Genomic DNA, 142,127 nt, shown 5'->3' with positions numbered 1-142,127 from the left:
CAAATTAGTCCCGCCTCCACTCACTCACACCAGCTGTTTGTGACGACAGAAACACCAGCGATTTGTCAAACAATTGTCTTTGGTTCAATGCAGTTTTAAGGAGAAAATACTCAGCAATTATTTTGATTTATGCATTTGTACATGGTTTGTGTTAAAGGGGCTATATGCAACTTTTTCCCCAAAATAAACGTAACAATAGCCTTTTTATTTGACCATGTATGACTCAAACATCTCCTGATGAGCATACTGACACCTTGTCAGCTCACAGTGGGTGCACCTATAAGCCTGTATCCTATTTTTCCTATTTTCTGTCGGGTCGGATTTTTCGCGCGCTGTCTGCGGATGTGATGTCAAGCGCGTTCATGTTAAACGTTTCAGATCACTCTGCCACCACCGCTAGTCAGCAAACAAACTTAGTTTCTCAAACAATATATGTATTTGACTGTTCTTACCTCTGTAAACATAATGTTGACTTCTTTGCAGCGGATGACTTGTGAAGTGTGCACGTACGAGAGCGAGCAGAAAGGAAGAGCAGTTCCGTATTTTGGCCACAGGTGTCAGTCGCGAGTTTAAATTTCAGAAAAAAGCATATAGCCCCTTTAAAGCATATTAAAAACACCTCATATTCATATAAACAACATTAAAAGCTTGATTTTCACCACAGGGGGACTTGAATTAGGTTGGTCAGCTAGTTTGTATCGTTTTTGTTTTTATGACTACATTGATTGAAATGTACTGGCTAAGTCCCTTTCTGATGGGGCTTTGTTTTTACACGCTCTACATTAATAATTTTATTTGGTATTACTCATTGTTTGTGTCAAGTATTTACACGTGTATTTCATTCATGGTGGGCAGGATGAAGAGTCTATTCGACGGACGATTTGGGAGAAGAACATGCTGCTTATTGAGGCCCATAACAAAGAGTATGAACTGGGGATTCATACCTATGATCTGGGCATGAACCATTTTGGAGATATGGTAAGAATATCGGTATACTAATATTTGACTGCTGTGAAACATTTAACCCATATATATGTATATATATATATATATATATATATATATATATATATGTGTGTGTGTGTGTGTGTGTGTATATGTGTGTGTGAAACTGCCCAGTTTAAGATTAAGATGTCAAAATTCAACATTGTTTTGCTGTTTTGTTATCTTACTTGCTAAACCTGTTTGCAGATAAGTAAGATTATGACAACAGGAATGTTTCATCAGCAAAATATATATTTTAAAAGCCTGTTTACTTAAACTAGATCTAACTTGTTAACGTTTTTGAGGATTAATCAGGAATTAAAGCGAGATCCTTTTTGTCCAATTCTTATCTCTCTGCAGACATTAGAAGAAGTGGCAGAGAATGTGATGGGACTCCAAATGCCCATGGACCGGGACTCAACAAACACGTTCGTGCCTGGTGACACAATGGGGAAGTTGCCCAAATCAATTGACTACCGTAAACTGGGATACGTCACTTCTGTCAAGAACCAAGTGAGGAAATTACTAAATATTCCAGTAATATTTCTTCATTCTGAGAATCATCATCCTCACATTAACTCCTGGTTGTAAGAAATGTGCTTTCAAACTTTTTTCCACAGAATGAGGGTTATCATTATAATCATCTGTTTAAATTTCAAACCAACTACAGTTATCATTGTACTTGGGCACCATCTAGTGGTTAAAACGATTAAGCTTATAGTTTTAAATCAGTAGAGTTTACTTTAGTCTGCTTCTTAGTAAAGTGCTGTTTTTCTCTTGCTCTCCTCAGGGTTCATGCGGCTCATGCTGGGCCTTTAGCTCTGTTGGGGCCTTGGAAGGTCAGCTGAAGAAGACCAAAGGTCAACTGGTAGACCTCAGTCCTCAGAACCTGGTGGACTGTGTGACTGAAAATGACGGCTGTGGTGGAGGATACATGACAAATGCTTTCAAATACGTCGCAAACAACCAAGGCATTGATTCAGAGGAGGGCTACCCCTATGTTGGAATGGTATTAGTCAGCCTTAAAGACACCATGAAATTAAAATTGACAAATCTTATTTTTTTATGGTATATTGCAGTATTTATTATAAATAATTTATCTGTGCACATCATTCTTTTTTTAAATCCATGTGCTCTCGTAATTTTTTTTTTTAATCAGAATAACTTTCCCTCTTTATGTTTCACGTTTTATGGATATGGATATGAATATTTAATGGATAGTTCAGTTTATGTTTATGAGATTCATAAAATTCAATTAAAATTAAGAATTAAAATTAAATTAAATAATTACAGCTAAATCCATAAAATGATCCAAAGATGGGAAACCCTGAAAAGTTCTATGAAGTGTCTAAAAGAATCCTTTAAGGTTCCGTATAGAACCTTTTGTTCTAAGAATGTAGCGACATATGAAGCAGTGTGTGAACAGTTCACACACTTTTAAACCAAGCAGCTTTCTGTTGGTAACCAACATAACCAACTTGAGCGTAATCTGCATTGGGAATTTTTTTTCCCTCATGCGGAACTTCCAATCGTGTTGATTCCTATTTTAATGACTGTATTTCACCTGCAAAATTTCGCAGAGTCACGGTAAATGTGACCACATCTTTATGCTAACTGACTTAGAAGGCAAATCATTAAGCAATTTTTTTTTTTTTTCAATGATTTATTTAAACTATTGGATTAAGGTCACAGCCAACCAATGATTTACCTGATGACAGTCATAATTTTTTTTCATCTCGCTACTGCCCCCTGCAGGATCAGCAATGTGCCTACAACAGTTCAGCGAGAGCAGCCAGTTGTAAAGGGTATAAAGAGATTCCTCAGGGTAATGAGAGAGCACTGACTGCTGCTGTGGCAAAGGTGGGACCTGTGTCAGTGGGTATAGATGCCATGCAGTCCACCTTCCTTTACTACAAAAGCGGTAATTAACATCTACATCTATATTGTCTGATTTGTGTTCAAATAAAGGTTACTAAGAAGGCTTGACCTTTATTATGTCCATTTCTAGGTGTGTACTATGATCCCAACTGCAACAAGGATGATGTCAACCATGCAGTGCTAGCTGTTGGTTACGGAGTCACACCGAAAGGCAAAAAGTACTGGATTGTGAAGAACAGGTGAGGAAAATCTATTCAAAATAATTTGTTGTTTAAAAATAAATAAATGTGCTTTTAGCGTCTTCTCCTAATCCATCTGTGTTTTTTTCTGCTTCTGAAGTTGGGGTGAAGACTGGGGAAAGAAGGGATATGTCCTGATGGCTCGTAACCGTAACAATGCATGTGGTATTGCCAGCCTTGCCAGTTACCCAGTCATGTGAGAGCTGGAAGCAGGGAGCTCACAAGGGACCGAACTTGTCTGCTGCTGACCAATAATAAAAGGGACTCATTATCACTATCAATGTGCTCCAACATATAATAATGATTGGGAAACAATTCATTTTAATACCACAAGGTTGTGTATTTTTTCTCTTGTGTCTTAGATGTCTTGTTTTTAATCCCATGCAGTCGAAACTGTTTTGTGCAATATTTGAAATTAAAAAGGGAAGTTTTGATATTGTGTTATTCAGTCTGCTATGTTTTTTTTTTCTTTTCTTACTCCCCTGGTGGGATCTGAGATCTCTGTTTTATATTTTGATTATATAAATTACCAAGGGCTTTTTATTACCATATTAAATAAAACTGCTAATTTTGAGTAGGCTACATCATACTTGGGTGAAGGTATCTTACTGTTTACCTCAAAATGATAATTTTCTAATGTAAAATTCTAATGTAAAAAAGGTCACACTACTAACATTTTAATAAATTCAAGTCAATACCACACCTTTCTCTGTACATGAAACATTGTCAATTAAAATTCAGAGAATAAAACATCAGTGCCAACCCCTTTATTTTGTATTCTGAGAACGTTTCTATAAATAAACCATGGTAACCGTAAGACATTCCTGTGTTTATGAAGACTTAACACCGTGTCCTAACTACACGCGACACGCGATAAAAGGTATCTTTTCCATGTTAATCAGAATGTTTCTCCTAACCAGCCGCGACGGCGACACGCGACGATTCTAATTTAGAAACGGTTTCTATTTTTCTGCGACGTCGCGCTGGAACAACAAACACAAAGTGTGGCGATTATAATCTCAGGTAGGCTACTGTTTAAGTGCTTTTTTAATGTTAAAAGCGTGTAATGTGACTTTGAATGTCATTTAGTTCTCCAGCTTTGTAGCTGTAGGCCTAAAAGCAACAATGGATATATTTCACCTCAGATCTTGAAATTAAACAAATGGAAACATGAACGTTAAAACTGTGAACAAACAAGTGTATTATTTGACAAAGATTGTTTTAGTAACTCAGTAGCCTATGCATTTTTTAAAAGGTGTAACATTTGTGTTTTTATGTAGCTACTTATCCATTTTCTTGCGAGTGCCTACTCTCTAGTGCTGTGCACTTGCCGCGAGACTCCGCCCACACGCCACGTTGTGGCGTCTCACAGTCGCGTCGCGTCTAGTGTGGACAGACACACTGCCTGTCGCTGGAATTTTATCGCGTCGCGTGTAGTTAGCACGGTGTTAGTTTTAGTTTTGCTGAGGTGGAAGAGAAAGCATCAGAGGATTTATTTGTGGAAGTCGAAACCAAGAGAAGCCAAGAAAAGAAATCAAAGACAGCACATACAGTAGAATCAAGAGCTAAACTATCCTATGTTTTAACAAAAATGATGACAGTTATGTTTTGTAGTAAGAAATCATATGACCATAACTGAACCACTTCCTCGTCACATGAATGACCCAGCTTTCCCCTTTTGTGTTCACATTTAGGCTAGTAATTTTAACTTAAAATCTTTGAACTTTGACTATTTAAAAACTCAACCTGAAAACAAAGAATACAACATCAGAACTTCAGTAATAGCCTACATTCATAATCTACATAATACATAGTAATACATGCCACTATTAGTGCTAATAATATTTGAAAAATATTTAATATTTAACTTATTTAATATTTGCTAAAAGTGAATCAGTCACATTTAAGTTCAGTTTGTCTATAGATACAATTTTACCACATTTTCAAGTGTCAGGCCTCTGTATGATTCTTAGCTCGAGGGCTCTGTCTGTCAGAGGCATTAATGGATATTTTTTCATTTAATTATTGATTTCAGGAAGTTTTGCATGGCATGAAATTAAAAAGGGTGAATGCACACCACAATTCTGCAAACTAAGCCTATAGCTTACTTTCTGGATGACTGAAATCTTCAGTCATTATTGTTCAGAGAAAATTTCACAATGTTCCATAAAGCTTTTGTTCTAAAATATAACCACAGACCACAGATAAATGTGACCTTTGCTGATAAATGTTCTGAAAACACCATAACAATATACTAAATTATCTTTTCTGAGAGACAAATACTAATTATCTCTCAGCTTGGATTGTAAGTTCAATTAATGTTAAAGCACCCCTTAGCAACACACATTTAATCATTTTAAATGTGATTATTTTCATTCCATCGAAATCAGCACCAGTTCAGCACAAATATTTGTTGAATCATGATGACGACTCATTTTGTAAGTGATCAGCAAATGCATCATGAAAGGAAAAAAAATAGGTCTCATTGTTCCTGTACCTATAGTGGTTATGTGAAAGCATGTTCTTCTAGAACCCAATAGACATTCTCTGAAACAAGCCAAACAGGTGTTTATGGCATGCTTGTGTGCTCAAATGATGGTGTTTTTAACCACATGATTTCCTCTGGCTGTCTTCCTGTTTCCAGTGTACTTTCATATATCATGTAATACATGCTAATTATGGCTTTAGGCCTCAACTACCACGTTGTTATCAAGTGTTCTATATCTTGTCTGAAACAAAAATAGCTACTGTGCATCAAGTGAAGGCACTCGAGTAGACCTATCTTCTTCCGGTGTTTAATACTAATTTCGCTAGATGGCGACACAAACACGACATGAGAAACTAGAATAAAAACCTTCTTGTCTTTAGAACCTGAAGTGAGCTGCCTACCTAGACAACATTTTGATACCGACGGCGACGTGTAGTCTATTTCTTCTACTCAACGTAGATTACATCTATCTAAGCAGCTCAGCTGTAAACTGCTGGTATTTCCTTAACAGTTTCAGAGTAAAAGATGTTCGCTGTTGGAAAACCCCTATCAAACTATAATCAAATAAAGCACATCGGACACATTTTTAGGTTAGCCTACTGCATAAGACACCATTAATCTATATCTAATTAGTTTAATATTTATTAAAAGTATGTTTATTTTATATTTTATATAATTCATTTAAATAAGGATTAAAAAATATTTATTACAATTAATAAATTTAACAAAAATATTTTTTAAAATGAATAGTTGTTTTAACTTTAAGTATACGTTGAATTAATCCAACGTTCGCGATTATGTTTATTTATTAATAATTTTTTTACCCATTAAATTATCTTTTTTTCTCTACATGTAACATCTAACATGTAACAGGGCAGCAAAAAACACAACTGTGCCAAAATGACAATAAGCATAGATTAGCACGTGATGGACCAAAATAAAAGCAAAGGAACCAGGAAATTACAGACGCTCATCGACTCGTCGACAAACGACAAGAAGTGTAGCTTAACGAGATTGTAGGCTACAGGTGAGACGATTTCATTTCTTGTTCACTTTCACGTCGTATCTTTTTGATAAAAGTCGTACCCTATAGTGTTTGTAGCATTTTTGGTTTCTCTCAAAATGTTTCTCTTTCGGTTTTAATCAAGGTGGTGACTGTGGTTTTATGGGCGCTTTTCCGCAAATATTTGAAATGTTGTCTGTGTTTTATTGGTCGTCTGTAGTAACTGCGTTTAAAGGTAAAACGCTAAAAAAAAAAAGCCTGATTAAATTAGATTTAAATATGTTGTTGAATGAAGGATCAGCTGAAGTCGATCAAACCCCCATCTTAGTTTAATTTCCGTTTCTTCCTCAAACATTCTTCCTGGTACTGTGTTCTCTTACTCCCCTTATGTGGTTAACTTGTAAAATTGCCTTTTTTGCCTCTCTAATCTAACTGGTTAAACGTTTTTTAGTATTATTTGCCATTGATTTTTCTTTAACTTTGGTCCACTTCTGTTACTTCATTTGTTTCCTGCCGTCCTAAAATCAGGATGACAGCATTTCTCTTGGATATGAACATTTAAAACAAATAAACAAGACTTTCAGAAGTCTGCTTCACTGAACTGATCACTTCTGACTGTGGTTGAACATTTAGGTCATGTGTCAACATAATTCAATGAGAGTATTAACAGAAAAAATATTGATGTTTTAATGCATGCCAGTAACTTTCATGGACCGTTTTGCTCTTGTCAGGCCATGATGTTCGGGAGCTTGCTGTTTGCCGTGTGTTGTAGCGCAGCACTGGCCCATTTCAACTCAAATCTAGACCAGCACTGGGAGTTGTGGAAGAAGACGCATGACAAGTTTTACTCCACCGAGGTGAGAACATGAGTTTCATAAGCATCCATCTGATGATCCCACAGCTGATCTTTCATTTACAATATACTTTACAGCTTCATTTTCATAATGGTTACCCGGGGTGTTCTTGTGAGAATAATCATTTCACGATTAGCTTAAAATGATGGAGATGGTATCCATACATTTATGTAAATATATTGAAATATTAATGATTTTAAAATGGAAATATTAACAAAGGATATTTGTAATAAATGCAGTGACGGTAGTCTCATACAAACGTATCACACGTGTGATCCCTGTAATATGTGTTGCAGGTCGAGGAACTGGGCAGGAGGGAGTTGTGGGAGAAAAACCTTGAAATTATCACCCTTCATAACCTGGAGGCCTCCATGGGCATGCATTCATATGACCTGGCCATGAACCACATGGGTGACATGGTGTGTGTGTGTGTGTGTGTGTGTGTGTGTGTGTGTGAGAGCAAGAGAGAGAGAGAGAAAGCGTGCGCACATCTAACAGTTTTCACAAGAGAAAAAAAATCTCTCCTGGCATGTGATACTGCTTAATTTATCTAGCATGAAGCTAATGAGAGATTTAAGATTTGTTCACAGATCAACTTTATTTCTTCTGTTTTCCTTACTCGATTGTACAGCTATAGTGTAACTTCTTCCTGTTCAAATATTTCTATTTTGTGTCATTGATTCACAGACAACAGAGGAGATCCTCCAAACATTAGCCACGACTCGTGTCCCTCCTGGCTTTAAGAGGCAAACGGCAGAATTCGTGGGCTCTTCTGGGGCTCCTATCCCAGACTCTCTTGACTGGAGAGAGAAGGGATATGTCTCCAGTGTGAAAATGCAGGTATTAATGTACTAGATATTTGATTGTATGATCTCTGCTCAATTTGCTTTGCTTCGTTTTGCTATTCATTTATATAAATTTATTATGTAGCATGAAGACAGTTTATATAGCTTCTGGACTGACTACATTTTTATGTTTGCCAAAGGAAAATAGGGTTGGGTATCCAATACCGGTGCCAAATCAATACTTTTAAAACTTTACCGGTGCTTGAACCATACTTTAAAGTTGGCGTATTATGCTATTTTAAAGTTTCCTAATGTTGTTTTGGAGTCTTGCATGGTTTACATGCATCAAAGGTCAAAAAAGTGTTTCATTTTCTCATAATATACATTTGCACATCACCACATTTTCAATGATTCTCAAACGACTCGTCAGATGAATCAATCTCTCTTGCTACTCTGCTCTGATTGGCTAGACGGCTCAGTCTGTTGTGATTGGTTTACCGCATACAGCGCATGTCAAACAAAAATGCCCATTGCCATAACGTCAGCCCTGCATGTCCTAAGGCTTCCTACACCGTAAACTAAACACAGTAACAAACAGTAACAAACAATGACGTCGATTTGACCATATCAATCCGAGCGCGAGTGCGATGATGAAACATTGGAAGAACTAGTTATTCAACCCGAACCTCCATCGCAAGGACGACTCGAGCAGGACGTTTCTCAGTGATGCACTACTCAGTTTGAGGTACATTATGAGATGTTGCAAATGCAATTCCTCACCATCAGCATTAACAAATGAATGTCCACCAACAAACTGATTATTTTACTTGTGCCAATTTCTTTACTGAGTATTTTTCTAATATATTGTGGTGAACACGCGGAAACTGTATCAATAACAGTGCAAGTATGCAATACATTTGCCGAGCTCCAGCATGAATGACTGATGTAACATAAATGTTGATAAAACAAATCTTGCTCCATGCTTAATCTTTCCTCAAATTAGTGAGAATGACAGACAATCTGCATTAATAGACACAGTTTTAGGTAATAGTGGCCCACAACTGATTAGCAGAAGCATTTCAGTTAAGACAGTAATAATGTGAGTTAACCAGTTAGCAGGAGACCTACACAGTATAAAACCCAAAACTATGTATTTTGAACACCATCTTTCAAGAGCAAACGGTTTGCAAATTCTACATTGAACTCTGAGATTTGAGAAGCAGTCATCAGTAAAATAAAGGGAACACAGCAAAAGTTTAGGATTATGATCATACCTGTCAACACTCCCGTTTTCCCCGGGAGTATTTCACACCCATCTCGCGCCCCCCTCCCGTTTTGTTATTTCTCCCGTGAAACTCCCATTATTTGTATGGCCCAAACGTCATTATATGAAGAATAATCACATCAATATATTATTACAAGGTTGTCCAGTTGCCAGATCTTGTATGAAACCCATCCTACTCGCGCAATCAACACATCATACAAATTTCAAGCCATTTGTGAGCTCAACCTGGCAACCTACAACCCAGTTGTGCCGTCGATATCTGCGCAGGTAGTCGACGCGGGAAGTTGAATAAGTCTCTCCGTTACTGGTAGAAATGGGAAAAGACTCCGTGATAAGTAAATATTTAACGCAATTAACGCAGCATCCATTTTTTTCTGTCATCCTTTGGCTGCATGGCGTTGCATTATATGATGCGCTTTTATTCTTGCTAATGCTTTTAAACCATTCAAGCCATATCTTAGGCTACTTGTTATTTTATAAAACTTTAAAAGCGGAAAGCGCATCACTCATTCCTGGGAATACATTTGACATCGCAGTCTGACCTTGACGGAAATAAATATCCTTCGCCAAAAGTACCAGCGAAAAAGTCTCAGCTGTGCTCCGATTTGTAAACTGTACAGTTGCTTTGGTTTTTCAATCCGTACCTGTTTCGCCCCGTGGCTCAAAAGGGACACAACAAAAATAGGGACACACGAGAAAGCCAAAACAGAATGCAAAATTTATTAACAAAATAGAACTATACTGAAAAAAAACCCAAAAAACTACGTACAACGGTAACAGTGAACAAATTCATAATCCGTGCACGCTTTCGCAATCGTTGTTGTGTAAATCGTCTTTTCGCAATAGTTGTTTGTAATATTCAGTTCCTGTGAAAAATTGTGAAATACTGTTCAAATAGGTGAAGTTACACAACAATATGCTGATTGATTACATAACAATATTTAGATGTAATATTCAGTTCCAGTGAAAATCTGTTCCAGTTAATGGAGTATACACAGGTGATGTGTAATATTCAGTACAAGTAAACAGTTTTCTGGAACAGTTTCTTACAGTAACTGAATATTACACATCACCTGTTCAGTTTTGAAAACTGTAGCCTACTCACAGATTTGTGGCCAATACCTTATTTTAGAAATCTGTTTTTCTATATATTGATTTGTTGTGTATTGTTAACTGAATTTTTCTATGATTTGGCGATGGGGCGTGTAATGTATAGATGACATGAAACTGCATGTGGTTGAACTGAAACCCCCCCCAGGCCTCCCGTATTTTGGTACCCAAATGTTGACGGGTATGATTATACTGCTGTGGAATCGTGGTAAAGATGAATTTTAACCACCGATTCTTCACATGTTAGTTCTTGGGCAGTGAAAAAAAAAAAAAAACTGGCTTTACCTTCACATTATAGAGCACAGCGTATTCTCGACATGATGCTATCCAGTATCCACAGGAATCAGCTGCTGGTTTGAGGTTCAAGTTTTCCCTGGTGTCTATATATGCAATATGCTAATGTTTCGTCTCGCTGTCACAACGAAACGGCTTATAACTCGTTTGAAAAAATTATTAATTTCATTGACTCAGAGTCGACTCTTACTTTTGAAAGACAATAACTTTATATACGGTGCACTTTCAGATTTAAAACTTTGCAGGATGTTTTCATTCACTTAGAGCTATGTAACACACTACATGAAAGGTAATTTTCAAAAATCCATAATAGGGGCCCTTTAAAAAATATAAAAGAGCCTTAAAACTATGGTGAATGACATTAAAGAATGGCTTTTTATAGGAAAAAAAAATAGAATAAAAGATTCTTAAAATTGAACAATATATAAAAATGATTTTTTTAGGATTAACTAGCTATCACATGCGGTGATGATGCTTCTTGTGTCCGTTTTGGAGAACCAGAGGGCAAATATTTCAATCGACCACTCTGGCATTTAAGTGGCACCAAATATTCGTTTTTGATTCGGCCCGATTACATACCGGTTACATACTTACCGGTTCCATGTTGGCACCGGGTTTCGGTACACAACCCTGGGAAAATGACTGAGACATTGATTGTGGTTTAGCTATTGCTCTCATGATGTCAAATGAATTGGCCCCATTCTCTGTCAGAGAACTGTCACATACATTCTAAAAAAAAAAAAGAGTTTCACTTCCTTTGTTTTTCTTATTGTCCTGCCAGTGTCTGAGGGAATTTTATTTCCCCTTTTTTTGTAACTTCCTCCTACAATGAGTTGGAAATTCAAAAATCAGCAACCAACAACCGCATTGTCAGAACGATGGTTATGCTGCCTCATAAGCCTTTGTAATCCAAAAGTTTGTTTCCTGTTTTAGTAGTTTTATCATGCTTTTCTCTCTGCTGTCAGGGTGCATGTGGCTCTTGTTGGGCGTTCAGCTCTGTTGGGGCTCTTGAAGGTCAGCTGATGAAGACCACAGGGAAGCTGGTCGACCTCAGTCCTCAGAACCTGGTGGACTGTTCCTCCAAATATGGGAACAAGGGCTGCAGTGGCGGATTTATGAGTGCTGCTTTCCAGTACGTCATTGATAATGGCGGAATAGACTCTGATTCATCTTACCCATATGAAGCAGTGGTAAGTTGTTTGTGTGGGTCCAAGTGAAGAAGAAACATTTACATCTAATAATTAAATTGTCATCAAATAATTACACTTAAAGAAACTTTAAGCACACAAATATTTGGTTGCATATTTGAATTGACAGGGCCTGTTACCGCAGATTCTGATCCATACATTTATAGACCGGTCTCTACATTGCTGGATTTACATTTGTCAGAGTTTGATGGAGCATGTGTTTTAAAAAAAATCTGCAATATTGTAATGCATTGTCATTATAGGTCTAATGTGTAATGTAATAAATAAATGTGTCCTACAGCAAAGGCAGTGCAGATACAATCCATCCCAGCATGCAGCAAACTGCACCAAGTACTATTTCGTCCGTCAGGGAGATGAAGAAGCCTTGAAGGAGGCTTTGGCCAGTGTCGGACCTATTTCAGTGGCCATTGATGCCACCCGTCCTCAGTTTATACTGTACCGCAGTGGTAATTACTTCTTTCTCTTTACCTTTAAAACAGATATAATTCTTGTTGTTAGGGCTGTGAGTGACGTTATCTCGCATCTGTCCACAGGAGTTTACAATGACCCAACCTGTACCAAAAAAGTAAACCATGCAGTGCTGGCTGTGGGATACGGTTCGATTGCTGGGAAGGACTATTGGCTGGTCAAAAACAGGTACAATCAGAATCATTGTGAAGTTTTGTGATCATAAATGGTCTGGTTCTGGAAATGTACCCACTCATGGTAGAGACATTTTTGTAAAGGCAGACAGTCTCTGTCAAAACATTGAAATTATTAAATGCAGATATTGATTGTTTTCTTTTGCTTTAACAGTTGGGGTACCACATTTGGAGATGGTGGCTACATCCGTATAGCCAGAAACCAGAACAACATGTGTGGCATCGCCTCATACGCCTGCTTCCCGGTTGTCTAACTGAAACCTTGTTGAAATGTGTGAACGTATCAAAATAAGATATTTACTGTTTTATAATCTAATTTCTTGGATGTAATTGTATGTTTTTTCTCCATTTGTCTTTTTCTTTTTTTAAATATACAAATGTATTTTATCTCTTATAAAATAAATATTGAATTTTTAATGTGTTTTGTTGGTCAGTGGAACATCACAACAGTTTCATATGAGGTATTAAAGGGTTTCTCTGAAACTCCACGCAGAAAAAAGCTTAATGGAAATATTTGAAAGTAAGATATAATAAGATAAATATTATTAAAAAAACAATTCTATATACTCATGTCAGTCCACAGAAAGATAAACTTGTCTGTAAAAATGTGATTTGGGCCAATTAATTTAATGGAAAACCATGTGGCATAGAAGGATTCAACTCTTAGCTGAAGAGTCCAATGTGTGACCTCAAGTCGTCCCATAAATTGCTTCACAAACAAGAAACAAATCTAGGGTGTGGCTTGAATTTGTTCATTTGGACTTGACTGGATCATTGTGGTTTGCTATTGCTGTTACCTCATAAGTGACAGGTAGCCGCACTCTTGCACCAGTAAATGTGTCATCGGTGAAGAGATGAGATGTCTCTGCAAGAGGGAGGGGATGTTGTTTTGATTAAAGGTTATGAGGGTCCACATGAATAATAAAAAAAGATGAGCACAGATAAATCATTGATAAATACTTCAATATTGCATAAACTAAATTTGTCCATTTTGAATTCATGGTGACTTTAATGAGACGTGGGTAAGTTGCGCACTTTGATTCAGAGATGTATTGCTAGTAATTGTGTAAAAAGCCCAAGTCATAAATTAAAGTGTGCAACTTACCCATTAGCATACCTCAAAGTCACCATGAAATCAAAATGGATAATTGTTTTACTGTATATAAGTATTTGTTTGGAATATGTTTTGATTTGATTTGTTGATGCTAATACTGAGTTCACCACTAGATGGGGGTATTTCACCTATATTTAATTTGCTTGTGGCTGTTCACACCACCTCAAAAAGGATAAAAACTGTCCGTGTATGTAATGTATATTGTTTTAATAGCGATGTTATTAGTTTAAATCACTAATTGATGTGCCATTTCCGATGTTATTCAGAAACAAATATGCAAGACCATTTATCTATCAATTTATAAAAAATGCCTTTATGATTAAATGGCCGAAGTCAAAAGATTTAAAGAAAAGCTTGACTTTACTAGACATCAGTTAATGAGATTTTAGATTAGTTAAAAAACTCTTTTCAAACTACATTTTCATTTGGCTAATCTCAACTATTAATAAGTGGATCTCAAGATGCCAAAAATGTAGCCTAGATGGTTTTCCGGGGAGAGAGCGAGTTCTGCTAGCCTGGTGATCCAACAACAATAATTTATTCCTTTTAATTAAATAGTTTTTTTTACTCATGTAACAGGGCTAAGCAAAAATTAAGACTGTGCCATATGACTATGGGCAGAGAATAGCACGTGATGGAACAAAATAAAAGTAAAGTAACCAGGAACTCCGATTCATTATCACTTCCTCTACAGACGACAAAGAAGTGCAGTTAACGACAGTGCACAGGTGAGACGAGACACATTTGAGTTTATTTCTTGTTCACTCTCGTGTATCGTTTTAATATGTATGTATATTTTTTTGTATCATGTATCTTCTTTTCTGATATTTTTTCTCAAAAGGTTTCTCTTTCAGTTTTGAGGTATTGACTGGTTTTATAAGAGAGTTAAAACGACGTTGTATGGATTTGATTCATTTATAGAAAAATCAGGATGATTTGTGTTTCAATCTATAGATATGTATATATATTTATATAAATATGTTCAGTATTATATAATTATAAGTATTTATATAAATATATACTACTGTTCAATAGATTGGGGTTGGTAAGATTTGTTAATGTTTTTGAAATAAAACTGTTATGATCACCAATACTGAATAAAAAAAAAATACTGAAAAATAGTAATATTGTGAAATATTATTACAATTTAATGTAACTTTTTTTCTATTGTAATATGTGTTAAAATGTAATTTATTTCTGTGATGCAAAGCGGGATTTTTTTTTAGCAGTCATTACTCAACTCCAGTCTTCAGTGTCACATGATTCAGTTCATGTTTCAGAAGTCTCCTTCTTGAAATAATCTCTTCATACTGTGGTTGATGTGTAAACATATACAGTATTAACAGAAAAAATATTGATGTTTTAATGCATGCCAGTAACTTTCATGGACCATTTTGCTCTTGTCAGGCCATGATGTTCGGGAGCTTGCTGTTTGCCGTGTGTTGTAGCGCAGCACTGGCCCATTTCAACTCAAATCTAGACCAGCACTGGGAGTTGTGGAAGAAGACGCATGACAAGTTTTACTCCACCGAGGTGAGAACATGAGTTTCATAAGCATCCATCTGATGATCCCACAGCTGATCTTTTACCCACTGCTAGAATCATAATTTGTTTATCACATGTTCAGTGAGGAAAACAAACTCTTCCTTGATACTCATCAAACTGGTAAAGCTGGTTTCATGGGCTTTTTTGATAGATCATTTATTTGTGTGATTATAATGTGAGACTCATATAAATAGTTAATAAATAGTTACAATTAGTTTGATGTCAATAGTTTCATATATTGTTGCATTCAATTGTTGAATAGTCTTTTGTTCATATTGGCAGGTCGAGGAACTGGGCAGGAGGGAGTTGTGGGAGAAAAACCTTGAAATTATCACCCTTCATAACCTGGAGGCCTCCATGGGCATGCATTCATATGACCTGGCCATGAACCACATGGGTGACATGGTGAGAACACGAGTCCAATTAACCTTTTTGCCTTGTCTTTTTGTTCATGATTTTTGTCAGACAAAAATCTCCTGGCATGCAATACTTTTTTATTTCCTTGTTTATATTTTTAGCATGAAACTACTGTGAGCATTGTTTATAAAATGAGGGAACAATATACGTCATCCGAATACAATGATTAATTGTGTTTTTTGCAGTTAATTTTTTTCTTCTTCATTTATTTTGTTTTACTTACAATAATTTCTAGATTTAATTTGCATTAGTATCTAGAATGTATACAGCTATAAAGATAAGCATAATAATAATAATTTGTGACATTTATATAGCGCTTTTCTGGGTACTCAAAGATTTTTACATATAGAAGGGGGGAATGTCTAGCATCCACCTGGATGATGCGATGGCAGTCATAGTGCGCCAGATATATATGGGGATGATTAGGAGGCCATGATGATGGACAGAGGCCAATGGGCAAATTTGTCCAGGATGCCGAGGTTACACCCCTACTCTTTTTCAAAGCACATCCTGGGATTTTTTATGACCACAGAGTCAGGGCCTCGGTTTAACATCTCATCTGAAGGATTGTGATTCTGACATTATAGTGTCCCCATCTCTATACTGGGGCATTAGGACCCACACAGACCATAGGGTGAGCACCCCCTGCTGGCCACACTAACACCTCTTCCATCAGCAACCTAGTTTTCCTGGAGGTCTCCCATCCAGGTACTAACCAGGCTCAACCCTGCTTAGCTTCAGTGGGCAACCAGTCTTGTGCTACTGGGTGATAGCTGCATAGGCTATATGTTCTGCAAAGCAAGCAACAAATTCATCATCTAAAACTCACATTTCTCTGTTTGTCATGTTGAATCACAGACAAAGGAGGAGATCCTGCAAACATTAGCCACGGCTCGTGTTCCTCCTGGCTTTAAGAGGCAAACGGCAGAATTCGTGGGCTCTTCTGGGGCTCCTATCCCAGACTCTCTGGACTGGAGAGAGAAGGGATATGTCTCCAGTGTGAAGACACAGGTATTATACCGTACATTTTGAGAGAATACAATCTGATATTTGGTCATTTAGATTTGTGTCTGCATAGCTTTTTTATTTGGTTGGACAGCTATTTGTGTTTCTTTTGATAGACAAGAGACAAAAGCAATATTAAAAATGTCAAGTTTAACATTGTAGTATTTCCCATAAATCCAACCTAAAATGCATTATATGTAGCATGGAGGCAAACTATTTCTCAGATCATGTGTTTCCTGTTTTAGTAGTTTTATCATGCTTTTCTCTCTGTTGTCAGGGTGCATGTGGTGCTTGTTGGGCGTTCAGCTCTGTTGGGGCTCTTGAAGGTCAGCTGATGAAGACCACAGGGAAGCTGGTCGACCTCAGTCCTCAGAACCTGGTGGACTGTTCCTCGACCTCCAAATATGGAAACATGGGCTGCAATGGTGGTTATAAGGACCAGGCCTTCCAGTACGTCATTGATAATGGCGGAATAGACTCAGATTCATCTTACCCATATGAAGCAGTGGTAAGTTGTTTGTGTGGGTCCAAGTGAAGAAAAAACAAGTGATAATTACAGAAGAAAGAATATGAAAAAACAATCCATATTAGAAGTGACAATAACTGTTACTGCAAAATTTTAGCTATACATGTCAGGTCACAATACATCACTGGATTTGTCAGTGTTTGGCACATTAAAAGCTGCAATACATTATCATTATGAGTATAATCTAATAAATAAATATGTCCTACAGCAAGGGCAGTGCAGATACAATCCATCCCAGCGTGCAGCAAACTGCACCAAGTACTATTACGTCCGTCAGGGAGATGAAGAGGCCTTGAAGGAGGCTTTGGCCAGTGTCGGACCTATTTCAGTGGCCATTGATGCCACCCACCCTAAGTTTATACTGTATCACAGTGGTGAGTATTTCTTTCCTACACATTTCAGTCATAACAATTACTGGATTAGGTTTTTAAGTTGGAAATTGAAGGTCGAAATTATTTTTATTTTTATTGGAAACTATTATGATATTATCTCATATCTCTCCACAGGAGTTTACAATGATCCATCCTGCACCCACAATACAAACCATGCAGTGCTGGCTGTGGGATACGGTGCAGTTGCAGGGCAGGACTTTTGGCTGGTCAAAAACAGGTGCAGTACAATCAGAATGATTGTGAAATTTTGTTGGCATAACCTGACTGGTTCTTTTGTGTGTGTGTGTGTGTGTGTGTGTGTGGGGGGGGGTGCTTTAACTGAAAGCAACTTGCACTGACATATCTTAAAATATGTCAGAGCCATTGTTTTGTCTCAAGATGCACACCAGTCATGTTATTTTCTAAGACATGTTTATAAAAATCTACTTAAATGTCTTAATCTAGGCCCTGTCTGTGAAACCAGGCGAATAAATGCAGATGCTGATTGTTTTCTTTTGCTTTAACAGTTGGGGTACCACATTTGGAGAAGGTGGCTACATCCGTATGGCCAGAAACCAGAACAACATGTGTGGCATCGCCTCATACGCCTGCTTCCCGGTTATGTAAATGAAACCCTGTTGAAATATATGAATATATCAAAACAAGAAATGTACATTTTTATAATCTACTTTCTTAACAGTAAATTTGGTCTGTTTTTTTTTTTTGTATTTACATTTTCTTTTAAACAAAATCCCAAATGTATCTTATGAGTATCTTACAAAATAAATATTGAATTTTAAATGTTTTCTTTGGCTATTTCTGAAGCTTTAAAGGAAATATGCTTTCACTCTATTCAGTATGTTTACAAATGACTTGGTTTTATTCAGTGCAACATCACAACGAACAGTTTCACATGAGGTATTAAAGGATTTTTCAAGATCAGCACACAATGTCCAGTTATGATTGACATTTAGATTGCTGTGATTTTTACACCTTTGGTTGATTAGCCACATTCATAAGGTAACACAAGGGAGAGAATGACATAAAATGACACAGATGTTCACACCAGCAGAAAGAGATTTCAGATGAGTGATAGGTAAATGAAAAAAGAAAACACTTGCTACCTTTTCAGTCTGCTTATCTGAACCGTCAATAAGTGGATCCCCAGATGCGAAAAACAAAAACAAAAAAAGCGTTGAGAGTGAATTCTGTCAGCTTATGTTGTGATCCAATCAGGTTTGCTAAAATTATATATATTTTTGGGTGATTCATATGATACAGCTAGAACATAATTGCATCATATTTGTAGAGACAAACATATTTAACATTTATTTTGGTCTCTATCACTTTTACACGGTAACACTTTGGTTATTATTTTTTTCTTTTTGGAGGGATAAGCAATCATAAGATCAGCAAGATCCCCTTTCTTGCTCCGATTGTCATTCCCATTTGGTCTTTAAATTGATAAATGTTCTTCAATCGCTCTCTCGCTCTCTCTCTCTCTCTCTCTCTCACACACACACACACACACACACACACACGCTCAACACACAAACAAGGTTCTCTCTGCCTGCAGGTAGGGCTGTGATTTAGTTGTGTTCACGGATTGATTCCAGCACATTTGGCTATAAAAACTTAGTAACGCACAGAGTAGACGCTCCCTGAATGGATGGGATCTTTGGTACAGTTACATCTCAGCTACACGACACATCATCACACACAGTTGAGGTAGATGAAATTAGAGCTGTCGGGTAGAACAAAAAGGGCCAAACGGGTTCCCCTCGGTGGGATAGCGGAATGGAACTATCACTTCAGATTTACAAGCTGTAGTAACTCTTCCAAATATATCTGAAGAGGTTAAAAACTACGAGAATATGCCGCTATTTATGTGTGCCCCTCTTCATTGACAATAAGTCTGTGTGAACAATGTGTCCACCAGGAGGCGCCAAACACTAACGTACGTCAACCATCATCTGCTAAACGTGATCTTCGAGACACTACAGGTCATCGAGTGATCTCTAAACATCTACCGCTGTAATTTTGCAAATTATAATAACCTAAATCCTTACATCTCTAAGTAAAGAGAGGCCCACCCAGTTAACTACTAGCGCTGCAACAGGGTGACCTGGAGAGTTGAGACGCACAAGCTGACACCCTTTGCCCTGCGCGCAGCACGCTTACAATTGTCGCTCATTAAACTTTAATTTCCATCCCCAAACTCCCATTCACCACCCCTCCCCTTCCTCTGATCTGCCCTCCTGGTGAACGCCCTAAGCCCATGGGCCTGGCCGAGCGCCGGCCCCAGCCACCGAGAGAACACAGATAAAAAGGGCCTCTTTGAAGTCGGCAAAAGTCGATGGCCTCTTTCATGGGCCCTCTTTCAAGTGCGTGCTGCGAAGGGGCCTCACTACATGCCCTGCAAAGGTTAAACACAGGGGAACGAGAAAGAGCATTGAAAAGGGGACGATCTCTCCCTCGACTGCCCACCCCGAGAGACTTCAGCGCAGCATGTATGATCGTCGTACAGTAAATGTGGACTGCAGTGAGGAGATCACAGTTCAACACAGCCTAAGTATAGAAGCATCTCGACTTCATAGCCACTTGTGTGCCGCTGTACGATCACGCTGAGTCTCGATCTGTTCAGTCAGGCTGTGGCCTAAAGGGTCTAAACATGCAGCATGTGAATGATGAACATTGATGGGTACGCTAGTCTGTCTATCGAGATACTAACACGGCGGTCAGGAGACGAGAAACGGAGGACATTCAGGGAGGACAAATATTCATCTTTGGTATTGGGACTCCTATCAGAGACAGGGTCGTTTTTCACGTACAAACAACAAATAAATACTGACGGTAATTAGCAAATAAATAAAATAAATAGCTAGAAGATTAGAAATAAATACATAAATAATTATAAATACACAAAGTGGTTCTCATTTCATATTCAATTCAAGCTTTTTGTAAGTATTTTTCATCAGGATCATTGAGATTTTGAGCTTTTTCCGGTACGAACAGCCATCGGCCAGATTGTGTGCTTGAAATTTGTACAAAATACAAACAAAAACCAGATTTCTCCATCTCCATATCTAAGAAATCATTTTTTGAAATCAGATTTTGCAAGAGAAGAGAGCGTTCTGGATTCTTTTTGCAGCCATTCTGTCAGCAGAAACTCACCAACAAGTTGAAAGTCTGTTGCAAAAAGTGTCACGGCTGCACTTTCCCCACCACCTTGTTTTGAGTTCTTCCTAATGTTGTCTGGATGCGACACCATCCTGTGCATTTTGTAACGAAGGAGTATAAAAAGAAAAGCTCTCGAAAAATGTTCATATTTTGGTTTCAGCTTCTTTGTCCAGTAGTTTTTCCCTTTAAATGAATCTCTGAAATATTCGCTTGCATCCTTCTTGGTTTCTTTGGTCATTAATTGTCCATCTGTTGCAAAATCATCTCTCTCGAGAACCCTAAAAATATCATTCTGCCACTTTCCGTCTGTCACGATCAACAAAGAAAAACCACAAACGTTTGGACCTTGCACTGATTTTAGACGTTGTAACAAATGACAAAATAAACCGTTTCAATATCTATTCATAACCCTCAATATGTTGATTTGTGAATGATTTCATAAGCCCTAAAGTGTTGGGCTCGTCCTTCACGATTAAAGCTAAAATAACCAACGCTAAAACTACAATCAATGCCTGTCTCATCTAGACATTGCGGACATCACCCTCTTAAAGACTTCATCTTTGGTTTCATATGCTGTTGATTTGTATTCAAAAACACCCTTGATTAAAAACTCTAGGAGCTACAGGTAAACCTGTGCTGTGCAGAGCGGAAAACGGTTCGTTTTCCCATCATGCCGTGGAGCAGGTCACAGCTGGAGATGCAGTGCTGGACCCCGACGAGCCGGTGGAGGATGGGCGGCCCTCTTCGGTCCAGCGGTTGACGTTTCGGCGGCGAGCGTTCATGAAGAAGTTGCTTACGGTGGAAAGCTCAAGGCCCAGCTGCTGAGAGATGGTGATCTGCAGGTCTTTGGTCGGTCGGTGGTTCTCTCTAAAAATGGCCAAGAGAGTGCGACGCTGCAGGTCTGTGAAGACTAGCCGGGTTCGTTTGGGCCCCTGGTTGCGCTCTAGCTTGGACTGCTCCTGCTCCTTACGCTTACAAGCTGAAAAAAAAGAGACATAGAGAGAAAAACATTAGTCTACAAAAAAAGACCTGGAAATATAAATAGGCTAGGTCTTTTCATCATTATTAGCTATTTATCTTTGTTATCTAATCTCTACACTTTCTTAATTGCAGAGAAAATAAAGAGCGCCTCTTTCAGTGTAGATTTTTTAACAAGTGGCTTTTGTCTTTAACAATAACTTAATTTCAAACTGGAAAAAAAAAAGATGAGCAAGTAATTGCTGCAGTTTCAGCAAGTGAAAATATAGTCAAGAGATGAAAAAAATCTCAACATTTTAAAATGTTAAACATTGCAACCAAATTGAGTTTTAAAATCTGCAAACAAAATCAGGAAATTACAGTCAAAGGATAAAAAAGGTCTCAAAATCGTTCAAATAGAAAACATTGCATGTAAAATGAAACCGAGTAGTCCTGCACACTCAAAAAAAGATGCAAAAGATCAGTTAGAGCTAATGTTGTCAATACTCTGCATTTTTATGTTATATAATTATCATATACAGCTATTATTGTTATATAATACACGGCTTAATTAAATACCGCACTGGGTGTTGACCAGACTATTGCCTGAAAACCAGAGAGTCTCTATCAGACAACTGCCAACTTGATAGATAGATAAATGTACTTTATTGATTCCTGAGTGGAAATTCAGGATAAGGGAGATTAAGCGATATGAAGAAAGACTGTAAACGTGCTGAACAATAACCATCTATATCAAATAGATGGCGAACAAACCAGAAGAAAGTCTGTTGTCCTCAAAATGCACATTTGAATGTTTCAATTCAGCATTTTACCCCTGTCTCCTATTCAAGCAACTCCCGATCCTCTCGATCGGCCCAACCTGCTTTCGGCAGTACAACGGCGACCATTAACTAAATGCTTCCTGATGTTGTAATCATGTGTAAAAGGTAGGAATTACCATGCTATAAATCCACCACACTCTGAGACATAAACCTCCCCCCATAGAGTTCTTATGATCGTGGGAGCAGGCCCTAATCATGATGTATACCACTTGTCTCATGTAGCTGAAACGTGATCGAAAGCCTTTTTCATAAACCACCCCCACCCCCCCAATTGCCTATCACCCCCCTCTCCCCCCGAAGCCGTACTCCCTGCCTACTCCACCCCCTGCTGATTTTTTTTCAGCCACAGGCTGATAGAAATTATTGATTAAATCTGTGCTGCTCAGACTCCCCGACCTATAGAGGAGCTTTAACCCCTTTAGTGCTGGATGAAAGGGGAGCTTCTGCGTGCCAAACAACATTTGTTGTCAATCTCAGCAGCGGGGCAGAGATCTAAACATAACCAAGTAATTTTATATAAAAATAAAATGTAAAAAATGCTAAGAATTTAAAAGTAACAGCATCAGTGAAAGAGCCTCTGCTATTTAAGCCGATTATATCTCTGTGATTCCTTAAGACAAGAGCTTTAGGCTTCAGTGCTTGTGTTTGAAATCCCAATGCTGTCCGAACACCGAGCTTTAGAGTAATGATCTCTACCCTGCCCTGCGACTGAATTTCTCTCTGTTCATCTCTCTCCCAATCAAAGCTCAGCCAGTTTGCGAAAACACACAGGCACAACAAACAGAACACATCCACACAAAAGACCTGAGGAAAAACTGAGTGAGAGAAAGAGAAAATAGATTTGTGATATCTAGAAAAACCAGGATATTCATTTCGAGTCAATAAATCTTGCTTATGAAATACTGAAAGATGCATTTATTGTACAACAAATGCAGTGTGATCTCAGGCCCTCTTTGCAATATGCATGAAAGCTTGTAAAAAAAGAAAAGAAAAAAGAGTCATAATTTTAGCCTCCCAATAACAAGTATCTGAAAAGTGCTGATGGATTTTAAAAGGATGGGTATTTGTTGTGTAAATACTGGTTAAAAACACTGCATTAAGCTGAATCATCATTAAATGTGTCGGTAAGTTGAACTCCTGCTGCCTCTGAGAGAGGAGGCGTGTAGCCGCATGCATTCTAATGTTTGCTCATGCCGTCTTATTCACAGGAGGTGTGTGCAGGAGCCTTCTGCGTTGCTTTCCCAAGGAAATCAATACCAGCTAGTAATTAAACAAAGGGCATGGTGAGAAAAGTCAACACTCATGGAAAGTGGGTTATATAGGGAAATACAGAGGTGTCCACTTATGCTATTGTGCACAGAAGCTGTGAAAAAAGCCTCAAGAAAAAATCCATAAAATAGTAATTGGCCAACAGAAAATTCAGAGTCCATATCAATTCAAATTTAGGCAAAATCAACCCAAGCCTGAATTATGCATGAAAATAAAACAAAAAAACTCAACTCAAAAAGAAAACAACAAAACACTGTTTACATTCATCATCCCGTATGAACATTTCACGAAGATTTCCACAATTGCATGTTTAGCGACTACCACAGAAAAACAACAACAGCAGGACATGGTACCACTCAGGCCAACAGGGCATTGATTGATTCCATGTATTTCGTTGCATGGAACACCCCTACGACTGAGGACACAGTGGTCACCAATCAATATCTGTAGTGGTAATGCAAGCAGAATAATTCATTCTGAAGCGTATTTCATGCTTAGGTGATTGATCGCTTGGGATTCGGAAAGATTTCGGGAGAATCTGCGTGTCTGTGTTTGTCTCCCACCCCACAATCCTCAGTGGCTGCTGCAGCACGCCAGCCGACATTTTGAAAACCGCCCCATCCCTGCATCGCCAAACGCACCGCCTCCCCCCCCCCACCATCGTCCATTCTCATGTTACTGTTTTTCTCTAGATCTCTTTGTGTGCTTTGGACAACAGTTAAAGTTTCAGCCTCTTCAATGTCAAAACATTGTAACACGGCAAGATGCACTGGGTTTGAGGTGATATCTCTCAATAATGTCTCTCAGAAATGTTTATTTAGCCTTATTGCAACAAATTGATATGCTCATTTTAACTGTAATTTGATCAAATGTTGGTCAAAAATACTGTTGTACCTGTGGTACTTTTCATGTATTGTGACTGAATAACTGTAATGGAAAATTTTACTTTGTTTGTGGTTGATCATACATGTACCAATTGTCATTGTCTTAAACAATACTCGTCCAGATCGACTTGTTAATTTGGGGCATTTGTTCTGTTTCACAACAACAATACATTTAAACTACAATTCAACTGAACAAGCTCTTTTACCTTCCAGGCGTAAGGAGGCCATCCTCTGAAACTCTGGCTCCTGTAGCCAGCGGGACATCCTCTTGAAGGTTTCGCGGCCAGACTTGAGTTTCCCCCAAGGTTTGGGGTTCCTGAGCAGGTCTGACAGAGTGCCCTGAGACCTGCACAGAACCCGCTCTGCAAAAATGGCCTGTGGGATGCTGTATCTCTTTAGTTCAGTGATGATTCTCTGAGCCACGTCTTTAGTGTTGATCTCCTCCCCTCCGCCGCCATTCTGTGAGCCAGCCAGCATGCCCTCTCTTCCCAGGCTGGAGCCGGAGGAGGAAGGGGAAGAAGAAGGGAGCTCCCCAAGCTTGGAAGCCTGTTGGCTGGAGAGGTGGTGCTGATAACTCTGGTTGTATAAATGGGGGTGGTAGGTGGGAGTGTGCTGATGGGCATCCATTTTGTTTAGCTGGTGGCTGACCCCATGCTCGCCCCCCAAAGTGGGTGGTGACATCTCCCTCACAAAGTCTGCCGCTGTTCGACAGATGTTCGCCCCATTGCTGCCCATATGGACCTCATGGCCACCTGGAAGCATCTGGCTACTGTGTCCGTTCTGACTTCCCAGGCTACCATAGCCATGCATGGCGGTCTCCAGGCCCGCACTGCCCAGAGGTGGAGACAGACCTTGTCCCAAACCAAAGTCTTTTCCATACGACGTGTAGTAGTTTCCTCCTAGACCTCGATCTTCTCGCATGAGAGTGAAGCTGCCGATGACGTTGCTGACAGGCAGGCAGGGGTGGTGGTGGTGATGATGGTGGAATTTGTCATCAAAGGGTTGTAGGGGTGTCAGTGTGGTGTAGGTGCTACCACAGCTGGTTGGTGCATCCCTACCATACCCCAGAGTTGCCATGCTGTGGTCGTACGCTGAGCTCTGGTGGTCGGACTCCAGGCCCATGGCGGGGCCTCCCAGAGAGGGACGAGGGAAAGCAGCCGCGAGATCGCGAGAGTGCAGCATGGCTCGGCTGTCCTGACTGTGCGCCAGCTCTACGTGGCTGTGCACGGACATCTCACCCATATTACCATCCATGTCGTTACCTTCCTCACTCCACTTCTTCCTTAAATTCCAGCTGATGTGTTTTTCTAACAGTCTAATGTGTGGTTACTATAATATAATATAAAAACAGTTCCTGATGCTGTTTATATCTCAGAATCTGATTTCAGTGTACTCTCAGAGACATTTCATCACAGTGGCACCATCTTGGGTCATGCAAGCAAATTCTGTGTTCCATAGATGCATCTATATTTATCCATGTGAGTCTTGCTTTTGCCTTGGCGACAATGCTGAAAAAGAGACAGGACCATGATCACTGATTTGTTATTGATAATTTATTCAGCTGTATTGATTCGTTACAAATATTAAAATAGCTACTTGAACCACCCTGATGATTAATTCCGATATTAAGTAATAACTTATTGTCTATTAATAGCATACTTATTTATTATAGCTTATCTATTTAATAAAATTCTTTCAGTTCCAAACTAACTTCAGCAATGATATCGACGTTAAAAAAAATGTGGAAAAAAATTAAGTTACAATTGCTTACCTCACAACGCAGCTTATCCGATTAGATAGAGAGAAGCGAATCAGCTTCTCCAAAACGCAACCACAAGACGATAATGGGATGGGATATTCTATACACCTGCAGAAATTCCGAATTTACAATCACACAACAATCGGTTTTGTGTAACAGCGACTTTTGTGTGTCATCAGCACATTTCAGTGTTCCAAAAAAAAAAAAAAAAAAAAAAAAGAAGAAGAAGAAGAAGAAGAAGCAAAGGCTCAGTCCGGTCCGTCACCGCCGTTATCCGCTAGATTCTCGCTGGACCACAACTGTCGAGGATGCAACACAAATGATGCATGCGTAAGGCCGTATGATTTCGTCCTATGTCCGGACTTCGCTATGCTGCAATCGTGTCAAAAATAAGCGCCGATCTATGTCTAAGCATCGCGCTCAGTCGCTGTCATTATCTCTGTGGTTTTGCCCTTCTGTATCCTCATCGATCTCGGCCCCAACTCTTTCTCTCCTCTCTCTCTTCCCCCAGCCCCCCTCCTCTGTACGTCACACTCTTAAAATCTGACAGATGTGGGGTGAATTTACAACCCTCGTTAACTCCTTCCCTCCTGCGGACCTCAAGAAGCCATTGTCTTAGCTCGTGACATTGTACGAATTATACAGTTTCAGAGTTAGTTGACTTAAAAATGATTTCAATAAGAACATTTTAGGGCGCAATCTGCTGAGTTTCTCGAGTAACCCAAAAGACCCAAAGTCTTTTGTCATTTGTAATATATTTAATAAACTGATGGATAGGCTTTCTATGTTTTCTAGTGTTAGGTCAATTTTCTACTGTTGCTATGGTTACCCCTAAAATCAACGCGATTTTGAATTTGAAAATAGGCACAATATTTTGAAGCCAAATATTAAATTTGACATTACTATAATATTTTGTATTTCGTTCTACTGTTAATGTTAACTGTTTACCTTCAAGGATTTATCTTTTTTTTTTTTTTTTTTTTTGATAGCCTAATAGGCTACATTTAGAATTTTTTATGTATTTATAATTTTAAATAAACAGGAAAATATGCTACATCGAACACAGTTTAATCCAATTAAAAGGCCAAAACGTTTATGTACTATTAACTACGTTTTTATTTTCCCAAGCAGAAGGCAATTAACTGAAGCAACAAAGCGCATGGCCTGAGAGCGGTTCTTATCAGCTGTCAGCTTATACAGTGTAGTGGACAATTAAAATAATAGTTTGCTCCTCAATCACAGAAGTGCTAAACAAGATCAATGCACTTGATCCAATGCGCACCTATGACCCTCTTTCTGAGAGTACACGCGACCTTTCCTAAAACACGCGACCTAATACACACCAAAATTACACTTCTGTCATATTTCCATTAAAAAAAGGCATTTAATACGCTGTGAGTTTGTGTGTATCAGGCAGAGAGAGATGGGAGTTGATGCAAGCAGGTGTTTGAAACTTGGAATATTAATCATATCTGTCTGTCAGTTTAATTTTTAGAGATGAGCAATTCTAGCGCTTGAAAAAATTTCCAGTGCGATTTGGGACCGCTGTCTTCCCGCAGCAGATGCTGCACTATCGATCCGCGCCGAGCAGGGCTGAGGGAGGGAGGGAGGGGTGTGTGTGTGTGTGTGTGTGTGTGCGTGCGTGCGGAGAGTGTGTGGCTGGAGGTAAAATGGTCAGCTCTTACCGCAAAAAAGGTCTGTTTGAGGGTCGAGGTGAAAGTTCACTCACTGCGGCTGGAGAGCTTGATTGAAGATAGAACACTCGAATGAAAACAACCTGACCCAGAGTGCACTGATAACCCTTTACACCCTTCATAATTTGTAATTTTGATAATAGTAACATACACATTTCCCTTAAACCTTTTAATAATGTTCTTATGCGTTTTAGGGCATCTATAAAAAGCAGCATATCGTTAGGGTTAAATTGGAAAATTCAAGTGTGTCAGTAGCCTAGGCTACTGTATGCCTGCGATATAAATAATATTAATAATAATATAGCCTATATAGGCTAAACAATAGTCAATGATCATCAGTATCCTCATCATTGTCTTACAGTGACATTTCTCTATAACATTTTTTTTACCCCGGGGCATCAAGAAGGTTTATTATTAATATTATTTTAATATAATTTCATGTAGCCTACTCTTGAGATTTTGCATGAATTAGAAAGAGCCTATCTGAGAGCAACATGTAAGGCATTGCAGATTATTATTCACCTATTCTTTCCCTTTCTCTGTCTGGGACGCGTATCAATGATCAAACATTGTTCAAAACAAACCGTGGAAATCAAAACAGCGGCCAGCGAGTTAGTAAATTATTTATACCTGTCTATTGAGTTCTTTGAGCCTTTGGTCGAGCCACGTCCTCCTCCCGAGTGGTGTATCAAGAGGCCTGCAGGTTAACACGTACATGAGGCTAAACGTACAGAGCTAAGCAGACAGATACTAACAGTGTGTGTTCTTGGAAAGTTGTTGCAGAGTTTAACCCCTTCACATCATAATGTTAGGCCCACTATCTCGTTTTACAGACGCCGTAGAGATGGTGTTAATTAGCTCGTATCACTCAGTAGGCCTATAACGTCAGTCAAATTTTATTTTATATATTATTTTATGTAGTGGCCTAAATGCGTAAAACTGAATAGATTCAATAATGAACATGCGACAGAACCACAAATGTTGCAGAAAAAATAAACACGCACACACGTAGCCTATATTTGTATTGTTTCTACGGAATAATTTTACAATTCAATGCAACACACAAAATGTAATCTGCATTACGAGGTTGCCTTTAGGCAGATCCGTTTGCATGCTTGGGATTTTCGGCCTCCTGATAAATCTCATGGAGATAAATGCTATTGATCACATCTGCAAACTGTCTTGTTTGTGTCGTTCTTGAAACCTTTGTGTCAGAATATTAGATTTTTTTTGTTCATTTATTTTGTGAAAAGACATACAATATATGTTGAGAAATATTTAGAATGAGAAACCAATTAGAGATCAGTGTTTATAGCCTGATTGCAGATATCATGAAAAAAAATATTTAAATAACATTGTTAAAAATAAAAAAATAAACATTATTTACAGGAGTATAATTAGCTAAATCTAGCTTTTAATCTCCATTCAAGTTTTTCTGTTTGTCCTCGGATTGCAGCGCTAAGGCACTATAATATAAAGCCTGAAAAAATATTACAGTTAATCAAAGCCCTTTTTAAAAACCATAAGCAATCTAACAAATAAAAAACAACTAACACAAATCTGCTAATAAACTGTGATGAATGCGTCGTGCAAAACAATTCATGAAATTGTGCAACAAGCTTAAAAAAATAAAACAAATATTTTACAACTGTTAACCTACAATTATGTCGCTTATTATAACCAATTTCATTGTGAAGTGTTTAAGTATAGGTCACTAACTGTAAACAACATTATTTACATTTCAGCAATATTTGTTATCATATGTTTTTATCTCCTGTTTTAGTGTTCATGTTTTATATCAATATTAATATTTTGGCTTCGGAAGCACAGGCCAATAGTACAAGAATAAATGAAATAAAACTATCATACAACCTAAAACGTGCGTTCAGATGCAAGGGGGTAAAGAAATTAATTTCGTCCAAAAATAATAGGACGCATGGTGAATAATAAAAAGAACTCGATCGATAAAAAAAAGTCAATAACTCAATTAACATTCTCAACCTCACGGAGAGCAGGCCTTTATGAAACAGAAAAAGAAAATCATTTGAAAAATAAAACTTTGTGCGCCTGACTGTAATGATACACTGTAACTTTTAACAATTACAAACTTCTAACCGCGGGGATTATTTAAAAACCATTTTAAAAATGTGAAATCATATATCTATAAATATTCTAAATTATATATTTATTTATTTTGTATTTTATTTTATTTTCTGGAAGATAAGATTAGCAAACTGCATCAGAAAAAAAAGTACAGGAATTTATTAATTATTCTTGGTGTCCAAGAACCTTAGCGTATATATGCTGCACTTAACTTTCTTTGCTTGAATTTGCGTTTTAAAGTTTAAACTTAAGTTGACGTGTAAATCTTTATTTTTAACTGTAAAAAAATAAATAAAATGTAGGCCTATGTACAGTACATCTTACATTAAAAATGATCATACATCTAAGAGCATATTCATACAATACCGGTGTTTATGTCCACTGGATGCATTATTTTGTTTAGAAAAAAAATCTGATTATGTTCATATGCCATACATATGCTTTTGTCCCGCAAGTCAATAATGAAATTAAATTCTTCACTAGAATTCACAATTAGCCTATATAAAGAATAAAATATATTATAGGCCAACCTAGGCCTACATACATGCAGTAAGCCTATTTTATTTATGTAAAGGTATTTATTATAAAGGTTCAATATAAAGAGAACCGTTTTCAGACAAACCCTGAGAGATTTATAATTCTCACAAATGACAAGACTGTATTAAGGGAGTCTGCTGAATTATTATTAAGGTCATGCTCATATTCAGCTTTCAGTAACGTTTCACTAGTCACATTCACAAACTCAGCCACAGTGTTAAAGGATAATCTTTTCTATGATTTTACGATTTAACCTCTGAGCCAGAGCAAGTGTTCAGCCGCATTCAAATGGGCGCGCGCCCGTGTATTTGGTTCTGTTTATCGATTGGTAAACGTGGGCGTGCTGCCAACACGCAGGATGGCAATTTATTATTACCATTGTGAATTATTAGCAATCGGAGTATAACAACTGGCATTGCATATAATACAGCACGTTTAATATAAATGGTTAAAAGATATATTTTTTACATACTGCAAAGCGCTTAAATTCAAATAAATCAAATAAATAAAGCGCGTAAATTAAAATTATACGCATTAAACAAAGTAGCCTATAGCATTTTAGCCCTTAGTTTAGATTTTGACGCAAATCCAGATTAATCAGAGTGGAATAAAAAACATTTGAATCATTTTTAAATAATCTAACAACATTTAAATTGAGTTTTATTTTATATCATTGTAATAATAAAAATAGCGTTACATTTTAGTTATTAAAATAATTTAAGATGCAAGGCCTTCTCCAAATCAAAGGTAGCAGCATTAAATAGGCTAAAGGAGCAGCCATTTCCAATCTAAACCAATGCCTAAAAAATCCCTGCCTCTGCCTCACAACACTGAACATACAAACACTTTAACATGATTCTGCTACATTTCCATTGCACTTTCATTCCAATTGAAGCACAAAATAACAACAGCAACAGCAGAGTACCTCAAACAAACACCCACATGCATTGCACAATATAAATACACATCTATGCAAACACAATGATCTGCTTTTTGTCCATGCAGAACAGCCACACATTCTCAGATTGTGAGTCACAGCATTGTTTGTGTGTTTATAAGATGTGTTCTGCACAAGGGTATATCCAGTCTAATAGATGCTCGGTGGGTGGGTGGAGGGTCTGAAATTGCCTTGCAATCGGTTAGCATCCTTTTCCCTGCCCCTCTGTCTTCCATTTTTTTTCCCTCTTCCCCTCTTTCTGTTTCTCCGTTCCTCTCTGCAGATGCTAGCATCCATCTTCTCCATCACATCTCCAATTCTATCATAAGACAACGTTCTCCAGACCCCAGAAATCCCCCATTTTGCAAGTCCCACTCAGTGTCCATCTATTTCCACACAATTTGTCCTGTATCCATTTTGCTTTCCTGCCCAGCGATGTGGTGTCTTCTCTGTCTCAGTGTGCGTGTGGCTAGATGCGGTTTCTGTTCCTGCTCTTTTTAATCAGCATGTTAATAAGAAAGGTAACTAATCAATACGTTCAATGGCCTGGCGATTGATACCATCTCAGCCTCCCTCCCCTCTCTCTTTGACGTACACACACACATACACATACACACACTACACAAGCACAGAGGCTACAATAAACAGATATAATTACAATGAGAGAACACTTTCTTTAGTTTTAGTTCAGTCATCTTCCAGTGATTTGGCTGATACTGGTATCTTTAAGGAATCTGAAGAGCAAAGGGAATTGAAATGGGTATTTCAGAGGGAATTCAAGAATTTGCTTTATTAAATGTGAGGGATCCGCAAACACAAAGGAATGATTTTTTCCCTTATATCAAAGCACAAAGTGATACACTTGAATCCTAACATCAACACCAAGAGTAAAAATATCTCTTAGTGAGTATGTGTGTTCCTCACCCCAGGGTAAGGTCTTCTACTACAAATGGCCAAATCCAGAAGGGCGGAAAGAGAAAAATGGCAGAGGATAAAGAGAATTCCCTCAGAGAAGAACGTGTTTGGGGGGGAAAACATTAAACACACATGCAAACACTGAATGGCCTTTAAAGCTGACATTCTGCAGACCTGCGGTCTTTCTTTTCCTTCATGGTAGTTTCTTTGCAGTGTGTACACAGCAAAGTTCTCTTTTATGTTTGCATTTGGTTGACTTTGACTGTTTGCATGTTGTGCTGCCAGATCAGAGAACCTAGATTGTGCTTTCCTCTAAAGATAAAGTGTTTTTCTTGCATTCGAATATGTAGCATGCATTTTTTTTTTTAGATACAGGATAAAAGGCAACGCTTTTTAAAAATGAATATTCTGTTCAATGCAAGTTAAGCACACACAATCTAAAGCAATGCTAAAAACTTCTGCCTCACAACACTGAACTTACACTTTAGCATGATTCTGCCTACTTTTACATTGCACAATCATTCCAAATGAAGCACAAAATAACAACAGCAACAGCAGAGTGCTTCAAAGTTCTCTTATGTTTGCATTTGGTTGACTTTGACACACACACACACACACACACACACACACACACACACACACACACACACACACACACACACACACACACACACACACACACACACACACACACTTAACTCGTCTCGTTTTATTAATTAATTTATTATTTAAAAGAAGCAAAACTCAAGGTTATGGTAAAACACTTACAATATAACTGGATAGGGCAAATTTGTAGGATTTAAAAGCAGAAAGGTGAAGCTTATAATCTTATAAAAGCACTTAAATGAATTATTCTGGTAAAATGTATGCATTATTTGAGCTGTAAAGTTGTTGTTATTTTTACAGCCATTTTAGGGTATTAGGCATTCTGTCATGGCAAAAAAGTTGTAAAATTGAATATAACTTTAAACTCAAGTTTAGTAACGCATATAATTTACATATTGTGGATAAACGTTTGAAACAGTGAGCTGTTTTTCATGTTTATAGATTGGTCCCATTTACTTCCATTGTAAGTGTTTTTCTTCTTTCTATTTTTTAAAGAAAGGGAGGGACAAGTCAAAATATATATTTTCTGGAACCCAGAATATTCCTTTAATGTGATATCTGAAAAATTCTGTCTTCATTTACTCACCCTCATGTCGCTGTATGACTTTCTTCAGTGGAACACAAATTTAGATATGAAGGTGAGAAAATATATTTCGAAGCCATTCAAATTATGACAGAATTTTCCTTTTTTGGGTAAACTATCCCTTTAAGTAAAAGGTACAAGACAAGTTTTCTTATTTCTACATATATACAGTATCATTAAGCTTTACCCATCAAATGAGGCTTCTTTACATGCTTGGAATTATTAATGACTAATTGAAAAAGCCTAAGTGCCATGTTCCAGAAATCTCTGATATAACAGAAGCCCTATCATATTTCTGGCACTGATGCAAGCTTGTGTTACAGCTCAAAGCTCTCTCCGAGTTTGGCGTGTGTGTGTGTGTGTGAGCGTCCCTAGAGAGGTTTAGAGTGACCACTGCCCCCTGACCCCCCCTTTACACTGTCACCCCACAACCCAAACCTCCATCAGAAATGCTCTAGTCACCTAGCAACAGAGGCCTAGTAGTCAGAGGTCAAAGACCAGGGGCTATCGCAGATATTACACACACTCCAAGAAACGTTAATATAGATCCCCAGAATTACAGTCATCCATTTTAAGAATTATGTCATGCCATCATTTTATACTGTATACATTAAGCCTCCATTTAAGCATTGTAAATTGACTGTCATGCTTGCACATGCACAGGAAATATAATGAGCCTCTCAGCATGAAAAAATAAATAAAAAATGTTAGGGGTAACTAGTGTCCCCACACACTTTTGACACCAGAATCTTTGTTTTTCACTGAATGACAGCAAAGGGCAACGATGACCATTCCATTTCATCCAATCAAGAAAAGGTCACTGACCTCTGACCCCAGCTGACCACGAGGGGAGGATGGGCACGATCCAATCACCTTAAACAGTCCGAGGCAGCACGTCCAGTGTGGAAGGAGGTAATGAAAAGAGGGGGGTGGAGAAAGCGACCAAAGAATGGACGGGTGCAGATGCAGCATTAATCTGTGCTTTGATCGGGGCATGCAGCACCTTGAATGGAGGGATGAAGAAGAAAAGAAGGATGAAAAACAGATCCACCTAGACAACATCTGTGCTGTATTTTAATCCAGTGGTGATGTGACGAAATTCACTTACCGCACTTTCACCCTGACATCATTCGAGAGGAGTTTAATCATCATTTTCGATTACACAGAAGGCATCACAATATGAGAATTTATGACCCTGATGACCTAATCCGCTTGTTAAGTAGTGACGTAAGGAATACTGTTTCTGAGTCCAAGCCTCTGCTCATTTAAATTGAGAACACTATCTCAACAGCAGGTTATGAGCACTATATATTCATATCATGGCATCACAGACACCAATGTTTTAATGAGTCATAAAAGATGAATCACTGATTTTGGTATGGAGATACAGGTTAGTTTCGGTAGTATTACAGCAAGTGCATATTAAAACCGTTTGTTGTTTTGCTTTTGGACATGGAAATGGTGATGCGTAACATCAGGCATAAAAAGAGGAATACTGTCACCTTAGAAGGCCCATTCACACCAGCTATAACGATAAAGAGCCTATGTTACTGAACATTAAAAAGATATTGTTGGAATCACTTTCGGAATTACTTTTTCCAGCTGAACAGCAAAAATATTGACAGCCGATCAGAATCTTTGAGAGCTCGAGCATTCAAAGCAGCAGCGTGCGCATATTATAAACACAACATTATGGTCTGTTGGTGTGGACCCTAATATAGTTTTTGCTGTAAACGGAGATTAATGTTACTCTCTGAACGATGACACTAGCAATGCTTTATAGACATTTTATGAAGACCAAACAGGCCAGCTGCTCACAAAAATGCTCCGAGATTAGGCAACTGCCACTCCATTCAAAAAGAAAAGGCCGTTCTGTACACACACACACACACACACAGATGGTTGGTCAGCACGTGCCCGAAGGAGGGCAGAGCAGTGACCCTCAGCTGGACACTATGGCCAGGTCAGTGACACTCAATCCCTTCTTTCAGGCCAGCTGCTACTAGTTCTGTGCTAATGGCACCTCCCCAAACACACACACACACACACCCTTAGGCCCCCTCAATCTGCCTACACTGACCAGTGAAAAGGCAGGGAACGGGGTGGGGTGGAGGACAGCTGGACACTCGCCACTCTTTTGCCTCCTCAGGGGGTGTCCTAGTGTGTGTGGGTACATGTGAGCAAGAGAAAAGCTTAATAGCCTGGTGTGGATGAGAGCAATTGGAAACAAGAAGAGAAAAAAAAGAAGCGGGTCTGACACACATAGACCCCACAGAGAGGCAATTAGCAAGTTAGCAATGACTGACTTTGGTTGGCTAGCAGATTTCCTTCTTAGATTTCATTTTCTTGTAAGCACTGTGACTAGATCTATCACCTGATGGCAAACTTAGTATTGCGGCTACTTTGGCTAAAGTACCCTAGCAACCTCAGGTCCAATGATCCACAGCTCCAGGCTGTCCAGTACCATGGACCGGGCTGAGCCAGACAGTCAATAAATCAATAGGTCACTCACGCACACACACACGCACACACGTCACTGCAGGGCTGAGAGGCCACATGAAACTACCATTGATTGAAGGGGGTAGGGAGAGCGTTGACGGTCAGAACTGTGCATGTGTGTGAGGTTATGGGACTCACCTCAATTCCTAGCACTGCAATAGGGAGTTCAAAATGGCCTCAGTAATGCTTACACACTTAAATACACACACAGCAGAGGCGAAAGATCTTGGTGTGCCGGCCCGGTTCCCTTCAATCACACAATCCAAGCAAATGGAACCCTTTGAGTCTACTGTATCTCAGACTATATTTATCTAGGGATATAATATATCAGTTATTGGTTAATATTAGCATTTATTTATCTGTGTCATTGATATTAGATATGTAATTGCGCCCTCCCTTAAAGTTAGTCTTTAAAAACACCCAAAATGTATGCTTTCTTTTTAATATACATTATAATGTTTAGATGCCTTAATTCACTTGTAGCATTTAAAACGATTTTAGTCTGTGAGAGTTTATTTTTAACACTGCCCTTTATTAGTTATTAGTCATAAAATTAAAATGTTTATCAGCTTATTGGAGTTGGTAAAAAACACGGATGCATCCTTATTTATAACTATTTGAACTACTTTTAAAGACGTAGATTTCTTCCAATGCCTTTTTAAAAATAAAGTTTCTTTATTGGAATTGATGGTTCTATGAAGAACTTTGAATATCCTTGGAACCTTCAAAATGCACAAAAAGATCTTTCTAGTGGAAAATGGTCCTGTGGATTATTAAAATGTTCTTTACACTTCTAAGGTGTTGCCCTTTTGGAATCTTTATTTCTAATAAAAGTGCAGGCAGATTATACTATCTTCCTGTGCATGTTATTTCAAGTCATCATAAAAACTAGATGTTCTATGTTATGACTAGTTAAGCCATTTGACTCCTTGAACGTGACCCATATTCACATAGATTACGTCTAAGAGGATTCTTGTGTTAAGTTGGCTGGCTTCTAGTGTTAAGTTGTCTGCTGATCTGCTCTTTGTTGCAGCGTTTTGCTCACTCATGCGCCCATTGAAAAAAAAAAGCCTTAGCCTGTTCTTCTTTGGCTCTCTTTTATGACCTCATCAAGTCAACGACTGCAGAATTGAACATGTTTACTTGACCTACAAATTGGGGTCAACGCAAAGTAAAGTCCCGTGCAAAGAACAAGGAGAAATAGTGGCCAATGAGACAAAGATATTGAGCACAACTTCAAAATCCTATATGTTTTTTAGGGGAAGCATATGCAAATTGCATTGACAAAAACACATGTAAAATACATCAAATGTTAACCCTTTTTAGATGGCACTACGAGGTGGCAGGGAGTAGGAGACAGGTGTAAATAAACGCTGGGGCTCTGTCCTTGCTCTGGTTAGTTGCCATGGCAATGGCTGATAGAGCATCCTATCGATCGCACTGTCCAGTCTGAATTGTGCAGCCCCTGAACCCACGTTTTTTCCCTCTGTGTGGTGATGGGTGTGGATCAATACCTGATATTGTATGCCTCTTTTGCCTTGCGTCTCTCATGGCCTCCATAATGGTAATGATAGTGAGAGGGAAGGAAAATTAAAGGAAGAAGCAAGATACAATGGTAAAAAGACAGCTGACAGCAAGTGCAAAGAAAAAGGTTTGAAAGGCACGCTTTTAAAAAACAACAGAGAGCCATCATGACACTTTGCCTGTGTTATTCACAATCATTGTACGGCACTCCAGAATTGCCATAAGCTGCACTGCGTGCGGCCCACACAGAATTCGCTTTCCCCAGCACGGAAAATGTCACATCTGATTTTTCCGCACATCTCCCTCTCTCTGCATATGCGAACAGTCGCATGGCATTTACCTAATGTAAGGCCGTTTAGTCCAGCCATTTCTTTGACTGTTATACAAATCAGACTGGCCTGGAAGTCCATACTGCTCCGGTTCAGTAAGAGCTTGTGAAGGAGAGCGAGGCACAGAGGAGGACCTGCGGGAGCTCGTTTAAATCTGGCCTGAGGGATCCCTGCAGCTAGAGGTCACGGTTGGAGCCACCGGCACTGGATTTAAAGGTGGGGCTCCTTAAGGTGCCTCTGTTGCCCCGAGGCACGGTCATCACAATTCCTGCAGTGCTGGAAATGAAAGGCGGTCTAGGACAAAGGCCCTTTCCTTGCTTATGGCCACTGCTCAGAAAAATTACTCAAATGATTGAGATGTCGGTTACATCTTTCTTTTTCCATCTGTCCTCCCCAGTATCACCCTAGTGTGAGTTTAAGAAGAATTATTAGCGGTATGACATTTTGAGTCAAAATATATTCGTTTTATAGTACTAGTGCGCAAATACTAATTCCTGAACATTTAAACGTCTATTAATTTTGTATACAGCCTACATTCAAACCATCAGTACAGTTCTATGTGTGTTAAAGCAAACATTTTAGTGTATTGACTCACTCCATGTTTCCTAAGAACATTGTTTACTGATAATGCAAAAAGATTTTTCTTATCTTTCTTTTTTTTAACATAACCACTTCCGTCATCCCAGGCCGAGGAGTCCTCGATCTCTAGAGACCTGACTGAAGTCGCTCGAGCTGTTTCTGTGTTTCTATCAGTGCTGCATGGATTTGGCTGTTCGCCTGCAGTACTGAGAACTGTGCAGCAGTACAAATGTAAATCTGTGTTCCGCAGGGAAGGAGTGTGAGGGGGAGCGGAGTGGCTGCCCTCGCATCCCTGCGAGATGAAAACCCATCCACTCGGAGAGGCACAGCGGCTACCGGGGCAGAAGTCAGGCGCGGTGGGGCCGGGCATGTGGGAGAGAGGAGTGATGGAGGGAAAGTTTTCTCTGCCTCCAGGCGCTCTGCATATGTTGTGAGAGTAAGAGCCTGCAGTGAACTTGGCAGCACACTTCAAAACTTTATGGAGCAGACGTGCACACTGCATCCTAATACGAGCTGTGTCTTGATGCGTGATTCGGGATTCTTGAGATTTGTCAGACGCGGTGCCGTGAATTTTTTTTTTTCTTGAATTCTTGGCTCCACGATATGAGATTTTGCTCGCCTACATTTTGTTTAAAGAGTGGCTTCTCATTGGGTTTGCTTTTTTTCTTAAAGCACACAGATGCATTGCTGAATTAATCATAGTTGATGTTTATCACATTTGGGTACAGTGTAAATTTAGGTTCCAAAGTTTTACCTCAGGCCAAATTACATAAACACTTAGTGTGTCATGTTTAAAATTGAAAGAAATAGAATTTTTAATTTAAAAATTGAAAACTATCATTTACTCCCCTTCATGTCGTTCCAAATCGGTATGACTTTCTTTCTTCTGTGGAATAATAAATGTCAATGGGGTCCAATGGTGTTAAAAAAAAAAAGTCATACAGGAGAATTTTCATTTTTGTAACAATTTATTATTATTATTTTTAATAAATTATCAAATCATTATTATATTATCTATATATAAAAGTGTTTTTTTTAACACGAGTCATTGACATTGATTACCTGAACAGCTACACTAGATGAAATCTCTGATATTTAACATTTTACCTGCCAAAAAGAAAAGTGAATTATTACTGACCCAAAATCAGTTTTGTAATTTCAAATACTGCTTCTAGTCTAATGTAAGACAGATAGCACTGGTCCTGGATCTATGGGTGGGCAGCTCCTGTATTCAATTCGAAATCCACGTTAGCGAGCCACTCTGTCCTGTCCAGGAGCTCCATTCACTTCAGTCAATAGTTATTTATCATCCAACATATTAGCGATTGCAGTGTCGATATGAAGTCCAGCGCTGAAATTAGTCAGTGCCAAGTCTGTAACTACAGCCCAAGGTCAGACACGCACTCCACTGACAGGAGTGATGGTCCGCAGCTCACAGGCACATACATCCAGCCCAAGGTCAAGTGTACGGCACTGCTATTTCAGAAGGGACACGCGTGTAAAACACTCTGTCATGTTGAGAGATGCCAAGCATGAATTCAGCTTGGTCTAGATGCATTTTATCACATGTTTTGGATACTAATCAATATGGTAAAAGTGGAAGCCACTCTGAAAGATTCAACTATTGCTATGTTTGGTCAGCGATAAAGTTGCAATTTGCATCCATATGTGATTTCTCTCAACATATCAGACTGTCTGATCATATATATATGCATGATTGCACTGCAAAAATTGCCTTGATATTTGAATTATACTCTTTCAGATACGAGCAATGGAAAAGCAAAAACAAACACACAACTATGACTATTAAGATGTCCGACTACTTGCTGTATATATTAATTTGAATCATACTGAACTATCTTCTGTATTTGTATTAAAATGTGAGCTTGTTTAAACGGTTTTGTTGGCATCCTTTAAAAAAATTAAATTGCACTAAAAGTTTAGCCAAGCTGCTAAGCTGAAGAATTGCTAATCAGCAGCAAAAAAAATTCTACCCTTCTGGCAAGGTCAGGGGATCACAGTCCCCTGCTAAATGTCCAAAGACCCCCCCTACCAGAAGCCCTGAGGGGAGATATCACCCCCCACACATAGATACACAGCCTGACAGCAGCTAACTTGGTTCGATTGCTTGGTCCAAACTCCAGAATGACTTCCCCTACCCTCCCCCTTCCCCCACAGGTCTCTTTTTACATTGTACATTTTAGGTCCAAACTGCGTTATGTTCACATCACAAATGTTAGAGCAAACAGGAAGAGGAGATGCTAAACAGACCAAACTCTGATGTCAAAAACCGAAAGCTCTAGTGTGAAAGCAAAAGGGCGAAGGGGCTTCTGCTGTCTCTGTTCAGTGATAAATCAAGTCCCTAACACTGTGTTTCACAGCCAAGCCTGAAACTGCGGATCTGGAATTGGAGTTCGAGACACTTTTGTCTCTAGCCAAATTCTTAGTCCACTCAGGCAATGAGCCAACAAATATTCTGGAACTAGATAAAGCGAACACTGTTGTAAACAGGGACTGCTGCTTATACATTATTGTTACCACGGAGATATCCAGAATATGTTTGCAAATAAAAATTTTGCTATATGAGCTGCGTCCAAATTGAGAGGTTGCAGCCTCTGAACTGGGATGCAGTCGTTGAAGTAGGTGTGATACAAGATTGTATATGTTATAGTTGATTTAGATTAATTTAGCATGTACAAAAATACAGCAGTCACTATTCTGCACTTTGTGTCTTCATCTAACAGGGAACAGTCTTAGAACTTTGGCTAACATTCTGGCAAGGTTCTCTCAAAGTTATGAATAAACGTTCTTCCAATAACGTTAACAGAATGTTCATTCAAAGTGATCTGGTCTTTAATAATGTTTTCAAGATATCTATCTATCTATCTATCTATCTATCTATCTATCTATCTATATATATATATATATATATATATATCTTGATATATATATATATATATATATATATATATCTTGATATAGATATATCTCTATATAAATTATGAATTAAAAAAAAAAAAAAATTAATTTCTTAAAACGTTCAAAAGTAATTTTCCTATAACGTTTGTAAACTAGAATGTTTCCTTAATGTTCGCACAACCAAGAAAAAACATTTTGAAAAGACATGAAAAAAACTGGACGTTATGAACGTTCAGAGAACATTTGGAAATAACGTTAACTTAATGTGAACGTTAGCAAAACATTCTTAGAACATATTTTTGTTAGCAGTGTCCTACGTATGCTGCTAATAATTTTCTGAGTTCATACTTTTTGAATGTAATTTACAAATTGTCACAACAGCGCAAGAATAATTTTCAGTGTCTGCATGTATAGATTATTTTAGTATGTCACTTTAGTACGTCAAAGTAACCTTGTAGTAAATATCACAGACTGAAAATGCAAATGTGTTGCTTGCCTGTACAGATCAGCATCAGGAAACAAAGCCAAATCTAGCTCACATGTCTGTACCCCTCGAGACATATATCCTAAAGTGCATTATTTATCAAATTATATCACTCGAACATCCTAAAACTGTCTGCTTCACAACAAAAAACGGCTTGTTTTTATTGGAGTCATTGTTTTGATACAATGTGCATGCTGCCATCTAGTGGACTAACTATGCCATCTAGTGACTAAAATCAAACAATGCTACTAAAATTTCCTGGCACTGAAAGCAAATTATGACTATTCAAATGTATCTCAAAGAATATTAACATATATAACAAAATACACAATTTAGAACTCATCATGTTATCGTATGCAATTAAACCATAAAACTTGTTTTACAAAGCATTTCTGCTACTGAATTAATCAAACCAAAATACATTAAACAGCATACAGCATGGGTCAGTATGTTGCTGTGTGATCGTACTGGAAATATTGTGTGTCCTAGTGAAAGTGTTACTTGGGTACACTGACTTTGCGCCTCTTCGGGGCACATGGCTGGGGATCTTGGCTTAGCGGGAACTGTAACTGAGAGATCTGCAGAGATACAGGAAGTGCATTTAGTTGTGGTACACTACAGTTCATCAGAGCATGAACACTTAACCTATTTTAAAGTGATAAACTCATCTGTTTACTTAATTTTTCCTAACTCTGATTGCATGATAGAGCCGACAGAATGAGAAATGTTGCATGAAGCTAAACTTTGCATTTAAATTCAACAACTAATAAAAAATACACACAAAGTTCCAGTGATTATACTGGTAAATGTGATAAAAGTTCAACAAACATGACAACACAAACACGGGCCATGGACATTGTATTTCCCACCTGAGGCTCAAAGATGCGTCCACTTCTGGTCTTCCTGCCGTCCACCTTAAGATCAGCAGTTTTCTTTTCCAGATTGTCCATCTAAAATAAACATCGCATAATTAAACACAACTTCCTCTCATACACACAGGCCACTAGAGCAGACTGTGATGGAGAATTGTGTAGCGCTACCTTTGCATTTGTTGTAAGATCCTCCTTGCTGTTTCTGTGAGGCTGTTGTGAGTTCTCCTGAGTTTCTGTAAATGTGACAGACCATGAGTAATGGTTGCTGGGAGTTAGTGGTGATTACCTTGATTAGGTTCATAACAATGTCTTTAAACTAGCAAACACAGAGTGTAACATTCACCTGAGATTTCAATGCCAGCATCAGTGATGACATTCTCCTTTGTCATAAACTCCTGTGAGCAAATAAGTCCATCATTTGAGACGAATACTCACATTTTGTAAAGTTAAGGCAGAAAAGCAACTGAGGAAATATCTGATAATTATTGAAAGGACCCCACCTGCTGAACTGAAGTTTCAGACATCGTCCCATCCTCAAACATTTTCAAAGACCATTTCGTACTCACGCATACTTCCATATCATCTTCATCAGGCTGTTCACGCACATAAATACATGTATAGTATATTGATCACATCTTTACAGGACTGATATTATATTTTCTGCCAGGCATATCAGTAGGCGCCTAGCTTCTTTATCTCACCGGATCAAGTCTCTTCCGCTCAGTGGTGACGTTCATTCTGAGGCTATGAAAAGGTGTGACCACCTCTCCCATGGTCAGATTTACTGGTTCCCTCTCAAATATCAGTGTCCCGTTGTCATCCTCCTTAAAGCCAGGTGGCTGATACTCCTGGGGAGTCACTGAAACCCAAATACACGTTGAATAATAAAACACCAATACTAGAGGTGCCCAAACCATTTACTAAGAAAAGTCAAAAATCAAACTCGACTGTATTATATTCAAATATATTATATTCAAATGTAAATTAAAAAAACAAAAACAAATGAACTTATTTTCTCTACATTGGCCGATCTCTATTCTGGACTTGCACACAAAAAACTGCATTGCAATAATTTCCTAAAATGTAATTTGTGTGGAAATATTATGAATTCTGTAACCAGGCCAGAGATGGAACACACCAAGGACAGACGCAAAGAAGATAAATGTTCACAAAGCAAGCTAAATGTTTGTGATGCTCGAAATATAGAAAAATGAAATATAGAAATATTAAATTGGGGTGGGGTGGGGGATTATATGAATGTATCTCTGAAGGGAGCTGTCTTCAGAAAAGTTTGGATGGCATTTTATTTCCCTATTACCTGCGTATAAAAAAGTGTCCATAAGTGTAGCGTTGCTTTGTGTTCAGCAGTACCTAAAGAAACTGCTGCTGTTCCATAAGCGCCTCCTACTGTCAGAGAGACAATTTGCATTTTCGTTCAGTCAGCCTGCTGTTTTTGTTTTGTGCAAGTGTGTCTTATGTAGCATAATATCACAAATCTGAAGTCAGACCATTCTATTTTTGCTTTGAATCTTGAAATGATCTACTTCAAGCATCTAATTATCTAAAAATCTAATTCAAATAAAAAACTATTGCTCATGCTACATGTGTGTAGCATCTTTGTTTGGATTGTGATTCAAATGCAGTAGTTGACTTTAATTTCAAATGGCTACAGATATTTTTTGTTTAAGGCCAGTGTGTCTGTTATAGAGCAAATAAACAACAACATTTTTTGCTTAAACAGAGAAAAAAAGGCGAAATTTTGGGCATTGGGCAATTTGCTTGTAAAAAAAAAAAAATTAGAAATTGGAATCGGCCATGAAAAATCATGATCTATGTCTACATATCTACATCACTACAAAAATGTTAAATAATGAAACATTAGAATAAATTAGAAATTAAGAAATGCTTCAAGGATATATGGCCAAATCAAAGGTCATCACTGGCCAACATTGGCCGGCGGGAAATAAAAGACAAACAATGCACTTCATGAGCATGGTATAGTCTGTAGCAGATAGCAAGTGTAGACTTACCCTCATCATAGTAGAAGAGTTTCATGTTGAGGCAGACATCATCAGGCAGTGGGCCGAGATTTTGCATCAGCATGTAAAGTTTACGTACCAGCAGCATACTGGATTTCTGGGTGTTGTCACAGGCCATTTTAGTCAGGCTCTGGCCGCTTTTGCTGAAAACACAGATATTAATTTTCACAAGAGGAAACATTAACATGTGGTAGTAAATAATACTGCTTGAAAAATGATATTAGGACAGGCTATGCAAGTAATGTATTTTGGGCTGTAATATTTAGTATTTTGGGGTTGTAATCCATCATCTAGTTTTGTTAACAGCTCAGAAAGATATGCCACCTCTCAAAGTCCATCTGAGGTCCTTTCTCTGTGTATCTGACTTTAAACTGGTAACACTCAGTCACTTTCTACAAAACAAGCAAGACGTAAAAATGCATATTAAAAGTCTGAAATTCAAAACACAAGGTCGTCATGAAATGATTTAATGAGCATTATATTAAAAAGAAATTAAGTAACATTGTATGGCATTCAATCAAAAAAAGAGAACGTCTGATCACCTGTGGATTGTCTGGATCACAGTAAATCTACAAGTAAAAAATAGTCACATTTATATTTTATTATATATTATTATAAGCTATATCATATAAACTATTATGCTTCTGCATGCAACATATAGTCTTAAATTGATTACTGTTAGTTTTCAAATCAATTAGTTAATACTCACTGATAGAAGAACCATCCGCAGCTGATAAAGCAACACAGATGCAAAAAAGGTCAAAGGTTACTAACAGTGTTGACGATCAGTCATATAACTGGTTTAGAAATGTAAAAGAAAACTGCTTAAGTGTATAAAAGCACAGACTTACGTATCTTCTTTGAAGTGCATCAAAGCACCCCTGCAACCTGAATAGTTGGAGGTGAGATGTAGTCATGTAGTTTTGACCAGATGTTCTCTAAACATATTACACTTACAAATGTATGTATATGTAGTTTCATTTTTAATGTTTTAATACATTTTTTCATGAAGGGAATGTGAAAACATGAGTGTGTCAACTGTACACTTACCACTGAACAATCTGCTGAGCACCAGGGCAGCTATGCTCTCGCAGTATCAGGACTTTCAGCTCTGTGAAAAAGAAAGAAAAAATGTATGTTATAGTAATGAAATCATGAAGGATTTGTTACCTGCTCCACTTTTACCTCCAACATATTTGCGTCCATATGCCTTTTCTGGGAAAAGACCCCTGAGGTAAGTGATGCTTGAGACAGCAATGGCTAGAAGTTTTTTCACAAGCACCAGCGACTGCTGTTCGGTGGAAACCACATCTGGCAGCATCTGACCGTTCTGGAAACATTCAGTAAGCAAGATACTGTTATATTTACAACTCATGGACATGCTAGCAAAAGCCTAGACAAGCTAATGTTAAATTCGTTTTAAAAAGTTGGTGGTATTGTGCTGGTTTAGAGAAAACAAATATGTACATTAACGTTACCTGAGCAGGTCGCAGTTTCTGTTCACATGCCATGATGATGATGATTGTAACAGATCACCAGTCAAAAGCCAAAAATAAGCATCTGCAAATATAAGGTGCGATTGCTTCAGTTACTGGCTTGATGACTTTGGAACATTGCAGCAACTTTTCTGTTACTCAAAAACACATAACCGTGAAAAGAATTTTATTATCTTGCCAAATAAAGTTGATAATAAAGATGGCTTTGTCGGACAGTTAAATTGTAAAAAAGAAGAAATATCCTAAAAACGGATAATAGCATTTACGCAGGCCTGTTTTACCTCAACCGACGTTCTAACTGTGGTGTCAATCACTCTCTCGCGCGAACGCGCGCCATCTCCCGCCATAAACTCCAACGTCATGAAAATAAAAGAAGAAAGCTGTCGAAACATTAGTAGTACTAGGAATCTAGGATAACACCAAAATGTGAACTCTCTTATTAATTCCTGTCTAAGTATGTCTAAGTACCTTATAAACAAGGAATCAAATGTTAAGTTATTTATACAGAAATATAAAATTATGCAAATAATTATAGCAATAAAGCATTATTTCTTAATTTGAAAAACAGCAACGCGTAACTTACTATGGTTTTTAAAAAAAATCGTTCCTTTTTTAAGTTTTATTTTATTTAAAGTGTAAAGTTTTTGATTTTCTAATTTTGAACTGGTGACAATACATTAACAAAAATACAGTATATTAATAATCTTTTTAAGTATTAAATGTTATTCTTACCTAGTGCAGTTGTGCAGGGAAAAGACTATAATACATTTAGTGTAGGGGATAGCAGATTCAAAGGCACTGTAGCTTGATTGGTTACTGGAAATCTAATAAAATGCATTTTTGAAGAATTGTATGGAGTCTACTTGAGCCTATAGGCCTTAAAATTACTATTTCAAAATTTTTAATTATAAGGTCTCTCCTAGATAACAATATAGTCGCAGGCATTTTCCACATTGAAAACCTATTGAGAATATGAATTAAAATCCCTGTAAATTTTAATATAAGTTTAATCTTTATTATTGCGTGAGCTCGCAAAGACATTGTAGCTTACCATTGGTCACTTATTTATTTTGATATGACTATTGGAAATCTATTGGTTGGTTCTCCGGTCTCTCAAACATCAAACCGGATTCCTATTGGCTTTCATCGCTGCGTGACCGTCCCCCAAAGTGACGTCGCTGCGGCGAACGCCATTTTGATACAGAACACCGTGGGTGGATCGGATCGGGCACGAATAGACAGCAAAATTTACATTTCAACACGTTGATTAAGCAGCAAACGCCGAACAGACATGTCATCAGATAACCAGGACACGGAGACGCAATCGGAGCAGATGGACGAGAATCAGGTGGGGATTAGATTGGGGCAGACGAGATTAGACGAGGCATTCGTTGCAGTCTCTTACGGTGTCTGTCAATTTCATCTACTATAATGTCATTATGCCTTAATTCCGTATTATATAAATGACTGCTTATTGCTCACTGACACCTTCAACAGACATTTCTCTGATTCTTTGTTATTTGATTGCTTAGCTGTCACCTGCATGAGTTGAAAAAGGTGATAGTCGAACATTTCGCAAGCATGAGCCTCCTTTTGATTGGATAGTGAGCTCAGACGTCACGGAAATAACAGCGTTTGATTGGTACATTCTGTCGCTTTTCAGTTTTGTTACACCTACTCTAACCTGATGGTGTCAGTTGGGTTGTATGAACATAAATAACTAGGGCGCCCATTTTCATATGTTTCCCGCAAAGTTGTCAAGCCATACTATGAAAGCAGTTGTAGAAAAAAAACAGATTCTGATATTTTAATTTCTTTGTTGATGTTAAATTTACAAAAAAAAAAAAAAAAAAAAGTGTAGTGTTGTTGTGCTAAAATGGCATGTACTGTATGTATCCATAAGAAAATTAGATTCAGGATTTGATCACGAGTCCCAAGTGCATGCAGATTTTAAGAGTAGTTTTTACTGTGGGAACTTAACAGCCTTGTTTGCACTTTTCCCAGGTGGTGCTGAATATAGCAGCTCATAAATTACTTGTTATAGATCCTAGTGAATCAGCATATACTGGACCTAATCAGAAGAGTCTGTTTCTTCTCCAGGGGCCTGTTGCATAAACAGCCGTTATGTCTTAAGACCTAGAATGACCAACTAGCAGTTAGCCAAGGGGCAACCAACCGGGCTTACTTTTCTGTAACAGATTAGACCAATCTATATTTTTAAGTAACTGACTCAAAGTTATGAACAGTCTTAAAGAAAAAAAGTCTAGCTTGTAAGACTTGTCGCTTTCAGTGGAGGTAAAAAGAATATCATCATGGTAAACTAAATTTTAAACCCCTTTGATGAAAAACAACATGTTTTATTTTATATTACTTGTATAGTGGAATAAACGTATACAGGATTCTGCCTTTGTATTTTAAAATGCTGTTTTATGAATTATTTGTGACTCACAGAGACTCAAAGGGTGTAGCATGTAGAAAATAAACTTAGCCTAGTCCTGAGGATTTACAAACCTGTTTTTCTACAATCTGCCTTTTGCTACAGTTGAATGCAAATGTGTCTTTTAGCCAGCGTTATATGCAAGAGTTGCCCCTATTGACTCACTGTCTAGTTATTTGCAAAATGGTCTTAATCTCAAGTCATGCATTCATAATGGAAGCATACTAAAATGTGCATACTGCAGTTTATATCATTATGTGTTTTGTTCTTTACAATTATCCAAGCCTCAGTCTAAACACACCACCACATGATTCCTCAGCTTAGGGAGAAGCAGAGGATGATTCAAAATGCAAGCACACAAATAAGAGGGGAAAATATGTTGTTTTTTAAATATTTATCTTTCTGTAACCTACAATATCTTGGTACGTTTAGCTGTACTATACAATTGCAAGACCTGAAGACAGATTTAGCTGTATTACTGTTCAAAACAAACCCCTTTTAAACCAAACCAAAACAAAACAGAAACGTGAAGATGTTTCGCCTTGACTCGGATGTTGTATAGTTTCAGTTATGACAGAATTTCCAAGTGTTTGTTTATTTTAGCTTGCATTCAAATTGAAACCAAAATGTAATTTCCCTATCTAATAGTGAAGTCAGAGAGTTGTTATAAACACACCTGATAATTTAATGCCAAACTAAACAGTCTTGTTGTACCTTGCCCTGAAATGTGTTTAAAGGACCACACCTTTTGGGAATTACAGGAAGAATGATATGATGAAAGGGGTTTTGTTTTTATTGTTTTGTTATTATATTTTGAGAATGAAATTTATTACTTTGAGTTTTGAGTGTTGATTAGTAGTTTGTTCCGTCTTCCACCTCCAGTGTTTAAAGGGTTAGTTCACCCAAAATGAAAATTCTGTCAGTAATTACTCACCTCATGTTGTTCCAACCTTGTAAGACTTTCGTTCATCTTCGGAACACAAATTTAAGATATTTTTGATGAAATCTGAGAGCTGGATCACTCCTTCATAGGCTTCTATGTAATCGATATCTGCCACCCAGCAAAAGTTAGTAAAGACATCGCTAAAATAGTCCAAGTGACTACAGTGGCTTAACCTCAAGTTTATCAAGTGACGAGAATACTTTTTGTGCGCAAAACCCCCCCAAAATAACGACTTCACATAGTGTAACAGCGCAGCGCTGGGTTGTTCTGCTGTTAAACTATGTGAATTCACTCAGAGGCCCACATAGAAGAAAATGAATAGTTGAATAAAGTCGTTAGTTTTTTTATTTTTTGCGCACAAAAAGTATTCTCGTCGCTTGATAGACTTAAGGTTGAGCCACTGTAGTCACTTGGACTATTTTAATGATGTCTTTACTAACTTTTCTGGGCTGGCAGATGAAATTACATAGAAGCCTATGAAGGAGTGAGCCAGCTCTCAGATTTAATAAAAAATATCTTAATTTGTGTTCCGAAGATGAACGAAAGTCTTACGGGGTTGGAACAACATGAGGGTGAGTAATTACTGACACAATTTTTGGGTGAACTAGGCTAACCCTTCAATAAAGATTTACATAAACTAATTCAAAACATACATTAATACATTTCAACAAGGAAGCATGTGATCAAGTGACAGTAAACACTTTTTACATTATTACAAAAAATACATTTCAAATAAATGCTGTTCTTTTTGCATTTTTTTGTGAAAGAATCCTAAAAAGAATGTATCACGGTTTCCACAACTTTTTTAAAGATTAATAATAGCACCAATAGTTTCTTGAGCACCAAATCAGCATATTAGAATAATTTCATGTGACACTGAAGACTGGAGCATTGATCCTGAAAATTCAGCTTTGCCATCCATCACAGGAATATATTACATTTTAAAATGTATTAAAATAGAAAATAGTTATTTTAAATTGCAATAATATTTCACTATAATACTGTCTACTGTATTTTTGATGAAATAAATGCAGCCCTGTTGAGCATAAGAGACTTATTTCAAAAAAATGAAAAAATCTTACTGACCTTATTGAATGGTTGTGTACTGTACATATAATATTTTTTACTAACTGATGTCTAATAACTACAGATGGCAATATATGTTTTTCAGGAATCTCAGGACACAAACTCAAACCCAGTGCGGACAGAGGAGGCCAAATTGAAAGCGAAGTATCCCAGTTTGGGTCAAAAGCCAGGTGGATCTGACTTTCTGATGAAGAGACTGCAGAAAGGAGTATGTTTAAAGATTTTAACATTCTTTTTTACTTCAACTGAATAAAAACACATTTTAAAAGGCATATTCACACAGTTCCAGGTGCTTGCAACATAGCCAAAACAAACAATACCCTTTATGTACCCTTAATGTAACTTCTAAATTGAGCATTTTTTGTCTCCAGCAAAAGTATTTTGACTCAGGAGATTACAACATGGCAAAGGCAAAGATGAAGAACAAACAGTTGCCTGCCGCAGCCGGTCCAGACAAGAACATCGTTACCGGGGATCACATTCCAACCCCACAAGACCTTCCGCAGAGAAAGTCCTCATTGGTTACAAGTAAACTGGCTGGCTAACATCACCCGGAGGTTTTGATAAACCCTCTAAGCAAACTTCCAAAACCTCCCCAGCCCCACCAGACCAGCTTCATCAGGACTGGTTATCAATTTATTTTGTTTCATTTGGGTGTTGAGTTTTGCTGTCATTTTCATTTAACTTCAGTAGGCCTAACCAACCCAGCTCTGTTACCCTCTTCAGTGTCCCACATATGGTAGGGAAAAACTAAACCCTCGGTATTCCAGACCCCAGTGGAGCATGATGCACTTTAACCTGTGTACCCTGTACATCAGTCATATTACGAACAAAACCCTCAAGACTTTATAAAATGCTGTTTGATGCTTTTAAAAGTGTCAAATAATTTGAAAATGATTAAGGATTGTTTTAAAAGGCATTGTTTTACATAGATAATACTTGACAGCCATTGGCCCCAGATGTACATTGGCAGCCCTCTAATCATTCGCAATGACAAAAGAATGAATGTTTTATGAGAATTTCTTTGGAAAAGTCAGTGAACAAGTGGTTAGAGCAATAGTGTTAAAGAGTGGCTGGTAGGGTGTGTAGCCTTCATCACCTCTTCTACCTCTCGCTCTCTAAGTATGGCTCAGTTTAACCAAATAACAGCTGCTTACGACTGGATTGTTTTACTATTCTCAGCTTTCACCTTCTGTGGTAGGATCTGAGCAAGCGGGTTCCAATCAGGCTGATTAGATTATTGTACTCGTAGCTTTTGGGTGTAAACGGAGAATGTTGTAATTCACTGATAATAGCCAAGAGCAGAAACGGTCTTTGTATGTGGCATGATAAGGAAAGGGGCTTAAGAAAATGATCTTATCATAGCATACGTTGCGCGTCAAACGTTTTGGTATGTTTATAATAAGTAGTGGCTATTTGTGTTAAATCTCACTGGCATCGGGAGTCATTCTGCTTTCATGTACACTATCACCAGTGTGTTTATTAATGGGATTAATGGGATTATTTTGTTATATCCAACACGTATGTAGTATGATGCACATGACCCTTTTGATCATCTGAGATGCAATCATCTTGTCCGTCTTAACAATGTGAGTCTATTTGGTCCTAAATATCTATGTATATTTTAAGGAATGAGGTGTAGAAGGAAATTTGCAGAATGGAGCAGCACCTTTGGTTCAATATTTGTAAAATATGTCAGATTTAAATAGTAAAATGCTCTAATTAAACTCGGACACAGTTACATGTTTAAACGCATAAAAGAATTGGAAAATATTAGGCCTACCCATAGATTGCTTTGACATGCAGCTTATTATTGGGTTTCAAACCAACATCAAACATACAAATTACTGAATATTATATCCTATGACTCATTTTTTTGTATGATCTGTGGTCTTTAAAGAGATACCGTTTCTCATCATTTAGCGAAGTGTTCTTCTCCATTGGACATGAATCGATAAACCTCTGTAGTTTCTTCAAAGTTTGTAAAATCATTGGAAACTTTGTAGTAGATCTTAACAGCTCATTTATTCCAGGTTACAAGATTTTGTGCACTCTTTACAGAGTCCTAGTATGATTATAGATACCCTTACAGGGAAATCTAGACAGTTTTACAGTCCAGGTGTCTTAAGTCAGGATTTGCATAGTCTAATCAAGTTGCCCCTTCTAAAACCACACCTGCCTACACGTGGCCTGAAGATTTAAAAGAAAATGTGTTTAGCCACGTGAAGCTAACAGTAAAACGTGTATATTAATGCATGTTATTCTTGGTAATTAAAAAATATATAAATACTGTACCATCACTATGTAAATTTCACTAAATGGTGAATTACATTTAAGGGATTGAATGTGTTTTTTTCCATATATGGTTGAGGTGCTGGTGGCAGTTGGCAATACATCAGGGAAATATGATGGTCTTGCACTTAGTATTTGTCACTCAGTTGTATGTGTGGATGTACAATGTGTCCTTTGAGGAATGCATTATTGCACAATGCTAGGAGATAATCTTATTTTGTGCTGCAGCCAAATTGTAAATAGTCAAACTGTGCATCTGGTGTCATATTTGTGCAATTTGTCTTGCATTCTGTTTTGGTTGTCTTTAAAAATGTTAAATGTTCTTTCCAATATTCACAAAGCTTGTTTTATCTTTTTATTTGTTAATATCATGTGTCTGAATCTCTCTGCTTTTTAATGCAACATGACAAGAATATCATCAAACTGGTGTGAGAAATGTAAATATGGGGGTTAAGGATTCTTGCATTGTAATTACAGAAATCCTCATAATTGAATGGATTAAATTCAGACAGGTCTGAACTGAAAACCTTACACTATACTGCAATGTGATATTCATGTAACATTAATTGTAAACCTACAATTTAAGGCTCTCTTGCTATATAGATACACACAAAATATATTCATGATTTGCATACTATGAAGCATTTGGTGTTTAATTATTTCTATTTTTCATCCCCGTATGTATTATTATTTCAGATGTTTTGCTTGAATTAATTTGTGTTTGATAATGGATTTCCCGAGGTATCCAGAGTCATCAGGTTCCTTATAATTATATTTACACGGAATGATGGCTAATAATGAAGCAAAGATGGATGTTTAAAATCAATATTGGAGCTGTCTGAACTTCAAATAAAGTTTTACATTAATAGCAAAAACAATGATTGGTACTTTTTTCCTAACGAAAAGTTTAAAACTTCCACGTGTTTACTTTGTTTTTATTTGACCTATACAAAAAATGTATTAGTACGTGCAAGTAAAATCGAATGAATGATCACATACAGACATCTCTTCTTTTTTTGAGGTCGTGTGAAGGTATCATCAAATTGTCTATTTTTAAAAGTATTTACGGCAATTCTTGTTTTGTTGTGTGAAGAAAGGACACTGCAAAACCGATGTAATCAAGGACTAAAATAAAAAATCATACATTCAAACGTTTTTTTGTTAAATATTTAGTATAGAGCTGAACATTCTCAGTGTTTACTAGTTTCCAGTGTACCGATTTTAATCTTGTTTGTAAAATTCAGAATGGAGCTCTTTGAAAAATGCAACCTGAACCGTGAGAAATCTGACCTTTTTAGCTACTTATTTGGGTGTGCTGCATGTTATAAATTCCAGCAAATTCTACAAATTCTGTTCTACTCACTAACTATTTCACTAGGGGGAGCGCCGCTCTTTGAAAAGCTCAAATGGGCGGATCTAAGAAAGAACAACAGGCTGACATTTTTAAAACCCACATACACATCTTGTTTTCATAAACATCTCTGGTCGTTCATTAACAGAATGGTCGTTAATAATCCTCCCACAGTCCTAACGGTGAAACATTTTGACATGACATGAAATTATTTTAAATATCGTTCACAAAATGTCACAGATTTGGGGAGGTTTAGACGAACGTGGGACGCATTTTACGTGCAGAACCCGCTGTCCTGTCTCGACGTTTCGAAAGCGCAGTTTGCGTTCAAAACGTGTGTCGTCAGTGATTGGCCAACACCCAGACTATGTAAGTCCCGCCCCTATAGCCTATAAAGAACGAAGCAGAAATTTCTAGTTCTACGCTTCCGCCTTGCACAAGTACCATGTAGGTTAGCTTTCCTTTCGGTTTAAATAGAAATTTAGAAAGTCGACGTTTCCTCTTAAATGCATCGCCGATTTACTGGATTAAAGCCATTGATGTGAAGTTGCAAACATGTTGCCTGGGAGTAAAGTTTCTTGGCCATGCATTGGAATAACAGCTCTTAACGTCAACAGCTCTAGTGGGTTTAATGGCAAGCGACTGGTAATGCCAGAGCTGAAAGCTCAGAACCAGTTTACAGAGAACGGTCTCCAAGGCTCGGTGCCATCCTCGCCTGGGTCGGATTGCGAGGAAGATTATACGTCCTTTGAAATGGAAACAAGAGAAACTATTGACATTTTCTTAAAAAACTTTACAGGACTCCCTCATTCTAAAATTGGAAAAAAACAAGTTCTGTCAACGATGAAGCGGGTTGTTGAAAGTCTCGTGGTAAAGCACGAAATCGCTTACAAAGGTAATTTCACAAATTCTCACTTTATTTGAAGATATAGCGCTCCACTGTTCCCCTTTCGCTTCGTTCATAATGTCTAGTTGTTGATAAGAACAGGTTAAATATTGTTAAAGAGCCTCACCCTCTACACACGCACCTGGCCTGGCAGGTTGCTCCACTTTATGCCACGTATTTTCACATTTATGATTCCGCAGTGGCCTCTAACATTTGACTCTCTCAGGTATGATTGCTCGTCTGAATCTGGAGCAGAATGGAGAAGACATCAGTTTCATCACGACTGTGGCAACGGAAATCTTCAGCGATGGCATCACAAACTGGGGCCGTATTGCAAGCTTGCTGACTTTTGGGGCAATTGTGTGCAAGCATCAGAATGACAGAGGACTTGGCAAGTGTGTGAGTCTGGTGGCGGAAGACATTGCTTCCTATCTTCTCACAGCACAGCGGGACTGGCTGCTCAAAAACAAAGCATGGGTGAGTTTTAATTTCCTCCCACCCTTCACAGGACTGCATATGTGCTTGTTTTTCTTTGTTTGTAACCTGTAATCACCTTGTGTATGAATTTTTTTTTCTCCATAGGATGGCTTTGTGGATTTTTTTCATGTCCCGGATACAGAGGCAGCTATGAGAAACACACTGATGGCCATTGGTAGTGTGGCTACATTTGGAGCTGCACTTGCTTATTTGATACGGTGAATCCACATGGACTTTATGACAGATGTTGAGAAACAAGAACTCTAAAAACAATTTTTTTGAGAGAGAACGCGAAAGCAGTTTGAATTCATGTTTTTTCTTTTCATGTTTTCACTCTTCCTGTTTATAAAAGTTGCTCCAACTAATCTCTTGAAAAAATCTAAAACTATTTTTTTATTAAAAGTAAAAAATTTAAATAATTTTCAGCTGTCAGATCTGAATAGCAGGAAACACTTTCAATGAGGGATGATATTCTGTGTGAATATCACCTTTGAAATTATCACTTCCAACCAGTGTTCTCTGTACAGACATGATGTTTATAAACTTGGCTGAATTGCGAAGTTGGCATATATTAAAGCTCACAAGCTTTTGTTGAAAATGCTATATAGTTGTGTGTAATAAGCCATTGTAGTACAACACCTTCACATTTTCATGGTGTCACTTCCTGTTTCAGAAATATTCTTTTGCAATTCAATACGCACGTATGACGTCAGGTGCCGGCTATAGCTGTTTTAATAAGCTTTAAAGCTTTTATCTAAAAGCTCATCGTGGTTCTGTTTTGAGTCCTAATTTAGGGCAATGACAGCAGTTAACGGGATAGTTCACCCAAAAAGTTGAATACTGTCATTTACTCACCATCAAGTTGTACCAAACCTGTATGAATTTTTTTCTTTTGCTGATATTTTGAAGAATATGAGCAACCAATATAATAGTTGATAGGCCCCATTAATTTCCATAGTATGGAAAAAAATTACAGTGGAGCTCAATGGGGCCCAACTGTTTGGTTACCTACATTCTTCATAATATCTTTTTTTGCGTGTTCAGCAGAAGAAATTAATATAGGTTTGGAACAACTTGAAGGGGTGTAAATGCTGTCATTGTTTTCCTTTTTGGGTGAACTAACCGTTTACCCACAACGCTGCTAATTGTTTTCTTTACCTGCTGGTTAACCTACACTGAAATGTTTAGAGAACTTTGAGAACATGTTATGGTCATTGACCTTTTTCTGTGAATATACTGTTCTCTAAACTGCAAATTAAAACCAAGAAGCTGATGCCTGTATTATTTTTCTTCTTAGGTGATTGAATTGAAACCTTAACCACAAAGAATCTATTAAACCCTTATGGCAAGGTCACAACTTAAGTCTGAAGTATATGTGCTTTATCTGACCCATTATTATTATTAGCTTCAAAGTTTTTTTTTATCTTTTCATCTGTACTTTTTATTGCAGCAGAGTTGTGTAAATTGCCAAAGACTTTAAATTTCCTGTGTAGTCTCTCGTTTCAGCCTTTGGTATGAAGTTGCACTGTGCTGCGGAAATATTTTAGAGGTCCGTCAGAGTGAAACTCATTGGCACAATGAAACTCATTGATGAATACCATACATGTATCTCATTTCAAAGAGTTCATTGTGTTGCTTAGTCACCTTGTTGAATCATTTTCTATTCAGTGGACCCAAGCATATTAATCCTTCATTATAAATATACAAACCCCTTGCCATCCTTCTGGCTGTCATCACGAGTCACTACTGTAACCAAACCTCTCAGCCAATGTGAATGACCGTCAGCTAACTCTAATCTGGTTTTGGCTCACGTAGAAATTAAAATTTTGAACTATAGTCTGGCTGGGATTATTCTTCGAAACATACGTTAGCACAAATTCCTTTTGCTTTTTAACTCTAGAAGGTGTTAAAATCATGACTCTTCTTCGCCATCATGTTCTGGTCCTTCCTTATACAGAGAAGTTTCTCAATTGATTTCTTAATCTCGTTTGCTGTACTTTTTGCCTGAAGGCGCTGGATGTAGCCAGTTTGGCTTGCTTTTTTAATGTGGAAGTAATGTTTGTTAATGATATGACACACAGTGGAACCGTGTGATTTACTTTGCTGACTTTACACTTCTGAATCCATGAGTCATGTTTTAATGCTGAATGACCATGGTTTTAAAATCACATGGGGTTCCAAAAAACGTCAGCAGTTTATATCGTTCCAAAACATTTCTGGATCAAATCCCTGTGAATGAAATCAGATGTTAGTGGCTTGTTTGGGAATATCCACTTCCTTAATGAATGACTTCCACTGCCTATAAAAAGGGCACAGGAAATGTTTCCATAGCGAAATGGAAATCTTAATATTTTGCATGTGTGTGTCATAAATTCGTGATAAGGAAAGGCCAGTTGGAAAAGTCATGAAACACGAGCAAGGCAATGGATCTCCAGTGAGGGTCCAATGAGAGGGAAGATGTTTTAACGTCTATGCCAGAGAACATGCTTGGTTTGTATTTCTACAGCAGGGGTATCCAATCCTGCTTCTGGAGGGCCACCCTTCCGCAGAGTTCAGCTGTAACACACCTGCCTGGAAGTTTTTAGTGATCCTGAAAACCTAACTGGTTCATGTGTGGTTAATTAGGGATACAGCAAAAGTCTGATATATCCTGCTCTGGGAGAGATGTATTTGAGACAGTTATGTATCACACCCGGTACAGGTGTGCTCAATCCTGTGTTGAAGGGTAGAAATAGTTTTCTGTGGAAACAGTTTGTTTCATTAGCATTCCCACATTTGACAACTTATGCAAGAGAAGAAATAAACGAATGCCTTAAAGGGGTAATTCATCCAAAAATGAAAATTCTATAATTTACTAACTGTCATGTTGCTCCAAACAGGTTTGACTTTCTTTCCAATGTGGAACACAAAAGAGTATTATATGAAGATGGTTTAAATTTTTGTCTACAATGAAAGTCAATGGGGGCCAAATCAACTTGGAGTTTCATGACCCCCCCCCCAAAAAACAAACAAACAAACAACTCGTATACATTTTTCCACAGAAAAATAAAAGTCAAACGGGTTTAGTGTGACATAACATAATTAGGACTATCCCTTTAACTCCTATAACCAGATATTTCCTTATCAACATAACATATAACATCAAGATCTATGATATCCGCTTGCAGGATGTAAAACAATTTAGTCTTCTTAAAACTTCTTTATAATGTAAAAAAAAAAAAGAATCCGCTGACAAAAACACCTGTCCTAAAATGTTTTAGTCCTTCATTAGGAAGTCTGTAGTTGGTTTTTCTGGCTAAGCTAAACAATATTTGTGTGAGTATGCTTATTTGCTCAGATTGGCTTCGTGTCTGGTTACAGGCCACCCGTGGGGTCTAATGAGGACTATGGTAATGACACACACAGGGCCTCACCTGATCCTCCAGTTCACCTGCTGTGGTTACCTGAGCCAGGAGGCTCATGACTGTTAAACTCTGTGGAATACAGGTAAAGCCATGTGATAACACATGTACTAATCTGTACAGTCTTGTGCTATGGTAGTCCTGGAATTGTATATTTTTTTAAGTATTACAAAACAGACATCTTAAAAGCCACTCATTTGTGATAGATGTATTTTTGCTTGGCCAGTGTGGGTTCTTTAAAATAAGTGAAATACATTGACAACGTGATATGGAACTGTAATGTGGTCAAGAGTGAAACTACTAGCCTTGCTGTTATTTGAAAAAAATTAGAACGGCCATCAGCCAATCAGAATCGAACATTCTAGACTGCTGCGTTAGATAATAGACTTCTTGGTGTGGATAAAAATCCAGTGGAGCATAATAATGTAAAGAAAAAATGTACAAATAAATATTGAGTGTCCAAACAATGTGGATATCCTGACTGCATTTATTATTAGAAACTCCTTTGTTTGATGTAGGCCTATTGTCTATTGACGTCTGTGAATGTGGAACAATAGGAGGAGGAGCATGCATTATTGTCTAAAGCATGGGTTTTCAAGCAGGGATCCAGAGAATGCTAGGAGGTCCATGGAAAAGTTTAGAGAAAATAATATTTAAATAAATAATTTAAAAATATTTAACTAGATAAACAAATAAATTGATTAAAATGAAAGAATATTGATATATAAATGAATAAATAAAAACATTTGATTAAAGTAAATAACATTTGTAAAATATATACAATAAAATTGATTTAAATAATACAAATAACAGTACAATAGAAAAACGCAATGTAACACAATTTACATTTATAATATCCATTTTTCGACAGTATAAATTGGGTCTTTATACTTATTTCTATCATGACAACTCTCTGAAGATTTTAGCATGGTAATGGTTATGACAATGTTAATGTATCTGGTCCTGGTGGTCGATTATTGCTGCTGCTGCAGAGCAAGTACAGGAACTTGCTACTGCCAACACATACGATGATACACTGCTGTGATTATGTTAGACATATACTGCTGCGGCACAAATAGCATATATATATATACATACATACATACATACAGCATAAATTACCCATTGCAGATCTATTCAGGTGGAGCTGGGGAAGGTTTTGAAGGAACTCTGAAATGCCAGCCAGCCATTTTAATGTTGTGAGCAGCAAGCTCATTGGCTTGCAGATGCGACATGAACCAATCAGCTTGTGCCAAGTAGTTAACGCGGTAAATATCATCAGCTGCGTTAAAGGAGTAGTTCACTTTAAAATGAAAATCACCCCATGATTAACTCACTCTCAAGACATCTATAGGTGTAAATGACTTTATTATTTCAGACGAATACAATCAGAGTTATATTAATAAACACCTTGACGCTTCCGAGCTTGATGATGGCAGTGAATTGCAACCATCAGTATTATGAAGCTCAAAAAAGTGAATCCATCCATAATAAACAAACTTCACACGGCTCTGGGGGGTTAATAAAGGCCTTCTGAAGCAAAACGATGAGTTTGAATAAGAAAAATATTCATATTTAAAACTTTATAAAGTAAAATAACTAGCTGGTCAAACGAAAATACTGATTCGACTTTAAGTGTAAAGCGCAACTTATGCGAGTAAATGTGAAGTACTGCTGATATTTCCGCTACCCCATAACGCACTATTCAACTTCCGACGTCATAAGTTGCGTAAGTTATGCTTTATACGCAACTGCGTTTGGCCGGAAGCTACAATTTTACTTTGCGTTTTAAATATGAATATTATTCTTATACAAACTTTTTAAAACTTTTTAAATGCTTTGCTTCAGAAGGCCTTTATGAACCCCCTGGAGCCAGGTGGTGTTCCTTTATAATGGATGGATGCACTTTTTTGAGCTTCAATCTGATGGTTGCAATGGGTGCTTACAATCTACTGCCATTATAAAGCTCGGAAGCGTCAGGGTGTTTATTAATATAACTCTGATTGTATTCGTCTGAAAAAAGAAAGTCATATACACCTAGGATGGCTTGAGGGTAAGCAAATCATGGGGAAATTTTCATTTTAAAGTAAACTACTCCTTTAAGGACCCATCAACCTTGCGCCATCTAAACTAACAGGCATATAATTGCCTTTTAAATTTCAAGATGGGATCCCTTGCATGAGAATTATCATATTTGCTGGTTCGTGGCATTGAAAAACTCGAAAACCCCTTGTCAATATTAAGCAGGCAGAAAATACCTAGCACTTAATAGAAAACATTTGATGTATAAATAAAAGTTGTTTTATCTTAAGCAATCTTTATTATAATCTTTGATTCGTATTCTAGTTTGAAATCTAATTACTGTATATGATTTTTTTTTCTGTGTTTATTGTGTGAAGCAGTGTTTCCTCAGTCATTAAATATCATGCATCTTCAAAACTTTGGCCATAAAGTGTTGTCAAAATGATCCCATCACATGTTCTGCCGGGAAGCTAGTGGCCCTGCTTGATCATTTACCCTGCTGTTTACCTTTATCAAGGTTTTCCTTATTTTTTTTGTATCAAGCTCCCAGTGTAGCTTTCATGGTATGGTAATTTTGGTGAAAGAAAAATTCTACTAGTCATGGCAGGTCGTTGCTGAATCATCAGGTCTATGACCTCTCCCCTACAGCATGATTCCACGAGGGAAAACACGTCACTTCCACATTCCGTCATAAAGATAACTGCTCTAAAGTCAAAAAGTGTGTGCCAACCTCTGACCCCTCAGGTGACTATTTTTAATGTGTAATTTATGTATATTTGAAATATTTCAAATAATGAATCTTCTGGTTAAATGGTTAAACAATTCCCAGTGTAGTCTATATTAGTCAGTGTATAACTGGAAAAAAGATTGTCCTGACTCACTGTTGCCTTTGAGTCGCCTGAATTGCGTCTTGCAATTAGTGTTCCTTGCTTTATACACAAACAAATGAGCAAAGATTCACAAGTCACATGTAGAAGGCTGCCGACTAGCATTCATTATGTAAATAAAATCTCCTTATCTGATCTGATTTCCCTTATTTCTGTCCCTCTCACGTTTTTTCCTCTTATGGAGGCTTCCGTCCTGGATCATTAATTCCAAGCACATGTAAATGCATAATCCAAAAGATGTTACTCTGTTTGGGAGAGCTTATATCTACACCAAAGATGGTACAATATTGTGATTATATTTGAGAAGAAACTGATTTCGAACATTTGGAGCTGTTGCATTTTGTTCTTTGTGGTAATGCCAATATAGCTGTTGAATTCAGATGCAACTTTTAAATAAGCTATCTGTTGTCTTCATGTGTTAGTATTGAGAACTCCAGTGCTAGTGGTTAAAACAACTATTTACATAGAAGAGTATTGAGAAATACTGAGTAAGTGTCAGGTATTGTCATCATGGAAAGCCACTTCTTGTATTTAGACACCAGTATGTTTGTGTAGAGATTTTACTCTAAAGTCACCATGTTTACAGTCATGAGGATTTATTCAATGACGTGTGGTCAACAGGCTGCAGGTCCAGACTAGTTTTAAGTGGCAATGTGGTCTGTTTTTATGTTTAGACTGCAAAATGTAAGTTGAACAAGGCCAGAGTGTTATTGACATATGCCACACATTCACTGCCAAATAACTTAATGGCTCCTACTAACATATGAGACTGACTGGTGCTGTGTAAAGGTTGTGGTCAAAAATGTTGTGCAATCGGTTTGATATGTTTTTAGAACAACTCCAGCTGTATATATGACTTTTCTTATACCATCAGGTTTGAGAAAAAGTCACTATAGAGCATATTAGCATAGCAATTATGAAAAAAAGGAGTTAAAATACTTTTGTTGTTATACCATAAGTGTAATTTCTGTTGAAGTCTTTATTAGTTAACAGTTTTTCTATAATAATTCAACATAACATATTGTGTGATGCCACAATATCCTTATAATATGGCACTTCATTATTCCATATAGTCTGTATATTTCATATGAGTCTGCTTTTATCCATATTTTATATTCTATAAGCTTCTATAAGCTCTCATTTTTTCTTAAAACCAGTCCTCTTTTCTTGTTGAGTTGCTTTCACGTTACATTTCAGTTCCTACACCAATGCTAGTAGGTAAATTCCTTCACCCAAGTAGAAATGTACCCAAGCTGCTTTCACTTTTCTTTATATAAGATTCCGATAAGTGATAATTAACCTCTTGGTACTTTTACCACTGTACAAAACTGCATTACTCTTTGATCAGACCTGCAAATGCAAAAGAAAGGACATAGTCTTGCAGTCTATGAATAAAATGTTACATGAGTGTATTATATATCATAGTAAGTTGTTAAAACAGGTTTCTGTTTGTGAGAGTAGCCTATAATTTTTTGCAAATTAAGATGGGCCTAGAGCACATTGCTCCTATACGATCGACCAAACGATAAAAAAGATGATTGAATGCCCTAAAACAGTAATAGGCATCATAGAGATGTTTAAGTCCATAGACACTCTGAATGTGGCTTGTACTTTGATCTGTCTAGAAAGGTTGATCTTTTTAATCTTACTACCCAAACTGTCCAATCAGAATCAAATGTTTAAGAGTCAAACTGTGTAATGATTTATTTACAAGTTAATAAGAACTTGTTCTTAAGTGACTTGCCTGGTTAAATAAAGGTTAATTAATTATTACAAGTCATCAAATCAAAACAGTTGGTAATCATGAAGTACTGGAATTTTTTTTGTTTTAAGAGGAAATGGAGTCAGTCCTTTGGAAATTCTCTATCAGTGGAGTTCTCCTTTCTACTGTTTTAAAGGTTGAACATTTCTGGAGTTTTTGTCATGCTTTCATATAAAAATAGAGAAACAGATCCCAATATAACATTCTCAGAACTTTAGCTAACGTTCTCAAGGTTCTCTCAAAGTTATGAAACATTTAAAGAATGTTCATTCAAAGTTATATGGCCTTTAATAATGTTTGCCGAATATTAGCGCAGAAATACATCTGTTACAAGATGAAGACAGACGAAGGCAGATTCTAAATATAATCGAGGTTTAATCCAGGTGATAAAACGTAACAGACACACAAACAATAACCAACTAAGGAGAGAACGAAATTTAAGTGCAGATTCAAACAAGATAATTAATCAAACACAGCTGAACCCAACGAACTAATAATCCGTAACCATATAAACAAAGGAGAAGCGGGAAAATTAAACAAAGGAACACAGGAAGGAATGAAAAACAAACTAAAAGTCCATGAAAACTGAAACTAACTGAACAAAAGCGTGATAACATCGTTCATGGAGCGTTTTTTTTTCTTTTCTGAAACGTTGTAGTTGAATGCCCGTTTAATGTTTTTCTTTTTAGCCTAAATGTGCTTAAAAAGTAGCATTCCAATAATATTTGCAATTGATAGCATGGAATGTTCCCTTAACGTTTGCATAACCTAGAAAAACATAAAATAAAGAAATAAAAAAACCTGGAAGATGGAACATTCAGAAATAATATTTTTTAGTGTTCTTAGAACATATTTTGTTAGCTGGGATGTTGTCATTTTTAGTGGAAAATAAAGTTTCTTTATTAATTAATTAATCATGTCTAATGTATGCAGAATAGAAAGATTGTTGATTCTCTTTGCAGCTTATTACATACCTGTAGCTTTTAGGAATGAGGAAACAGCCAAAACCTCACCCATTTACATCCAGGAAGTTATTAGAAAATTATTTGCAATTATAATTATGATGCATCTCTGGTGGGCGAGATTACTATTTTTTTTGTGTGCGTGTCTATACATTTATATTCCTACATTGTGATTGAATGTTAAAATACCCACGCATGTCTGTAAATGCAGCCAAAATGCAAAGTGTCATGAAAAGTGTCTTGCTGCAGCATGTTTGTTCCAGGGTGTGGAAAACTTTGCCTGAGAAGAAATGTAAATGAATCAATTTATGTAAATAAACTTTTCACTTTGACTAACTCCTCAGAAGATGGAGGTTTTATGTTGCAGATAATAAAATGTAAACACATGCACAACACAGTATAAAGGGATAATTTTTCACCTGTCAGCTGCTTTGCATGCTGCATACAGTTGTAAATAGGCCAAAGGTTCTGTGCAACTTGCAGGTGTCTTAGTTTTTTTTTTTTTTACTCATCCATATATCAATATACAACATTGTATAATAGGGGTTTTGTACATTCCAAAAACTTGCTATTGCAGGTTTGGATACCTACGCAAATTCCAACAATGTTCCAGAGGACTGTTGTCAGACGCTAAATATTCTGCATGTAGAAACAATACATTATGACATATTCAAACAGTTGTTTTTTCTTGATCCCCTTATCAACGTGAATGGAGGAATGTCAGATAACATTATAGTCTCAGATGCACTGTTGGCAAATCAGATTAAAGAGGTTAAATGTTCATGCTGGAATATGATTTCATTATGCTTTATGTTAGGTGTGGTAAAAAATCTATTACTAAAATGATATACATTTGCTGTACATTTATCTGCCTTTTGCATTGTTTTATATAATTGAGGAATGGTTATATGTTTAGGCTTAAGGGCTCAAACATATTAATATAAAAGTAAAATATAACTATACAAATGTATTACACTATAATGAAAATACCTCAGAGGGATTATGTAATATTGTTGCAGTGTGTATCTTGCACAACTGAATATTTTGTACATCGTACTGGACTTTTTTCTTAGCAGAAACTAGTTAGCATGAACTGGACATTGCAACCAACTTCAGAATTCTGACATATTTCAAAGTGAACCAAAATATTGAAAAAAGGGCAGGGCTTGATTTTAGCACACCTCCTTTCCATCTCTAGCTCACTGAGGGTCAACCAGGGGAGTGGTTATACGATGTTCTACCCAGTCCATCAAAATGACATAATCAGACAAGGAATGCCATTTTTGAAAGAAAGCAAATTTTCAGATTTTGACAAAAAAAATTTTTTTTTTCTGGATGAACACAGACTAGTAATGTGCGCTCACTAAGTAAATGTCTATTTATTCATTTGTATCAAAGTATATCCAAATGACAACAATTTATGTATTTACGTTCTAGCCCTCAAATGCATAGAAAAAAAGATGGATTCCCAAATGGTCATTTAAATACTTCTTGTAAGAATGGCCAAATAACATTGAGTAAAAGTTATTTATACTCTGATAGGACATTGACTTTGACCTTGACAGCGAACTTGACAGTAACTATAAACACGTGAGAACTTGTCACTGTTCTGTTCCCACGACCGACTCTTATTTCAGTTGATCTCTCTGAACTCTTTTTCCCATGCAGGGTCAGTTACTAAGAAACACATTTCCAGCAGGCAGGGCTTTGTTGTCATTTTCACCTTAAACATCTCAATATCTTTCAAAGTTTCAAATGCTCCTCTCTCTTAACCCCACAGAAATGTACAATGTACACAGTGCAGCCACACTGTAGTTATACAGTGGTTGTTATGTCACCTATGCATGACACAGCTTGTCGTGTTTGTTTTTGAACATACCATATGGCATAGTCCGATCCGTTGGCAGCAGTGCCTGATGTTTTGATGTCATCATGTTCCGGCATTCATTGATCTTGTTCCCACACCTTTCTGGGAAATAAAAGCTAGCTGCTTCAACTGGGAGTTTTGCCAAACAATAACTTGGCAGTGACATGCTAAAACTACAAAAAATCTCAAAAGGCAAAATTTTGGTTTTTGTTTTCGTTTCATTGCTTAAGTCTGCTTCTATAGTATCGATTTTTTTAATCAAAAGAAATAGGATGTACTTCCTGTGTGACTCCACCATTCGGTCTTTTGTCTTGTTGTTCGTCATCACCATTGTCAAACACATTACTCGCATAGTCTTGCTCAATAGCTGGTCAGATTCTTCGGTGTAAAGCTTTTTATAGAATGCACATTTATTATATTCATTTAATGACTCATTTAGACACTATTCATGTCGAAAGAAGAAATGGCAATCACAAAGTTTTAAAGTATTGTCAGAATTTGTTTATATCAAAATGTGATAAACATCACATACTGATTGATAAGTGCATGCAGAGACATGCATAAAGATGATCTTGTTACTGCCTTTCATAGTTTCGTTCTGTAGGTGATGAAGGATTCGTGGGAGTTGAGTTTTGTTATGGTACCTGCCTCTAAACATTATTCTCATAAGTCATGATGAGTATGATTGGCATGCGGTGCACCCTTTTAACGATAATGTGGATTTGTTACATGCCTGAAGGAGAATTTGACGGACCAAGCGCATATTAATTAAACCGAAGTAAACATTAAAGTCATATCTTAATCCAAACGAGTCAGTTTATCCCTGTGCATTGTGAAGACATTTAAAATGTTGCACTGTTGGTTTAACTTATGTTCACACAATCAGCTGCAACACATATGGCAGGATGTGTATTTAAGAACATAAAGTGTTTTAGTACATTCTGTATTGTCAGAACGGGGTGTGTGTGTGTATCAATGCATGTTTGTTTGAGGTACGTCTTGTCATTTTAACTGCCCACCTTTTAGTCACATGTGGTGGTGTTTATTTATGCTGGACACTTTTAAACTGATTTATGGCATAGCTTCACACTTTGGCGTATCATTTAACCAAGATTTATGAGAGCAAAGTGATGCTGTGTTGGTAAATGAGTTTGCTTGGCGGGTTCAAATGTTTGCAGTGATGTGTTTTTTTCCCTTTTTCTCAGAGATGTTATTAAGTGTGCAAATATTTTTGTCCTAGAGTCTCCAGTTGGTCACATAACCATTTTAATGATTAGTAAGCATGTCACTGCCATTTCCAACTGGTGTCCAACTGGATGTGTGTGTCAGTAAAGATTTATTTCAGTTAATTTCTGTTCTTTTAAACTTTCCATTCATCAAATAATCCTGAAAAAATGAATTACAGTTTCCACAAAAATATTAAGGGCCCTATTTTAACGATCTGAAACGCAAATATCAAACGCGAAACGCAAGTAAGTTTCTGGGCGAAATCTAAAATGGCTCTACATATTTACATTTCTCATAGGTGTGGTTTGGGTGTAACGTGAAGTAAACCAATCAGAGTGTCATCTCACATTCCCTTTAAAAGCAGGAGCGCTTGTTCCATGGCGGATTGCTATTATAATGGCGGATTTGCCAGGCGCACGCCAGGAGCGGTTCACAGCCGAGGAGACCGACGTTCTCGTCAGGGCCGTAAAAGACAGAGAACTGACATTGTATGGGGATGGGAGAAACCCACCCAAATTATTTGTGTAGATGAGATAAGCAAAGTGCGTTGTGGAGGGAAAAGTCTGCTGTGCGTCGGGTGCAAAATAGGAAAGATACATGCGTCGGTGTACAAAGTCAATTGCGCTGGGTGCAAGATAGGGCCAATGCATCACAACATTTTCAACATGCACCAAATCAGCATATTAGAAAGATTTCTGAAAGATTATGTGACACTGAAGACTGTAGTCATTAGATTATATATTTTAAAATATTTAAATAAAAAAACCTGTTATTTTAAAGTGTAATAATATTTCACAATAGCCTATTACTGTTCTTACTGTATTTTTGAGGAAATAAATGCCACCTTGGTGAGCATAAGAGAGTTCTTTCAAAAAACATTTGAAATATACTGACCCCAAACCTGAATGCTAGAGTGAGTTTATTAATAACTACTGTACAAACCAACTATAGCTCCAATTGAGTAACAGTTTAATTTTAGACTAAATTTGCCACCCTGTTTTTTTGTTGTCTATTTTAGTTTGGTGTTTTTATTACTGGAAAATATCTATTAAAAACAACGTACATACTGGGTTTTAAACTGTATTTATGTCCCAAATTGGTAAAAAAATGGCAAACCTCACATAATATTTTAGCTAGTTTAAGCACCTGAGGTTGACAATCAACATTTTCTGAAGGTTGAATGCACTTCCTTTCACCATTTGTTTAAAATCTATCTTTGAAAAAATCTATCTATCTTTGAAAAATTCCACAAATTGCATTCATGTGCTAATGATTCACTTCTGTCATTTCAAGACACTGATGCTTATGTTTTGAAATGTTTTTTTTTTTTTTTTTTTTTTTTGAGAATAGTAGTGAACAATGTTCCAGAGGACTGCTGTCAAACACTAAATATTCTATAGAAACAGTACATTCCACAGGGACTTATATAACATATTCAAACAGTTGTTTTTTCTTGATCCCCTTATCAAAAGGCCTACTTTTCTCTCTGTTTCTAGCAAAAAAAGGTCATGATGTGAGCAGTGGGCTGGACGTCTGAGACGTTACATCACCATGGATTCAGACAAGAACATTCTGTTCTGAGGTCAAAACACCAGTCAACATGCCCAAACAGAACCCTGGCCTTACGTAATGTCACGATGTAATGCTTTTGACATGGACAATGATGCAGAAGGAAATGACAGGTCAAACAAAAGCAGACTACACCTAATTTATAGACTCAACCCAAATACCTCAAAACATATGTGGACGTGTCCCATTGAGATGTACTGTTCCTATACTAATTGGGTCAAACAAGTCAAACTGGACTATTTTTTGTACTCATTGCATAATGTTCTCTACACCCACTGATTAACGCTGGACACAAGGAAAGAGTTTTTACCCATTTCTATCTGATGTTCATTTGATTCATCATTTCCTCTGACCAAGTCTTGTCTCTTATTTTAGTGGCGTGTGGTCTACATTCCAGATGCCTGTAGGGAGGGAGGGGGGGGGGGGGGGTATGGGATATGTAACACCCCCACAAACCTCACTTCCCAGCAGCAGCGTGTTTTCACATTCCGATACTGTGAGATCATTTTCCACTGAAGCCCTCAGAATAATGTCTGTATTCAGTGGCCCTAACAACAACGCCCTTCATATGGTACCAATCACACAGCCTACGATAGAGCCTTTGAGCTCTGGACCGCACAACAACAACAACAACAACAACAAACAGACTCTAGTCTGTAAACGCTATACTAATGTCAATGCAATATTGTCTGGGGGCGCTTTGATTTCTTCTGTGAATGAGCGTGTCCCTTCTCAGTTTCACAAATGTTTTTTTGTATTCTACAGAAACTGCAGGAGGGAGAGAGGGAGAAAGAAACAGGGAACACTAAAGCCAGACATCAAAGTAAAAAAGAAACCAAACACCATTCTGAGCACAAAGCTCTCATTGACGGCATCGGCATTCTTTCTTAAAAACCGAAACCTGTACTTAACACAGAAATTCTAGAATCAGCTGTTTTATGATTCTAGGACTTTTTGTACAACTTCATGTTCTGAGTCAAAAAATCGTTGTAATCTGGCAGAGAGAAGCTTTACATCTGCATTCCATTTCCATATCTCGGAGGAATGTCCCAGAATTACCATCTTCCTTATTCCTTATGGCTGAAACAATGCTAGCACACCTCTATGTAAATAACCTTCAGCGTGGGAGGAATTGAATGCATGCCACTGTCAAAACAAACCTACTTGCTTTATGGCTTAACACACCAAGTGTTTAAATTAAAGCGTTTAAAGAACGTAAACTTTGTTGTTAGGATGGGGTTTGTGGGTGTGCATGTGTCTTTGGTTTTCAAATGAATGTAAATTGGTTGAGAAGGAATGACATTGAATGTTTGCTCAGAACACACACTGCAGCTTTGTTCCAAGGACAATTGTGTCCTGTCAGTGCTGCATTCATTATGTACCACGACTAGCAAAAGTGTATTGTCTGTTAAATTCAGAGATTAAAAAATACCACAAGTACCATTTTGGTAGATTGCATACTTTAAATAAGCCTATTCTGTTAAAGTCCCTGCATGTTGGCCATCAAAGGAAATTTGGATATAGGAATTCTCGTGTGTGTCTGTGTGTGTGTGTGTGTGGGTGGGTGGGTGGATGAAAGAGAGAGAGATGCGTGGGTGGCCTTTCATAGACGTGTACTTTAACCTTTCCCACACCAGGAAAGGGAAAACAAGTACAGAACCATGGCATTCGCATGATCTTGACCTCTTAGGGAATTCTTCCTGCAATCTGCAAGTTTATTTTAATCATTGCCAAAATACCATACCATTCCCTGTAATGAGTACCTCTTATCTCATTTAAAGGAAGGCAGTTTGACAAAGTGTTGTTGTTTTGTTGAATTGAGTTTCCCAGCATGGAAAATGGTTTCCTTTCTCTGTTTTTCCCCATGGACTTTTACAAAAAATTTAAATCATTAAATTGGTTCGGTCTTGGTATTTTCCCCTCAACTCCTCAAAGGTAAAGTCCCCAGACATTGTATTGATGATTTTCATCTTCAATTTGATTAAAATATTTTGCATTTTAAAAGGTCTATGGCATTTTGTTGTTTGGCAGCAATTCCATATCATGTTTTAAAAAATGACCAGAGCATTTTGGCTAATCTGAAGTATGTCCCACATTTATCCTGCAGTGGGATACAAACAGACTTTTAAAGGATCGATCAGTGAGCGACACAGTTCTGCAAAACTTAGAATCAGTCTCTTTCAGTGTAACTTGCATTGCTATTCTATACCTGGGTGAAAAAAAAAAGAGATTATGTTGAAGGCATTTTTGAAACATCTTGAGTTTTTTAAAACTGGTTCATGACATGTTGAAAGGCAAAATGAGAATGTTGCTTTCGTTTGTGTTTAATATACAGCAGAAATATTTAAAAAATGTTATCTGGTTTCATCAAGATTTTGTACAAATGAGTAAGCAAATGACATTGCCAATTAAAAATGAGCAAATTATTGATATGTACATATATGAGTTATGAAGTTCACAACATTTGACAAAGTGAAAACTTTTCTTTTTGTCAAAATAATTTTTTTTTTAATGCTCAACACCATCGTCAAGCATAAATATCCACTTTGTCACATAAATAGACAGATAAAATAGTGTTTATTTATTTTATTTTTTCAACTATTTATAGAAACATATTGCTGACCCTTGAATGATCCATGAACACAACTTTAATAACAAGGAGAACAGCAATTTTCACAAATGATTCATTTTTATCAGTTTTAGTGAATATATGTTTCAGCTTATGCCCGACATTAAATTATATAATTTGGTAAATGCTGCTTTTTGTGAGTGCAGATTTTACAACATTATTTTTAAACTCTTTATCCAGTTGGCTAATAGCATAAGTAATGGGAAAATTATCATGGAGAATCATTGGTGAAAATGTGTGGGAAAACTACATAACTATATATTTCATAGAATATACTTTCCTGGTGTCATTTGACTAAGCCGTAAAGTTTATGAAAATGAACTTGAATAATCATTCCCTAACACGAGGGTACTTTAGTTCAGACGTCCTCACTCGACCTCTGTCTCCACCTGGCGGCCGTGCGATGAATCTCATCAGTTCTATTAGTTTGGTCTGGAAATAGATCTCTACATCGATTACTCTCTTAATGCCACATTAGACTAGTGAGTCTAACGTTTATTCTGTCATGCAGGCATGATCTGATAATAATTCGAAAACCTTCAATTTATTAACCTGATGATACATTAATATTTTGCTTTGCTCTACAGATTTGAGTCCTATCCTGAAATCTGGTCTCAATTTAACCCTGCTCAATTTGAACTTGTCATGTCATTCATTTTATTATAAATACGTATCTTATTGTCTTTACATATCTGATTGATAGTGAAATATATATTTAGGTGTCAGGATGAGTTTAGCTTTCAGCAGGGCTCCTCGAAAGACTGCGGGAAACCGCATGTCCAGACTGCTGGATGCAGAAGAGGAGGATGAGTTCTACAAGACCACCTATGGAGGATTTCACGACGTGAGTGATGAAACATCACCTGGTCGGCTTGTCGTGGGCTTGTGTTGACATTTTTACGCAACTGTAATACATTTATACTTGTATGACTTGTTTCTGTGAGAAAGTGCCCTATCACCCTGATTTTTATTGTCTTGAGACTTGTCAGGAGATCATTATCCCATGACTCTCTGGAGTCATTCTGCTTTAATTTATTACGCCTATGCTAAAAATACACAACAAGTTTAACTTATAACATACAGTATATAATACATATATGTATTTTTGTATATAATTTGGGCACATTTCGAATATTTCGCCTTATTTTTGTCAATGTATTGTATGGAGATTTTCACAATATATAGCCTATATTCTCTCATATATTGTATAGAGCTTTTCACAACATACTATAAAGCAGCTTTAAAAAATTAACACAATAATTGGGCTGACATAACCCTCATTCGAGGGTGATCAGATGCTTACATTGACGTTAATTCATTTAATAGAAATGTATTAGTCTAATAAATTAGATATTGTATTGGATAACTTATTCTAATTGAACGTAATCTATGCAGTAATATGTAGTCATTTGCACCTGTCTAGAGTCTCATCTTTTACTCTGAGTCCTCAAAACTTGATTTGTGCAGGAATCGGGTGATGAAGAGTATAAGGGTGACCTGTCTGAAACGGAAGATGAGGTGGACAGTGACTTTGACATTGATGAAGGGGATGAACCTGACAGCGAGCAGGAGGAGGACGGGCCACGTCGGAAGAGCAGAGTGGTGACCAAAGCCTATAAGGTATATGAGAGTTATTCAGATGACTGGGAATATAATGCACGTGTGTGACTAGTTTTATGCTTCTTTGGCATCTTTTTTTAGAAGCTAGAAATTGTATGGAAAAGAGTGACCAGTACATTCTGTACCTTAAGTATATAATGACAAAATGTTCATTTTTACACCCCTTTTAATCCCAGATCCTTGTGTTTGTGTAGGAGCCCATTAAAGTGGTGCGGCCGAAACCAAAACAACGGAAACTGGCTGAACTGCCCAGGAGGACAGACAAGACAAAGATCGACAAATACAACCCCCCTGAACTACAGGAGGACATCAGCAAGAGTGAGAGTCTTTCACTTTGTTCACGCATGCGCAAGTGACATAACCGAACATACACAGCCAACCTTTTTAATGATCAGTGTAAGTATATTCTATAATGTTTTCATTTGTTCTTCCCTTTAACAGAAAGAACAAGTCACTTCAGTTCATTGCTCAAAAAATGTGTGGAACTAAATCAATTAATCGGATTGACAAATTTTGTTGCATTGTGCGAACTGTAAAAGGTGATTTTGAATGCTTGAAATTTGACTATTTTTATTTATTTATTTTTATGCAGTGATATACAAACAGTATCTTTTTTTTACACATTCACCCTCCCTCCTTCTTAAGAAGTGCTGCCATAAAAAAAGTTTCTGTAAAGAAAGTAAACATTATCATAACAACATTATTCATCAGGAAGTGAGTAAGATGTTAATGATAACAGATGTTTTCAAAAATAAATATGAACCTCTGATTGCATATTTAATCTAAACTCATAAAACACAAACAAAGTATCAATGTTGTTATTGTTTTGGTTCATGTGAATTAGTTTTACAGTGCAATAAAATATGTTTGTTGGCTACTAAAGATAAAAAAAATAAGTTGTCAATGATTCAATTTTACATCCCTTCCTGGAAAGCCAACAATTTACTCACGTGTCGACCACATCATAAACTGTTGGAGATAGTAGACAGAGTGAATGTTAGTAAACATATCCAAATCAATTTCTGATGAATTGTTTTTGTCTTAGACAGGAAGTCTGTACGTCAGTCCACGACCGAACACACACGGCTGACGTACCTGAGGCTGCAGGAGAGGCAGGACGCTCCACGTCGAAGGAAGGGTACTAGACATGAGCGACCTTTGACCCAGGCTGAACTTTTGGCAGAAGCCAAGGTCACAGCAGAGATTAACCTTCGATCACTGGGTGAGGAATTGATAACTGATACTTTTGAAAATTGTTCCGTCTGTAAAACTTGAATGCTAATAGCTGTTTGTGATTTTTTTTTTGGTAGAAAACTATGAGCGTTTGGAGGCAGACAAGAAACGACAGGTTCATATGAAGCGTCAGTGTGTGGGTTCTGTTATCCGATATCACTCGGTGCTCATGCCCCTGGTGTCGGACGTCACTCTTAAAGAGGAAAACGTGGATGTAGAGGGGTACTTTTACTGGTTACTCATCTCTTTCTGAATGTCTTCAAGCATACTTCTTTTGCTTTTGACTTTCTTTTTTTTTTTTTTTTACTTCTCTTGCTTTTTAGACTTAGACTTTCATTATCTTAGGTGGGGCGTTTTATCTAAGATCTATCTAATCTTTATATTGCCTGGCACTTAAAACTGGGCAGATAAAGTATGAGTGCTCTTATGTTTACAAATACTTTTATTCATTCATTTGACCTAAAAATACCTTCTTTTTTTGGTATTTAGAAGTGAACTCAGTCATTTAGTTTTTTTCTCCATCTAATGTGTACATACACACCATTTTTCAAAAGTACTGTTGAGTTCTACATGTGTAAATCTTTTTTTATATTTAAACAAACTTGTTAAACATGCTTAAAGTATAATATAAATAGAATAAACAATCAAAAAACAACTTTTAAAAAGGGATTTACTGTATCATACATCTTTCTATCAGAAATAAATTAAACTCTTAATTATAATGAATTAATTTATTATAATTATTTATGAAATTAGCGAAAAAATAAATACAGACATCATTGCTATGGTTATGGAAAATGTATTTATTTTTTATTTCCAAAGGAGACACTACAATTCATTTTCCTATACACATTCTGTTAAAGTTTTCATGAGAAAGAAACTGAGTGCACCTTTTTATCTTTATATCTCTTATGTCTTTACCTTTTTTTATTGTTACCTCTCATTAACAGTTTGGACCAAGATGCCCTGCAGAATCCAGGCCCTCACCTTCCACAAGCTCTTTCCCAGTCAGTATCAACCCTTACTGCCCCACCTAGTGTCCTATCCACTAACACAGCTGCTGTAAACCCTGCCAAATGCTCCCGCACCTACATCACATTCAGTGATGATGAATCTTTCCTGCGTTTCTTTCCCCAGTCCCCAGCTCCTCGAATTCCTGTCCAGGAGGTCTGCCCTGTTACCCATAAGCCTGCGCTTTACAGAGACCCCATCACGGACATTCCATACGCTAATGTGCAAGCATTTAGGATAATCCGGGAGGCCTATAAAAAGTATGTGACTGCCCACGGCCTGCCCTGCACGGGCACAGCGACTCCAGCCGACACCACTGCAAAGAATCTGCGGCAGAAGATCGTTATTAAACAAGGGATGTAGAAAAATACAGAAGATTGACAAGTAGGAGGAGAGAGAGAAGAGAGGATCCATCCATCCATCCATCCATCCATCCATCCATCCATCCATCCAAGTGTCCTTTTGTGACATACAGCCTGAGTATAAGTGCAATAAGCTTCATTGTTGTATGGAATGTGTAGTTTTTCTTTGCATAACGGTTTTATGCTTCTTCTTTTTTTAAATGCACTTTTTAATGTAATTATGTGGTGATATGTATTTATAATGTGTTCATATAAGTAAAAACAGCAGTAATGATTACTGTCCTGTTGCCTATTGAGTGTCATTGTTATTTTTAATAATAAAAAAAATTGGTCCATCTATAAAATTTGCTTATGTTGAAGAGAACCGACTTCTCATTACAGCCAATGTATAAACGTCGAAAAAATTGTCAACAGAGATAGCTGATCTTCAAATTGGGGTCTCTCTTACTTGCAATACCGCGTCTATACCCTAGAGGTCAGTCCTATCTACCAAAATGTAACACTTTTAATGAGTGAACCTGAGTTAATGAAACAGATGATCTCTCTCTCTCTCTCTCTCTCTCTCTCTCTCTCTCTCTCTCTCTCTCTCTCTCTCTCTCTCTCTCTCTTTCTCATAGTCACTAATCTCTCAAAGCCAAAATAATGAAATGCTGACCTCATGAAGAGTAACCCGTATCCCTGTCTCGGCTCCACCCAGAGAGCAGGGGAGTTATCGGGGGACAGACAGCGAAGAAGGGAGGGCTCAAGGGGGGGAAATACTACCGGGGAAGGAGGAGGAGAGCGAGGGGCTATTCTCTGATTTCAAACATACAGTGTCTGTACAGAAGATCCCAGCAGCTCTGAGTCCTAGTGAGGGTAGGTAATCTGTGTCTGTGTGTCTCTTCTAGCAACAGAACCACATATTTATAAGCTTCATAGGCTTTTCTTTTTATGTCAGTTTCAGTGTGCAATAAACGCATTGTTGCATTCAGCTTCTAATTGCATGAATTATTATTTGTATTGTGTTGAAGCAATCAGTTAATGGATATACCCAGAGTGGTTCGTGGTGTATTATTATTAGAGTACTGTTATCAGAGTAGTTAGAGACTAGATCTAGTTAGATTAGTTGGGTTAATTTTTCTTTTTATGTTAGAGTAAGGCTTTGTGTTTTCCAGGGTCTCCCTGCATGCACCTGTTGATTTGAGGTTTTATCAAAACAATCTTTCTTTTATTGAAAATGTCAGTCTTGTTAAATGCCTGCTGATTGTCATCCTTCTATGTAATATCATTTTCTTGTATATATTTTTGTTTTTAAAACAGCCATTATTTTCCCAGCTGGCAGTGCTACTGCACACTGTAGCTTTGCAAGCGGAGAGGATTTATGCAGCTGGAAGTAGCTGACTTGTGAAGCTAAAATTAATCTGAGGTTGATTTGGAATTTTACACTTGGGTGGTTAGACTTGGTGAAGTCAACCTACAAATAGTGTGAAGTCTTATGAGCTGTGTGTCAGCTGGAAAATGCTCCCAATAAAAGAGTCTATGAATAAACTATGAATCTGAATAAGAAGGTTGTTTGCTGCATGTCAGAAGAGTTCTGGACACTTTTTCTGGTGGATGATATGTATCTGATGTGTCAGTGCCCGATATTTGTTCTGCGTCCTTTTGAAGTACCAGAGGGGGAATTGGGTTTCTGAGACCGAACCAAAGTTTTTGCCATATGGACAATAATAACTTTGTGGCCTCTGGAAGGAGAGCAGTCAAAAGAGTCAGGTTGCTTTTGGAGATGCCTTCAGTCAGTTTGAAGGACAGATTTAAAGTTATTTGCCATGTTGTACAAAAAAAAAAAAAAAAAAATTAGAAACAAGAAAGGACTATAAATAAAGGTTCTGAAAGGCGGGTTTCACTACAGTTCCAGTTTGGAGTTTCCCAAAGATTCTTTCAGTGGAACAGTTCTTAAAAGAACAATTTTTTTAATTTATTTCTTGGTTTGAAGATTTTAACCTTTTTGTAACCTTTTGTGCAATGGAAAGTTTACATGGATGTTAAAGGTTCTCCATGGAACCATGGATGCTAATAAAGAATTTTATTTTCAAGACTTTGGAAGTTCAGCCTACATTCCATGAAGAACCTTTAACATCCACAGAACTTTCCATTGCATAAAAGGTTCTTTAGATTTTTTTAAATTTTCTTCACACTATAGGAAAAAATAGTCCGTTTAAGAATTGTTCACTGAAATGTTCTTCTATGGCATCGTTGCAAAAAAAGAAAAACCTTTGGAACCTTTATTTTAAAGTGTAGTTCTGTCAATATTGTTTTTCTGTCTGTCTTTCTGTCTGTCTTTTTGCATGAGTTTAATCACTTAAACAGTTCAGTAAACATGCCCTATCTGATTTTTTTTATTTGCCATTTAATCATTATAATAGTTATAATTTGAACACTATATTACAACAATTTTAAAATGATATCTGTAACACACATATCAATTCAACAGAACAGTTACTTTACCAACTAAAATTAAATTTAATTAAAGAAATATTTTCTCCATTTGCAAATGTCATATATTAGCTGCTGCCTTGCAACAGTGAAAGAACAAGGATTCCATGTTGAAGGACTAATTTAAAAGACCCTCTTCACAACCAGCGAGCCTGAACAGGTGAAACTCAGCTAATATTATTTAGGCTTGAGTTGGTGTCACTTAACAGTTGAGAGAACAGGTGTGCGGAACTGGCAGACAGCCGCTTATTTTTCTTGCACAACACAAAAAAGATGACACCTGGTCAACAGAAGGCATGCTTTTGGCCTGTATGTTTATTGTAAGACTGAAGAGACAATAGTTAATAGCTATTTATAATCCCTGAGCTGTCAATCTTGTAGACTGACAGGTTCCTGAAAGACTGGTGTCAGACGCATTGTCCATTTCTGAGGGCAAGGTCATTTAGAAGATAGTTAATGTCATTAACCTTTGTTTAAAACTGCGATTGTATTAAACTTAAGTTAGTTAGATATATTAATTCAGAGGAATAGGTACAATTTAATATGTTCAGTACTAGCACGGAGTCTTTACCATTAGTCCAGCTAAAGACAAATTAGTTAGTTATAACTGAATCTGAAAAACAATTCTGCTAATGATTACTAATTATTCTTAAAATGGGACTGAGTTTTGTGATGTAATGATTAGTAAACTTATACCACATGATTTAGTAAACTTGTATCACATGCATATGTGGTGGATTGATTGATGTCTACAATATTTCGTGTTTTTTTTCTGTTTTTAGCTCTCTGATCCTGTGTTTGTGTCACTGGCTTTACAAATTAGAGCCATGCTACTCTGGTCTAACACCTCTGATAGACAGACAACCACAAATACACACCCAAAAAAACAAACACAAAAACACATTTGTTTTTTTAGATTCTTCCCATAATGTAACATTAGCCATCACTTTACTGTTTACTGAGTGTGTGTTCATGAAAGTGTGGAACATAACAGATCTGTGTGATTCATTGTGTGAAATTTAGCAGTAATGTTCATTAGCATATATTTAGATCATGACCTCGTTGGTCTCCAGATGGTTTTACTACATGATTGTAAACATTGATCGCATTGATCTTAAAAAAAGTGATTTGATTAGAAATATTTACATATCAAAAGCATTTGAAAGATTACAATAAAACATTTTTGGAGAGTTTTAGCTTTTTAAGTTAAGACAAATAAATTGTATCTAGATACAGATGGCTGAGTTTAGGTCTGTTACACAACATGTTAGTCTGTATTGTCTGTAGTTTGTGTTGCAGATCTAGTTTGGGTGTGGTGGTCTGAAACTGTTGACTAGCCCATGACTCTATCAGCCTGTTTAACAGGCGGCCACCTTCACATGAGTGTGAGCCAGTGATAACTCCTCACAATTCTAGCCTTCTCCTCCTTACTGTAACCCAAAACCCAAGCGTTACTGTTGAGGGACTAAAAATAGATAAGATTCTCTCTGTCTCTGTGCCTTGGAATCAAAAAGCAGTGAGTTCTTTCCTCATGTCCCTTATGATCTTAGATGGTGTTGTCAGAAAGTCATATCTCTGTTCCCAAGTACACTGTACCCTCAGACCCCCAAAAGCTCTTCCTGTACACAAATGCTAGCCTTGTCCTTTTAATTCAGCTGGGCTTTGTGGCATTTAACAATGCAAGCGGTTCCCAATCGTGGACTTTCAGTGTCTGGCTCTTTTGGCCAGGCTGAAAGTGACTTGGACTGGAAATCAGGTTTTCCCATTCATTCTCAACTTCTACAGAAAGCTTTGAGGGACTGAATAAAGCAAGCAGCCATTCTTGTGCCTTATTTGCAAGCCAAATATATTAAAACTAGTTGTTTTTTGTGCAAGTTTCTGGCTTAAACTTTTATTTCTCTCTCAGGGCCCGCTGTCTCTGGGCGAGCTGTGTGAATTTAGAGTACCAACAAGCATCAAGCATGTCTAAGAGCGATCCCCGAGACATTGACGAGGATGCCATCCTCAAGGGCCTCAGCGCAGAGGAGCTGGAGAAGCTGGATTATGAACTACAGGAGATGGACCCTGAGGTACTATGCCGTGCAACTCTTTAAAACATAGCTAGCTAGGTGGTGTTTGAGTATGTTACAGACCTTTTGTATAAGCAATTAAAAGGTTTTGCCACATGCAACTGTTTGCAAGGTGACATCAGTTGTAGACGAGATGAGAAAATATATGACCAAAGAGAAAAACCCCACTGTTTTTAAACAACTCGGTAGTGCCATGTACATGGACTCTTGAAGGTACATGGTACATGGATGGTTCCATGAAGAACCTTAAACATCCATGGAATCTTTCGATTGCACAAAAGGTTCTTTATAGTGGAGAAAGGTTCTTTGGGGAGCCAAAAATGGTCCTTATATAGCTTTGCTGCAAAACAAATTTGCATTTTAAAGTGGATTACATATTTGAGTTCAGCCCAAAAACTAATTTAAATCAATAAACAAATGAATGAATGAATAAATTAACAAACAAAAAAGCAAGCAAGATCATTTTCGCAAAATAAGGTGAACCTCGAGACACAAGATTGCACCAGTTGCTTTGCATAAAACAAGAAAAAAAAGAGTGTGATACAAGAGACATGAAACTAGCACTGTTTCAGCGGAACAATGGTCTGATATAAAGCAATGCTATGTGCAACAGCAAATATTCGGAAATATGTGACCGCTGAATGCAGTGTTTGACCAATCGGAGTCAAGTATTCCAGAGATCTGCAAAATAAATAAGCATAATTGCTGCTGAATATGACAATGATTTGTCATGCATTTTTGTTTTAACTAAAAAAGAGCAGCTTTGACATTTTGAAAATAAATTTTGTGTCCCATTGAGTCCTGCGATTTTGTAATGACAAGGGGTGAGTAGATGATGACAGAATTTTCTGTTTAAAACAAATGATTCTATGTGAATAGGTGATTTCTGGTTGTAGAAATCATTTTAAACCTTTTTACATACACAAAGGGTTCAATTTAATTATTAAACATACTTTTTATTGAAGTTAAAATTAGCTCAAAATTCTACAGGAGCACACTTCATTTGTAAACAGCACACACATGCAGGAAAGTGTAGCAATGGATTTAAAATTCACACACTTCTCTGGACCTTTCAGAATGCCATGCTCCCAGCCGGTTACCGCCAGCGTGACCAGACCAAGAAAAGTCCCACAGGCCCCTTTGATCGCTTCGCCCTGATGGATTACCTGGAGAAGGAGGCCATTGAACACAAGGACAGAGATGATCTGGTACCCTTTACAGGGGAGAAGAGAGGTACCACCAGTTAACAGTTAACATAACTTAGTAAACACATGCTTTGAGATACTCAACTGACACGTGCATAGAGAATAAAGGCAGCTTCTTAATTATTAGAACATTTATTCATTTTAAATTATTATTTATTATAAGTATGTATCATTTTCAAATTATAATTTCAATATTTGTTTGTTTGTTTACGATCATTCATATTTTATCTGTAAATTATTATAGTGAGCATTTCTCTTTCTCTCTGTTGTCTGTAGGTAAAGCCTTTGTCCCTAAACCAGGGTCAGGACAAATCCCTGCGGAGGAACAGATCACTCTGGAACCTGAGCTGGAGGAAGCATTGAGGAATGCAACAGATGCTGAAATGTGTGACATTGCAGGTGGGCATCACATTTCTGCTCTGTTCCTGTTGTTTCTATTCACATGACATAAAACAACTTATGATATCAGGTCCAGAGTGCTCTAAAGATATGCATTACAACTCTTCTAAAATGAATCACTCGCTTTATAACCTGTAATGTCCTGTAACGGCTCTGACTGTAATCCAAATTTGGATCCTTGACTAAGGACTAGTCTTCTATTTGCTGTTGTAAACAGCTGATCATATACCCATTACATTTGTCAATCAAACCCTTTCTAATTTCATCTGCTCTATTTGCACAATCAGTGTCTCGTATGACAATTTGTTTTTGAATATATATAAAAGAACCAGCCTAGCTGAATTGTATGTGGAAGTATGAATGTAGTAGGTCATGCACAGAATTATACCACGCAGTATCTATTTTCCCAAGCTCAGCAGCTCACCAAAATAAAATGACCAATGACCAACTAGTCAACGTGCAGAGATGGAGTGAAAATGTTTAGCTGGAAACAAGTCATCTGTAGGCTAGAAACACTCTGTGACGGTGTCTTGGCAGTATTTAACCAAACGATATTTTACCGTTCCTATTAAAAGTGCAACATAACATTTTTCTTGATGTAACATAGGCTACTAAAGTGATGGAAACCGGTCTAGTCTAATGTCCTGGTGTTGGATGTGAGCACATAATAATAAGCCTTTGCCCTTAAGGGCATTTAAAGCTGTGGACGTAGCACACATGAGTTTTGGAGCGTGTCACTGGGTGCAGATTATCCAGCAGATCCCCTCATTCAGAACACAGTTTTAACTCTGGAACACGTCCAGTTCAGGATTAAACTGTCAATAGGGGTTTGCCTTTGGTGATTTTATGGATGAGTCTGCTTTTGCTGAGATGCGGCTAACTAGAGATTGTACAGATAGCTGTAATATTCAATTTTTTAAGGGGTCATGAATTGAGAAAATACAATTTTCCTTGATCTTTTGACATATAAGAGGTCATTTTACTGTAAAAATATCCTTGAAGTTTCAGAACTCCAAACTTCCTTGTTAGTCCAAAAACAGCTTTTGCTAAAACCAAAACGACTTGTTTCGGATTTTGTCTCAGCATGGCGTAATAATGCGACGGAAGACCGCCTCTGCAGAAGAAAATCAACACCTACTTCTACATCATTGCCTCTTTAACCCCGCCCACCGATTTGTACGTCATGTAGTAGTAAATACGAGAGAGACACAAACATAGGTTTACTCCAGCAACAAAACCATAGAGATGACTCTGAGGATTACAAGACATTTTGCAGTGCCAAGTTGTGGAAAAACAGTCTTTGCATTGCCTTTCTTGTGATCCTAAGCGTGGGATCGCGTTTTTGCCATGTGTCACTATTGCTTTGTCTGTTACAGATTGTTTAATATGTTCTCTCTTTACTTTCATTTGACTGAAAATGATGAACGATGCATATAAGAACAACAGTGCGATAAACGATAAACTTATTTGGTAAAACCAAGACTTTTAAAGCATATGTAATACGCATAAATGTGTAATGCTATGTAATGAGATAAACACATTTCTGTAGCATATTCGTTGTAGGTTCAGTGTAGGTTTGTGGATTTTCTTCTGATTTTGGATCAGACTCTGGCTCAAACATGAATGGTGAACATCGAAAGTTGAGGCACGACCCTTCAAAATGGAGTGTTTAAAAAGAGAGGGTAAAAAAGGATAGAATATAGCCTATTACTTCTGAATTAGGATGTTTTCGATGTAAAAATCTTACTAACCTTATAGGTGGACCTCAAAGAACATTATATATATAAACGCACTTTTTGACCCCTTTAATTGTGCTGGTGGTTTTAATCTGGTTATTGTATCTGAAAATGGCATTCAGAGCTGTAGTATAAAAGTGAGGTCTGGTCTATCACCCAATCTCATTTTTTATCTGCTAATGCCCCACTGTTTTTGTTCACTAGTCCAGCCAGTCTGCTAATTGAAACATGGAGAGGGAGTTTTTAATGGTGGGTTTACTGGTTAGTCAGCGCCACCTGCTGTTCAACACAGTTCTCTGCAATGCAGTTTAAATGATTTGTGCCAGTTTTTCTCACAAGATATTCCACGAAAAGATGATCTATAATTATATTTTAAAAAATTTGTAATTTATTAAACATGTACTTATTATTTTGTTTTTTAAATAATATTAATTAAAATAATTATTTAAAATGAAATGATTAATTATGATATAATTTTAAATTATTAATTATAATTACTATTTATACGTTTATCATTAAATCAAATATAAATGATTTATTAATTTTAATCTTCAACATATTATTATTATATTCTGTATTAAATTTATATTAATTATAAATATTACATTTTGTATTTATTTTATATTAAATATTAATAAATTGTATTATTTTATGTAATATTATTCATATAAATGTATTGCAAATGTACTATATATATATATATATATATATATATATATATATATATATATATATATATATATATATATATATATATATTGATTAGTATTATTATGTTTTTATTAAAACATATTTATATATTCACTGGCATCCTATTACAGTACTCTGAGAGTATTGTATATTTAAATCATCTACTAATGAGATGCTTATATCTTCACAGCCATCCTGGGGATGTACACGCTCATGAGCAACAAGCAATATTACGATGCCCTGAACACCACTGGCAAGATTGCAAACACAGAAGGCATCAACAGTATGTATACATACAACACATTTAACACTAAACTATTTAATGTCAACTGAAAGTTTTATATAGTGAGTTTTTTTTTAAATTCACTGAATGTCGCTGATATATTCACAGTAGGAACTTCTGTATCATAAGCTGGTTGGTCAAATCTCTTTTAGGTGTGGTGAAACCAGATGTGTATAAGATCTATCCTGACGAGCCTCCAAATGACACAGATGTGGAGGACACTCTCCGACGCATCCAGAAAAACGACAGCAGCCTGGAGGAGGTCAACCTCAACAACATCCCGGTAAACATGCTAACAGTACTGACACCTCAATAAGCATAATTATAATCACATTACAGGCTAGACATAACATTAATATTATAAACAGATTGCTCACTTACACTTTAAGTATTTGTTTTCTTGAAAACTTCTGATTAATTACATAAATGAATCATAAGAATTGATGCATTTCTCTGCTTGAGCGGAATGCTGATATTAATGAGTGTTTATGTTGATTGTAGGACATTCCCATCCCAACCCTGAAAGAGATTTTTGAGGCGATGAAGCGCAACACACATGTGCAAATCCTCAGCATCGCTGGGACACGCAGTAATGACCCTGTGGCCTTTGTAAGTCCTGAAGCCTGCAATTCTGATGTTTCATTCACTCATTCCTTTGCTTCAATCTCATATTATTCTTCCACATACAAGTCTGAAAATATATTTCAAAATATTTTAACTGTGTCTTGATCAAATAAATTCTAAGTCTGTTTAAAGTTTTGTAGTTTTAAAATGCTGTAAATAACAGTAAAAACTAATCAGTTTAGTCATGTACAGTACCGTTCAAAAGGGTTTTAAAGAGTTAATACTTTTTTCAACAAGGATGCATTAAATTGATCAAAAGTGACAGTAAAGGCATTTATAATGTTACAAAAGATTTCTATTTCAAGTAAATGCTGTTTATTTGAACTTTCAAATCATCAGTTAATCCTCGAAACATGTATGCCTGTTTCCACAAAAATATTAACATTTTTAACATTGATAATAATAAGAAATGTTTCTTGAGCAGCTAATCAGCATATTAGAATGAATTCTGAAGGATCATGTGACACTGAAGACTGGAGTAATGATGCTGAAAATTCAGTTTTACTGTATTTTTTGATTCAAGCCTTGGTGAGCATAAGAACAAAAACATTAAAACATCTTATCGACCTCAAACTTTTGTAGTGTATTTTTCTTGACTAATGAATAGTTTTTTAAATATTCTTCATAAAACCATTGCTCAATTCTGTCTTCATCCGTGTGTACTATGGAAATGATGGTCAGTCGACATCAGTTGTTTCTCTTGATCTGTTCTTGCGAGTCAGGCTGTAGCTGAGATGTTACAGTCCAACACCACCCTGCAGAGCCTCAACATCGAGTCCAACTTCATTACTGCACAAGGCATGATGGCCGTCGCCAAGGCACTGAGAGTGAACTCCACCCTGACTGAGATTAAGATTGACAACCAAGTAAGAGGCTAAAATACTCCTGCCAAAAACATCCGATGGCATGTTTGTTTAAATCGTAAAACTAAATTGTTCATGCGCACTCCTACAGAGACAGAAACTGGGCGACTCAGTTGAGATGGAGATTGCATCCATGTTGGAGAATAACCCCAGCATCATAAAGATTGGCTATCACTTCACTCAGCAGGGCCCGCGTGCAAGAGCCGCCATAGCCATCACCAGAAACAATGACATCCGTGAGTGTGTTCTCATATTATTTTCTGAAATATTGCAGTTTGTACTTGTCTGCAGCTGAAACAGGAACATTGTTTTATTCATTATTGTTTCTACATTTAACTTTTTTGTATTCACCCCATATCCAGTTCGTCAGCAGAGAGTAAGATGAAAAGAAGATGGAGTTTAGTTCATCTAGGAGGTATCAAAGTTCTCCATGTGCACTCTTGGAGTCCTACAGACACTTCAGCAACAGCCATGACAACAGCGGCCATTGTGGATATCATTATCGCCAGCTTGATAAGACTTCATTGCTTTTTGTGGATTTCATCAAATCAAAATCTCTGATCTAATAAAATTGACCTGCTCTTTAATACCTCAGTTTGTAAACTTGAAAAGACACTAGTTACTCAGTTCATTTTCTGCTAATATGGTGCTCCCGGCAAAGTTTTTTTGTAAATATTTCAAATAAAATATTACAATCTATATTGTCTAATCAGACTTCAAAGTTTTATTAAATTACAAAAGCATAATTGAATTCAGGTTTGTTCTATCAAAGCACTGACATACACTAAGGTTCTAAAGTTTGGGGTCAGTATGATTTTTTTTTAAAGAAAATATTATATTCAGCAAGGATGCATTAAACTGTTCACAAGTGACAGTGAAGACATTTTTACGTTACAGACATTTTTTATTGCAAATAAATACTGTTCTTTTGAACTTTCTAATCAAAGAATTCAAAAAAAAAAATCAACATGCATTAAATTGATCAAAAGTGACAGTAAAGACATTTATAATGTTATAAAATATTTCTATTTAAATGCTGTTTGTTTGAACTTTCTAATCATCAGTTAATCCTCGAAACATGTATCACTGTTTCCACAAAAATATTAAGCAGGACAACTGTTTTCAACGTTGATAATAATAAGAAAATGTTTGAGCACCAAATCAGCATATTAAAATGATTTCTGAAGGATCATGTGACACTGCGACTAAAGCAATTCTGTGAAAATTTAGCTTTGCCATCACAGGAATACATTGCATTTTAAAATATATTAAGATAGAAACATTTTTGAAATTGTAATATTTCTCAATTTTAGATTTTTTGATCAAAAAAAGGCAGCCTTGGTGAGATTTCTTTCAAAAAAAGTGGGAAGTGTAAACACGTAGTACATTCTCAAAGCAGATGCTCTCAACAGACTCACTGTACAAAACAGCTTCATTAACATTTGAAGATCTGGACTCTGTTACAATATAGATTAGATTTAGATTATGCATTATTGAATTAATAGAGGATTGAGATAAAATGATGCACAAGCCATTTCATAACTTTTATATGATTAACCTGTGCAAATGATGACCCAAACCCAGAGGCACAAAACAAATGGAACTATTCAATATCCCACGGCTGAGCTTCCTGCCCCCCCTCCACTAACCTATTTATACACGTAGAGCACCGTCATGAAACCCTGGCTGATGGCTTTGAGTTACAAAGCTCCAAATATATACCGCCTTCCTCGAGATTTATGCTCCTTTGGAACAGCTGCTATCCTGCTATGAAGATTCCCAAGCGTCACCAATTGACAAGTACAGTTTTTAAAGAATTTATAAAAAGGTACAGCAGTCACAAAAGTGAATTTTCCCTTTCTGTGGGTGACTAAACTTCTCAGGTCTACTGTAGAATGTGGTCCCACTCTGCCAAGATCACTCTGATGGCATTTGGCAAAGGAACCACAGTACGAAGCAGCCTTTTCACATTCTGTTCTCGATTTGGACTTATTCAATCATGCAACCAACATTCACACATGGAAAGTAAAATGATAATGATATTTGTAAAAAATACACCACATGAGATTGAACAGACTGAGGAGGTCATAACTTTATTTACTATTGGGTCAGAATCAGAAAAATGTTTAAACCAGATGGCAAGTACACAGTACTAATACAATTTGCAAAATGCTAAATGCAACAGCACAAACTCTTTTCCAGAAAGAATGTCTTAAAGTTTCATACTGTATATAAAGTGGGTCACACTTAAAGATGTCATATGAGACATTATCGTCATCTCACACACATTTGTAGCCTGAAGCCTTTTAAGCAGCTGCTGAACTGTATGGAGCTGTTTCAGCAGAGTCTGCTATGAAGAATCACTGCAAGGAGGCAACAGAGCCGGTTCTTCTTCATCCGAGTCAAACTCCGCATTCTCATCTTTCACCCATTTACCACTTCGGTCCTGCAGCCACCCTGAACTGGAATAGTGGAGTGAGGAGGGGGAAAAAAAGGAGAAAAAGAGAGCGGTCACCTAAATATTGATAAATGAGTAGCATACATTTATTGAATAATCTCACTGTGATCTTAAGATTTATTTTGAATACCTACTTGTATGCTAACATCAGTGTCCATTTGCATTAAATGCTTGGACTAGTCTTACAAGTTAGTCATCATTTTATTTTCTTCAAATTTTACGAATGGTCATAACTTTAAGTCAGTTACATAAGCGAATTGGGACACATCTACAGTCTGAACACTTTGGCTGTTTATGCAACTGGCCCCACTTCTATAGTCAGTAGTAATGTGAGCCATTGTGTGGAGTGTTGCCATACCTCTTTAATTTGAGGTAGTGGTCCAGTTCTCTACGTCTCTGCTCTGTTAGAGGTTCACAATCAGTGGAGGTCACAATGCTGGAGCCCTTCTTTCTCTTCTTTGTCTCTCCTTTCCCTTCAGTCTGGCCCTGATGCACTACAGATGACAATTAACACAATGCATATGGAAAATGAAAAGGAATTATAAGCACAAAATGTATCTTGCTTTAACATAAACAGACTTTTGCTGTACCTGTTGTGCTAGCTATTGACATGGAGTCAATACTTCCTGTGCTCATGGACGTGTGAGGGTTGATATTGTTGACTTGATCATTTCCATCTTCTTGGCCGCATCCTGGCGATTCCGTTCGTTCACTTCATGAATAAAATAAGTGCAAAATGAAGATAAATTTGTCAAGTCACTTTCATTTATATAGTGCTTTATACAATACAGATTGTTTTAAAGCAGCTTCACCGTAATAAACAGGAACATTATGATTTCATTAAAAATTAGACAAATTCTGCTGTAAAGCACCTCTACAGAACACAATAGTGTCTTTATTAGCTCAAGTCAATTCAATGTTGATTCAGTTCAGTTCAATAACTTTGTAAAGTACACCAATTAAGAAATAAGTTCAATTCAGCTATAAGAAGCTCTACAAAAGACAATAGTATTGTTATTAAGCTCAAGTCAGTTTATTGTTGTCGATGTTGCAAAATTCATCAGATATGAAGTGTGGTTGAGGTCAAAGAGACTAGAAAGACACAAACAGCCTAGAGAAGTCTATAAAAATTCTGACATATGACAGCAGAAGGTTCATAAAGATGGTTCAGCTCACAGACATTACCTGGCCTTTCTGTGGCAGCTACTGTACGGAGAAGTTCTGAGTAAGGCATGATGGGTAATTTTGCGTGTTTGGCTCAGTAGAGGAGCTGAACTGGAGGGTTCCTGAGGGCAAGCAATAATGTACTGAGTACATAACCTTGTTATATCTTCATATGTACTGTACGGTCTGAAAGTCTGGGACTACACTGAAAATCTGGGAATTAAAAAATAAAACCTAAAAATTAACTAAATTAAATCATTCTGCGCACTATTTTTAGGTCACTAATCACTGACAAAAGTGGATTATATCGGCAAAATAAAAGACAGAGGGATAGAATTTTGGATACCACTGCATAAACTTATTGAAGAAAATGCATTCAGACACCTGTCGATCATCTTCTGCTTTTACATAGTCTTGATGCCGCCTTTTATCAATTTCACGTTGCAGTTTATTCTTTTTGCCGTAGAACCATTTCATTCCTATAAATGAATAGACAAAGAGGACTTGAATCCTGAATGCTAGTTTATAAAGAGGCTGAGTAAGTTAAATGTGTAGAATTTCACCTTCAAGATGTCGCTTTCCCTTCCTGTGCACCATGAGCATATCAACAGTGTCAAATACAGGACGGTGAGAACACACAAGGCAGCTGTATCTACAATGAGGAAAAACATTACTTAGTGAATGGGATAAATTCAGTCAGACTTCTTGGTGCAATTCAAACAACCAGCAATATAATAATCACCTCCCGTTTTTCATCAGAACAGCTTCATCATCTGAGATGAAGTTTGACAGAAGATCTGCAACGCGTCGTTTCTTGTAAGAGAAAGATAGACAGAGAAAGACAGTGAGAAAAAGAAAAGGGGTTGGTGCAAATTTCACATCTTTGTCTGTTTGCTGTTTTTGTAATACCTTCAGTATATTTAGCTGACTTTGATCATCACCCTCCCGTTTGAAAGACATGTTTGGTGACTTGTAATTATACTTCTAGGAATTATAAGTAATTTATTTGTCTTATTTCTCTACAACCACCGATAGGCAGTCTAACTAAAAACATCCCTTCCTTCCTGTTTTTGTCTGTGGAATTGTGGGTAGTGATGTCCGATCAATGCTTGAACGAATCGTTCCTTTGAGTCAGTTCTTAAAGGGATAGTTCACCCAAAAAGGAATATTCTGTCTGTCATCGTTTACTCACCCCAAAGTTGTTCCAAACATATATGAATTCCTTATGTGGAACACAAAAGAAGATATTTTGTAGAATGTTTGTAACCAAACAGTTGTGGGGCACCATTGACTTCCATAGTATTTTTACATTTACATGGGTGAGTAAATGATGACAGAATTTTCATTTTTGGGTGAACTAACCATCCCTTTAAGGCTTTAACAGAAGGGTAAATTCAGACTGATCCGATCAGACTGATTCAGTTTTTGTCATGTCCGAAATTAGAACTGATGAATCGGTTCGCCGAAATGAGAGCAACAAGGGCGGGTCTTACATTTAGCCGACGCCATGGCAACAGGAGCTAAGCTAATCTGCTAAGGGCTTGTAATAAATACGTTTTATGAGTGTCTGAACCTAGAATGTAAAGGCACCCGTATATGTCTCTTTAGGTTATATGGTTTATGTATTACTTAATGTTTGAATTTATAATTTTGAGGGCACCGCTGTTATTTAATCGAAACACGTTAAAACTGTTCAAACTTATCTGGGACTAACGTTAACGTTACGCAGGACTGTGTAATGTATCAACTGGTTAAATGGCGTTAAATGCTTTATATCGGTTCGTAATGTCCCTCGTTGTCAAGTTTATTCAAAGTGCGTGACAAGTAAGTCAGGGATTGTTTATGTGAACTGCTGCAGACTTTATTTCTCCGCTATAATTTGCCTAATAACAGAAGCTGTTATGAGTCCTGCCGTCTTGCGTTCAGCAGCCGCCGCAGATGGTCAGCTGAAGTTCATCTCTTGATCCCGCTGGAGCTCTGGTCATGTCCGCGGATCACTCAGCGACACAGACCGGGACACACGGCCTCCTCCGCGGCCAGCGCACCCGGTCCTACGGCAGCCTGGTGTCCTCTTCGTTATCACCCGTGAGACAAAGACGAATTGAGCACAAAGTTCAGCCCGGGGAAACTTTGCAAGGACTATCACTGAAGTATGGCGTGTCTGTAAGTAGGCTAACGTTAATCAGAAAGCAGGTATTTGAGGAATAAGGTCTTTACTTTTTAAACGTTTAGTTTTTTGATAATTACATAATTATCAATATAACTTTTTATTGCTTTACAGATGGAGCAAATCAAAAGGGCAAACAGACTGTACACAAATGATTCAATATTCCTGAAGGAGTCCCTCTTCATCCCTGTGCTGCTGACAGAGTCTGTGTCTTTCACTAATGGAGTGGAATTGACTGAGGAGGAGACAAGTCCTGCACAAACACACACAGAGATTTCTAATGAGACCCCCAAAAGCCAAACAGACTCCAGCAGATGTGAAGCGAATGCTGATCTGTCACCGGTGGAGTACCTGAAAAAAATAGACAGCTTGATCAGTCAGTCAAAACAAGCAGCTGTGAAGACCTGCCAGGAGGGAGAGAAACAGTAAGTTGTCAAATGAAATTATGACTGCTGACATTATTGTTGGGGTATTACAGAGTTCAGTTATTGCAATCGTTTTGTTTGCTATCGTTTTGTTTGCTGTCAAACGAGTCATTCAGCAAGTTTCAATTCAATGGAAGAACCATGAGTCATCTGACTCAGGAGGGGTTACAATGAACATCAGCTGTTTCATTAAACTGGTTACACCTATATAGAAAGCCATTATCCACCATTAAGGAGTCAGTTCCGATTTTTTTTCATACGTAAAGCATAACATTTCGAGTAATGAAATCACAGAAAAATTTAACTTTTGCATTTTAAAGGATCTCTACTATGGAGCAACTCCGTCACAGCAATCTGAAGTCCGACACCGTATCCTCCCAGCAGGCCACATTGGGAGCTGTTCCCATTACCATCACCAGACGGACCAGGAATTTGAGGGATAGGGAGGATGAATTCTTCCAGCTCTGATGTAGGCTTTTATTCTGGTGTAGGACGTTTTTTTTTTTGTATAAATGGAATGTTTTAGAGGGCTCCCTCTTCTGGTTTCATGCCTTTAAAATGTGATGGAGATTGCTGGAGTGATATGCAATAGTCCTGTTTTTATAAAAAGGCTACCAGCTTTAGACATGCACACATATTAGCACTGTAAAAGCACAAGCCTGATGCTTTAGACATGCACACATATTAGCACTATAAAAGCACAAGCCTGATGCCTAAAAGTAATAATGTAAATTATAATTCTGCTGTAACCAAAGTAATGGTGGACAGTTTTAGGTGTGATGTGGACTACTGCATTTGAGGAAAAGAAATCAGGAATGTTGCTTAAAAATAGTTCTAATTTACTAATTGATATTTAATACTACCTCACAAATAATTGATATAAGTACTAGTTTTAGGAATATTGAATAAGTATTTGGGAATGTGCCATTGGACATCTGCATCTTTCAATGCATAGTTTTGCACTGCAGTGCTTAATTTTCTGTTTTTTTTCTTCACCTTTGTTCTCCTGGACCAGTTCGTGATTTGCATTAGTGATTTGTGAACGCAACACCCCACAGGAAATCAATGTAATATGAAACAGATTAAATGCCATAAACACAAACTGATCTTGGTATTTTAACCTGGTCTTTGAAATCTTGAGTGTACGTAACGATGATCTAATGGTACGTTTACATGACAACAATGTACTAAAAATGGAAAAAAAAAATTCCATTGCGTATCTTTTTCAAAATCTTGCATTTTAAAACCGTTTTTTAAAAGTTAGCTTTTTCAGACCCCCAAAATGCTGTTGTTGTGTAAATAAATGGCCAAAACGCATAAAAAATTCCAGTTTTTAGTTGAAAATGTGAAACGTGTCGTGAAAACGACCCCTAAGTTGTAACTGAACTAAAGCATACATTGTGTTTATTCAGTTAATGTAACAACTGAATTGCAGCATTCCATCAATCATGTGCGTTTCTAACCCAAAACACTTTTAGACGTTGATTGCATGTTCATATTAGGGTGTGAATTATGACTTTGAATGTTTTCAAAACAACAAAATGTAGTCATTCATTTACAAATACATTTACAATAAAAATGTATTATAGTAGCTTACAGTTAAAATTGTGTAAATTATTACAATTTAAAATAACATTTCTATTTTTAATAAAATGTAATACATTCCTGTGATGGTAAAGCTGAATTTTCAGCAGCCAGTGATCAGACTTCAGTGTCACATGATCATTCTGTAATCATTCTATTGTTCTGACTTGGTGCTCAACTAAACAGTGATACATTTTTCCAGGATTCTTTGATGGACATAAAGTTAAACAAAGAACAGCATTTATTTAAAATAGAAATATTTTGTAGCATTATAAATGACTTAACTGTCATTCTGAACAATTTGATACATCCTTGCTGAAAGTATTTTCTTTACATTTAAAAAAAAAACACGTACTGACCACAAACTTTTGAATGGTAGTGTATTGCAACACTGAATGCAAATTACATAATAAGCAATGAGTGAAGGCTGTAAGTATTTATTTAGTGGTTGTTCCATTTTAGAACACAGCAGATCCCCCTCAGAGATGTTCATGTAAAAATATAGTTGCTGACTGTGTAGTGCCAAGCTTAAATTTGTATATCATAGCCATAACCACAGTTTAACACTAGATGGCAGTGTGAAGAGACTAAAACGTGTTTGTGAGTTCAGGTTTTTGTTATTTTGTTGTCCTAGGAGGAAAATATTCAGCTCAAAAAATGTTAACAGTATTGAACATTACAATGTGCTCTAATTTACAGAGTGGCAGAACCCCAGTGGTTTATACATCATTATTAAAAAATAAGTCGTCTAGAAAACCTCCATCCAACGCAGCTGGAGTCTCAGAGCTTAAAAAAAATTGTTCATATATCTTTACATTTGATCTGAGCTCGCTCAGGCAGTGGTTGTGACTGTGTCAACACTATCAGGCCACTCAATGATCTAATATTCATTAAAGGCACAGCAACACTGTTTCAAAGGTTGAACTGAAGTTCGATGTCGTCAGTCAGTCACTTTTCGGTTGCATTGTATGCAGTTTGAAATCACGGGTGGCCCTCCATGCCAATCCTGTAAAAGTCTGTCAGTGCATCACCGTCCTCATAACGTCCCGTTCTCCAGCAGTTTGTTAAGCCCGTTGCAGATTTTGGTGAGGTGGGGTTTGAGGGGCCCGGCTGGGTTGTAAAGCTGGGTGAGGAGCTCAGGGTCAGCATAATGGTTGAAGACGTGATTGATGCGTCCGTGGGATTTTGCTGTGAGGTGAGTATTTACAAGCTTCAGAAGCATGTCCCTACTTTCTTTCAGGATCCCTGACATAACCGCCTTGTCAAATGTGAAATCTACCTGAAAAGGGAAAGAAGAGACTTTAGTGAGCATAAAGTACAAAACTGGTTACAAATATGGCTTTGTTTAGAACTGCACCACTTGATTTGTTAAAAAAGCTCGAAGCAATTCTTTGCCACTTAATGATCAATTGACAAATAAATAATTAACAAATCAATCAATCAATTGATTCTTAATTAATTTCTGTAAATGAAAAAATATGATCTTATATCATATCACATCATATCAATCTTATCCTATCCTCAGTATGCTAGAAGGTGGCTCCCAAAACGTAATCATATAATTTCCCAGATCTTACATGAGTTGTCAATGGTCAAAATGGTCAAATGGTAAACATTTTTGTCAATGTTTTAAATACTGTGATTAGAAATGGCTTGTTTATTCTATTCTATTCTATTCTATTCTATTCTATTCTATTCTATTCTATTCTATTCTATTCTATTCTATTCTATTCTATTCTATGCTATGCACTGTTCCAGGTGGCACCCAAAAAGTAATCATAATTTCCCAGATTGTCAGTGGTCAAAGTATGTTACATTTCTGGAGAGTCTAAACTTTAGATTGTTAATTTAATTGTTTTACCACCTTATTCAGTGCCAATATATATACAGGGGTTGGACAATGAAACTTAAACACCTGGTTTTAGACCACATAATTTATTAGTATGGTGTAGGGCCTACTTTTGCGGCAAGTACAGCACCACTTTGTCTTGGGAATGACAGATATAAGTCCTGCACAGTGGCCAGAGGGATTTTGAGCCATTCCTCTTCCAGAACAGAGGCCAGGTCAGTCACTATGTGATGCTGCTGGAGGAAAACGTGTTCTGCCTGGCTCCTCCAAAACACCTCAAAGTGGCTCAAAAATATTTAGATGTGGTGACTGTGCAGGCCATGGGAGATGTTCAGATGTTCATCAAACCATTCTGTCACAAGTCTTGCTGTGTGTATTGGTGCCTTATCATGCTAATGCACAGCACACCCTTTAGGGTACAATGTCTGACCCATTAGGTGCACATGGTCCTCCAGAATGGTTCGGTAGTCCTTGGCAGTGACGTGCGCATCAAGCACAGTATACTATAGGAAATGCCATGATATTGCAGCTCAAACCATCACTGATCCACCCATGCTTCACTCTGGGCAGCAACTGTCCGGGCATTAAGCCACTTTGGGGCTTCTCCACACTGTAACTACGGATGTGGAAAAGACAGTGAAGATGGACTCATCAGAGAACATACATGCCTCACATTGTCCACAGCCCAAGATTTGCACTGTTGGCACTAATGAAACCGACATTTGACATTGGCTTGAGTGACCAAAGTTTTGGCTATAGCACCCCGACCATGACTATTGACTCTCAACGAACAGCTTTTGTGGAAACAGGAGAGTCGAGGTGCACATTTAATCCTTCAGTGAGTTGGGCAGCTGTGTTTTTTTGGATAGAATCCTGGTTAGTACCTGAACATCCTTTTCAGACATTTTCCTCTCGAGTCGACAGTTACTACCTTGGATACCGTAGCTCTCGATACACCACAAAGACTTGCTGTCCTGGTCACAGGTGAGCCAGCGAGACGCACACAAACAATTTGTCCTCTTTTGAACTCTGATATGTCTCCCATTATGTTGTGAATATTGCAATATTTTATGTACAGCTGTGCTATTGCTCTGCTAATTCAACTTTCACACTCTGCTCTTAGTGATGGAATGTAAAATCAGTGAAGATTGGCACATATAGAGGTGTGAAACCTCCAACACTATATCGACCTGTCTTTCAGTATATATACAGGGTTTGTTCAATGAAACTGAAACACTGGCCAATATAGTGTTGGAGGTTTCATGCCTATTAGCTACCGTTGAATTAATTTCATGGACAATAAAATCAGAAAATACTGCTCAAAGATGTTAGATGTTGTGTACCTCGTGGAAACTGATGGCTGTCATGGCTCCTTGGTGCAATTTCTTTTGGAAATTCTGGGCAAGCTTTAGCTCCTCATCATTGAACCGATTGTGCCTGAAAAGTACCGCTATCTTCACCACCACCTTTATGAGGTCTTTCACCACTTTCTGGGCCTCTGAGCGGTTCCCACTGTACTCTTTTGACACACGGTAAAGCTCATCTAGAATCTCACTGCTGGTGTCGTCGATGAACATCTGTACCACAGACTTGTTGGCCATTTGGCTCAGGATCTTTTTCTGGGCCTTGAGAGCCATGTCCTTGGAGTTGAATGACTCCATATCTTAAAAAGGAAAAGGAGAGATTAATAGTAAAGCAAGAGACTAGCATAATAACAATGTCATGTAAAATGGCATATGCAAATGACTGATATTTCTGAAATATTCTATGATTAATTGTGAATTTTCCGTAGAATTTTATTTCTGTTTGTGTATTGGTAAGAGTGCCAGCCCTGGGAGAACTCCCACCTGGGGAAGTCCCCTTACAGTCTAACTTTAACACTTTCTTTTCTTCAGGGGAAAGTTCATGCCATATAGGACCTCATCATTGCCCACACATCTCATAAACAACACTAATTGTTCTCAAGACTCTCATGTTGTGTCATCATATCCAGCACTAGACTCTCGATGCTGCTCAATGCCATCCAAACATCTTTGATCAATGTGACTATAGCATTCAGTGTTGAAATTGACATGATGTTGTTGTGCAGTATAATTAAATGCAATAATATTAGCTGAACTTTATGCATTTTGGCTGATGTAGAACACAGCATAGCTTAGGATTGCTTCACAGATCAGGAGAACGTGCAAAGACATGTATGGAAAAAAAACCCTAATTGCATAGTACTAACAAGTTCCTACACGAGTCTTCAGATTGTATCAAAATACAGGCATCTATGTGCTTAAATATGTATTCATGCAATTTTGAGGTCTTACATATTTGCTACGCTATAGAGCTCTTGTCATTGTTGATTATCTTTTTGTACAGCATTTATTAAAAATTCTTAGCTAAATAGATTACAGATATACAAATGCAATAACTGCAAAGTATATTAACATGCAAATGACAAGCACTGTGGTCTTTTAAATGAATCAAGACATGCCAAAAGAGATGTCATATTTCAAAGCCGCATTAGCTCTGTTTGGCTTTTTAAATCCAATTCTGTTTATGGCGAACCAACCTGATTAAATTTTAATGCAGTTAGAGTTTCATTTCCTAATGAACTCTATTCAATTAGAGTGCATTAGAACAGCCATTACGTTCTGTGACATGGAACATCAAAACAACTACATAAATACTGATTTGAACAAATCAACATGTTGTACACTTCAGTTGAACTGTGAAAGCAGCATAATCCTAGGGTTTAACACTCACTACTTCTCATTTACTCTAATTAGAGCAAAACTGATCTGATGTCTAGCGATGTCTATTTTTATTTTATTTTGTTTTTCAAGAAAATAGATATAAAATATAAAGTTGGTTCTGCTCTGGACTTCAAACTGTTCCTAAACATTTGATCAGATCAGGCTTATACTGGGCTTGATTTCCTTTTTTGAAGGTTTTCTTTGCATTTTTTACTCTACATTACCTCACTACATAGTACATACTAAAATATAGTATGATATACTATTTAAAACATAATTTTAAATAAGAAACCATAGTTTTTTTGTGTGAATAGTTAATATAATTTGCTATAAAATAAGTATGAAATAAAAGTAATTGTAACAATTCTTCATATTTGTAAAATATTTTTTAATCTTGATATTATTTGATAAAATACATTATTTAATAAAATAACATTTATGCATGAGTAATAATTAGTTAATAATTGAATATTAATATTATTTGATCAAATGTATTATTTAATACAATTTATTAAATAATATTATTCAGTTAATTCTGTATATTTATTAAATCATTTTAAGATATATTTTTTAGGGCCCACATGAGCTCATTCGTACCTGACAAGATGAGATATAAGCAACTTTACCTTAATTTGATTACGATTGACTTTTAATCCAAGACTCTTAGCTAAAAAACATCTAAGGCAAACTAAGGTCAAGCAAATTCATTTATTTTATACCTGTTCAGTTACAATCATCTGAAATTACCATCTGTATCCACTCTCCTGATTCAAAGGTTTGTTACAGACAAGGTAAATATTTAGCATTCCTCAGATGACTTCAGCGCATTGCCTGAAGCTCTCTCTCTCTCTCTCTCTCTCTCTTTGTGTGTGTGTGTGTTCACATGTGTGTAAAGCCCAGGGGATTTACAGGATGTGAGGAATCATGTTGTTCTTCCAACCTAAAGACCACAGTAGTCACCCTGTCATTACAAAGCAGCAAGTCACAGCACAAGCTCCAGTGACAGCACAGAAGAGACAGGTCAAAACATGCGTCTGAGATCCGCAGCCTACTCTTTGGGTTTTTTTATTCAGAGGGGTCAAACGTGACGTTTACAATAAATGTATAAAAATGATAGTGTGGAAAGTCCTGTTTTAAGTGTGTGAGTGGGAGCACTTTGTTTCTGAATGGCTCTAGGCTAATTTAAAATGATTTAAAGACAGCCCTGCTGAAAAGGACTCCTGTTTAATCCAGCCTAAAATGGTGTGCTGATCTTAAATTTAAACATTTTTTAGATAGGCTAAGCTGGTCTTCAGATGACCTCCCTTTAAAACCAGCCAACAGATCAGCCTGGGCAATCAGGTATGACCAGTAAAGGCTGATGGTAATTTTATTAGAGAGAACCCTACCTAAATGATCCTAAACCAGCATGGATTTAAACTGGTTTATAATGATGTTCTTCATTAACAAAAAGATAATCTACATGGTCTTTCTGATTCAGCTTGACCGAGGTACCCCAGCTGGTTTAGCTAGTTAAGTTGCCTGGTCAGCATACCAGAACCCCATGGGCCAGCATCCAAAACACAACATATGTGGGTCTTTTCAATCTGGTATTCTCGAATAACAGGCTTAGACTCATTATTCTGAGGAAATCATTAAAAGAATCAGGCCTTAATGTGTATACCCATGTTTTAAATAGTTTCTATATACCCATCTACACTGACATACATGTAATATGGGGAGTTTGTTGCTTGTTCTTGTGCCATGTTTTTCCCCCTCAGTATTTCCCCACAGCACATGAACAGTGAGATTTGAGTATGTGATTATGTCACATATTGTGAATTTTTTTCCCTTATTACCCAATACAGCCCAATTTTTTTTTTTTTTTTTTTTTTAGCATTTTTATTCTATGCATGCGGTAAAGGTCCAGTGTTGTTTTTCTTTGTAAAGTTAGCACTCATATGCATATGTGAGAAGTTGTTTTTTAATATGATCAAACAATGTGCAAACCTGATCATAAGGGAAGTGAAACTCTGGGCTGTTTGGCACAACTTTCCCCCCAGATATTTTCAGTTAAACCCACAACAGCTTATTTCTCTTGACACACGCTGCTACAAAAAAGCTCACAATCTATCCATAGCCTGAGTTCACCAAGGTTAGGACACTGCTGACCCTGAATATGAGGCTTCATCACACTCTTTATTTCAGTACGAAGTGTGTTTTCTTCAGATTATAACAGAGACTGGTTGTTTTGTTTATAAAAGGTCCAGCGGATGGAACATCAACTATCAGTGTGTTAGAGTTGTTTAACATGGGAGTGGTTGAACAGAAAAAACAAGTTTCAACTTGACATTATTGCCTACAAACCTCCATATGTTTAAAGCAGACACCATAGCAACTCTGTAAAATTAAAGTCTCTCTTGCTGTTAAAACAGAATGCTGACATCTTTTTATCTTAACAACTTCTGGAAGAGTGCACCATGCCTTTAATCCATTGAAGTAAACAACATCTCGTGTACATAATCACAGAGCTCTCTAATATGATGGAGGAGAGGGCAGAGGTCAAGACCAAGACAAACTCACCTTTTCTCTCGTTCACTCTCCCTCTTCTGTTTGAACTCTCTTTCCTCCCTGCGCGCTCAGATCAGGTGTTTGAAATCCAGCATGTGAGTGATGAAATAATCTCCTCAGACAGGTGAAATCAAAGAAAACTCCTCAACAAACTCTTTTGTGCTGTAACAAGCCCACTGTAACAAGATAATTTGACTTGTACTTCCTTGAGGAACTACATGTATAAGACACACCCATGAGTGTAATTCTCTCTCTCTCTCTCTCTCTCTCTCTCCACCCTGTCAGTGTGTTAGCTGCTGACATGGTGTGTCTGCTTGCCCTAACAAGTGCAACCCTTGTAAAGAATTCAGCAGTAATCCTGGATGCGGCCCAGAGAAAGGAGAGGTTTTAGTCTCTTTGTGATCAGTAGAACTGGTATGCAGCCACAGTCATCACAAACACTGCTATGTTTCTCAATAAAATGTCCATTAACATTATTATTGGATTCAAATTGTGATATTTCATTTATTACGTTCTATATTAAGTTATATTTTCTGTTCTAGAATGTCGCTAGCAAACAATGAGAGTGATACAAACAAGGACAATTGCCAGTAATCTTGGAAATGTGGCCAATCAGATTTGAGGACTGGACATTAAATGAATAAATAAATAACTTATTTATATATCATTTTTCAAGAGAACTGGGGTGTGTTTTCCATCAGACAGCGTTGTTTGCTTATTGATCAGTGTCTCGATCTTTTACGCCTACAAAACCATGACATTATTTTGTGACACTCTCACTTTGCATGACCAGGACAGTTATTTGCTTATACACTAAAAAAAACAACAACAGAAATTTCATTGATTTTATGCAAATTGCATGAGGTTCAGTTCATAGATTTTTTTTCTTTTTACGTTTATGTGCCAGCAAGGTTCAGCTTTATTTCTTTATATTATGAAATTACTAACTTTTTTCAGTACCATCATATTTTTTTTTTGCTACTTTATGTAAAAAAAAAACCTTTATGTATAGTTTTAATTCTTTGACATTAAATCTTAATCAGAAAATGCATCATAAAAATGTTATATTTTAAAACTTTGATAATAACAAAAGGGAAATGCTTCCTTTCCCACGCTGGCTTTGCATGTTCACTAGAAGCATTAAATAATGTTTTTTTCTCCTAATAAAGTTTTTTTTTTTTTTTTTGTATACTTAAATTCAAAGAATTATCCAGTGATGCATGTATAAAATCACATAATATTAGTAGCCAAATAAAAAGTAAAAAAAAAAAAAAAAAAAAAAAAAAAAAAAAATATATATATATATATATATATATATATATATATATATATATATATATATATATATATATATATATATATCCACAAGGTTAAAAATACTCACAACACAGGATACATCCTCATACACAAACATCCCTTCATAACTGAACATATTATGTTCTAAAGCAGTTGATTATTTTATATACTCCATTTCATTTTAGAGGCCTAACAACCAATTATTACACACACAGAGACTGGTGGGAGAGCTGGGTGATAACATGACTTTATTTGCCCTTTTCTTGTGCAAACTTCATTGTTTATTCACAAACATTAGAAATTGCTGTACAATTAATTGATCCTGTGTCATAGAAAGACACCCTCAGGGCTAATGTCTGTGCATTGGTAATGTCCTTACTAAAAATGGCTGCTTATCTGCCTGCTATCTGAATGGAAACCATCTGGACTTAAGCCCTAATGCATATAATAATGGACTAAAAAAGGAATCGATGCATCTGACTCGACTAATAAAAGTGTTGTTTACAATCTGTAGTATAGGTTAGGTCTATCAGCTGAATTCTCAAGTTACAACAGCTTTCTCTTTCAGTTGTGAGATTGAGGCTGAAAACATGACATCTGTGTTTTTCTGCAAAGCTAAGAGCGTTCGGGCAAAGTAAGAATTAAGTTCGTCTCCAAGGCAACAGACAGGAAGTGTCGCTTAAGTGGTTTCCTGATGGCTTCCTCTTTATCGCTGAATGATATCTGACATGTTGTGTATGTGCGAATGTGTAAAGTGTTTCACAGATAAAGCAATGAGTATCCAGTTCAGTTTGATGAATTTAACTTTGTGATATTTGCGATAATGTAAATGCCATGACGGCCTTAATCTGATAAAAACACACACACAAAAAAAAAAACACATGTTTGATCAGGTTCAACACATTTTCAGATTTCTGTTGCATTTTCTTATATCATTTGTGTTCTTCCTTTTTTGAGTCTAAGCAGACTTACTTGACAGTAACAATGAACTTATAGCATTGGAAATACGTCACGTTCTAAGTATGATGCTAGTGTTTGTTTCCTGGTTTATCTGGTATCTCCTTTTGTTTACGTGTGTGTGAGTGTGTGTGTGTGCATGTGTGTGTAGGCCTGTCTGAACATAGGTGTATGTCTTCGGGTGAATGTGTTCACATGCTTTATTTAGGTCACTTGAGATTATCTGATATGTTTGCTCTCTAAGCAAAGTATGTGTTTCATGGTAATTTTACAGTGCTCATCAAACAATGAATTCAAACGTAATCTGTAAACAATTACATTTAACATTTTAGATATACAACAAACTCACTGTTGTTACAGTAACCGAATGAATACAGGGATTCGGCACATCTACTGTATCATAGTGAACCTCTCTAAAGATTAACATAAATGTCCTAACTGTACATGCAAATGTTATAATAAAATACTCAATAGATCGATTTTAATATATCGCATCTGTTACTTTAAATAAAACATTCAAATACAGTTATTCAAACTTTTTAAAGAGGAAGTAGCAGCCGAACTGCACTTTGGACATCCTCTCTTATTTTCGATTTACTGTCAAATTGTGACCAAATGCATCATGGAATTTAGTATTTTTCTTTCTGACACAAAGTAGTATCTTATCTTGACATTAAGAAGAAGTCTGCATTAAAAAATAAGTCAGCATTATTCACCAGATTTATTCCCAAAATTTGCTTTTAAAATTCAAGCTGGAAAGATTCACTAATATAATAAGTACTATTTTATAAATCTCCCCCTGGATATTTACAGCAAATTGCAGGCTGTACTTCGCATGGGGAGGTTCGCTGGTAATCGTGAGTACTGGCTTCTGAAACTGTGCTTTTTGTTGTTAAGCTCTGTAGCTGCATTCTCCTGGCCGCCAGCAGGCGGAGTGCTTTCCTGCACATTACCCAAAGCATTTTCTACCTTCCCTTCTTTGTTATTCTTTGTCTTTTTAACCTTTTCTTTGTCCTGCTGGGACTCATTGGTGAATGTGTTTGGGTCTGGAGCGCCCTCTAGTGCTGGTAGGGCATCAGGGGGCAGGTCAGTGGGAGTGGGCTTGCCCTCAGCCTGCTCCTCATTGGGGGTGTTCCGGTTTGATGGGGAATGTTTGCTGTTGGTGCAAGTGGACCTGAACGAAATTACATTTAAGATGGAAGACAGAAACACAACTGTTAAGCATTCTGTCAGGATATTTTTCTGGAAGATGGAAAAACATGATGAATTGAAAGGTATAAGGTTATGGCCTATGGCAGGTAAGTCATATCATCATGTTTAAAGCATCAAAATGATTCATTATAAATGACAGAGAATATGATGCGAAAGATATTCGCTTACCAGCTAAACCAGCTACCTGCATTATGTTTTGTGTTTGCTGGTATGCTAGTGTCCCCTCTAGTGCTTTTTGACTAGCAAAACGTCCTTGGTCAGCCATGATGCTTTTCAACCAGTTTCACCAGCTAAGTTTTGTAAATCTACTAGAATTCTGGTCTTTTTTTCAGCAGTGTAGATCACATAGTTGTTGTGCTTTGACTTGTGTTTTTCCAAACTCACCCATTTGAGCTTCTGTCCTCTGAGTCCTTCTGCTCATTGCAGTATCTGAGCTCTGCTGGAGTCTTAAATGACAGATCTTGCTTTCCCTTCAGCCAGTATGTCTTCATATAACCTTTACCCTGAATCAAGAGGGATTACAGTTGATTTCACACCACTTTATTTGCTTGCAGTACGAGTAATATAAAGTCATAAAAAAAAAAAAAAAAAAAGTAAGTTACTGGTACTTTTAGACATAACGCTTAAGTAACCCCTCCGGTTCTACTCACACCTCTCTAGGGGGGATTTAAACTAGCATTCCCGGCATGGGAGCCTCTAGTGCACCTCTTGAGGCCAGGGAAGTGAGGTTTACTCGCACAGCTCTTTACTAACTGGCCTCCTACTACTCTTTCCGCTCCGAGTGGGATTGGAACCGGCATCTCCAGCAAGGAAGGCGGGTGCTCTAACAAGGATGCTAAAGAACACAGCCTCTAGTGTCATGGGGTTTTTCCGGCACAGCTGGCCTCAGTTACACTCACCCCCTAAACCCCATTCCCATCCGGGTCACGGCAGCAATGTAACCCTTCCAATTCTACTCATAACACGCCAAGCCAGATTCGAACCAGCATCTCCAGCATGGTAGGTAACAAGGGCGCTTAAGACCGCAGCCTCTAGCGTCCATCGCTAGTGCACATCTTAAGGCCAGGGAAGTGAGGTTTACTCGCACAGCTCTTTACTAGCTAGCCTCCCTTACACTTACTGTCATGTACACTTACATGATATGAAGCCATTTAAATAGGCTAATAAATGTTTTACTACACATGGATCGGGTTGAGCATTTATATTGCTGAATGCAACTGTTTTTGGGTAAGACTTTGGTCCATGGAAGTCTTGGATTAAACTGTGGCTCTGAAAGAAATTTTTAGGCCCGGACTATGTTATGCTATGTTATGATTGTGAACTCTTACTGTATATATACACTACCATTGGAAATTTAGGGTCAGTAAGATTTTTGTTTAAAAGTATTGAATTCTTTTATTCAGAAAGGAATGCTTTAAACTGATCAAAAGTGACAGCAAAAATTGTATTAAACATTTTTTGCTTTTGAAGGTTCTTTTAATCAAAGAATCTTGGAAATAAATGATCACGATTTCTAAAAAAAATATTAAGCAGCCTGTTTTCAACATTCATAATAATTAGTAATGTTACTTGAGCACCAAATCAGCATATTAGAATGATTTCTGAAGGATCATGTGACACCGAAGACAGAAAGCTGAAAATTCAGCTTTGCCATCAAAGGAATAAATTACTTTTTAAAATATATTAAAATAGAAAACAGTTAGTTAAAATTATTATAATATTTCACAATAATTCTATTTTACTGTATTTCTGCTGAAATAAATGCAGTCTTGGTGGCCATAAAAGACTTCTTAAAAAACAACGTTTCATTGGTGTACATAGTTTTAGAAGTTTTAATGTGCATAACATTGTTGATAATGACAGTGAAGATGTTGGGGATGATAATTATGTACTGTAGTACCTTAACAAAAATCTTTCCACGTTCCTCAATGATGTACGGCTCATGCTCCAGATGGTCTTTGGTGGTTTGACTGATGTGGATTTGCATGCCCTAGCCGCACAGAAAGAGAGAGAGTAAAATTAGCTGTTTAATTAACTGTATTCCCTGTAAAATATCATTCAAAATCACTCATTATTTATTTCATGATAAGACAGTTTTGTATAGTTATTTTAGGCTGTTCATTTCTAGTCTCAGTACAGCATAAGAAAGTGGCCCACCACGCCATTTGACTCCATCCGAGAAGCCGTGTTCACAGTGTCTCCAAACATACAATACCTGGGCATTTTCAGACCCACCACCCCTGCCACCACCATTCCAGAGTGAATGCCTGTGTGAAGACCAAAACAAAAGCCTTAAGCTGGAGCATGAAGAGTTTAAAATGTGTAAATCATGTTCTTACATTATGTGGCACGCATACAAATTATGAATACATCACATGAAAGGGTTGTTGATTTGAGATACTGATTGGGATACTGTGTGAGTCCGGGTGCACCTACCAACACGGATCTGGATGTTGTCCCCGGTGGAGGGGTCTTTTAGGTGATCAATGGAGCTCAACATATCTAGAGCCATGTCACAGATGTGGTGGGCATGAAATGTGGTTTTATTGGGCACACCTGCCACCACCATGTAGGCATCCCTAATGGTCTCCACCTGAGTGAGCAAGAGCATTAGTTGAGAGTTTCATTACGCACTCAATTTGAAGCGCTTTAAAAATGACAATAAAGATGAAAGGTACTGTACTTAATTAGAAATTAGAACGTTTTATTAAAAAATAGGGATGCATAGATATAAAAATTCTGGCAGATACCACCAAGCTGATATTTTCTGGTATTTACCAGTATTTACATCCAAAATTATTTTTAGGCAATGGTCGATATTAAAGACATTTATAATGTAACGTTACAGTATAATAAATGGTTATTCATTTTGAGATTTGCCAAATATTACAAATACTTCTGTTTAAAAGTTTGGGGTCAGTACGATAAGAAAAAGGAAATCAATTTTTTTATTCAGCAAGGATGTATTAAATTGATACATATAATGATACAAAAGATTTCTTTTTAAAATAAATGCTGGTCTTTTGGAATTTTGAAAAAATGCATCATGGTTTCCACATGAAGCAGCACAACTGTTTTCAACATTGATATTTATAAGTAATGTTTCTTGAGCAAATCAGTAGAATGATTTCTAATGCATCATGTGACACTGAAGACTTCCATTTTTACATTTCCATTTTAAAATATATTAAAATAGAAATAACTATTGGCGATATTTAGGGCGATAGCCGATATGGTAGTGATATACATCGTGCCTCCCTTGTGAAAAAAATGAAAGAACATGTTGTGTCAGTGGAAAAGTTGCCTTTGTTGGAGTTCCTTATGTTACCTTATAAACATTGTGCTTCTCGCTGAGTGTGTCAAAAACGATGTAGATCTCGTTTAGCATGTCCACCACCTGCATGGGGCTGATGTGGATACAGATCTCATTAAACTTCACCACATCGCTGAACAGGATGGTCACGTCTGGGAACACCTGGAGGGAGATAACAGATCAAGAACAGTGCTTAATAACAGCAGGACAGCACTAGAGGAAAAAATAAAGTGCTGTTCATCGTATTTCATTAACCCTCTTGAGATTTTGATCTCAATGGTCAGTCTATACTGAGTGAACTTCATTTAAATTTGTGTGTTTTTTTGTGTTTAGAAGTGTGTTTAATGGGTGGGTTTGTGTGTACCTGACATGTCTCCAGGGCTGTGATTCCCTTGCGCAGTCTGTCCGCCACTGCTTTGGGTATCATGGCATACAGCAGGGAGTCTCCTCTCTTCTTCTCCTCATCCAGTTTTTTAATGATCTCCTGCAGCTGTGCATATTTCTGCTGCTCCTGTAGGAGGCAAAGTCAGAGATCGGCCTGTCATTTCTAGATGCAGTAACACCAGACTCAGCTTAATAGACTTGAGTCAGTCCATACTGGAAATTCTGCTGCATAATTTCTTCATTTTAAATAAAATGTGTCTCTTTAAGGATGGGATTTTGGGCTCGGTGGCATCAGTGTGACATGTATACCTGGTCAAGTGCCAGTTGCAGCTCTGCTGATTGCTGTGTTCCAGCCAGGATGAGCTCTCTGCTCGAGTCGTGCAGGTTTAAATCATTGACGTAAACACCCATTTTTATCATATCCTCCACTGTCTCAATACTGTACAAAGGAGAATATGTTTTAATAAAGACTACAACATGTAACTGTAATCTTTTTATAAAAACAGTTTTCTTTCTGCAGTTAAACTGTTTCTACAGACAGATCTGACAAGACTTATTACTACACATTTTAAAGGGCTCATATGGAAAACAGGATTTAAATTATATAGATAAGTACTACTCAACTGGCAGGTCTGTTCTGATCGGGACATGGACAGTAGGGGGAAAGAACCTATATAATTGTGCATAGTCAAGATAGTAAAATAAATGGGCTTAGTAACTTTAAAGTCATTTAGTAACTTTTTATTTACAACATGCTTGTTTTTAAGGACATATTTGTTGCTTTTGTATGCTTAACATTTTTGCTGCAGTGTTAGATGATGTCCAATTCTGTCAGAGAGAGAATGGAAAATGGTCATTTCAAAATAAATAATGACTAAAAAGGCTGCGAGAATATTTGGTCCCTTTGAAATGACTTGGCAGAGAACTATTGATTGTCAGTTTTATGTGGTAACAACTAAATTAATGTTTTCCATTAGCTCAGACTACAATGTTGTAAATGTGTGAGATTATGAAAGCTTACATGGGAGTTCCTAGAAAGATGAGGGAGTCCCACTGAGGGACGTACTTCATCTGGCCCTTGAGGTGGAGAGGCTTTTTAGGGGGCTCCCGCATGTCTTCAAATATGGTTTCACTGCACTTTCCTGAACAAGAGAGAAGTTTAATTTTTCATTGCATAGACAGAAGATTTGGATTCCTTTGGCTGATCAAGACTAGAGGCACTTTCTGAGGTCCCCAAAACACTTTAAATAATGATTTTAATCTCATTGACTATAGAATTTCTCAATGTTGTCTTGGATCAGAGTTATGCCACAGAAGTGTTCTTTTCTTGAATGTTTTCCAAAAGCATAAAACAATGTCTAGAAAGATGCCAGTGGAACTCATTCAGAGCATCACTTTTCTGTAATGTGTCTAACCGGTGACGGTCTGAAAAGCCAGCAGCTCGATGTCCTCTCCTCCAGAATTAGGCGAGCTGTTGTACTGAGTCAGAGTGCCGCTGTATTCCTGATCTGTCCCCTTCATTTCCTCCATCACTTTAATATCTGAGAGAGCAGCAGAGGCACAGTCACAGAAGTCAGCATGAGATGTTTAAGGACATTATCTGCTTTAATCCGTGTAGATCTGTGTAGGCTAGATGGTTAGATGCATTACATCCACCAGCTGGAGTGCCCTTGATTTCCACTCCTCTCGTCTTCTTGGCCTTTCCCATCATGAACTACACTTACCATAAACCATTGCCTGGACTCATTTTTGTTTTATCACTTCTATTACCCTTGTTAACTTTGTCTATATAAGCCCTGTTTATTCAGTCACTCATTGCAAAGTCTTGTATCTTGTCACACTGCATTCTGTGTGTTATTTTCTGGTTTTCTGTTTCATGGTTTTGATCTTCTGCTTGTCTCCCAGGATTTGCCTGTGTCTTGGACTCTGTTATTATCTGGATTGTTTGCCCTGTGGTTTTGACCCTCGCCTGCTATATAGATTTTGATTCTGGATTGCCCAAATAAAGCTGCATTTGGATCCTCAACCCCTTGTGTCTCAGAGCAGTTTGTGAAAGGATGTGAATGCTTACATGCTATAAATGTATCTGACTTCTGATGTCAACACCGCTGCGGTTCTTGTTCTGACTGGTCAGTGTGGCTTTAGCTATTATTAGGCATGGAATATAATGAGCGAAGAATTCTCTGTGTATGTGTATACAGTATATGAGTGTGTGTGTGTGTTGAAGGACAAATCTAAATTAGGGCTGCACGATTTGGGCAAAATGTCATATTGCGATAATTGAGGTCAATATTGCGATTGCGATATGCGATATAATAAACAAATGGTTTCATGAGTCAACTTGCTTGGTTTTTAAGGAAAATAAATGCACACACAGATTAGTGATAATCTGCCTAAAGAAAAAAGTTCTTTAGTCAAGAGCAGTGAGTGTTTTTCTCTGTTCCCTTTGTTCTTTGATTAACTTTAGCGATATAATTAGTGGCTACTGTGTACTGTCCCTTTAAGACCAGCCGCTGCTGTCAGAGATTGCTGTCAGAGATGCCAAAAATTAACAGATGCTGCGTTAATTGCGTTAACAGCGCTAATTTGTTTATTTAATATAAAATCGCAGCATTTTGCGTCATATAATCGCGTAGGCTTGACATCGCGATTGCGATATGATTAATCGTGCAGCACTTATCTAAATAATAATCTAGTTTAAAACATGCCAAGTTCTTTAGAAATGTCCTCTTTGTGCTCATGTTGGTTTCATATGATTTAGAAAATCCTTTATACCAGTTTCACGAAAAGTTTAAATTTAATGGTTCTAAAAAAGTGAGTGTCACAGTTGTAATAATTATTTTCATTTCTTATTATTTTAATTGTTGAAAATAGTTGAATTGATTAAAATTTTGGCAAGAGCCATAATACATTTCTTCAGATTTAAAATAGAATAGAAAAATAAAATAAATGTTTTCGTAACAATGTAAATCTTTACTGTAACTTTTGATCAATTTAATCGAATGAAGAATAAAGCATTAATTTCTTTAAAATATCTATTTCTTGCTGACCTTTGCTTGAGTGAATCATGTCACTGACTCCTATTATCTTTATTTAACGTGATCATTTTTGTCACACATTTGACCCTAATATAATCTATTCTGCAGAATTCCACAGATTTGATCTCACAGTGAGTGTACAAATGGTTTAACCAATACAGAATAAGCACTGTACCTCGCTCTTCTTTTTTAGGTTTTTCACTCTCCTCTTTCTCCTCTGGTTCTTCTTTGTTGAGTTTAGGGATGTTGACCTTCTGTTTGCTCTCCACCACAGCCTTAGACAGCAGTTCAAACACATTGTTGAGGTGGGTGTAGATCTGAAAGAGCACACACCAACAAAGCACCTTTTCAGGACACAAATGCCAAGAGCATGAAAAGAATGCATGAACATTTTTTTTTTTTAAACGCCTCATCTTTATGTTGTTGGTTGTTACTTTTATGCTGCTTTGGATCTATTCTCCAACCCTCCAGTTCACTCACATTATCCCAGCTGAATTCCAGCATGGGTCGCACCAGGGTAAACTCCTCATTGACCTTTTTACCCTGCAGATCAGAAAACACCTCTTTCAAGCCATCTCCTATCCAATACATGGTCATGTCCCTACGGAATATTACGCTGAAGGGGAACATGTCAAAAAAGATTCCTCTCTTCATGGGCAGTTTCTCATAGCCTGGAGCTGTTTTCTGCTGGGGCATACGGTGCTTAAACGCAGCATTGTCAAAATTCATCTTGTACACCTTCAGAGAGAGAGTGAGAAGATCAGAAATGTGAGAAATAAAGAATAACAGAGCCGGGTTTGTGTATACAGAGGAAGGTAAATGTCTCGTCTGTTTGGACTCTTACCACATATGTCATTTTCTCTGTTTCCTCTTTGGACAGAATCTCCACCTCAATATCTGTGTTGTAAAACTGTCGACCCACCTGAGAGAGCTGCCCTACAGAGGATCCACAACAGACTTTTTTTTAAAAAATGTTAAACAGCCTGAGGCTACAAACACTTTGGCTGACCAGCTTTTATTGTGTAAGATCTAGTCAAACATTATTTTACCACATCTCAATTATCTAAACTTCACTTTGAGATCATTATTTAATAATGTTGCACATCTCTCAAGAATTTTAATATGCAGTTTCAGAAAGCACGCATGCAGAGGTCACCATTATGCTCATCCTCTTAATATGGTAACTGTTCATTCAGTAAATGATGTATACAGCATATTTATTAAGCAAATGTAAGGAGGCTCAGTAGGAAAACGATTTGTCTCAGATGTACAATTTTTGGATGTAAATTATATTAGTTGTAACTTGGTGTAATCAGGTGGAAATCTTAATACGTGGCCTGTACTTTTTATTATTGTTAAAAGTTCATTCTGGGCCTTGACTTTGCATTACTGGTGACTCTTTCTTCAGGTTACATTGTTACGCCAGTAGGTGGCAACAGGCTACTGTTTGAATGACTCAAGTGACTCATTGAATCATTCATTTGTTCTGATTAATTTAGGAATGAAACAAGCGACTTAAGGCCCGTTCACACCAAGGACGATAACTATAAAGATAACGATAAAGATATAATTCTAAAAATCGTTCTCCATATTAAAGAATAACAGAGTTCACACCACAACTATAACGATAAAGATATGAGGAACGATATCGTTGGGATCACTTTCAGAACGATTTTTTTCCAGCTGTCGAACGATAAAACACTGACAGCCAATCAGAATCCACTCTAATTTAAAGGTCTCGCGCATTTAAAATGGATCTGGATCATCCGGGCGCGCGCGTGCTTAGAATAAAAAGACCGTTATCGGTCGTTGGTGTGGACGCATATATAGTTATCTTTATCGTTATCTTTATAGTTATCGTGCTTGGTGTGAACGGGCCTTTAGGCTGCGTTTACACTTGGCATTAACATGCGATCACCGTGATCCGATCTAGCAGATCAGGACATGACGCGTTTACATTAAGTAGCCTCTGTATCTGGATAACCGATCAGATTTCTGTTTCCTCCATAATATTTAAATTAGGTCTGTGGCACGACATAGTTTTTTGAACGAAGAAATACTTACAGAGTTGATCATACAAAAATAACTGGGTTGATCATGTTAAACAAGTCACATCATCGATCATCAGGGTTTAAGGTTAAAGCGTGCAATGACTATATTGACAGAAATGTGAGAGTAATAAACATGCTGAAACAATAAAAACATTCAACATTTAAAAAATAAAAAAATAAAAAGTGTATTCCGATTATTTCTCTGATCTCATGACTGACTGTGATTGTACAGGCGATCGCCTCATTCAGATAATGTTGCACAATTAAAATGAAACATTATACACACAGTATCATGCGAGTCTAAATAAACTGTTTTAAAGATTGACGTTTATTGTAAGGTTCAAATAAGTTTAATTTCTTGTCTAAACTGCATCTAGCCATTATTTTCTGATAGCCACGTGGGGAGACTGGGCGGGGATTTATATGACGTCGCCCTCTGAATGTAGATACGATGGCTGGATTGCGTTTACATTTCACTGAGATCTGATCACAATGCATCCTTGACTACCTCTGGACCAGGACACGCTGATCGGATAACATTCCGATCAGAAACTTTTCAATGTGTATGTGGACAACATCCGGATACAGGTCGCATATTAATGCCAAGTGTAAATGCAGCCTTATATGTGAATCATATGATATAATCATTCATCCACTCGATTCGTTCAGGAGCGAAACATCACTTTCTGTTGCTCTGAGATGCCCAATATTTAATTCTGCTTTGACTTTTTTTTTAATGAAGTAACTGCCAATACTGTCTGAATGTATGTTTTTGATTTGTTGTTTATTGAACTGTTGTTTAAAATCAATGTCACACTTGCAGTCGTGCTGCTGGTCTGAATACTACACTTACAGTAGCACTATTACCTTTGACAAACTGTGTGAATCCTTTCCTTGTTGAACGGTAGTGCAGGGTAAGACTTGTTTCACATTCTTCCTCAACACAGAAACTGGGAGGCTGGACTTTTGGGAAAGAGAAACGGAAGTACTCATGCAGGTTATCCAGCTCATTGATGAAATCTCGTACATTGCGCCCCAGTACCTGAGACAAAGATATTAAAAGAGATTAAAAAGCTATGTAAAATGTGTACAATTATACAATTGTCCATTGAGAAAAGCCCAATAAAGAAAAATAGAAGAAAAAATGTCATACACTACCTGCAAGTTTGAGGTTGGTAAGATGTTTTCGTTTTTTTAATGATATAGCAATAAATCATAATTCTTTTTAAATAGAGGCTAAGACAGTTTATTAAAAAAACAATTAAAGAGTAGCCTATATTTAAAATAGTTTTATTATACTATTAAAACCTCTTATGCTCATCAAAGCTGCATTTATTTAATCAAAACAATACAGTAAAAACTGTAATATTGTGAAATATTATTAAAATTTGAAATTACTATTTTCTATTTTAATATATTGTAAAATGTAATTTATTCTTGTGATGTTAAAGCTGAATTTTCAGCATCATTACTCAATGTTGAAACAGTTGTGCCGCTTAATATTTTCGTGGAAACTATGATACATTTTTTTCCAGGATTCTTTGAAGAATAGAAAGTTCAAAAGAACAACATTTGATTTGAAATAAATTTTTTTTATAAATGTAAAAGTCTTTACTTTCACAATTGACCAATTAAAAAAAAAATGGTAAGACTTTATTGTGATGGTCCTTCAACAGATATTCCACTGACTACAAGTAACTTTGCAACTACATGTCAACTTATTTGAACCCTAACCCTACCATGTGTTAAAGGGACCATCAAAATAAAATGAAACCAAAAAATCTTACCGACCCAAAACCTTTGAATGATTATCTAAATGAGTACCTGTCTCATACAGAGTCTACCGTGCTTGAAAATCACCTTTAAGATCCTCTCATATCCATAGTTTCCTATCCGCTTGACCATGTAGACCCCGAAAGCGTACATCAGCTCATCGTGAGTTTTTCCTAAAACCTCACCAGCTGCCTTAGCCAATCTTAGGATCAGATTATCGCTGGAATAATAAACAGAAGCATTGTTGAATTAGCTAGATGCAATCTATGGCACTTAATTAATCAGATATGTGACTCTGCACTTTCAGGACTTACTTGTACATCTGGTGGCGAACAAATTTGAGGTGCGGGATCTCTGCTCTGGCCTCGATTAGCCTCCATACGTCCTCTCCATATGATTCATTAATGTAGTCATTCACCGCTTCCAAATACAGGCCATACATCTTCAGGGGGTTTGGAACCTCCAGTATGCTGCCCCAGAAATATGGTCAGTCTGAAGAGAGCTCAACCTGGATCAGAGATGCTTCATGGACATCAAGAGGCTTTTAGTCCAGCTTTTATATGGCAAAAATCAATGAGATGCATAAACAAGTAAGAGTAAATGTATGTGGCTTACCTGCAGACCTCAGTCCTGTGTAATGTGTAGATGAGTCTGAATTTGGCTAAAGCTACCCCCCCCCCCCACTCTCTCACACTATCTTTATCTTTAAACACCTGTTTTTGGCACCTGAAGCACTTCATACTCATTTCTGTCAGTACAATGGCCACATGGACTAAAACAAGAGAGCAGGGGTATGTTCGTGGCAGGTGCTAAACAACATGCTATAAATTAACCCTAAAGTTTTGCCCTTTTTATGTGTGAAATTAGATATTTTTAGTCTCTTAATAAACCGGCTTTCAAACAAATCACACACACACACACACACACACATTTGTTTTTATATTATGAATGACTTGCTATTGACTTCTATTGTTTGTACTAAGCTAATCATCAGCTAACCATTTTAAAAACCTATAGAGTTTCCTTAAGACACGATTTATCTTGCTTATTTAGCTGCTATTTAGCAGTTTATGACTTGTTTTAAAATAAAAACTGTTATTATCCTTGTATAACTATATTATAGTTATGGTGGATAAATTAAGTGAATAAATTGTTCCATTGTTCATTCGCGGATTTTAAATAACTTTAAAGTAAATAAAAGATTTCATTAAAAATTCATTATTAACCCTTCTCCTATTTTTTTAGTCTATGCCCTTCTCGTCAAAATACGACTGTCTCTTTGTGCATTACTCTCAGTATCCGCTAGGGGCCACTGTTGACACAGCGTCGTTAAGCTATTGACTTGAACGCTGAAAGCAGCAAAATGACTGACTAGGCTGTTGCCCTTTACTAACGACTTATTTTCATTGTTTTCCAACAAAAATAAATGGCTTACATCATATGTATCCTATATATGTCACACGCACACACACAAACACACACCAGTGGTGTACGGTGGTGTTTTAAAATGAGGAGGCAAAGTCCTCACATTTTTTTTGTATCAATATCAAATGTAACTTTATGTCCCTGTTACACTTAATTTTCCTGGTTAAATAAACATTATATAAAAAAGACCAAATACAATTCTATTTTGTATTTTTACACTAGCTAGCCTATGTAGCCTATATTTATTCAAGTTAGTAGTTTTACGATTGTTTACATTTATTCCAAAATAACTAAAGGCAGTAACAAATTAAACAATATTATTTGTGAACTAATGTTCAGCTTTTCTTTTTAATGGTCAACTTATTTTCAGCAGTCATCAAGCTGGTCACAGACACGAAGATGTAACGTTAACTTAGGCTAGCCTACCTTTAATTTCCCCAAGCTGATTGATCACTAAAACCCCCCACAGTCATCATGTTTTCAGGCCATTTCAAGTTTGACTTTGACGTTGACATCGGTGACAAGCGGTGATATCTAAATGGATTAGTTGTTTACTTACTTTTTAATTAATCCTCTCATTAACGCCTTCATTGTCTTCATTCAGGCCAACTCATGCGCACGAAAACAAGAGGCGGGATTTATCTTAGCCACGAAACAATCATATTTAGTAGTCATAACCGATCATATCCAATCATAGCGCGATGGAGGCAATCCTCTATAGATAGATAGATAGATAGATAGATATAGAAACTGAGCGCTTGACAGTGCAATTAGTGGTGTGTGGGGAATGGACCTGTCACCTGAGAAGCGTGAATTGTGTTCCTGTAGTTTCATCACAAGCCAATAATTAGCATGTCTTTGTTTCCAGTCACCCAAGAAAAACCTCTCAGCTCATATCAGCCTCTATCTCTCACTTAGTCTCTCTGTAGTCTATTTAAAAAGGGGTCATATCCATAAAGTCCACAAGTAAGGTTTCTCATTCTTGTTTATTTATGGTAGGCTACTTCTTTCTCTCTATGCATGAGTGTACAGTTACGGTAGGACACAATGTCTGTGATAAACATGACTGAGATCAGGGGTATCACAAGGGCTAGCTATCCCAGTGACTACTAGATGTTGTTTTTAAACACCTTGTTCAAAACTCTTATTTAAGAATATTTTCATTGTATCAACCTATTTTTTGCTGTAGCCCTAGCTGTTGAGTGCACAAACATTTGTATCCATTGTGACAGCTTGCCCCGATGTAAATATTCAAGTATTTGATGAATTGTATCTTTTTCTGTGTAATATTTTTTTTTATTATTTACCAAGCAAATTGTGCAAACAATAGTACTTGTTATATAGAGAAAGTATATAGAGAGAAAAAAGAACATTGTACATTTAGATATTATTTTCTTAAATCGTTTTAATGTCAGTTTTAAATTGTTCAACGGTATTCTTCAATTCCATTTGAAATTTTGAGTATAATAGAAGTGGTTAGTTACGACTAGCCACAACTTTTAGGGATGTCTATACTGAAATTAAAATTCAAACATAAACCTACCCTGCAAAATATTAAGTAAAATCTGTGACCTCCCATATGCACAGTTATATTCAAATGAATACTTTAGAGAGATTGTCTGCAGAACCTTCCCTCTTTTTCATCTGAGTTACTTTTACTCTTGCCTCTGAGGATTGTGCATACAAATACCTCGATCATTTGTTTGCATTAGCATTTCAGCTTCATGCTGAAATCTTTCGAAAAATCCCATGTCAGTCTATCTGTGAGGCAAATCAGGAGCTCTCAGAGGAGCTATGATGCTGTGTGTGTGTGTGCTGAATGCAGCATATGTGAATGCGTGTGCATGGATGTGTGGGAGGACGACATGCTTATGTGGTTCCAAAGCCAATGCTCTGAAAACCTCTGCAGAATTGCTGTTTTATTCTTATGGCAGGTTAAAGAATTACATAAGATGTTTTATTGATTTGTTGTTTCGTAAGTAATAAAATGAGAAAGATGGAATAATTTAAAGATGCACAACTCCTTCAAACATCTTGAGCATACAGCTGGTACTGTGAACTTGTGCGCTTGCAATGACATGCTTTTATGTTTGTCGGCCTGCAATGCGTGCTGCTGCTCCACTGCTGAATGATGGATGAATCGTGTTTACAATACAGTCAAAAATATTACTAATGCATGTACATGGCAGCACATCCTGTGGTCTGACACTGATGGATTTTATGCATAATAAGGCCAGATACTTTCAGGACCAGTCTGTGGAGAAGAATGCAAATACCATCATCATATCTAAAATGTATTCACTCACTCATAAATGTTAATTCAATGAGCGTGCGTATTTACCACCAGATTAGAATGAGTTCACGGAAATATTGCCACATTTTCAAATATGAACTCACTATTTGGCAAATCATTTGTGTGGTCCCTGTAGATAGGATTGAGTCTGCAGCTTATTTAATAGGAACGTGACCATACAAAGGCAATGTGGATAATTCACACGTTGTGGATATGGAAATTTCTTGGCAGACAAGCCCGAAGCCATTATGCCCCATAGCTGAATTCTGAATACCCGTCTGCGTCTGTTTCCTATTTCTCCTTTTTCTTTCCCCCCTCTCAATCCACAATTCTCACAGAGACCTTAACGTTCTTGTCTATCAATAGCATAATTTTATTCGGCCACGAGGGTTCATGTCTAACCACACAAGCAGTTAAAATGTCTATGATCACTTCGCTTTTAGCTCTGAAGCCAAATGCCTGGATTGATCTTCCAGTACTGTTGAGCTGTAGGAGTGCACTATTTTACCATTTAGGGATGCGACTGCAAAGCCCCATTGAAGCACAGACGATTCATCTTATGCTTTTAATGAAATTATTGATATTGATTCAGAGAGGTTGGTGTGACCTTGGCATTTGCTTCGCAGGCTTTTAGAAGGATGTAAAACAGACATTGTTTTGATTTATATCACCATAACATATCAAGTCAGTTTGTTTCTTAGGGTTGATGGATATCAGATTGATGACATGGACATGTAGCAGACAGCTTCTAATAAAATCACTTTACTAATAGGCCATATGGTCTGTGCTTTCAATTGCACTTTCAATTATAGGAGAGATAACTTCTATATTAGTTGAAGATTGATATATAAAGATCAACTTTATTATTGGTTTCAAATTTTAGTAAAAGGTTCATATGAGTAAGCAGTGTTATTTTGGACCTGTTTACAATTTTAAAGTTCAGATTCTGCAATGACTTCTTCGATTAAGTTTTGTTTATACCCGTAAGATCAGAGGATATTTCTGTAGATATTTTAGAAGCAAACGATTGAATTACATCTTTCATTACCTCAAAGATTGATAAATAATTTGGAAAACCTATTACAGTTGCACTGGAACACCAAACTCTATATTTTATTATTGTTAGGCCCCTCAAAACTGAATGAATGTACAAAAAGCTCTAACTTCAGGCTCTCATTGAATTATTTAGGGCCTACTGGTATTTCTCAAACTAAAAATCAAAGCTCATCATAAAAACACGTTGTTTGGGTAACCTAACTCTTTGTGAAATCAAATTTGATGTAATAAGTTTTGACAAATCGAATATTAGATCTAATTAGTTTCAGGAACACTATCACTTTTGCTAAAGGCAGCCCTTGATTTTTGTTGCTACGAACGTGGGTATGTTGATGCCAGGGTTCATTACCTGCTCTGGGGCAGGTCGTGTTCTAGATCACAGATCTCAAAAAACATGAGCCAAATCAGCAGTGAGCAGAGTGATGAATCTTTTTATGCACTGAAGTTATTCGCCCTGTATCTCTCCCTCCAACCTAAAATGCACTTCACAGGGAAAGGCTTTCGTAAATCCACATAATCAGCTTACCATAATAATTATTTGAGAAATATAGATTTTCAGGGGAGAGAGTCTCATACCTTTGTCAGCATTTTGAGCTGCACATTAAAAATGTATCGGTTTGTATCTCTTTGCAAGTGTCATATATTAGGTGATGCTGCATGAGAGCCTCAGAAAAATACTTTTTTTTGTAGTTCTGATTGTAACGTGTAGATTAGGTGGCGATTTTTTTCTTCCGGTGACTCTTGGTTGCACGCCAGTAGGTGGCAACAAGTGACTGAATCATTAAATGATTAATTTAACCGATTCATAAAAAGTAATGACTGGGAATATTATTTATAAATTCTAAAGTTACTAACATTTTGTTTATTGAATTGTTAGTAATATCACATTCTCAGTCATTCTGATCATTTGAAAATTAGCAAGGATGTGGTTAGGTCTCGTGTGTGCCTGGTCGAATCACAACCACGCTGATATTCGGAAGAACGCCACTCTAGCTTGTGTTTTGTAAATAGGCTATACAAATAGTGTAAGTCAGTAAAATATTTACTATGATAGTGCAATATAATACTGTCATTAATGTTTAATAATAAAATAAAATAAGCTTAATCACTCAAACTATTGGCATAATGCAATAGATTGCTGCAGTATAATGATGGATTTTTGTCAGCCGACTTGGAAGTTACGGTAGCATCACCCTGGCTTCCTTGACAAAACCTTATTTTCTGCAATAATCCAAAAACCAATGAAGAATTTTCCATTGGTTTTTGGATTATTGCAGAAAATAAGATCTGTGACCAACAAAAGTTCATGAATCTTACACTGTTCATCAAGAAAAGTCTTCACAAATGAATACAACTTTTATGAAATTTGAAGCCTAAATACAATTGCCAGAAGTAAAAAAAAAATAGGCTATTAACAAAATACACGTCAGCCTTTATTTAAAAACATTTTACCTGAAAGTTTGAGTTAGAATAGTTTGCAAGAGTGCCATTATAAACACAATGTAAAAGCGGACTAAGTAGATGAGTTTACATATTTGGTGTGATGATGTTAGTAACCACCTTTTTCAAGACACGTAAAAGCTTTCAAATATTACAAGTGGTTATTACCGATGTATTTTATATCATGAATGTAAAAATATCTTAAGCTTACATCCCAGACCTTACATTTAATTTTTCCTAAAAAAACCATTGACTTCAAAGAAACCGGAACTGCTAAAATGCTTATTAATTTCCGGGTTTTGGCCTACAAAAATACGTCATCCCTGCAGCACTCTATTGATTCATTTTGGTACTGTTGACTTAGAAGTGACACATTTCACCTTGAACTAAAAGTATTTAGAGTAGCAGTTTTACTCTCTGTGAGAGTCAGATGACACATTATCAATACACTGGAAGACATTTCAGGTCGTTGGCAATGAGCAACATTAATATTCGCATTTTGAATTTATTTGTTTGGAAGTGATTTGTAAAACCTGGATTTTCCAGCAGGGAGGCAGCTGAGAATACATGATGCTTGCAAAGCTAGGCCTTAAACGCCAAGGAGAAACTCATAAGTCCTCAGCCTAACCAAAAGCCATTACTACAGTGTTGGCTAGCACTTCCCTTTGGGCCTGCTATACAGCAGATCTCACAGCTCTGAGCCATAGGCAGGAACACAATAAGATTACAGTGTCTGAATGACAGCTAGCACAATGCAGGAAGGAAAAGAAGTGAAAAGAAAGAAATACAGACAAAGACAGACAGAAAGGAGAGAGAGAGAGAGAGAGAGAGAGAGAGAGAGAGAGAGAGAGAGAGAGAGAGAGAGAGAGAGAGAGAGAGAGAGAAGGAAGGAAGCAATCAGTGCATGAATATTCCATTTACTGCACTGGAGCACCATAGCAGTGCCTTTATACCTTCAGCCACCTGATCTGGAAATGAAATTACTACAGCCGATGCTCTTTTCTTCAATTTCTCACTCTTCCCTTTACTGTCCTTCGTCTTATCAAGGCTGACACTAATCCAATTTCAGCCCTGCTGGGGCCACAGCTTGCTCAGTTATGTATACTGATGCCTCCGCCGGTGTACACACACACACACACACACACACGCACGCTCGCTCGCACGCGCGCGCGCACACACACACACACACAAACTTGCTCATATGCACCTTTGTGTTATCTGGATGCAACAGCTGCTCTGTAATTGCATTAGTGAAGTTCATTTGGCCGCAGCTGTTGTGGACAGGATGAGCAAGGTGGGCTTTATACACATACCGATTCAAGCACATCTGCCTTTAAAATGCATGTGGACACACACTCGCATACTCAACCCCCAAACACATGCAATCAGCCTCTCATTTTTAATGGACATTTTTAATTACTTTAAATCTGAAGCAAACTGCCATGTGAAAACACAATCCCCCCCTATAATCACCTGTGGCAGTGCTGGCAGGGGGGATTAATCAATCATAAGAGCCTGTTTTTTTCTGTTGTGCAAGCATTATGGTCTCATTTTTCTGCAGTTTCACTGCACTAGTATTCACTGCATACTCGCTGAGCAAAGGATGAAGTACACTTCATTTGACAGATTTAGGTTATTTAGAGTGTCCTGAAAGGTCATCACACACCATTTGAGTAAATGTAATTGTAATATTACTTTCATATGTATTAATTTCATAATATATATATATATATATATATATATATATATATATATACAGTGTTGTGTGTAACTCATTACAAGTAACCTGAGTTACGTAATCAGATTACTTTTTCAAGTAACTAGTAACGCATTACTTTTAAAATTTACAACAAAATATCTGAGTTACTTTTTCAAATAAGTACTTTGTTTTCACATTTATTGACTGACAGCTCTCTTGTCCCCATGCTGAGACAAATCATAAGTGCAGAGGCGTTGTGTGTGTGTAAACATGATGGTTATTGTTGTTCTAGACTAAATGTGAGCGTGCATTTACTCATCTCACTTGCGCAAAAAAAAAAGATTCAATATTCCTCAAAATGAATAAAATCAGTGAAATGCAGACTCAGATGCAAACCTCCAATATGAATATGTTAAATAAAACATCTCACTTTATTGACCAATGTACTTGTTCTGACCTTCGGTGATTCAGTTAAACCATAAGCAAAAATGAAAAATATATATGTATTTTTTTTTTACTGGTAAAGTTATTGTTAAACTTTTTTATCCTGCATGTCTGTTATCCAGAACAGCAGCAGCTGAAAGGTTTGTTTGAGCCTACTGGACACACGTGAATCTGTATTTCCTACAACTTTTTTGTTATAAAAAAAAACAAGGCCAGCCAAGTGGAAAAAAAGTAACGCAAAAGTAACGTAACGCATTACTTTTCTAAAAAAGTAACTAACGCAATTAGTTACTTTTTAAGGGAGTAACACAATATTGTAATGCATACTTTACAAAGTAATTTTCTCCAACACTGTATATATTTGTGTGTGTGTATGTATTAGTTTCTACAAACATATTAAGCAGCACAACTGTTTTAAACATTGCTATTAATAAGAAATGTTTATTGAGAACCAAATCAGCATTAGAATGATGAAGGATCATGTGACACTGAAGACTGGAGTAATGATGCTGGAAATTCAGCTTTGAGAAATACACAAAAATGATTAAAACAGAAGTTATTTTGTTAAAAGAAGAACTTATTTACTTTTTATAATCTATATTAAAATATAAACCAATTATTTGTAATTGTAATAATATTTATAGTATCTGTCAACTGATGAAGAAGGCAGATTCAAAATACAAATAAAGACGTAACAGTGTGTCCAACAGAAACATATACAAGCTTGATTAGAAAATTATAACAAAGCTTGAATGTACACAGGCAGGTGAACAGGACGCAACAGCGTGTATCACATAGACACGAACGAGAATATATACACAAGGTAAACAAAGGAACTAACTATGACACAGGTGGATGAAGGTTAACTAATCAGTGACTAACAAGAACAGTTGCAGACAAGAAAGAACATAATTGTGACAATGATACATATACAGACATATATTTGATCTTAACTGTTATGTAACAGGCTTAGGATTGCATTGTAAATAGTTGAAAGATTGGTGGAAATAAAAATGGTAAGGTTAGGCACAAAGGTACAGCTCATATCTACTTGAATAGGTAATGTACAAATGGCCCGTCTCCTCCTACCGTCTCTGAAATGACTGACTGCACTGTCAGAATTCCTCTGTCAGTTCATCAGGTAAAGCTGTTGAATATGTTTGCAATGTATAAACTGTAACATCAGAAATGCCCTTGACCAGACTTGGTAAATGGAAGGAGGTGAAATCTTTCCCCCCCTCAAAAACAGCTCTTTAAATCCATTGCTCTGTGGAGCAATCATTGCACCCCTATTATTCCTCCTGCTGTCACCAACAACAGATAGTGTGTCTGAGTGTGTATGTGTGTGTGAGTGCTGAGTAATGGTAGGTGTAGGAAGGTCAGCCAGTCCTTGCAGAGCGACTCCAGGGAGTATGAACAGGGATTTTAGATTATCCACACATGCAAATCACAGGCTAAAACAAAGATCAACCCGCAGATTCCAATCACAGCAGCAACAGGCTCACAGTAGAGCTGTTGTGAATGTGTTTGGGTGTTTCTCTATTAAAATGCACCCTATAAGGAATAGTCTGGGTTGAGTACAAGTTAAAGGTAGGGGAGGCAAAAATCGTTTCCCAATTTCTGAGCGGCTAGCAATAGCAAGCTAGCTTTGAAAGCAATAGATGCCATGCTCCTTCAAAACACATGAACAGGTTCAGGTTCAACAAAGCGGCATAAGTGATGTGATGTCTGTGTGAGCAGGGTTCACGGAGGTATGGGGCGAATTTCAAATGGCTCTTTTTAAATCAAATTTTAAATCTAGATATGGTGGGAGAGTTGGAGTTAAAGGGATAGTTCACTTTGAAATACAATTTTGGTATGTTTTAGCTTACCTCAAGGGCATCCAAGATGTAGGTGTCTTTGTTTCTGCAGTAGTTTCAATTTTGATATTTTTAGGTCAAACCGTTCTTGTCTGTCAGTCGTATAATGCAGGTCTATGGTCACTATCTGTAAGAGCATGTACAGAGAAGTCCAAATTAAACAATTCCCCATTGTAAGTACACATTTATGGCCTAAGACACGAAACGAGCGGTTTGTGTGAGAAAACGAACAGTATTTATATAGTTTTTACCTCTTGTACACAACCACATCCAAGTGATCTGAGGGCGCGCGCTCTTCCGGCGCTTTCTTCTTCTTGTTTTTTTTTTTATGGCGGATCGCAAACAAATATGTGCATTACCGCCACCTATCTCAGAAATGGACCATTGACACTTTCCTATACTTCTTTAACCTATCAACCGACATAAATTCCCCTTATTTACCCGCATAGAGGCTTAATAGAATTTCATCCGGCGCTGCGTGTTCAGCTCCTCCGTCCAGTCTCAGCCCCCATGACAGGAAAAAAAACCCACGTCCAAGCGTCCAAGTGATCTGAGGGCGCGTGCGCTTCCTGGAAGCTGCGCAAGCACTGGAAAGCGCCGGAATTAAATGAGGGTTTTTTTTTTCCTGTCATGGGGGGGAAATGGTCATTTTTCCGCAGCGCCGGATGAAATTCTATGAAGCCTCTCTGCGGGTAAATAAGGGGAATTTATGTCGGTTGATAGGTTAAAGAAGTATAGGAAAGTGTCAATGGTCCATTTCTGAGATAGTGTAACAGGGAGTCAGAGACATTCGAATCCATCTGCAAGGCTTTATTAAGAATCGTCCACAGGCAGGAATAATCACCAGAAAACAGGAACAACGTAGGTAATCCGGGACACAGTTCAATAGACAGGCAATGGTCGCAATGGCAGGTAGCAGGAATCGTCAACGGGGTACACAGTCCAGAGTCATACACAGAAAATCCAACACAGAGATAAACGCTCAGAATTACGACCATAGGGAACGATAAGACTTCGCAATGAACAAGAGAAAGTCCGCGCCTTATAAAGGCAATAACTAATGGGATGATGAGCCACAGCTGAGACGGAAAAGTACTGGGTCCGTGTGAGAAAAGAGTCCGGGCGGAACTAATATTCGGGTGATGGTTCCCGCTGTGTTCGGTCGGAAAGGGCCACAGAGGCGCTATTAGTGACAGAGCCCCTCCCCTGCGAACGGCTCCCGACGTGTGCTCCTCCTCGGCGCCGAGATCTACCACGAGGACGAGGAGCGGGTTTCTCCGGGTGTTCCCGGTGGAATGTAGCAGTAAGTTGGGGGTCGAGCATGTCCTTAGAATTGACCCAAGACCGCTCCTCGGGGCCGTATCCCTCCCAGTCCACGAGATACTGGAGGACCCCGCCTCGGCGCCGAGAGTCCAAGATCTGGTTGATCTGATAAATGCTCTCTTCTGCGTCCATTAGGGGAGGAGTCTCTGCCGGAGCGGCCTCGTCCTGGTCCCCCTCTCCTCCCGGTTCCACAGCGGGCTTGAGCAGGGAAACATGAAAAGTGGGTGAGATGCGGTAATGAGATGGGAGATCTAAACGGAAAGACACAGGAGTGATTTGTCTGAGGATTTTGAACGGACCCACGTACCTTGGGCTAAGCTTTCTGCAGGGGAGTCGGAGTCTCAGGTCCCGGGTGGAGAGCCAGACCCACTGTCCGACCTGGTATGGGGGAGCGGCTCTCCGGAGGCGATTGGCTTGGCGGGTAACTCGTTGGATTGCCTGTCGTAGGTTGGTGTGTGCTAGATCCCAGGTAGTTTCGCTCCTCCGTAGCCAGGTGTCCACTGCGGGGAGGTTAGTAGGTTCCCCGGACCACGGGAATAGTGGAGGTTGGAAGCCTAACACACATTGGAATGGGGTAAGTTGGGTGGAGGGCTTCCTTAGGGAATTCTGGGCGTATTCAGCCCACATGAGGTATTCGCTCCAGTCCTCCTGATGGAGGTGACAGTAAGCTCGTAGGAAGCGGGAGAGTTCCTGATTCAGCCTCTCCACTTGTCCATTGGATTGCGGGTGGTACCCTGACGTGAGGCTGACGTTGACATTTAACTGAGACCAGAGGGACCTCCACACACGGGACGTGAATTGGGGTCCTCGATCCGAGACTATGTCTTCGGGCAAACCATAAAATCTAAAGACCTGGTTGAGCAAGGTTTGAGCAGTCTCCCATGCAGTGGGAAGTTTGGGAAGCGGAATAAGGCGGCATGACTTGGAGAACCGGTCAATGATGGTGAGGATCACGGTGTTGTGGTGAGAAGGTGGCAAGTCGGTCATGAAGTCGACGGCCAGGTGGGACCATGGTCTCTCTGGGATGGGGAGAGGCTGGAGCAGACCGGCAGGGCGCTGGCGTAGGGATTTGGTTTGGTTGCATGTGACACACTCCTTGACGAAGGTTAGAATCTGTTGAGTCATGGAAGGCCACCAGAACTTATTGAGAACGAGTTCCCTGGTCGCCTGGACGCCGGGGTGGCCGGCGCTGGGATTTTCGTGGATCAGTGTCAGTACGCGATGCCGTAGGGGAGCGGGGACGTAGGTCAGTCCAGGAGGGCATTCCGGAGGAGCAGGATCTGTTTCTAGGGCCTCAGTGATCTCGGTCATGATGTCCCATTGCACGGGGGAGACGATCTGGGAGATGGGAATGATGGTGGCCGGAGAGGTGTCTGATTGGGACAAGTCGTATTGGCGAGAGAGGGCGTCCGCCTTACCGTTCTTGGACCCGGGCCGATAGGTTATGGTGAAGAGAAACCTGGAGAAGAATAACGACCATCTGGCCTGGCGGGCATTGAGACGTCTGGCGGTTCTCAAGTACTCCAAGTTCTTGTGGTCGGTTAGAATGAGAAAGGGTATGGTCGAGCCCTCCAACCAGTGTCTCCATTCCTCCAGGGCCGCTTTCATGGCCAACAGTTCTCTGTCCCCGACGTCATAATTACGTTCCGCGGGATTGAGTTTGCGAGAGTAGTAGGCACACGGGTACAATTTCTCTGGGGTTCCCTGGCGTTGTGACAGTATTGCTCCGATACCTGTGCTGGAGGCGTCCACCTCCACAGTGAACTGACGTCGGGGGTTTGGGTGTTTCAAGATGGGAGCCGAGGTGAAACGAGTCTTCAGATCTTGGAACGCTTTCTCGCAGAGCGTAGACCATGCCAGCTTGTTGGATCCACCTCCACTGCGAGTGAGGGAAGTTAGAGGAGCTGCCACTTGACTGAAACCCCGGATGAATCTTCGATAGAAGTTGGCAAACCCCAGGAAACGTTGGAGGTCTTTGACGGTTTGGGGACGGGGCCAGTGTAGCACGGCGGAAACCTTGCTGTCATCCATCGTGACTCCCTCAGCAGAGATGATGTATCCTAGGAAGGAGACGGTGGAGAGGTGGAAGGCACACTTAGAGAGTTTGGCGTACAGCTGATTCTGGATTAGTCTTTGGAGCACAGCCCGTACGTGTTGGACGTGTTCGGACAGGGTGTCGGAGTAGATCAGTATGTCATCAATGTAGACTATGACGCACTTGTTGAGCATATCTCGGAAAATATCGTTGATAAGGGCCTGAAAGACAGAGGGACTGTTGGACAGACCGAAGGGCATGACCAGATATTCATAGTGGCCAGTCGTCGTGGAGAAGGCCGTCTTCCACTCGTCACCTGCCCGGATGCGAATGAGATTGTAGGCGCATCTCAGGTCGAGCTTGGTAAAGATATGGGCAGTGCGGAGTTGTTCCAGGGCTGAGGGTACCAAGGGTAGGGGATAACGGTACTTGGTTGTTACTTCGTTGAGGGCTCGGTAGTCGATGCAGGGACGCAAGGATCCGTCCTTCTTTTTTACGAAGAAGAAGCCCGCCGAGGTAGGTGAGGTGGAGGGTCGGATGAACCCCTTGGCGAGTTCCTCGTCGATGTATTGCTGCATGCTCAGAGTCTCGGGTTGGGACAGGGGGTATACACGACCCTTGGGGAGCGTGGCTCCAGGTAAGAGCTCGATGGCACAATCCGTGTCCCGATGAGGTGGAAGCTGGGTGGCCCGGGACTTGCTGAATGCAGAGTGGAAATCCCAGTAAACCTCGGGAAGGTCCTGCGGGGGTTGACTTTCAGGTTGGGGAACTGGGACCACGTGATGGTTCCTCTGTGGGGATTTGAGACACCTCTGGAGACAAGATTGGGACCACTGGGTGATGTCCTGATCCTTCCAGGAAATTTGTGGATCGTGGAGGGTGAGCCAGGGGTGGCCAAGAATAATGGCGTGGTGAGGTGATTGTGTGACATGGAGCTGGATGGTCTCGGTGTGCAGGGAGCTGGTGATCAGTGTGATGGCCTCAGTGATGTGGTAGATCTTTCCAGCACCTAGTGGTCTTCCATCCAGGGCTGCCACCGCCATCGGAGGGTCACATGGAACAAGAGATATGCGATGGCGATTAGCAAAGTCTCGGTCAATAAAGTTACTGGCCGCCCCTGAGTCAATAAAGGCTTTAGTCTTGATGTGGCGGCCGTGGACGATCAAGCACATATCCAACAAGAGAGAGGGTGACAAGGAATTGTGGCTTACCCGAGTGCTGGTGGTTCTAGGAGGACGAGCGGAACATTGAGCTCGGAAGTGACCAGACTGACCACAGTAGAGGCATAGACGATTTCTCATCCTTCTCTCGCGCTCCTCATCAGAGAGGCGGGAAAATCCCACTTGCATGGGCTCCTCCAGGGCGTGAGCCGAAGACTGGGGTGAGGCGAGAGGTAATCGTGGTTGGCGACTCCTGCGAGAGCGGAGCAGATGGTCCAGTTTGATCGCCATCTCCATATACTCCTCCAAAGTCTTGCTATCATCCCGACAAGCGAGCTCAGCCTGCAGGTCCGTGCGAAGCCCTCGACGGAACATGGCCTTAAGGGGTTTTCCTTCCCAGCCCGCCTGGGCTGCTAGCGTGCGAAACGTGAGAGCGTAATCCGCAGCGGTGGAAGATCCCTGGCGAAGGTTTAATAGTTCCTCCTCCGCCTCCTTGCCATCCTCAGCGTGATCAAACACCTCCCGGAATTTGGTGAGAAAGTGCTGATACGACGGGAAAACCATCTGTTGGCCCTCCCACAAGGCCGTTGCCCAGCTCAAGGCCTTACCGGTGAGAAGGGTGCAGACGAGGGAAACCTTGCCATCCTCCGTCACAGAGCCCGGCGGCAGCGAGTTCACATAGATGGCACACTGCATAAGAAAGCCCCTGCACTTGCCTGGAGAGCCGTCATACTTCTCTGGAAGTGCCAAGCGGGGTGCGTGTATTCCCGTGGTCAAGACCGCGGAAGGCGGCGCGGTGGGGGCTGCAGTGGGAGGATTCGATGCAGTGGGGTCTTGTTGCACAGCCTGTGTGAGCGACCGCATGGACCGCACCAACTCCTCGGTCATGGTGGTCAGCCGATCCAACTGTTGGTGATGCACAGTCAACAGAGAGGCTTGCCGTGTCACTTCAGTCACCACTTGATCTAAAGCCGCTGGATCCTGAGGTGGCGAAGTCTTCTGTAACAGGGAGTCAGAGACATTCGAATCCATCTGCAAGGCTTTATTAAGAATCGTCCACAGGCAGGAATAATCACCAGAAAACAGGAACAACGTAGGTAATCCGGGACACAGTTCAATAGACAGGCAATGGTCGCAATGGCAGGTAGCAGGAATCGTCAACGGGGTACACAGTCCAGAGTCATACACAGAAAATCCAACACAGAGATAAACGCTCAGAATTACGACCATAGGGAACGATAAGACTTCGCAATGAACAAGAGAAAGTCCGCGCCTTATAAAGGCAATAACTAATGGGATGATGAGCCACAGCTGAGACGGAAAAGTACTGGGTCCGTGTGAGAAAAGAGTCCGGGCGGAACTAATATTCGGGTGATGGTTCCCGCTGTGTTCGGTCGGAAAGGGCCACAGAGGCGCTATTAGTGACAGATAGGTGGCGGTCATGCACATATTTGTTTGCGATCCGCCGTAAAAAAAACAAGAAGAAGAAAGCACCGGAAGCGCGTGCGCCCTCAGATCACTTGGATGTGGTTGTGTACAAGAGGTAAAAACGATATAAATACTGTTCGTTTTTTCACACAAACCGCTCGTTTCGTGTCTTAGGCCATCAATGTGTACTTACGATGGGGAATTGTTTAATTTGGACTTCTCTGTACATGCTTTTTCAGATAGTGACCATAGACCTGCATTATACGACTGACAGACAAGAACGGTTTGACCTAAAAATATCAAAATTGAAACTACTGCGGAAACAAAGACACCTACATCTTGGATGCCCTTGAGGTAAGCTAAAACATACCAAAATTTAATTTCAGAGTGAACTATCCCTTTAACACATAAAGAGAATAATTTATGCTTCGTTTTTGTTGCCTATGTCTTGGTAACATTCCATGTGAAGTTATTGAGGAAATTACGTGGTCTTTCATTGCTCCCTTCGCCAATTGCGTTCCAAACGGCTTCATTATGGCACACATGTGCCGCCCTCCTTCCTCTGCCCTTCCGAGTGAGTAGGGCATAGGGATGCTCACTTCCAATTGGAATTTGCCCATGGAAATACATATGCTAACAGGCAGGTAGGGCATTGTATCATTGCATTCGGTTTGAATGCATTCAGTTTTGGACAAGCATTTTTTTTGGTCCTGAGACTTCCACAGAAGATATACAGTAGTCAACATTTGAAGTGGATCAAAAAGGTTCATCAAAGTTGTCCTAAGACAAGAACGGGTATTGTTCAAATTTCATGTATAACTGTATAAGGTTTTGATCCACTTCAAATGTTGACTACTGTATGTAAATGTTTGAAACATTTAGACCACTTCCATCATTGATTGCTCTCAGGATGTGAAGAGTTTCAACCAGAATAACAAAAAATGACCCTACCTTTAAGCTCAGTCAACAGCATTTGTGGCATAATGTTGTTTACCACACAAATTCATTTCCACTTGTCCCTCCTAACATAAATCTGGGTGAGATACTTTTGAAAGGAATGGGGCCTATTCATAAATGTTGAAATACAAGCCTGATCTTGCATTTAAAAATCACATTTAAACATTTCTTTAAACATCATGATTTTTAAACCGTATATATGTCAAATATAGTGGACCCATAAAACACTTATAAGCACTTTTGTTCTACTTGTTACAGAATGGTCACTCTCACTCCCGTCAACAGCTAACCAGCCGATGTTAAAGCTTTTGAGCTTTTAGCACTCTCGAAGTGTTAGCTGCTCTTTCGAACTTAAAGAAACAAAAACTATGCATTCATATTTACCTCCTGTAAATCCCTATTGGGTAAAGCACCGTAAGCTTCTTTATATAAATGTATAAATTTAGCACTGCGATAAAAAGCTGAGTTTGACACCAAACTCCTGAGATGAGGGCTCACTTGTGTCTGTGTGTGTCAGTGTGCAAGAGTGTGGGATTGCTTACTTCAGAAATGAAGGGCTCCCAAGAGTGTTTGCTTAGGTAGACTTTTATAGTATAACGGGAAAAAATGGGCTGCGCTGTCATCTTTTACCCCTCAGGCACAGACAGAGAGAGAGGGAGAAGGAATTGTCCCCCTGCTAAGCTGCAACTGCTTCGGTAATACAAATGTAAACTGAAACTGTGAGTGAGAGAAATTTTCACTTTCAACACTTTTATAGCATACATCAAAGACTCCGCTGTAGTTATTCAGACTAGTTTATTATTCAGTGTACCAGGAGTTTGTAACTGCATTTAATCGGCGGAATGGCCATCAGTGAAATAGAAAATTAATTACTATGCACTGTCTGGCAGAATAGTTTGCAGGGTGTAACGCTCATGAATGTGTGAATTCATTTACATATATTCTACCCTGTGTCATCATGATCACGTCTGTCCTAATTTGGCAAAAGAGCTCTGATTGGGTCACTCCGGGACTTTTGGTGTGTCTTTTGTTATTAAGGTAAATTCATGCTAATCTCACAATTTTGATTATAGTTCATTTGGTTTGAAATAGTTAATAATAATAATAAATCATGTTGTTAATAACAATGTTTTTTTGTTGTTTTTGTTTCTTTGTTTTGGACTACATTTAACTGTTAAGTTTAAAATGCTGTGTTTCTGACTTGTCAAGTCACATATTTCTTTAACACTTTATACTGAGGCTGATTTTGAACGGAAAATTCCTGGCCATTTGCATTTTCATCGCATTGCTCACTCTGACAATAGGCCTTTATGACTGGTCATGTGTGACAATTCATGATCGAGTCTTTGGTTAAAGGGCTCAATCTCTGGTCTTCCGCCCACCAACCAAAATCACCAATGTTTGGATACGCATGTCTGCTTTTTCACCAGAAGCTTGCAGTGCTCCGGGGAGGGAGGAACCAGAGACAGACTGATGATCTCTCCTGCACCTCCCGTCTGTGGTTCGGGTTCCTACCGTTGCTTCGCCTGCAGGCCTGTGTGATGTAGTGTAGAAGAGCGGGGCCTGTGAAACGCTGTCTGCTGTGAACTAATGTGCTTGTATTCTTCCTGCAGCAATGTCTCCCTTTCTCTCTCTTTCTCTCTCTCCCTCTCCACAGCCATTTGCCTCATCTTCTTCTGTGAGTTTGCCACCCAATAGATCTCCTGCCTTTATTCCCCTGCTCAAAGAAGCATCCCAGAGAGAAAGACATAATGAAGTGGAAAGATAAAGAGTGAGATGAAGAAAGATAAAGGTCAAAGTGGGAAACAGAAAGAGAAAAGGGTGGCTAGAGAAAGAGATGGGAATATTTGGAGGGTGTCATCAAAGCTGGATCTTTCTTCATCAGTGCATTTTGCTTGGTAGAAGCTCTGGTTCTCGGCCAAGCACGCTGAGTCAATGATGCTCCTAATCTGGATTCAGGCACACATTACTGCGGTCCTGGAGGAATCTGGACCCCACTCATCAGTTGAGGGGCTCTTCTCGGCTGATCTCTCCTCCTGGCAAGGAGCATTAATGTGATGTGGAGGCTTCTAATTTCTCTGCTTCCAGCAGGCCTACACTTCACCCTTTGTCTGACTGAATTCAGCCGCTGAATGATTACAATGAGCAACTGATTACTTTTGTAAATAAATAAATGTGGAGGCTGTTTGGAGAATAGACTGTTGTCCAAACTGGCCAGGATCATACCATTTTACTGTCAGCTCTATAAAAACATTAACATTTCAATGCTTTCCCCCCACATATTGTCACACGTATTAAGTTCTGTTTGTTCTTAGTTTCTGTTTTCATGGACTTATTTTCATTCACATGCGTTTCTTTATCTTTTTCCACCAGTTTCCTGTCAATCATCAGCTGTCATGGACAAGCTCATCCCACCTGTTTGTTATCATCTCATCACTGTGTATTTAAGTTGCTCTGTTTCACCCTTCAGTTGTTGGTCGATGTTTGCGTGTTGTGTGTGTCTACCTCTGTTTCACACACGTACTGTTAAACCTTCTGTCTGTTCCTGTGTTTATTGTTTTATTAAAATCACTTCGTACCTTCGTCTTCTTCCGTCTTAATCTTGTGACACATATTCACTGCAAAAAGTGATTTCTTACTCCACTGACATGTTTTTCTTGTTTTAAGCATAAACTCACATAAACAATAGTTATTTGTTATGATATACTGTGATGTCAAGATATCTCATGTCATTTTGCTTCTCAAGTAAATGTATCTTGATTTAGGAATGTGAAAATGACAAAAAATGCAGAGTAAGAGACATGTAATGTATAGTCCCTTCATTGCAAAAAAAACAAAAAAACAAAAATCTTAATCAGTATTTTTTTTTTAAATATCTAAAAATCCATAAAACAAGATATGTTTACTTTAGAACCAAAATTGCACAATATATTAATATTTGTTTTTAGAAAATTACCCATTTTGCATTTTTTCTCATTTTAAGCATAAATCTAAGTTCAGTAATTTAGTGAAGCTTGTGCTTAAAGTAAGAAATAAAACTGGGGAAGGACAAATACATTTAATTTAAGTCTTAATATTTTATGCAAATTTTCTTCTGAAGTCTTTGAAGGATTGAACAATGCTTTGATTTTTACAAAAAAATAACACAAATACTGATCATGAAGTCTTATGATAATTGCAATGTCAGATTTAGATATCAATTGATGTGTATGATTTATGATGTGAGCTTATGGTGTTAAATCAAACTGTTCTGTTGTAAATTTAGGAAGAAATCACCGTATGTTCCTGGAAGCAGCCATGTATGAAAGCACCCTGATGTTCTTGCATTGATTCTTCAGAAACCAAACTCAAATGAAAATTGAATGAGCAGATGATGAGCAGAAGTGTTAATTCTGCACTACTTTTTAAATCATACAGTCTTAATGTTATTTTATATGACAGACAGAAATGTTAGACATAGTAACACCATCTATAATATTACGTGAAATATTCTAATTGACAAGTTACACCTTATTCATATTAAACATTATTCTTTTTTTGAATTATCCAACTTTCTTCATTGTAGTTTTTGCCAACGATATTTCGTTGAAAATGCAGTTATTCTTCACTTCATAAATATGAAAATGTCCTAGTGATAGCCCTCTGTGGACTGAATCCTGCGGCGTACAGAGAGCTTCAGTCACTGGTAAATGTGTTTGTGATGATCCCTGGCAATAAGCGAAACCATTTCTCAGTCGTTCGCAAGACAAGAGTGACACTCATTTACTTTGCAAAGATCCTGTTCGCTTTGTTGCTGCCCCACAAATCTGTGTAATTCTGTCACACTTGGATTAAGACTAGCTCAAAATCTCCTTCAACAGGGAAACAGGACGCACACACGCAGATTGTGGCGTTTGGGGGTCTTTGTCTTCAGAAACTCTGTGGTGTGATAAATCCTGCTTGACTGCTGTATGCTCGACTGTGCTTGTTTGTGCCAGTAGATCTAGTTGTGCCAGTCCAAATGTGGGCATATGCCCTCTTCCTCTTGCTTGTGCCAGGACTCTGACACCATCTGTCTGGATGTCACACTCCCATTTTCCAGCCCATTTCTTTCCACTGTAGGACGCTGTCAAGGTGTTTAACGTTTGTGAGGTTGAAAAGGAAGGGAAACCATTTTCTTCATTGCTGAGCTCTTTTATGGCACATTATTCCCAGAGTGTTTCTGGGCCAAACACTCAGTCATTCAAAGCGGGAAAAAGGGATCAAATCTAATTCCCTTCAGCTGGATATGCGGGGAAACCAATCAGTTTATGATACTGCTAGGCTGTGTAGGAAAGCGAACATTAAAAGGGAGATTTACAGCTCTTTCTGAATCACTGGCATGGCCTGTGACGGAGTTTACACTGTACAGTGGCCCCAAAATATTTGGATGCTTATGCTACACTGAATGCCTTTGCAGTAGATAACATGATATCATAGCAAGTGGGTTATGCAAACAAAAGATGCTAGCTACCCTTTTTCTCATACATATTTTTTTAGCCATGCTTTTAGCTTTCTTTTAACTGTTACTCAAATCATTTTTTTAGTAGATGTACATTATGTTGTTACCCTTCAAATCCACTGGTGGAGTTCATCACGTTAACATGATTCACTAATGCCTGACAATCAGAATGTCTCCGAATACGTTTTCCCTTTAGAAAAAAAAAAAACAGCCTAAAATGTTTTGCTGGTCTTAACTGGTTTGACGTGGTTTAAGTTGTTCAAACCAAGCCTGGTCAAGCTGGTCTTCAGCTGGTCTCAGACTGACCAGATGACAAATTGCCCAGAACCTCTTTCCACAAAACAAACAAACAAGCAAACAAACAAACAAACAAACAAACAAACAAACAAACAAACAAACAAACAAAACAAACAAAACAAACAAAATCAGACCAAGCTGTCAGCTTACACCAGTAAACTGGCTGGTTTAAGATGTTTTTTCAGCAGGGATATTGATTATTTTTTTAATTTATTCATTTAAAACCTTGAAAACCCATTTTTTCTGAAATGTTTTGATTGAAAAATATGATTTTTTATATTAAAATAAATGCCACCCGGTATGATATTTTATGATTAATATAATGAAATATAATGAATAATCTAATTACTTTTTCGTCCAACATTATGTAGTTCATTTTTTTATGCAAGTTAACGTGAGTGTATATCTATGTGTATATACACATACAAATATGTACATCCAGCAGTGACCAAAAGTTATGTCCGGAAGGTATATTTGTTTTTAATGACCCTACAAGTTTGAGTAAGCCATGACAATACGAGGATGCTATTTTATATATTTTTTTTATATTTTAAATATGAGGAAAGAACAAAAAACACTAAACTTGGACAAGGTATCTATCTGACGAAATTATTTGTCAAAAAGGCAAACTACAACTATAGATTTTGTTTTACAAAAAATTAGGGGTGTAACAATATATCGTGTCACAATATATCGCAATACAAAAATGCAACGATATGTATCGTGGATAGTGACAATATGTATAGTTCACCCAAAACAAAAGTTACTGTGTGAGGAAAAAAAATCAAGTTTTCAGAGTTTTAGTGTCAGTACTACATTAAACTAAAATATATAATGTTGAATATAATGTATAATAATGCAATGGGGGAATATTGTGGGTCCTGAAAATGACAAATGTCTTGTGTTACCAGTAAAAAGTGTACGCTTTTACGCTTCAGAATAATGAATATTGTTATTCTGGTGTCACTATTGTCCTGTGCATTGGGTTTCGAGCACCAAGTCCAAGCCAATCATTTATACCCACAATGTAATATCAAATTTAGCATTTTTAATCAACAGTTAATTTTTTGTTAACCTTTTATCATATGTCTTGGAGTATCGCAATTATATCGTATCATGAGTTCAGTATCGTGATATGTATCAAATCGTGACATGAGAGTATCGTTACACCCCTACTAAAAATGCATAGAAAAACTAAAAGCTCACTGGAAAAAGCATTGACTACAAAATCAGTTATTAATATTTCATTGGTTCTCTCTCATTTTTGATTGTGTTCATAATTTCTTTGTGTGATAGCCTGGCTAAAAATTATGTCTGCACAATTTGGCATGTTTCATTGTGTTATCACAAATAAAACAATTGACTCCAAGCCCAACTACGCAATATGCTTACAAAATCTGCAACACATTTTTTAAATAATATTTGAATAAAGGGTGAAGATGTCATTTTTCCTATGCCAGAGGAAAAGTCACTTTTGGACACTACTATATGTGTGTATATGAGTGTGTCTCTGTATGATAATTAGGCTATGATGATGCATAAATGTCAACCTTCTAAATCTCAATCTCCATCATGGATAAATGAATGAAACATCTCTGAGATGTTAGATGAGTCAGTCGGCATTATCATACATTGTAATTCCTATACCATTGCAAATGTCATGCATAATTATATGCATAATATATTTTTCTCATTTTCCACAATCAAGTTTTTGCTCAAGATTTCAGGATTATTACTCACCAGTAATAAGTTCCAATTGAATTGTAATCATTGCTAGCAAGTGTTCAAAAAGCAATCTTACAATGTGAGAGGAATAATTAAGTTCTGCTTTATTGTAATTCTGATACAGATTAGATATTCTCTCTTTGTCTTTATGTAAATACAGATACAAAACCGCTTTCTTTTATTAAAGATGAGCTGCCCAAGGGGGAAACATATTAAATATTTCATCCGCAGATATGGGGCTCATTACACAAGACTGTTTTGACATTATTTAATGCTTGGGGCCAGCCCAGCTTAAAGAACAAAACACACACACACATGCACATTAAAAAAAAACATTTCCCTTGATGGCATTTTAATCACAGGGAATGCTGGATATGTACAAAACCTTTTGACACTAATATTATTTACACAATATGAAAAAGAAACAATGTTCACCTCTACCACTCAAATCGAATTTCCAAGGCTCTGAATAATTCAGAAAAAAATGCTTGCAGCGACACGCAGTTGCTGTAATATAACTGTTATATTTTGTTCAGGCAAATTCCTGAGTAACCCACTATATTGCTGTTCTTAATTGTAAAGATAATGAAGCCGTGTCACCTGGCCTCATTTCATGAAGGAAAAATACCAAAAATACTGTTGTCATTTATTAACCCTTCAGTTCAACACCAACACTGTAAAACCTACACTTTTTTATTTCAGTGCGTATGATTATTGTATCACGGATAGAGCACTTTTATGATGGGTTTATTAGGGCTAGGTCACAATATTGATTTTTTATTGATATTGATAAACAATGCCCTGTTTAATTTACAGTATTGGCAGAGATAATTTTACTACTAGAAATAGATTAACGTATACCCAAATGAACCATTATCAAATACAGTCAGATAAAGAACTTTTTTTTATACATGAAAGAACCTTTTTTTATACATGTAATTACTGAGTAATAATAGCTAACTGTACTGACTAAAGGGTTAGGGTTTGGTTGCATGTAATTATGCATAATTTATAGTTATTACAGTAACTACATGTAACGTGTAACAACGTCACTGTAAAATAAAGTGTTATAGAAGAAAGTTTGGAGCCACATGGGGGCGAGTAAATGATAACAGACTTTTCATTTTTGGGTGAATAATCCTTTTAAGGCACAATCCATGTCTTTCATGCTCACATTGGCATGAAGAGAGATAAATGCAGTATAAATGGTCTTTCACTTTGTTTCTCTGTCTCTTGTTCCATCATTTCATCGCCTCAGTGCGACCCCAGATCTCTCACAAGGTTAAACGGTAAAGGCATTGATTCTGTAGAAAACAGAGCAAGCTCTTTTCCATCTCAACTGTTAGACTATATTAATATACCGTGTGTGTCTCCTGTGGGAGCTCACAGACGCTTTGCCAACTGAGCTCCAACATGCTGCAAATGACCGGCTGCATCCCACTTATCATCTCAGGGGTCCATCTGAGAGTCCTTCTCTTTGCTCCTACACAGCCTTCTTTTAGATAGGCTTTATCCTGTGTGTATTTGTGTGTGTTGGGGCCTTCTTTTTAAGCTCTGTCATTGGACGTCCTTGAGCTGTTATCTCCCCTGGTTTAACGTTCATTGGCCACACACCACTATAAACCATCTTCGAATGCTGCATCTCCCAGCTGACGGGACATATTGAAAAAATGAATACAGCACATTCCCTAGACCATGCATTGTAGCACATAGGGCAGTGTGCTATTCAGGGTTGAATCGACAAAGTCCTTTTAAATTCCAGTTGACAAATAATCTTTTATGGACCAGTGTGGAAGAACACTTCATTTTGCAGAATGCTTTTCCTTGTTGAATTTCACATTAATCTTATTTTTTATAATTCCAATTAAAATTCCAGTTCCTGTGGGGTGTGGCCAATTTAATTCAAATTCAAACTGATGCTTCTTCAATTCCGAATTTTGCCCTACCATGGTAATTGTGGAGCCAATCAGATTGTAGTTGCATCAGACAGTCCGTGAGAGGTTTGCGGTCGAAGACTGAGACTGTGAATGTCCTACTTAATGACCTCTATCTTTGTGTGAACACTTTTAGACTTGATCACAGAGTAGGCCCTCTTTTGTACAGATTGCATGTTTCCTGTACAGAACTGAATGTTTAATACCAAATTGATCCTTATCAGTAGCGTATGATCTGTAAATCTATGATATTGATGTCTCCTTGCTCTTACATCTGGATTGCACAAGCATGAAGGAGGGAAGAGAGTGAGGTGGATGAAAAGGGCAAATTCTTTCTCCAATTTAAACCCCAAGAGGCATGTGCAATGACCTCTTTGTCTGGCTCCTGGAAGAATGTGGGATTTGCCAACGTTTACCTACAATCCATTATTTAGTGCTGGAGAAAGGCTGGCGGGATGGATGGGCTTCTCTCTTCCTTTTGCTCATGT

At 37.7% G+C, this 142,127-nt stretch overlaps 12 protein-coding genes across 13 annotated transcripts in view; 7 read left to right on the top strand and 5 right to left on the bottom strand.

Annotated features, from left to right (window-relative positions):
• LOC307172878 (cathepsin K-like) overlaps positions 1-3,918 on the top strand; it is a 5,014-nt gene extending 1,096 nt beyond the window's left edge. The window contains exons 3-8 of the mRNA XM_079895586.1: positions 856-978; positions 1,345-1,497; positions 1,775-1,993; positions 2,740-2,905; positions 2,993-3,101; positions 3,202-3,918. Of these exons, the coding sequence (XP_079751712.1) occupies positions 856-978; positions 1,345-1,497; positions 1,775-1,993; positions 2,740-2,905; positions 2,993-3,101; positions 3,202-3,301 (870 nt within the window). The 3' untranslated portion in view covers positions 3,302-3,918. The remainder of the gene's footprint in view (positions 1-855; positions 979-1,344; positions 1,498-1,774; positions 1,994-2,739; positions 2,906-2,992; positions 3,102-3,201) is intronic.
• A 2,617-nt stretch (positions 3,919-6,535) lies between these two features.
• On the top strand, positions 6,536-18,552 carry LOC307172676 (uncharacterized protein). The gene is made up of 16 exons (XM_079895227.1): positions 6,536-6,608; positions 7,321-7,449; positions 7,743-7,865; positions 8,134-8,286; positions 11,886-12,110; positions 12,409-12,574; positions 12,662-12,764; positions 12,924-13,014; positions 14,543-14,611; positions 15,291-15,416; positions 15,711-15,833; positions 16,704-16,856; positions 17,128-17,358; positions 17,585-17,750; positions 17,883-17,985; positions 18,275-18,552. The coding sequence occupies exons 2-16, from the start codon at positions 7,327-7,329 to the stop codon at positions 18,372-18,374; spliced, it is 2,055 nt and encodes a 684-aa protein (XP_079751353.1). The 5' UTR covers positions 6,536-6,608; positions 7,321-7,326; the 3' UTR covers positions 18,375-18,552.
• A 49-nt stretch (positions 18,553-18,601) lies between these two features.
• Positions 18,602-27,097, bottom strand: onecutl (one cut domain, family member, like). Its single transcript, XM_079895585.1, has 3 exons — positions 26,651-27,097; positions 25,086-26,387; positions 18,602-21,906 (listed from the first exon to the last, which is right to left on the bottom strand). Exons 2-3 carry the CDS (start codon positions 26,131-26,133, stop codon positions 21,596-21,598), a joined length of 1,359 nt encoding a protein of 452 aa, XP_079751711.1. The 5' UTR covers positions 26,134-26,387; positions 26,651-27,097; the 3' UTR covers positions 18,602-21,595.
• Positions 27,098-42,455: 15,358 nt separating this feature from the next.
• hormad1 (HORMA domain containing 1) lies at positions 42,456-47,117 on the bottom strand. The gene is made up of 15 exons (XM_079894026.1): positions 47,036-47,117; positions 46,737-46,818; positions 46,444-46,588; positions 46,309-46,369; positions 46,110-46,146; positions 45,968-45,988; positions 45,801-45,827; positions 45,583-45,650; positions 45,250-45,401; positions 43,921-44,078; positions 43,720-43,812; positions 43,563-43,614; positions 43,388-43,452; positions 43,217-43,297; positions 42,456-42,925 (listed from the first exon to the last, which is right to left on the bottom strand). Exons 2-15 carry the CDS (start codon positions 46,767-46,769, stop codon positions 42,845-42,847), a joined length of 1,074 nt encoding a protein of 357 aa, XP_079750152.1. The 5' UTR covers positions 46,770-46,818; positions 47,036-47,117; the 3' UTR covers positions 42,456-42,844.
• An 808-nt stretch (positions 47,118-47,925) lies between these two features.
• On the top strand, positions 47,926-52,106 carry ensab (endosulfine alpha b). The gene is made up of 3 exons (XM_079893905.1): positions 47,926-48,102; positions 51,306-51,428; positions 51,592-52,106. The coding sequence occupies exons 1-3, from the start codon at positions 48,046-48,048 to the stop codon at positions 51,763-51,765; spliced, it is 354 nt and encodes a 117-aa protein (XP_079750031.1). The 5' UTR covers positions 47,926-48,045; the 3' UTR covers positions 51,766-52,106.
• A 3,160-nt stretch (positions 52,107-55,266) lies between these two features.
• mcl1b (MCL1 apoptosis regulator, BCL2 family member b) lies at positions 55,267-57,499 on the top strand. Its single transcript, XM_079894025.1, has 3 exons — positions 55,267-55,758; positions 55,976-56,226; positions 56,332-57,499. The coding sequence occupies exons 1-3, from the start codon at positions 55,419-55,421 to the stop codon at positions 56,446-56,448; spliced, it is 708 nt and encodes a 235-aa protein (XP_079750151.1). The 5' UTR covers positions 55,267-55,418; the 3' UTR covers positions 56,449-57,499.
• A 12,847-nt stretch (positions 57,500-70,346) lies between these two features.
• Positions 70,347-76,917, top strand: vps72b (vacuolar protein sorting 72 homolog b). Its single transcript, XM_079894019.1, has 6 exons — positions 70,347-73,396; positions 74,020-74,172; positions 74,367-74,490; positions 75,218-75,394; positions 75,483-75,627; positions 76,356-76,917. The coding sequence occupies exons 1-6, from the start codon at positions 73,280-73,282 to the stop codon at positions 76,777-76,779; spliced, it is 1,140 nt and encodes a 379-aa protein (XP_079750145.1). The 5' UTR covers positions 70,347-73,279; the 3' UTR covers positions 76,780-76,917.
• A 75-nt stretch (positions 76,918-76,992) lies between these two features.
• On the top strand, positions 76,993-87,706 carry tmod4 (tropomodulin 4 (muscle)). Its single transcript, XM_079894020.1, has 11 exons — positions 76,993-77,253; positions 77,396-77,633; positions 81,157-81,319; positions 82,396-82,552; positions 82,801-82,923; positions 85,540-85,632; positions 85,785-85,915; positions 86,134-86,241; positions 86,979-87,122; positions 87,211-87,355; positions 87,482-87,706. The coding sequence occupies exons 3-11, from the start codon at positions 81,212-81,214 to the stop codon at positions 87,502-87,504; spliced, it is 1,032 nt and encodes a 343-aa protein (XP_079750146.1). The 5' UTR covers positions 76,993-77,253; positions 77,396-77,633; positions 81,157-81,211; the 3' UTR covers positions 87,505-87,706.
• A 1,487-nt stretch (positions 87,707-89,193) lies between these two features.
• On the bottom strand, positions 89,194-92,056 carry scnm1 (sodium channel modifier 1). The gene is made up of 8 exons (XM_079894021.1): positions 91,651-92,056; positions 91,484-91,554; positions 91,305-91,393; positions 91,126-91,220; positions 90,763-90,863; positions 90,168-90,289; positions 89,936-90,071; positions 89,194-89,581 (listed from the first exon to the last, which is right to left on the bottom strand). The coding sequence occupies exons 1-8, from the start codon at positions 91,699-91,701 to the stop codon at positions 89,470-89,472; spliced, it is 777 nt and encodes a 258-aa protein (XP_079750147.1). The 5' UTR covers positions 91,702-92,056; the 3' UTR covers positions 89,194-89,469.
• Positions 92,057-92,724: 668 nt separating this feature from the next.
• Positions 92,725-95,417, top strand: lysmd1 (LysM, putative peptidoglycan-binding, domain containing 1; the record flags this gene model as incomplete). Its single annotated transcript, XM_079894024.1, has 3 exons — positions 92,725-92,904; positions 93,023-93,333; positions 93,654-95,417. The coding sequence occupies 3 exons, from the start codon at positions 92,725-92,727 to the stop codon at positions 93,799-93,801; spliced, it is 639 nt and encodes a 212-aa protein (XP_079750150.1). The 3' UTR covers positions 93,802-95,417.
• A 286-nt stretch (positions 95,418-95,703) lies between these two features.
• tnfaip8l2b (tumor necrosis factor, alpha-induced protein 8-like 2b) lies at positions 95,704-102,282 on the bottom strand. Of its 2 annotated transcripts, XM_079894022.1 has the most exons (4): positions 102,073-102,282; positions 98,110-98,429; positions 97,651-97,740; positions 95,704-96,196 (listed from the first exon to the last, which is right to left on the bottom strand). In XM_079894022.1, the coding sequence occupies exons 2-4, from the start codon at positions 98,425-98,427 to the stop codon at positions 95,954-95,956; spliced, it is 651 nt and encodes a 216-aa protein (XP_079750148.1). In that variant the 5' UTR covers positions 98,428-98,429; positions 102,073-102,282; the 3' UTR covers positions 95,704-95,953. The 2 variants fall into 2 exon arrangements, with proteins under 2 accessions (XP_079750148.1, XP_079750149.1); XM_079894023.1 differs by lacking the exon at positions 97,651-97,740 and having other exon boundaries at positions 102,073-102,279.
• A 2,723-nt stretch (positions 102,283-105,005) lies between these two features.
• LOC307172917 (soluble guanylate cyclase 88E-like) lies at positions 105,006-118,136 on the bottom strand. The gene is made up of 17 exons (XM_079895674.1): positions 118,069-118,136; positions 116,399-116,592; positions 116,172-116,304; positions 115,179-115,353; positions 113,105-113,196; positions 112,741-112,998; positions 112,436-112,577; positions 110,638-110,763; positions 110,244-110,364; positions 109,532-109,661; positions 109,203-109,349; positions 108,854-109,000; positions 107,962-108,118; positions 107,683-107,792; positions 107,426-107,515; positions 105,910-106,028; positions 105,006-105,487 (listed from the first exon to the last, which is right to left on the bottom strand). The coding sequence occupies exons 2-17, from the start codon at positions 116,524-116,526 to the stop codon at positions 105,121-105,123; spliced, it is 2,442 nt and encodes an 813-aa protein (XP_079751800.1). The 5' UTR covers positions 116,527-116,592; positions 118,069-118,136; the 3' UTR covers positions 105,006-105,120.
• Positions 118,137-142,127: the final 23,991 nt, after the last annotated feature.

The sequence above is a fragment of the Squalius cephalus genome (genome assembly GCF_949319135.1).
Source record: "Squalius cephalus genome assembly, chromosome: 15".
NCBI lineage: Eukaryota > Metazoa > Chordata > Actinopteri > Cypriniformes > Leuciscidae > Squalius > Squalius cephalus.
Note: the sequence above shows the minus strand (reverse complement) of the source record. Positions and strands in the feature narration are given on the sequence as shown.

What these genes read in the sequence shown, in the direction of transcription:
- vps72b (XM_079894019.1), top strand. Translation starts at nt 73,280, where the DNA reads ATGAGTTTAGCTTTCAGCAGGGCTCCTCGAAAGACTGCGGGAAACCGC. An exon ending in CCTATGGAGGATTTCACGAC is followed by an intron (nt 73,397 to 74,019) that starts GTGAGTGATGAA and finishes TGATTTGTGCAG; the next exon opens with GAATCGGGTGATGAAGAGTA. An exon ending in ACAGGAGGACATCAGCAAGA is followed by an intron (nt 74,491 to 75,217) that starts GTGAGAGTCTTT and finishes TTTTTGTCTTAG; the next exon opens with ACAGGAAGTCTGTACGTCAG.
- onecutl (XM_079895585.1), bottom strand. Translation starts at nt 26,133, where the DNA reads ATGGATGGTAATATGGGTGAGATGTCCGTGCACAGCCACGTAGAGCTG. An exon ending in GGCCTCCTTACGCCTGGAAG is followed by an intron (nt 21,907 to 25,085) that starts GTAAAAGAGCTT and finishes CTTTTTTTTCAG; the next exon opens with CTTGTAAGCGTAAGGAGCAG.
- ensab (XM_079893905.1), top strand. Translation starts at nt 48,046, where the DNA reads ATGTCATCAGATAACCAGGACACGGAGACGCAATCGGAGCAGATGGAC. An exon ending in AGCAGATGGACGAGAATCAG is followed by an intron (nt 48,103 to 51,305) that starts GTGGGGATTAGA and finishes TATGTTTTTCAG; the next exon opens with GAATCTCAGGACACAAACTC. An exon ending in TGAAGAGACTGCAGAAAGGA is followed by an intron (nt 51,429 to 51,591) that starts GTATGTTTAAAG and finishes TTTTGTCTCCAG; the next exon opens with CAAAAGTATTTTGACTCAGG.
- LOC307172676 (XM_079895227.1), top strand. Translation starts at nt 7,327, where the DNA reads ATGATGTTCGGGAGCTTGCTGTTTGCCGTGTGTTGTAGCGCAGCACTG. An exon ending in ACAAGTTTTACTCCACCGAG is followed by an intron (nt 7,450 to 7,742) that starts GTGAGAACATGA and finishes TATGTGTTGCAG; the next exon opens with GTCGAGGAACTGGGCAGGAG. An exon ending in TATTGGCTGGTCAAAAACAG is followed by an intron (nt 12,765 to 12,923) that starts GTACAATCAGAA and finishes TTGCTTTAACAG; the next exon opens with TTGGGGTACCACATTTGGAG.
- hormad1 (XM_079894026.1), bottom strand. Translation starts at nt 46,769, where the DNA reads ATGGCATGTGAACAGAAACTGCGACCTGCTCAG. An exon ending in TGGACGCAAATATGTTGGAG is followed by an intron (nt 46,370 to 46,443) that starts GTAAAAGTGGAG and finishes TCTTTTTCACAG; the next exon opens with AGCTGAAAGTCCTGATACTG. An exon ending in ATGCACTTCAAAGAAGATAC is followed by an intron (nt 45,989 to 46,109) that starts GTAAGTCTGTGC and finishes TTGCTTTATCAG; the next exon opens with CTGCGGATGGTTCTTCTATC.
- tnfaip8l2b (XM_079894022.1), bottom strand. Translation starts at nt 98,427, where the DNA reads ATGGAGTCATTCAACTCCAAGGACATGGCTCTCAAGGCCCAGAAAAAG. An exon ending in CAGCCATCAGTTTCCACGAG is followed by an intron (nt 97,741 to 98,109) that starts GTACACAACATC and finishes ACCTGTGACCAG; the next exon opens with GACAGCAAGTCTTTGTGGTG. An exon ending in TGTCTGAAAAGGATGTTCAG is followed by an intron (nt 96,197 to 97,650) that starts GTACTAACCAGG and finishes TTCCCTTTTCAG; the next exon opens with GTAGATTTCACATTTGACAA.
- scnm1 (XM_079894021.1), bottom strand. Translation starts at nt 91,701, where the DNA reads ATGTCTTTCAAACGGGAGGGTGATGATCAAAGTCAGCTAAATATACTG. An exon ending in GTTCTGATGAAAAACGGGAG is followed by an intron (nt 91,394 to 91,483) that starts GTGATTATTATA and finishes TCCTCATTGTAG; the next exon opens with ATACAGCTGCCTTGTGTGTT. An exon ending in AAGCAGAAGATGATCGACAG is followed by an intron (nt 90,864 to 91,125) that starts GTGTCTGAATGC and finishes GCTTGCCCTCAG; the next exon opens with GAACCCTCCAGTTCAGCTCC.
- tmod4 (XM_079894020.1), top strand. Translation starts at nt 81,212, where the DNA reads ATGTCTAAGAGCGATCCCCGAGACATTGACGAGGATGCCATCCTCAAG. An exon ending in TCAACCTCAACAACATCCCG is followed by an intron (nt 85,916 to 86,133) that starts GTAAACATGCTA and finishes TGTTGATTGTAG; the next exon opens with GACATTCCCATCCCAACCCT. An exon ending in AGATTAAGATTGACAACCAA is followed by an intron (nt 87,123 to 87,210) that starts GTAAGAGGCTAA and finishes GCACTCCTACAG; the next exon opens with AGACAGAAACTGGGCGACTC.
- LOC307172917 (XM_079895674.1), bottom strand. Translation starts at nt 116,526, where the DNA reads ATGTATGGCCTGTATTTGGAAGCGGTGAATGACTACATTAATGAATCA. An exon ending in ACCTAAAAAAGAAGAGCGAG is followed by an intron (nt 110,764 to 112,435) that starts GTACAGTGCTTA and finishes CTGCTCTCTCAG; the next exon opens with ATATTAAAGTGATGGAGGAA. An exon ending in GGATGGAGTCAAATGGCGTG is followed by an intron (nt 107,516 to 107,682) that starts GTGGGCCACTTT and finishes CTGTGCGGCTAG; the next exon opens with GGCATGCAAATCCACATCAG.
- mcl1b (XM_079894025.1), top strand. Translation starts at nt 55,419, where the DNA reads ATGTTGCCTGGGAGTAAAGTTTCTTGGCCATGCATTGGAATAACAGCT. An exon ending in GCACGAAATCGCTTACAAAG is followed by an intron (nt 55,759 to 55,975) that starts GTAATTTCACAA and finishes TGACTCTCTCAG; the next exon opens with GTATGATTGCTCGTCTGAAT. An exon ending in TGCTCAAAAACAAAGCATGG is followed by an intron (nt 56,227 to 56,331) that starts GTGAGTTTTAAT and finishes TTTTCTCCATAG; the next exon opens with GATGGCTTTGTGGATTTTTT.